This window comes from Paramormyrops kingsleyae, chromosome 15 (genome assembly GCF_048594095.1).
Source record: "Paramormyrops kingsleyae isolate MSU_618 chromosome 15, PKINGS_0.4, whole genome shotgun sequence".
Classification (NCBI taxonomy): domain Eukaryota; kingdom Metazoa; phylum Chordata; class Actinopteri; order Osteoglossiformes; family Mormyridae; genus Paramormyrops; species Paramormyrops kingsleyae.
In genome coordinates this window covers 11,919,336-12,063,514 of record NC_132811.1, presented here as the reverse complement: position 1 = coordinate 12,063,514, position 144,179 = coordinate 11,919,336, and the positions used below count along the sequence as shown (strand labels likewise).

At 40.3% G+C, this 144,179-nt stretch overlaps 3 protein-coding genes across 6 annotated transcripts; 1 reads left to right on the top strand and 2 right to left on the bottom strand.

Moving 5' to 3' along the window:
- Nucleotides 1–56,211: 56,211 nt before the first annotated feature.
- On the bottom strand, nt 56,212–58,288 carry LOC111854992 (C-C chemokine receptor type 4-like). Its single transcript, XM_023833548.2, has 2 exons — nt 58,030–58,288; nt 56,212–57,936 (listed from the first exon to the last, which is right to left on the bottom strand). Exon 2 carries the CDS (start codon nt 57,913–57,915, stop codon nt 56,890–56,892), a length of 1,026 nt encoding a protein of 341 aa, XP_023689316.2. The 5' UTR covers nt 57,916–57,936; nt 58,030–58,288; the 3' UTR covers nt 56,212–56,889.
- Nucleotides 58,289–60,088: 1,800 nt separating this feature from the next.
- On the bottom strand, nt 60,089–105,674 carry LOC111854994 (uncharacterized). The gene is made up of 31 exons (XM_023833550.2): nt 105,595–105,674; nt 104,937–104,944; nt 94,610–94,639; nt 93,882–94,442; nt 93,435–93,600; nt 92,064–92,289; nt 90,621–90,794; nt 89,718–89,795; nt 88,615–88,626; nt 88,430–88,522; nt 87,981–88,034; nt 87,088–87,141; nt 86,918–86,971; nt 86,721–86,774; nt 86,451–86,504; nt 86,038–86,091; nt 84,253–84,306; nt 74,698–74,751; nt 69,521–69,565; nt 69,200–69,253; nt 68,116–68,169; nt 67,694–67,747; nt 66,770–66,841; nt 65,875–65,910; nt 64,366–64,410; nt 63,904–63,936; nt 63,456–63,602; nt 63,293–63,347; nt 62,437–62,628; nt 62,283–62,360; nt 60,089–61,849 (listed from the first exon to the last, which is right to left on the bottom strand). Exons 1-31 carry the CDS (start codon nt 105,672–105,674, stop codon nt 61,659–61,661), a joined length of 2,916 nt encoding a protein of 971 aa, XP_023689318.2. The 3' UTR covers nt 60,089–61,658.
- A 3,707-nt stretch (nt 105,675–109,381) lies between these two features.
- LOC111854995 (zinc finger CCHC domain-containing protein 2) lies at nt 109,382–143,690 on the top strand. 4 transcript variants are annotated; one of them, XM_023833552.2, is made up of 14 exons: nt 109,382–110,892; nt 118,834–118,945; nt 119,179–119,249; nt 130,799–130,870; nt 131,057–131,157; nt 132,211–132,305; nt 136,618–136,683; nt 137,177–137,252; nt 137,342–137,474; nt 138,043–138,113; nt 138,481–138,578; nt 138,870–138,998; nt 139,680–141,035; nt 141,828–143,690. In XM_023833552.2, exons 1-14 carry the CDS (start codon nt 110,107–110,109, stop codon nt 141,887–141,889), a joined length of 3,228 nt encoding a protein of 1,075 aa, XP_023689320.2. In that variant the 5' UTR covers nt 109,382–110,106; the 3' UTR covers nt 141,890–143,690. The 4 variants fall into 4 exon arrangements, with proteins under 4 accessions (XP_023689320.2, XP_023689323.2, XP_023689319.2 ...); XM_023833555.2 differs by having other exon boundaries at nt 109,383–110,892; nt 137,192–137,252; XM_023833551.2 differs by having other exon boundaries at nt 109,383–110,892; nt 137,339–137,474.
- The last annotated feature ends 489 nt before the right edge of the window (nt 143,691–144,179 follow it).

The window sequence follows — 144,179 nt, the reverse complement described above, 5'->3', positions numbered from 1 at the left end:
ACTCAACACAATTTATTAAAATACTTTAAAAAATACCAAAATATAAAACATATACAGTTATATAACCAGTTTTTTTACTCGAGATTGTGTGCAATTAATGAATGCTATGGATAGAAGCAAGGGAAATTTGCATGAATCTTTATGAGAAAATTATGTATTTTTTAGTACAAACAAAATGCTTAACACTCATAACAGAACATTACCACTCTTGCATTTACAGTGTTATTTAAAAAAAAAAAATGCAATTTGAGTTAACTTACAGGTAATCCGGGTGAGCCGTTAACAGGAGTGATTAAACCAGCCACTCTTTCAAACACCTACTGAGTGAATTAGCCGTGCTCCTCGGAGGGGGAAAAAGGCGATGGGTTATTTGCGACTAAATGTATCAAACAAAGCACGCAGCGACTGCTTTGTGGTGTAATTAGGATAGTTAAAAACACCTCAGGCGGTAAAAATCTCACTATTGCAAAGTCACCTTGAGACCTACATCTGTTAAACCATATGCTGATTGCAGTTGTTTCCTTGGAGGCAGGCGTGCAAATCCAGTCTGGACCCCCCCCACTCCTAATTCTTTCCTGTTCTTTTTATTATACATCACTGGAGACTCAGCTTTGCCTGGAATAAGTCACCCGAACACATCTTTCCCATTATGAGAAAGCAATTGGACTGAAATATGATTACTATTATCCTCTAAACTACCTGTGAGACCTAAAAAGTCATTAAGAATCTAATGTTACTGTATTACATTAAGTGACCGACTCACAAGCGGGGGGTGGATTCATCATGGGCAAATTAGTTGGACTTTGGCAGGAGCTTGAAACAGACCAACATTTCCAAACTGTTCTGGGGTGCAGGAAAAGCCTGTGGGCATTTGTGGTCCTAAAAGTCTTTTCTTTTTTTTTTACCGCAATCCAACTCATGTGCCATTAGATAACATTATCGCCCTTTCATGTTCTATCTTTATATCGGTGTGTAGGGTTGGCCTGAGGATTCCAATTCCGTACCCAGTAGAGCAGGGGTGTCAAACTCCCGTCCTGGGGGGCCGGAGCCCTGCACAGTTTTCCCTTCATTTAACACACCTGATTCGACTCCTTGTGCTAATTAGCACTTGGCTCTTGAGCTGAATCATTTGTGGTGGAACAGGGCAAGAAATAAGCTACCCAGGGCTCCGGCCCCCCAGAACTGGAGTTTGACAGCCCTGCAGTAGAGTAATAAAATCACTTTAGGGCACTTGAGCAGGGCCCTTAACCTCAGCTGCCCCAGGAATGCTGGCTGGTTCTAATCTCTGTCCCCAAGCTTTCTTTGATTTGTATGTCGCTGGATGAAAGCATCAACTAAATAAATAAATGTAATGAAATACAAATACACCAGAATTGTTCTTACACTACTGTATATAGTTATTAGTATTACCTACAAACACATTCATGGCCATTATAAACAAACAACCCCATTTCCAAAGAAGTTGGGACGCTGTATAAAATGTACATAAAAACAGAATGCAATGAAGTCATACAGTATAAATCTATATTTAACTGAAAATAGAACAAAAACAGCATAATATGTTTAAACTGAGAAAATTTGTTTTATGACAAATATATGCTCAATTTGAATTTGATATCAGCAACACGTTTCAAAAAAGTTGGGAGATGGGCCTGTTTACCACTGTGTTGCATCACCTCTTCTTTTAACGACACTCTGTAAACGTTTGGGAACTGAGGAGACCAGTTGCTGGAGTTTTGAAAGTGAAATGTTGTCCCATTCTTGCCTGATATGGGATTTCAACTACTGAATAGTTCAGGGTCTCCTTTGTCGTATTTTTCATTTCATCGTGCGCCATATGTTTTCAGTGGGTGGCAGGTTTGAACTGCAAGCAGGCTAGTCTAGCACTCAGACTACAGAGCCATTCTGTTGTTCTATGCACAGAATGCAGTATGGCATTGTCTGGCTGAAATATATAAGGCCTTCTCTGAAAAAGATGTTGTCTGGTTGCCAGCATATGTTGCTCCAAAACCCATATATCATTCAGCATTAATGGTGCCTTCTCAGATGTAAAAGCTACCCAAGGCATGGGCACTTATGCACCCTCGTAGCATCACGGATACTGGCTTTTCAACTGTCCAATGATAACAAGTTGGATGGTCCCTAGCTCAGAGGCCATGCCGTCCATGATTTATGAAAAAAAAAATTGGAAATTTTGATTCGTCAGACCACAGGACACTTTTCCATTTTGCTTCAGTCCATCTTAAATGACCTGAGTCATTTCTGAATCATGTTTAGATATGGTTTCTTCTTTGCATGGTAAAGCTTCATCCTGCATTTGTGGATGCAGTGATGAGCTGTGTTCACAGACAGTGGTTTTCAGAAGTGTTCATGAGCCCATGCAGTGATTTCCACTATAAAATAGTGTCTGCTTTTAATGCAGTGCCGCCTGAGGACCCAGTGATCACGGCTAGCCAATATTGGTTTTCAGTCTTGTCCCTTGTGTACATAGATTTCTCCGGATTCTCTGAATCTTTTAACAAAACTATGTAGTGCAGATGATGAAATTCCCAAATTATTTGCAATATTAACTTGAAGAACATCATTCTTAAATTTTTGCAGTTTTTCGCAGTGTTTCACAGATTAGTGAACCTCTCCCCATCATCACTGCACAGGGGCTCTGCCTCTCTGGGAGACCCTTTTTATACCCAATCATCAAACTGACCTGTTGCCAATTAACAAAATTAGTTGTGAGATATTCAGACATGTGTTTTGTTTTAGCACTTTTCCAGTCTTATGTTGTCACTGTCCCAATGTTTTAGAAATGTGTTACTGGCATTAAATTCACACCTATGGACAATCTGGTAATTCCACTTCACCTTAGCATGTTGCGGGCTGTGGGGGGAATAATGATGAAGAGAAAACATATCAACTCCAAACACAATGGGCTAGAGCAGAGACTCGAACCCCTGTCCCAGAAGTGTGAGCCAGCAGTGTTAACCACTGCACCACCATGCAGCCCTATAAACGTACATTATAATATTATTGTCATTATGCTTAACAGCATAATGAAGTTTGAAAATCTTACACAAAGAAGTATCACAGAATATGAAAATAAGTCAATTAATCAATTAATAAATCAATGCAAGTATAATTAGTAATTTATCTTCAGTATCAGTATCATGGATCCCACTGGCAAAAAAGTTTCCCATAAGGTATTATAGTACTTACCTTGAGAACAACCTGCTCCTCATTTGGGTATTAATCTACAAGGCTCTTTTAGGTGGGAACATGAATACTGAAAGCTTGAGTACTAGGATATGGGTATACATGCTAAGAACTAGAATACATACTAACAGGATTTATGTTCATTTCCTGCTCCAGCCTGCATGTATTTACAGGTGAGTTAAGCTGGTGCCACTGACTTGCCCCATTTGCGTTTAAACACACAGACTACAGATGCATCTTGTAAAGGAAACACCATAGTGGACTGCTATTCTGTCTATACATTCTTGCTTAATTATATACATGTAAATTATACTTTTCTAAAGGTATTACCATCCTACTGAACACAGCAATGTGATGCCTAATGACCCAGGCAAAGGACAAAATATTCTGGAAATAGGCCATCTGTATGCTCGCCAAGAGTCGGACAGAGCCTCATAATAATGGGGTTACATTCTCTGTATCACATGTCTATTTTTGTGTAGGTATTTCAACTACATTTGATCGTTAGTGTGTCACTGTGCCAATTTTATAATTTAATTCTTGATTCTTTGATCATTGATCATTCGCGTTAAGATGATGAATCCAGAGGAAGAAGAGCTGACCTCTTCAAACAAGCCAAAAGACGAATGTTATTATCTACCACATGTGCCAAAACAGATCATTTGCTGATGCTTCTATTTTATAATATGTTATACTAGGATACAGTTGAATTCTTGTGTCTGTTTGGTCAGAAGTATATTGATTGATTTTTAACTGCACACGCAATGCCAACAGGGTGACTCTCAGTAGTAAATAAACACACGATTATAATCTTTAATTCTAATTAACGTTATGTAAAATTCCAGGCATAGGACATAGTTCAAAATTAATGGAAACTAAATGGTAAAATTTTATCATTTCAGAATCATTAATCTTATTAGTTCTACTAATAAAATGTGAAAATAATGTCTTTAGGTACAAAACAGGAGTAAGCAGTTCAGGCATAATTACTAGTTGAATTTCATCCGTCATTATTCGAATAATATTCAATTAACCCCACCCCCACAACACACTCTGAGAAACTTGTATGGACTACTGGTCAAAATATGTATGTATTTCCATAGCAAATGTGATAATACACACTGCTACAAAAGGATAATGTAAAACATTATAAAGTAGCCTGAACGTTAAATATCCTGTGCCTTGGGCAATTACAGCAATTGGCAATTTATTTACTCTTAACAACAAAATTCTAACGATACTTCTCTAGCTTATTGACTGCTCCATTAACTTATTTGCGTACAAAATGAGACATCTCTCGTTTTTGCGTAAGGATAGCGTAAAACGTTAAAAGTCGGGCTTGAAAGTAGGGCTGAATGATCCATCCATCCATCCATTTTCTGTAACCACTTGTCCTATTCAGGGTTACCGTAGCCTATCCAAGAGGCTATGGGAGCAAGACAGGGAACAATCCAGCATGGGACACCAACCCATCCCAGGACACACCTCCACACCCTTAACTCACACAGGGACACCTATGGGCAATTTGATAACTCCATTCAGACTCAGCATGTTTTTACGCTGGGGGGTGGAATCTGGAGTCCCTGGACGACAACACAGGGCGAACATGCAAACTAAACACATGGAACCCGGGCGAGGCTGAATGAAATTGGAAAAAAACAAGACATATTTGATATTTTTGTGATAAACTATTATGATATTTATAAAACAAAACAGGGTTTGAAATTTTACCCAAAACAAACTATGACCAAATAAATAACAAATACTTACCTACAAATAGTGTCTGTCTTTACTAGGAAAGGCAAGTTAGTAGTTCACACTCTGGTTAATTCTCTACTGGTACTTAGTCACTCTTAAATCCTTCAACCTGTCCATCTCGTTAATAACATGACGAGGACAAAAAAAAAATCAATACAGGGACCACCTATCTCCTTGTTTGTCTACACAGAATGCCTTTTCATCCACGGTTCCAATCAATGAACTATAATTTGTTTTCCAGTCCTGGCTACATTTCAGACTCAATCAATGAGATGGTCTTGGTTTACCACACTCAGCACAGATTTAGTGAGGCTTGCCAAGGATTCAGCCCTGTGAAAGGCATGTTTAACAAAGTCGGGCTTGACGTTACTCATTACAGCTCAGGTCTAATTAAAAAGAAAGAGGTAATGAAGGATTATTGAAGGTGTTTTGTGGCCTTGGTTTCCGCAGTTTGACCGATGATAAACGAGAGAAAACACGGCCCTGCCAATGAGCCAGGGGGTTGGAGGTGTGAGAGGTGTATTCAGATTTGTACAGAGAATTGAGCCAGTGACACATGCAGTCCAATTGCACAGTACAGCTGAGAAATGAAAAAGCAGGACGAACAGCAACATTCACAACCATCTGAATAGCCGGAGACACCTGCTGGAAGGAATCTATGATAGTCTCAGAAGAGAAACTCCAAAATCTACACCGGCAGGATGAAATGTATGTCCCATTAAAGCGGAGAACCTGAGCATTGTGATGTTTTGATTGAAGGTCACCCGGGAGTCAGTGCCTGCTTTGAGGTTCATGACAAGCTGGGGCTCTACAGGCAGATTACAGATTTTCACACATCATCAGTTTCCTTTGCACAGTTTGGTGTGATAGCATGTCTTAACTTGGGCAGCTTGAGCTCGAGTCGTCCAGGGGGACACATCAGACATACATGCAGATATCCCCCAAAACGCCCCCGCATACCAGTATGAACAAGGAAACAGTCGCCTGCATCACAGTGATGTGAAGACTTTGTAGTGCTTCACCACTTCACCACATCTCACAGGCTTTAATATCACTGTAATGCAGATGACTCTGAAACACGTCTTTTTTTCTCCTGTGAGCAGGTCTCTGGGGATATCTGTATGTCTGATCTTTGACTGCCATCTAGTCCTTAGATCCATGTAGCTTCTCTCATCATTAGGAAGCAGGAACGTGCATATATTAAAGATGGATCTGTCGTGGGGAGTGAGGGGCAAGAGCATGACCTGCTCTCACATACATTGATCTTGCACCAGTTTAATTCATCTTTAAGAAATGATTTTTGCATCATCTTCGTCATCTACCGATTGCAAAAACCTCTGCTTTTTTGTCTCTATAATCTTTAAAAAGGTACATAACATCTCTTTGTGAAATAATCGTTACCATTTGTACAAGTACAGGCAGCTCTCAACTTACATAGACACCTAAAAGGCAACATTCGCCTCTAAGTAAAATTCACACTTTATCTCTTCTTTTATATAATGCACTCCCTGGCCACTTTATTAGGTACAGTACTCCTACTCAGCTGCTCATTGAAGCAAATATCTAATCAGACAATCATATGTCAGTAGCACAATGTATAAAAGGGAAAGCGTGACACAAAGCGGTTTTGCTAGTTTCATACCAGTGCGCACAAATCTTCAAAATAGCAAATGATTTTTAAGTATTTAAGTGATGCTTTTTAGAAACGTATGGGTGCATGACCCTAGTTCCGGACAAAGCTACGCGCTCAAAGTGCACTAATGGTATTTCGTTAATTTATTTTATTTCATTTATATACGCTTCGTTATAGAGTACAACTGGTACTTTCTCCTAATCATACTGTTCAATGAAACACCAAAGAAAAAAATATATATTAAGTAAAGAATAAACTGTATTATTAGAAAAATCATTTGAGTTAATTATCAGAATTATGTATCCATGATTGGCCAATCGACACACATGGGTATTTAAACACACCAGGGTGAACAGCGAACTTCTGTTTTCCCCATCTTCTGACACTGAGTGAATGATCTGGTGATGCCAGAAAACAAGGACACACTTGGTGATACCTCACCCCTCGCCTGCTTCACCTAGGAAGGCATAGGTGGAACAGCGGTGATCCCGTAGATGCTGTGCTTGTGCCTTTTTCACCTCACGCACAACCACATCCGTTTCCTCAGGCAAAAAACGATCTAGTTTGCCCGACAAACGCATCACTATAATAGCAATCCGCCATAGCTCATGCGCTGCTGCCTTTTAAAGGTCAGTTAATATGTGCTAAAATGCTGATGTTCTCACAACTGTCATTGATTTCTGCATTATCCACCTCTGATACATCGCTGTTGTCATCGAACTCTATGTTCTCATCATTTAGCAAAATTTGCACCAAATAACCTTTGAAACATTTTACACAAAGATTATCTACGACGACGTATGTAACGGTATACAATGGTTACCGACGGTATGACATCAGTCACATGACCATACATCAAAAAAAAGCAAAAGACAAATATGAACACACGCCAAAATCATCTATGAACAGATGCACCAAAGCACGTAGCACAGATCCAACGCTGTAAAACACTGCAGTAGAAATACTGGCAGTGGGGTGAAAAATTCACCCAAGGTTAGCCTCTAAAGGTTAAAGCAGTTCTGAAAGTAAAAGGGGCTCCATCCCGATACTGGCAAAGTGTACCTAATAAAGAGGCCAGTGATTGCATGTGCTCTTTAGTATATATTACCAGTTTGTTTTTGGCTTATGTATTGTTGCTGTAAGGTCTGTTGAATTTATTTTGCCGGTACATTGGAATTCTCTCATTTTCACTCTTTCACTCATCCCATCTTGCACTCCTTGCAGCATACACCACTGCAGGTGAGAGTGAAGCTGGGGATCATAGCACAGCGACCACTATTTGTCTTCTACACCTGGAGCATTTTTCCCGGGTTAAAGGCCTTGATAAAAGAGTTCAATGACAATGAGACTACTCTACCGACCACGGGACGCAAACCCATGACCATCTGATCAGAAGCACAGAAGCCTAACCCACATAGCCGTACACCACCCATTATCTTGCTTGTTATGCCATGTTGTCTTGCATCCCACTGGGGAGACTGTTTCTTCCTTTCTTAGTTACCTCCATATATTTCAGTTTGTCTCAGTCGCTTTGGTGCATTTCTCAGACCAGAATTGAAATTCTCAAAACTACTTGTCCAGCCTCCACATCACTGAGTCACTTATGCACATCATAAAAGCAATTTCTCGTTCTTTTGGGAAAATTGCAGATGCTTTGGCACAGCCATGCAAATGATTACATGCAATTGTTTTCTGTTTCCTACATTATCAATTACTTATGTTGTCTTGATCAAAATGTATTATACTAGTTCTCTGTCAAACACTTTTACGCCTCAAAACATCTAGGCATTAGTTCATTGCATAAGTCATACAATCATTGAACAAGTTGTCATAATCTGTCAAGCACATTCTCTATATATCTCTATTACAGATCTTTTTTTAAAAAAAAATAAATGTGTCCTCAGTTGATAAATTGCTCTCTGTTGAACCTTGAGTTTCACCAATAGAGGATAATGTTTGAAGCGTTAGATTGACCAGTGATCAACCAGTTCTCTAAAAGAGACGTGCATCTCCTGAACCTTTAGTTGGCAAGCATACTGTATATTTACTGAGCACAGTACAGTGTTGCACTTTAGCAGTGGAAGAAAAATAAGGAAATGAACGGAGTCAAAAGCCAGTAAGTAGAACATGAGTAAGGCTGCATGGTGGAAGGGTAGGAGAAGCCAAGAACAGAGGCACGTTCCTGATGGTATAAGGTCCACAATTGTGAACCATGTTCTAAGTCATGGCTTTACAATGGCGAAGGCCGGTCAAAGGGTGCAGTCGAGTGTTGAGCAAACAACTGTGTTTTCAGTCATTCAAACGTTTCATATAGACAACAGTTATGTATTCCAACACTGTAATATTGTATACTTACTGCAATGCTTCATATTACAGTATTCGAATTGCATTTTATAGAATACAGTAGATACATTTTATAGTTACAAACTGCACATATACTGTAGCACACACACATGTGTTTGCATGCTTACAGTGTGTATATATATTTGCAACACTGTGTTGTGCTCTGCAAATATATGCTTGCCAACTGAAGGCACCTCTGAGCTATCTTAGAGAACTGGTTTATCATTGGTCAATCTAACACTTCAAACTTTCCCTTCTATGGGCGAAAGTCAAGATCCAACTGAGAGAAGTTCATCATTTCAGGACACATTTATATATATATATATAAAAACTGTAATAGAGATGTATAGAGAATATGCATGACAGATTATGACAACTTGTTCAACCATTTTGCATGTAATGACATACGAGCTAGATGTTTTATGGGGTAATATTATTCAACAGAGTACAAGTATAATACATTTTGACCAACATGACATAAACGTTTGATAATGTAGGAATCAGTAGATGATTGTACATAATCATTTGCATTACTGTGCCAAAAGAATGAGACTTCGCATTTATGATGTGCACAAGTGACTCGATGATGTGGAGGTTGTACAAGTACTTATGAGAATGTTTTTTTCTGATCGGAGAGAAACTGTAATCAATATACCTAAAGTTTGCTCGAATTATAATAGGGCCCTGTTTTATGACAAAAGTGTGGGTAACAAAGCTTTTGCAATGTAGACTTTCCACAAATCTTTTAAATCCTTGTTTGAGTCTACCATCTCCTGACTCCATACTTTAAATCTTTATGTATCCCGCCTTATACTAAGATTATACTAGCATACTTAATCAAAATTTGCTAAGAGAGAACAGATTTCATAATTTTGTTTGATGGGGAAATTTCTTTGAGAACTACCATGGATGATCATCAATTCTCACTATGTATCCGCAGCATTCAAAGTACATAAATATGCATTGTTAAAATATACTGCAGGGCTTATGTTCGAGCTCCACCCTCTAGGTGAGTTTGTCATTGCATGCATGTGTGTTGTTTTTGATTGTGTTTGGTTGGTTGACCCCTGCAGGGTGAGATCAGCATTGCGTTGCTGTACACACTTACCAGCCAGTTCGCTAATCATACAGCAAAACTGAAACATATATTTTGTACTAACTGGGTATTATTAACTGTATTTGCCCATGTGATTTAACTGTACTTATCTGTGTTGGATCTCCTAGTTTGCATTTCATTTCTCTCTTGCTTTTATGTTCTGCAAATGCTTCTGGTGAGTCTTGTACGTTACCAGAAGTAGAATTTATTTCCATTAGGCTTCCGGGAGGTTCCACATGGAGCTTCTTGTAGTGCAACAATATTCTTATAAGCATCACTTTGAAATGTGTTTCCGGCCCATTTGGAGATGAACAAACATTCTCAGATTTACAAGACCTCACACTCTAAAACACGTAGCACATGAACAACCGAGTACTAATTGCCAAACCAACAGCATATGTAAACAAATATGTACATGAAATATTCCAAATGAAAAAAACCCCAGAGACAAGTCACTTAGGAGTTACTTAGGAAATGAATGTTGCAAACGCTGTAAGTGTTTGCATTTTGTTGTTGCACATCCAGGTTATGCCTCCAGGTATTCTTTAAAGTCATTATAGCTCTAGTTTGAGATACGTAATTCCTAAACATAAGTTGTTAGTGGGCAGTTCAGTTGATGAGCTGTTACATAATTTATTGCCTACAGAAAATGCTGCTACCTTTCAGCAAGACTGTTTGATGTGGTACCTGTATCACGCTCTGTCTGCAGGGACTGAAGTTTGTCGATTCCTCCTCGGAATCCTCCATGACTGCCATCCCCAGGTGCAGTTTAGCGAACACTTACGCCAGCGTGGTGACATCTTTTTCGTCATGCCACACTGCAGACCTTGAGGTTCTCTAGTGTGGAGGTTGTGGTTTGCAAGAACAGGCTTTTAAAATGCCTGCCGGGTCCCTGACGTAGGTGTGAATCGTCTGGCAATCATTTTGTTTCGCTCTCCGCCTTACCAGCTCCAGTTCACATACGATAATATTTCTGCCGATGTTTTGACTTTTTGTGTCTTTTTTCTTGTTGCTGTTGTTGTCCGCTAAACCATTGCTTCCAGAGTTTTAACAGTGCACTAGACCACGGGAAAGAAATAGAGCAGATGGCCAGACCGCGCTATTTGCGTGTGCATGTGGGGGTGTAAGTATGAAAGTGTTGATTCATTTACTTCTCCTGAAACAATCTAAATGCAAATTGAACCTCTCTATCTGGAGGTTCCAGCATATAATGAGGCTGGAATTTAAATGATCTGGTTCCATCTCACCCTTTCCAAGAGCCAAATTAAAATTTAAGGCCAGAGAATACATAGAAAAACATTATTGCTGTGAAGATTCTGGAGATTTTTAGTTATTATCACCTCAGGTGCGACAGGTCAAGCAGTGTTCCTGTCCATCTCCCCACTGTCTCTGTCACGCATCTGCAATTCTGGCTCTGTTTTCTAATGGTCACCATTTGCAGAATGTTATGGGTATTTACACTTGCTTATTCTTGTGCTTCTTTTGAAGATACAATGGCACAATATTCCTGGGCATTTTAAACCTCTTAAGTGAATTGATTCACTAATTGATTCAGTCTGAGGAGCCAGTCATGAAATCCTCATCATTCCTACTGATTGGATTTCTCTAGTCTAATTTTAACAGGGCTATGAAAAGGGCAAGAGGGCATTTTAGTTTGGTTAAGTCTTCAGTTAAAATTAGGTATAACGTTTATATTTTGACTATTTCACATAAAACTTGACAAGGGATACAAATGGCAGATACACTGTATGTGTTTTATCAACGCCTGTAGGAATAGTTTAAAATGATTTACAAAATGTAACATTCTTTATCATTAATTAATATGTTTTCTCTCAGTGACTTTAATAAACTTTAGATAAATTGTGACCTGTATGTCCTGAAAACTGTCTCCCTATTTACCCTCAAATGCCACAGCAGCTTAGCAAAAAGATGTTTAAAGGATCTAGAGGAAATTTTAGCATCAGGATGGATATTGGCAATTCAGATTATTAATTACGCTTCTAATTGGCCTGTATTGTCAAATATTCATGTCCAGACTCTGTTATATAGCACGATATCAATGCATTATTTATAAAATAATCAATTTCACATCTGAATGCTTACATAGGGTCACCTTTTCATTTAAGACAAGAATTATCATCTGTCAACTGACTTGAGACAGAATGGTTGTAATAAGTCCTGTTTACTAGGACAGCAAGCCCAGATTTTGCTATAGGATTTATGGTTTTGAGCATTAAATTATTTCTCACTTTTCTGTGGCGTAGTCAGACCTTTCTGCTATAGATATTGTATTTTGCCTCTTTTCCCTTTGGCACATTTTATTATTATTGGTTTCATGTATGTAAATTTGTCAGTCTTATAAAATTGAATTTAATTCTGAATATAATGTAATACTAATTCTAATCATGAAGAATGAAAATGTGGTTACCCCAGCAGTGCATATGTGTGTGTGTGTGTGTGTGTGTGTGTGTGAGCAGTCCCCATAAAGATATGTTTACCCGGCATGTGTGTGCGCATATGCGTGTGTGTGTGGATTCTTCTGACAGCTGTGGGACAGCTTTTTTAAGAAGCTGCCTGAGCAGGGTGAATATGCTGAATTTCTGGAATCCTGCATGCATGGCCTTGGCTAGTTGTTGTCAGCCCCATGACCCTTGAATTTTTGTCAAAATATGAATATATCTTCATTGGACTATTGCTGCCCGAAGGATGAAACATGAAACACAGTGTCTGCATTATTCTTTCATCTTCGTTGCCCTCATTCATTTTTTGACCAGTTGACTGTTTTTTGCACTGCCCCAAATCCAGAAATCTTGTAAATGTTTAATACTTGTTCCTGTATTTTTAAGACAATACCAAAATACTTGGTTTACTTGACACTAAGTTCAGACTCTAAACCCTTCACTTCGTTTTGCCACCTCTTCATCTAGTTGCAGTTTGTAATGTGATATTTTCAACGCTATGTCCACCTAATAGGTGCATGTATTTCATTCTCAGGTATTGTTGTGCCGTAATCTTCCCATTCAGTAAAACCACTCCAAATCCACCATCACTCTTTGTGATTCAGCAGACTTGTGTGTATGATACTTTGCCTTCTAACCTGCGTTCCACAATAACATTTTGCTGAAATAAAGTCTTATACTGTCCTACTGCTGTAACCGGAACAGCACATCATCACATCATGAGCATGGCATCATGAATTTTCCATCCATCCACAGTCACCCACGTCTTCCCTTAAATTCTGAACACCGCAGGGCTTTTGAAATTGTTCTGTGGGTCTTTTGATAGATGAGGCTGATTGTTCACAGCGATCTGAAGTCATAATAGTCTTTGGATGGCAGAAATCAGTGTTAAATCTTTGATTTTACTCCCAACTGACATATAAACGATTGAGACTACAATGTTTTTCAAATGTCAGTTACAGTAAGCATAACATAAAAAGACAATATTTCCCAGAGAAATTCCTTAGCCGGGATGAACATTTCCAAACCCACAGCCCCTGCATCTGTCATTCCAGTATGTTAGGCATAGGCAGTAGGCAGCTGATTCCTTTAACATTAAGCCAGATAAAGACACTTATTTCTGATCATTTCTAAAGTTGCTGCTCTTCCCATCATAGGACAAGACAGTGTAGGTAAAATCACCCATTATGTAATTCCTAATCTAACCCACAATAATCCACATCAAACTTTGTTTCGTTTAGTTCTAAGTTATGTATTGTCTTTAATGCATTTCTCTTTTATTTATATTTGATTAAAGCGTTTCATTATGGTGCTTGATGAAATCATCTATAACTTGGCATGATTCATTCTTAAATCCCACAGGCTAACATTTGTTTTTTTCACTCCCTGCAGAGCATACAAAATCAACACGCAAACAGATTGTCTGGGTAACGACTGAATGGGAAATGTAATCTCCTGGAAATGGAAGTTCGATGGATGATGATAATGTGTGTGTGTGTGTATTAGGTTTATATTACATTGTGAGGACCAAATGTTCCCCACAATGTGATAAAAACCTGTTATTTTGATGTTGTGGAGACCATTTTTCAGGTCCCCACAATGATCTGTGAATCCAATCAAAAAAGTAAAAATGCCAAAAGTCTCATATTTTGTTTGGTTATTTATGGTTAAGGTTAGGGCTGGATAGGGGTTAAGGTCGTTATTGTTAGCATTAGAGATTTTCCAATAGAAATGAATGGACGGTCCCTTCCAAAGTATGAATAGAAACGTGTGTGTACTGTATGTGTCTTTATTTTGTCATTTTCTCTATCCATTTAGTAGGCTGGCAGTAATAATTTATGCATGCCTTATGCTAAACTTTTTTACTGAAGTATCTTGTTTGTGTAACAGGATTAAAAATGATTCATAGAAAAGAGATTTGATTGTTTTATCATTTGTGTGCTGATTCCTGACACTTTTTCCTCAGTATTCTGTCCATCCATCCAGAACCGTTTGTTCAATACAGCGCTGCAGTCAGCGCAGACTCAGCACACAAGGCAGAGGACCCTCTGGATGAGGTTCCGATTCATCACAGGACCCATATTCATATCTGGCCAAGTCCCATGCAACATGAGGAGAACAAGCGCTACATCTACACCTCCTTGCTCTGCAAGGCCACCATTTTGCCCTATGGTATCTATCACTGAAACATCCATTTAAAATTATTAGCATGAAATTAATCATTTCTGAGAAGGAGAACCTAACAGCCAGTCGGTACATTGTTCATACTGCTTGCTGTGTCCCCTTTTGCTTGAACATCTCCAAGATAAATAGTTATCAGGCTCTATTTCCTATTAATACAGCAGACCTGTGGCTTGTTGTCAGACACCCGGAAGGGAAGGAGCCTTGGTAGTGAGCCAGTTCTGGCTTGGCTCACCCTTGGTAAATGTATGTCATCTCTCACCTGGCACTGCTCACTCCTGCCTTTTTTTAGTGCACCCATCTAGGCATTTGTCAGCAGCAAAGTCAGAACGACCTGTAGACGTCCTTTTTCTGCTGTCCAGTCGGAACTGCGCCGGCAAAAAAAGCGGCAGGACAGGCAGCCAGCTCCGTGCCAAAGGAGGCCTTTTCCTGACACTTCTCAGCTCTGTTGTACTGGCTGATAATAACTTTTGGCATAAAGGGGTGAAGGATAATCAAGGCTGTAGATGAGATGAGAAATGGCAAGGTTAGGGATTAAGTAGGTAACATTTAGCCTGTTTTGAAAAGGTTGAAAACTGTTACGGTCTGTTTTACTGTTGTGTTCAGTGCTTCAGTGCTTTTAATACCAAAATAACTGAATACATTTTGGCAAAGCAACACTTCACAAATGCCACTGCCAGGTTTACTGTGTGCATCATTCAAAACACTGGAATTCTATCCAGTGTCTCTGGGCAATCCCAGTGTTTCCACTTTATGATCCAGTATTTAGTTGACACTTTTTTCCAAAGTGCCTTATACAGTGACTTACAGTGAAGGAGTGTCGCAGTTCGATCTGTACAGCCTACCCAATCCGTTCCTGCAGGATCAGGGTCATCTATAGTGTACATGTAGGTATACATGTTTTGGGCCACACATGTGCAGGGACAGAAGCATGTATACACTGAATATCTTCAGACTGTTAGAAAACAATAATAATAGTGTTTGCGACCACTGACCAGATTTTTACATTGAGTGAGAACTTTTGTTTGTTGCGCTGTCAGGTATTGGGGATCTATACAATTACTGTGTTGTATATTTCAGACCTTTAGTTCTTTGGGAAAGGTTGAAGCCCCTCTATGGACAAAAGTATCGGGACCCCTGGCCATTACACCTACAGTACAAGAACTTTTATGACGTCCCATTCTAAATCCATAGGCGCCAATATGGAGTCGGTCCCCCCTTTGCAGCTATAACAGCTGCCACTCTTCTGAGAAGACTTTCCACAAGATTTTGGAGTGTGTTTGTGGGAATTTTTACCCATTCATTCAGAAGAGCATTTGTGAGGTCAGGCACTGATGTTGGACTTGAAGGCCTGACTCGTCCAAAGGTGTTTGATGGTGTTCAGATCTGGGCTATATGCAGGCCAGTCAAGTTCTTCCAAACCAAACTCACCCAAGCATGGACTTTTACGGACCTTGCTTTGAGCACTGCTTCCACAAAGTTGAAAGCATAGAATTATACAAAATGTCTTGGTATGCTAAAGAATAAAGAGATCCATTCACTGGAACTAAAGGGCTTAGCACGACCTTAGAAAAACAACTCCATAGTATTATCCCTCCTCCACCAATCATTACAGCTGGCCCAATGCAGTCAGACAGGTAATGTTCTCCTGGCATCTGCCGAACCCAGACTCATTCATCAGACTTCCAGACAGAGAAGCGTGATTCGTCACTCCACAGAACATACTTCCACGCATCCAGAATCCAGTGGCAACGTGCTTTACACCACTCCATCCAACGCTTGGCATTTGGTGATATGAGGCTTGCATGCAGCTGCTCGGCCATGGAAGCCCATTCCATGCAGCTTCCGGCGCAAAGTTTTTTGTGCTGCATGGGGTTAATGCCAGAGGAAGTTTGGAACTCAGCAGTTATTGAGCAGTTATTGAGTCAACTGAGCGCTGATTACTTTTACACACTATGCACCTCAGTGCTTAGCAACCCCATCACTTTATGTTATCTGCTATGTCGTGACACCAGAATTTCTGTTGTTCCTAAATGTTTCCACTTTGCAATCACACCACTTACAGTTGACCATGGGATATCTTGCAGGGAAGAAATTTCATGAGCTGCCTAATTGCAAAGGGATCCTGTGACGATACCATGCTTGAATTCACTGAGCTCTTCAAAACGACCCATTCTTTCACAAGTGTTTGTAAACCTGACTGCAAGGCTACATGTTTGATTTTTTTTATACATCTGTGGCGGCCATGGGTCTGTATGAAACACTTGAATTAAATGATTAAGAGGTGTGTCCCAATACTTATGTCCATATATATATATGTATATATAATTCCATCCATACATCCATTTTCTGCTGCTCATACAAAGTCAGGTAGCGGGGGCAGCAGGCTAAGCAGGGATGCCCAGACCTCCTTCTCCCCAGCCACCTCCTCCAGCTCCTCCGGGAGGATACCAAGGCATTCCCAGGCCAGCCGAGAGAGGTAATCTCTCCAGAGTGTCCTGGGTCTGCCCTGGGGCCTCGTCCCAGTTGGACATGCTTCAGGAGGTGTCCAGGAGGAATCCTAGATAGATGCCTGAACCAACTCAACTGGCTCCTTTCGATGTAGAGGAACAAGTTCTGCTTTTGATATTTATTAGTGATATTATTTAATTATTTATTGTGCTTTAGTTGTTGATTATTTTTGCTGCTATAACACCCGAATTTCCCCACTGGGGATCAATAAAGTGTTATATCGTATAAAAATAATCAATAGATTTGTAACTGAATAATATATAGCAATTATAATGATGAATGATTAGTTATTATTCATACTATACTTTTAGTGTAGACGCGTTTTCACGCATGCTTTGTCCGAATTCAGGGGCTGCATCCTTTGAAGGGTGCATTTGAAGACTGAATACATCACAGGGGTACGACAACGCTGTCCCGTTTCGAAGGCTCCTTCAAATGCAGCCTAAAAATGCGTCCTTCTTTTTCCATTCTGCGAAGAATGCGCCCAATGGATCCTTCGCAGCCCAAGAATCTCAAGATTCATTGCGCAGAGGTAAGGTGGGTGTGTCCCGGCTTGACGATAGGAACGGCGCTTCCTGACTCAGGGGTGAGGGCGGGAACAGCTGGTGACGCAAATAGGAAATTATCCATAGGCCTGGCAGTCCCATTTGACAATACTTTCTGTTTGACCTTTGAAGAACGCAGCCTACAAAGGCAACACCTTCGTAGACGGTGTCCTTCGAAGGACGAAGCCCATGCATTTGGACGCAGCCTATGTCTGCTGTCTGGGATTTCGACCTATGACCTTTGCATTGCTAGCACACCGCTCTACTTATTGAGGTACAGGAACTACTATTGCAAGACCTAATGTTGTGTGTATGTGCTTGGCCTCAGTGCGATATAGAGTATTCTCAGTATCTAGCAATAATCTATTGGTTGTGAGACTCGTCAAGCGCTCTCAGGATAGCACTCCATAGATAGCAGCTGCTCTATACATTTATATTTCTATTCTGGTCTTTGCTTAATAAAACAGCAGCCAATAACCGTATGCTGCTCAGGGTGCCTCCCATGAAGCAAATGAAAAAGAAATTGCTTAGAAAGAGCAGGAAGCTTAAAGTAATAATGTTCCCACTGTCAGAATAGGAAACTCCAGATTTACCCTGAGTTTTAATACACTTCTCAAAAGTAGACATTTTCTATTCAACAAATAAAACACAGGGATGGCAGTATTAGGGTACAGTATTAGGGTACAGTATTAGGATACTAATTACTTAATACAAATATGCTCTTCATCATTTCTTGCTATAAATTCTTTAGCTGCTGGATTAAAAACATGGACAGGTGTTTGGCATTCTGCACAAAGCACAGAACCTAAAAGGGCCGATAACTAGAATTTTCGCCTAAATAATGGGTCCCATGATCCCGTCACATCGAAGGATCTAGGCTGAACTTGCCCCAGTAGCAATGTGCTATTGAGTGCACCGTGGTGGAGGGGGGGCGGGGGGGGGGGCATCATTCACAATTCACATTCACAATCGATTTAGGGACACGTCAGTGAGTTCTCTCTCACGTACACTTAAGGGCAGAAAAAGGTGAAACTGCTTGGGTAAGAAATTGATCTGCAGACATTAGCTGTACATTTTTTTTCCCCAATTTAATAACAAATACTTAAAATTAAATCAGCTGCAGTATGTATATAGGCTTCAATATAAGTGGTTCTATAGCAGCTCATAAAACATTTTTGCCTGAAATAGAATGAAGCTGATCATTAAATTACATTGCCTTCACTTTAGTGCAGTAGAATGTCTCTTCATCTTTATAGTTAAGAGAACATTCTGCATTGATATCTATTATTATTATTGTTGTTGTTGTTGTTTGTTGTTGTGGTGGTTTGAACCCCCTCTATCTTTAGAGTGTGTGTGTTCTCCCTGTGTTTTACGAGTCTCCTCTTCCAGTCTGAAGACACACAATGATGCTAATTGGTGTCTCTAAATTACTCATAGAGTATAAACTGTATGCGCGTTTGTGCCCTGTGATGGACTGGCATCCCATCCAGGGTGTACTGAGCCTTGTGCCCTGTGATGGACTGGCATCCCATCCAGGGTATACTGAGCCTTGTGCCCTGTGATGGACTGGCATCCCATCCAGGGTGTACTGAGCCTTGTGCCCTATGCTGCCTGACAGAAGCCCCAGGCCCTGCACTGGTTACGCAGTTCAAAGGTGATTTTAAGTTGACGCTGAAGTCCTTGTGCTTTTTAGCAGCGAGGACAGTAACGCAACCTCTGGTGACCTGTGCAAGGGTGCATGGTGCAAGACAGCACCTCTATGTGTACCTCTGTGTTAAGGGGGAGAGAGCAAACTGAATGCCCTACTTCATGTGGAGGATCACCCAACATAATCTGGTAACCAGTCTTGTTTGGTCTCTTAGAGCACCGTATCATAGTGACATCCTAAAGTGTGGAATTTGTGATCCGCTTCCCTGGGTAAACTGCAGCTTCCCGGCCTCAGTTCACATCCCGTGTTTCCCAAAGGGTTAAACCTGCGTCATGGACAATGGCCAATCTGGTTCACCTGCAGAGGGAGAAAAGAACCATTCTTGTACATGATTGATCGATCGATCGATCTATCTATCTATCTATCTATCTATCTATCTATCTATCTATCTATCTATCTACCCACATTGTGGTAGTATATGCATATTGCATTAGTACATAGTACAGGATTTTTTTTGTGCACACTCAGAAGTCATTATCTAGCATTCCTAATTTTATTTTGTGGTATTTAGCTTGATTGTAAAATAAGCCATTTCATTTTGTTCGATTGCTGCTGAAGGTCACCTGTTATGAAATAATTCAGAACTCTAAAAAACAATAACGTGTGACTGAAGGACCTGACATTTTTCAGTATGTTTTGTATGATGTAACTAGTCTCAGAAATATAGAAACTATCAAAGTTTTTTGTATTGTTATTCATTGTTATGAATTATATTTGAAGGTTCTTTGGAAGACAGTACTCAAACAAATCAACATTTATCTTACAGCTCAATGCAAATACTGCAAGTCAAAAATTATGCTTCTTGGATGTAAATTAAAATAGTTCAATGAACAAATACATAATAAATGACTCAATGAAACGTGCTGAATCCTAAGAAAAAAATATGCTGAAGAAAACTTTCTGCACACCTTTCATCCATCCATCCATCCATCCTCTGAACCCACTTGTCCTATTCAGGGTTGTGACTGGAGCCCATCCCAGAGGCTACAGACACAAGGCAGGGAACAACCCAGGATGCCCCAGCAACCCATTGCAGGGCACATACACTATTTGGTGTCTCCACTCAGCATGTTTTTGGACTGTGGAGGAGGGGAGCCCGAGTACCCGTGACAACACGAGGAGAATATGACTCCTAGGAACCAATCATCTCCACAGCTTCCTCCTGAGGTAGATGGGACCATTGAGAGCCCCCTGCTTCCAGAAATTGGTGCGCAGCTCCTCGATCTTGTAGCCATTTACAAAGAAGTTATCATGGCACCATTCTGTCAAAAACTCATCATTGGTGGTGATCAGGTCCACCGCAGCAGTATCGTTGATAGACAATGGAATTGTAACTTGGGTGAATAGGACATACAGAAAGGATCGGAGTGGGAGAAGTTTGGTTGGTAAAACTTTCCATGAATGCCATGTCTATAAGAACCTCTGATCACATTCATAGCACATAATAATGCATTCATAAAGCATTATAAGCATGGCTATAAATATTTATCAAAAGCCATTGTAGCCATGTTTATTATGCATTATGAATGTTTTTTGAAGCTTTACTAATTCTTATGCTGACCATTATTAATGCATTAAGATATTAAGATGACAGCTTTCGAGTAAAGTGTTGCTGTTTGGTTTCCCACATATACTGCTGAGGTCTAGCAGTGAGAATGTCCCAAATCTAATTGCATATAAGCTGCAGAAAAACTTAAGATGACAGCTGTGCTGAATTTACCTGGTGGGTCAGTGGACAACCCTGCTGCGTTCCATCTCCAGGTTTGTGGATTTAACACCATCCGTGTCTTTGCTCTGGCATTGTTTACCATGCATCTGTGTGTGTGTGTTCTTTCTCAATCCACAGACACCCCGTGCAGGTAAGTTGATTCCTTAACATTAGGGTTCAAACATCCTGTCTGAAAATGAGCATTTGCTAAAAATGGACAGAAACACATTGAGGCCATTTTAGGCAATTTATATTCACATTTTTCTAATTAGGGAGCACAGGATATTTTCCTCTTCCATATCACTGTTTATGCTAATAACTGGAAGCACATTTTTGGCATTGTAATTGGCATTACACAACAGGTCCCAGTGAAGTAAATCCTCGACTACTGCAGATATTTTGCTTTGGTGTGAAATTAATGGCACAAGAACTGGCCCCAGGATGCAATTACACCTAAGTGGGTTGCATGTAATATTTCTTTTTTTATACTGCACTCTAATTATCTGGGGGCAAGTTATGACATGTACTCAACTCCGTAATAAATTATGGAAGCCAAAACATTAACGTCAAAATGAGCAAAATTTAGAGCAAAACGACAAAAATAACATCACCCAAATTTAAACATTCAGCATTGAAAATATTCTCAATGAATAATTAATTAATTTAAGGAGTGACTGACAGTTGTTGCCCCTTTTATAAGTAGCTGCTGCACAATAAGTGCTTATGATGTAATAAATGTTGTGTTTATGGAATCTGGAATTGCTTATAATTGCTTAATTTTATGACAGCAACCTTTAATCTTAAATACTGCAAAAAATGTAAATTCTTGCTTAAATACCAGCTACAAACTACAGTTACCTAGTCATAAAATGTTGCACATTGATATTTTTCTTTATTCTTTCACAGAACAAAGTAAGGCTGGTTCAGTGGGTAACAGTTGCATCAAACCTCTGAACCCTGCTTCTGCTCTATTTGGAGTTTTTTTTTCCATGATTTCCCTGTTTCGCCTGTGTTTCCTCCAGGGACTCTGGGTTCTCCTGCAGACCAATGAAATGGCATCAGGCTAAAAGGCGTATCATGCTGTGTGCATGTATGGGCCCCATGGTGAACTGGCATCCCATCCATGGTGTGCCCCTGTCAGGTGCCCTATGCTGCCTAGGACAAACTCTAGCTCCATCCAATCGTGCTCATGATAAGCAGTTTGAAGACATGAAGAATATGTGGCGTAAATTCCCCAAGCTTCCATACAAGCAGTGTGTGGCTCTGCAGGGTAGGAGAGATGACTGACCCTGTGGCCTGTGAGAGATTCAGAGTACTTTTTCAGAGTACTTTATTCATCTTAGTACTTTTTTTGTTGCAGTAGCAATTCACATAAGTGACAAAACACACACACACACACACATGATGTAGGTATAATGGAAGACATAACACAAAATTACATAATATACAATTACAAAAATATATTTAAATATGTACAAATATGCAGAAACTACTAGATAAAAATGACTTTTAAACTAAAGATATATCTTTAAGATTGCAAGTGAAATGTAAATGTGTATTGTGCATTTTCCCTTGTGCATTACCTGAGAGAAGGACACTCCACTTCCGGCACAAGGAGGAGTCATTGTGGATGGTTATTGCTGTGGGCAGGAATGACCTCCTGTAATGATTAGACATGATGAATCGCGAATCGGTTAAAAATCGATGGAAATGTATGATGTGGCTGATGTGGAAAACGAATCGCTACTTTAGGAGTACTTCACAGTACTTTAACAGAAAAACTGGTGTAATATTACATTTGATTTCACAACGTCAGTTCGACGTCAGATGTCACTGCTTATTCACGTCAACGTTGTACGTCAGCGTTTGGTTTCGACTGAACGCGAGATGGCGAGTGCATCGGAAATTGAAGACGTACCGCCGGGCGGCGCAGTGGTTAGCGCTGCTAGATGGTCTTGGGTTTGGTTCCGGCTCCTTTCTCTGTGTAGTTTGCACACTTTCCCCAGGGGCTCGGGTTTCATCCCACAGTCCAAAAGCATGCAGGGTAGGTTGATTGATGAGTCTAAATTGGCCCTGTGAGTGTGGGCACCCTGCGGTGTATTGGTGACTGTCCGGGGTTGGTTCACGTCTGCGCCCATTGTTCCCATTATAGGCTCCGTGACCCCATTTGGGATTAAGTGGTTTCAGAAAATGGATGGATGGACACACCGTCCAATCTTAAATTGGCAGTGTGGCTGCATTTTAGCTTTCCGGTGATCACAAACGAAAACGGCGAGAAATGTCCACCGGCACCACAGTGAGATGAGAGAAGATTATTAGGGCAAACCGCGCTAAAAAGCTGTACATGCAAGCCTAAATTTATTTATTTGAAGATTTTTTTTAATTTATTTATTTTGATTTGGGTTTTTTTTTAAAACAGTAATTTATTCAATTTCAGTTGCACTGTTAAGAAGAGGAGACGTTTGGCATAGTATAGAAAGATTAAGGAATATTTTTGAATAAATATGTCTGCAGCTCATTCTGCTAAAAAATCGTGAGAAAATCTTATAGTGAATCGAATCGTGAGATGAGTGTATCGTTACATCCCTTGTAATGATCCATATTGCAGAGGAATTGAAGGAGTTAAATGTTATTCATTTATATTATGGAAGATCTCCAATGGGTGCATATATTATTTTTTGAAAATTGCATCTGTTGTTACCCTTCTCTTTTTGTAAGACCCTTCCCAGAAAAGGACAGGCAGGAGATGTGCAGGAAAATGACCATAAAATGAAAAATTAAATGAAGAATTTGCAGTTGAATGAGTATGAACTAGATTTTAAAAACAGGATAAATTATTTAAATGTGCAGTAAAATGTTTTACACTAATAGTTTTCAGAGAAAAGTTTTAAATTGAATCTACTTTGACATGAAAATTTTACCATTTACCTCTTAACTCTGTATTTTACCAATAATTAATAGACATAGGATTCTCAGACACTGCGATGAGTTGGGGCCCAATCCTGGGCTATTCCCTGATATGGGCCTGTATTCGGGATAGCCTCCGGGATTGAGACCGTGACCCTGGATAGGACAAGAGCTTATAGAAAATGGATGAATTTTTCTATTTTATTACATGATTGATCATATAGATAGATAGATAGATAGATAGATAGATAGATAGATAGATAGATAGATAGATAGATAGATAGATAGGTAGATGAATATATTTAAATCGGGTTTTTTATTTTTATAACTCTCTATAGAACTATAGATATATATCTTCATATATTATATTCTTCTTATGGTATGAAACAAAAGGGCAGCAGCATAGTGGCCCATTGGGCAACACTGTTAACTCCCTGCTCCTTTGCAGATTTGAATCCCGTCCCTATTGTATGCTACGTTTGCACATTCTTCCTGTGCTTCACGGATTTCCTCCCATAATCCAAAGGCATTCAATTTCGCAAACTGCCAGTTGCATATGCCCTGGAATGGACTGGCATCCTGCCCAGGCATTCCCTTACTCTGTGCTCTGTGCTGCCTGAGATAGAATCCACCCCCCCCCCCTTGGCCCTGTACTGGATGAGCAGTTGTGTATTATGTTCATTGAGTTATATTCTCCTACATTTAAAAAAATGCAATGATTATGACTTTTTGGAACCCAACTCAGGGGCTGAGCTTCAGCCAGAACAATTGGTTTGATTGTGAAAATGATGCATCACGGCTTAGACAGAACATGAACCAGGTCTCTCTGTCTCTGTCTAGAAGCGTCTCTTTACAGAGGACCGTGCCACACAGAGACAGATAATAACTACACCTTCTGACAGCCAGTCCCATATCCAGACAGGTGCTCTTACTTTCGCCAACAATGAGTACGACGCACTTTAATTGGGGTTTTCTTACCCTTATCAGTGTATTCCTTTAAAAAAAATACAAAAAATCTTCTTCTTCCCAATAAATGATTTGTATTCAGTCATCGTAATAGCATATGGTCTATTATACAGTCTGTCGGGGCAGATCACAAGCAGATCACAAGCAAATCCATACTCACAGGCCAAAATTAATTAATTTCCAGAAGGGAGAAGAAGGGAGGCGCTTGCCATTTTCTGAAGATGTATGGGTGAGTGGGACAGCAAATACGATGGCGGCAAGGTGACATGGTGACAGAGAGAGGACTCGACCTTAATGGGACTTTCTAAAGGTCAGCTTCTAGAATTGGAAATGCAAGACATATATGAGCCAGAGAAGCCTCCCCTGTATATCCACAGAGATTAAGTTCATGGAACCTGCTTAGCCTAGTTTGTCTTCTGATACTTAACATCCATATCCAGACTAAATGCTCTGATTCCACCGCAATGATCCACACAGTTTTTTTCAGCAGTTACTATTAAAAAAACAAATATATACTCATGAAGCGCATATTAAAGCAAATCACAGCATCGTCTCTTGACTGACCTGAGCAAAATAACAGAAGTACATTTAATCCCCCATCCTTGTCTTGTCCACAAAGCAATTATGGTGCACATATCATCTAAGTGGATTACATAAAACCTCTTTATATGCTGGTGGCTTTTCAGTTAATACCTCGAGTCTCGGCAAAAGACTGCTGATGGCTCACATAATGAAATAAGCAACTATAAGCAGTGCATAAAGCTACAGTAATCCAATTCTTTTTCGGTTGGATTCACTCATAATGAATCTGTTGGTCAAAATTTTCCACCACTACAAAGTAAATCTCCGTTTCATTTTCTAATTCTGTACTTGTGCACAGAAAATTACATTGTGTGTGTGTGTATATATATATATACCTGTATGTCATATGTGTGTGTGTGTATATATATATATGTCATATGTGTGTGTGTGTGTGTGTATATATATACAGTATATGTGATGCAACGCTGTGTAACAAATTGCCATTTTTGCTTGTCAGTCATATTCTCTGGGTTTTATATAAACGTTATACGTGACAGACTGTTGCTTTCACATCAAACAGCATTTGCTGATTTAGAGGAAATGGTTCAAGAAAGGATTGTCCTTGGTATACCATTCAGCAAAAGAACAGGGTTTGTGAGGTAGGGGACATTAAACTAAAGACCACAATATTAAGAAATGCAAAAAGTACAAAAGGATAATAGACCGGACGCTCACAGCAGGGACTGATAAAAGCCATCCACCAATCCAGCCATCCTCCAGTAGGGGCTTGTGAGGTACAGTACCCATTGCAGGCAGCACGGGGAATGAGGCACAGGACACAAAAACCACAGAATAAATACTGGCTACTATTCCATACCATTATCCATATATTTATGTATGACAAACAAATTTTATAAATCTTTCAGTCAAAGTAAAATTGTGTACAAGTTGAATTTAATTGTTCTGGTCAGGAAATTACATGAAATCCATGGAGTAGCTACTTATTTGACAAAGCTGTGAATGCGTATGTGAACCAAAGACATCTTTCATAGTAAAGTTCCTGGTCTAGCTAAACCCAGCTGTCCTGCCTTATAATTGACCTCAGTCCCACCATAGCCATTACACAACCACCAAAATAAACAAATCTTCTGACTGGATAGAATCACAATTAGAACCTGAAGCCTATTCCAGCAGAGCGGGGCATTAGACTGGGGTATGCTATGGGCTGGTTGCTAGTCTAATGCTGAGACACTAATTAGCTTAACTGCATGCCGTTGAGACTTAATATCTGTTAAAAAAATAAAGTTATGAGACAATTACTGATATTCTCAGAAGACTACAAGCATTTCTTTGTATATGTTATGAATAATGCATTGTTTTGAAGTATGTTATTTTAATGTGAAGTTACTCTCTTTTATGTATGTTTGATATGCACATCTCAGTTTTCAGTGTAGCTAACAATGCTCAGTATTACTTTGAATCAACTTTTTGACGACATGGGCAAGTTAAACAAAACCATTTAAATATTTTATCTACTGTCTCTGCTATAAGAACAAGACATAATTGCTGGAAAATACCCATAAGAAATCACTAAGGGTTGTAAATCTGCAGCAGTTTGGATTGTAGCGTAAACTCAATTTTGTTCTATGTATCAGTGGAAAGAGTTTAAGTGGCTCCCATCCTTTTATCCTTCACCTAACCATATTCCTGGGTTACAAAAGGCCTGAACTGTATCAAATGAGCCCTGGCATATGAGAAATTTATGGCAACACTTACTTTAACTGACATCAATAATGCATTATAGACACCTTCATAATGCAGTATAATGGTCAGTATAAGGCATTACAGCATCTTTATTGACAGCCATAAGGCATTATAGTGTTGATTATAATACTTCATAAGCTGCAACGAAGCTCTCATCTATAATGCACTATAGATACATTCATAATGCATTATAATGGTCAGTATAAGAATTAAGGGTGCCTTGTACTGCATTATGAAGGTATTTATAAAAAGGCATAACACATGTTTGCATTCCTGATGAGAGCTTCATAAAACATTAATAATGCATAATAAACATGGCTATAATGTCGTTTGTCTTTCTATAAAGTTATAGCCATCTTTATAATGCTTTATGAATGCATTACAATGTGCTATGAACGCGTTCATATATTATTATAGACATAGCATTCATAGACAGTGTTACAAAAATTTGATTATAAACCCAAAATTAAAATATTCATTTCCATGAAATTTGTTTGTATGCAGTGCGCTTTCCCCTGCAACTGAACTGGTGAGAGTTTGGAAGATGAATCAGAATAGCGTGTTTCCCATACAGATACAGCGATCCCCGCCTATCGCGGAAGATGCGTTCCAGACCCATCAGCGACCGGTGAAAATCCGCGATATAGAAAGACCATATAAATAAACATTTTTTATAGTTTAAGCCTTAAAATACCCCTCCCACACGCCTTAAACACATGTAAACTTATTAAAATAACACATATATGTGGATGTCGGGGTAAGGATATAATTAACATAATAATAATAATATGTAATGCGTGTGTGTGTGTGTGTGTGTACATCTCTCTCTCTCTGTATACGTAATGGAACATATAAAAGTGAAAACATATATGACTCTTTTATATTCTATTCATCCTTCTTGATGTAGCGTACCATCGATCGATTCATTCAAGCCATAATGGCGAGCGACGTCCGCGTAACGCTTTCCTTCCCGAAGCCTATCCAGGAGTTTAACCTTCTCCTGAATGGCGCTGGCGCTTAGGCTCTTTGCGATATAGCGGGGGATCACTGTACACCCAAATATGCTTAACAAAGAACAAAGTATTGCATAATAAAATACCACAAAATTTAATGTTAAACAGTGTGCAAAATTTGGAGACCATGTATAATCCTGTCTTTTGCAATGAATATTGCTTCAGATGGTCTGGACAAACATACATAAGGTTTTGCCTAAATTCCATCCACTAAACAGACAATGTACCTAAACACCTGTAGTTTCAATGTAATAAAAATGCTGAAGTAATGTTCTTAAGGAAATATTTATGTACTTGTAAGATCCTGCAGTCTCCAGTCCTCCTCTTTCATATTTCACATATAGAAATTCCAGTGTACATCATTAGCATCATCCTTGCTGACTAGATATAATTAATTATCAAATTAATCATCCAGACAGTAAGTTGGTTGATTTGACCTGATACACAAATTCTCCATCTGATTAGGCAGCAGAGTGACAGGTATCTGACAGAGGTACATAAATCTTAACTTAAAGGCAAATTTTCCAAGTAATGACTTAATATGTTTAATAAATCAGCTCATATTGTAATTTGTTTAAAATAATCTAATAAGAAATGCCCAAAAATACAGAATTTCCATGTTCTGTGTGATTTACTTTAAATGCACTTAGAAGTTTTGAATTCTGCCAGTGATAAGAGTGTTAAACAAATATTGACAATTGTCTTTATTAATAATGCCTGTGAGCATAATGCTGTAGTTTCCTCCTTTCCACTTCTTAAATGAGAGACTTTATTTGACAAACTAGAAGAAGGCTTAGCAGAACAAATCTAAAATATCGATCAGTCTGAGCTTCCAGCAAAGGACCTGCTCATTGCATATAGATTTTTTTTCCCCTTTAATAAACTGTTCTCTTCAAATTAGTTTATGTTAGAGAAAATGTGGCAGGTCATCCATTTTGAAAGATGTGTCTTAAGCAAAAGTTACTTAATACCCCATCATTTTACTGTTACTGTTTACTATTTTAAGTTCCATTACCATTTAAAATCATTATTTGGCATGTTTCAAAAATTTGCAACTGGACAACCTCTTTGTGATAAACATTCGAAGCACTGAATTCCTTGGAACAAAGTCATCGTGAAAGATCTAATGTATATCTATATCTATCCCAAAAATATGTCCTCCAATGAAGAAATCCTAAACATGAATACACAGGTCTTCTCATCTGCTGTGGGTAGAACATTTATCCGTATGTGTGGCTGCCCATTTCCCCACCCACATCTCAACTGTTGTCAAGCATGCCAAAAAGCTTCATAATTTACACCAAAAACCCAAGCACAGTTACTGCTCTGAACCGTAACCCTCAAGCCCGCCTTCCTGCATGCTCAGAGGCTTCTGTAAAGTGAAGAGGCAAAGCCTTATGCCTGCCAAAGGTGTGCTTTTGTCTACTCTGGGTGTGTGAGTGAGCCGCTGTCAAATGCAGGAGCCTGCAGTCGCTGAAAAACTCTCGGAAGCTGGACTAAATGCCACAGACACACAAACAGCAGAACTCCTCCTAAATAAGACGACTGATAAGAGATGCCCCAAAAATGCGGAAATTCCGTGTTCTGTGCGACTTACTTTAAATGCCCTTTTGAATTCTGCCGGTGAGAAGAAACAAATATTGACAATTGTCTTTATTCATAACGTGATAAATGCAATGAAATTGCATGCGTGTGAGCTTAAATTGGGGCTGATGAGTAAAATGATTAGGCATTTGTTAACTTTTGCCGTTAACATTATTCAAATTGGGCTCCAAAGAAAAATTTACACTATGCAGTAAGAGTCTCTAATTTGCTTAAGGGCAGGTGCATAAAACACACAGGTGTATGTTTTTACCCCACATCCCTGTCCTGCCTGTGCCTTCCCCCTCCCTTTTAAGTCCCCGGCATAACCATTTTTTCTCCAGAAATCATTATCACTGCAGACCTGAACGTTGCAGCTGCTCTCAGTAAATTGTTTTCATTAAGAATGATCTAAAGCATATGCTTAAGTCATAGCCTTGACGGAAGATAGCCTTGGGTTTATCTTTTGAAGTCATGTCTGAGGAGAGAACACTGTGCAGTCACAGTCGAAGCCTTTCTGCATTATAATAAATTATATTGCATATTTGAGAGTCTGTAATAAATGAGGGTTACACGTGAATACGTTGGCACTGTAGATCAAAATCAATCATTCTGATATGGAACTTCATTCACTGACTGGAGCTCCAGTGATTTTGCAAAGGTATATTGGGTCACACAGAATATTCACAAGTAAGTTATGTGTATTTTTTTCCAAATACATGCAGTGTTTTAAGATGCTGTTTTAAATAAAAAAAAGTTAGTGTAGATTTTTCTGCATTTATGAGTTTATATATAATGTATATTATTTATATATAGACATTTACTTTAACTTTTCATGCTTTCAGTACTTTTCATTTAGTCATTTTGATGTCATGTAGGTAACATCAAATGTGATGGTTTAGAAATTTAAATGTATATTAAGATCATGGAGGCCTAAAGAGGCCTTAGTGTCAGTACGGACAACGTGTGACATCTACATCTCATACATTGCTTTAGAGATAGTGGACTGGCTTGAAATTTCAGGCAAAAAATTAGATAAAGGAGAACAGAAACAGGTGAAGTGTAGATAATTATATCGAAGTGTGAAGTGTAGATAATAATTCTATAATACGGGACAAAACATCAAAACAAACTGAAAATGCATAACTGTCGGAAAATAAACAAAAAAACTAAGGTTAGCTGGGTTTGAAAGTAGTCAAGCGTCCTACTCATATCACTTCATATATTCAAGCAAACCTATTGAATTATTTTAGGGATTGAATTGGTTGTGTGCAAATAAAATACTTAATTAAACTGATGTAGCTAATATTCAAACAGTCTAAATAACAGTCTATTTTCATCCAAAGTGTCCCGTAGCTTGTGGGTTGTACTTTGCGAAATAGGCTCCAGGCTCACCGTGATTCTGTAATGCAGTGTTTCCCGATGCAGTCCTCAGGGACCCACGGTTCGGTCCATGTTTTTGCTCCCTCCAAACTCTTTGCCAGACAGTCCACGTTTCTGCTCCCTACCGGTTTTGAGCTGGGAGGGAGCAAAAATGTGGACTATCTGTGGGTCCCCGGGAAACACTGCAGTGAAGTGGATAAGTGTTTTAGAAGACGGATGGATGGATATACGAGCAAGATGAGGCATTTTTGAATCATGAGTCCAGCTCTTCAGAAAACTTCATCTTGGGATTCACTTGCGGAACTCGCTTTGCATTCCGCAGGCAGGGGCACCAGGTGGTGAACATGGCCATTTGAATGCATCCTCATGCAGGTCAGAATTCACATCACTAAGTTTTACCAGGCACCTCACAATCCACAAACAGTCCGGGATGATTTTGTAATTTTTTTTTTGGTGTTTGTTTCATCTGTTTCTTAAATTTCAGCTAAACATAAGAGAGAAGCCTAGCACCGTTGGTCATCGAACTACAGAAATGTTTCCCCAGAGCACTGTACAGCCCTCATTAGGATTAGATTTATTTGCTTGTTTGTCCTTTTTTCATTCGCTTCAGGCAATCTTACATTGAGAGCCCAGAGTCCCAATTGTGTAAAAATGATAAAGGCGTACAGTGTGGAAAATGAAGGAGCCGAGGTGATTTATTACACCATACATTACTAGCTATGCTCTGCAGTTAATATTACTTTGATGAATGTTTGTCATCCTTTGTCCCAATAAATAAATACCAATGCGTATATTTTCATCATTTCTACACATTATAAACCTGTGCCTAGTGCTGTGATTAACACTCATCCTAAAATACGGCACTCTGCAGAAAATGAACAAATCAATTGTACCACATAAGCTGACCACAGAGTTAATCTTTAAAGGAGAAAATGAAGGGCAGATTCATGAATAGACTGGTGACTTTATCTGAAATATATTCTGTATCTCAATTCAATGTCTCAGTTGGTAGTGCGGATGCCTCATACCTGGGTTGTGGGTTTGATTCCTGCCCTTGCCCATCTGAGTGGAATTTACTCATGTTTACCTGAGTATCCTACTAATACTCTCCTGTGCCCAACCAGGAGGACATGGTACAGGTTAATCAGTATCACTAAATTGCGTGTGTGGGCAGTGGTGTTTGGATATTGGGGGGAGGACCCAACAGCAGGAATGCACTCTCTTATTTGTTTGCTTGTTTGTTTATTGGGAAGGGGGGGTCGCAATGCCCCTGTGTGAAGTACTCATTTGGATTACACAGGTATGCTACTTCAGGACTGTTTTAATAACGTTGTGCAGTTTTGACTCCTTTAGAATTTTTCAAAATGCAGCAGCTAATATGTTTAAAAATACTTGCTTATCAGTCATTTTATTTAGGGGGCATTTTGAAATGTTTCTGCAAGCCATGACCCCCATTTTTCTTGTCCTCTTCCCTAATTAATCACTCTACCCATTCAGAAACACGGGAAAGCTTTTTTTTCCATGAAAGTTTGACGTTTGAAACTCTAGGCTTCTGTCACATAAACTAGAAGAGCAATATTTTTCAGGCCATTAAATAGTGAATATATTTCTTGCATATAGCATGCTTTGAAATTAAGTTCCCTTCTCTTGCTTTCAAATTGGATTTGCTACATCCGAATATCTTTCCCAATGATACATTTTGATTTTAAGTAGACCGGTCTTCTAAAATCTTAAGGGCTTTCCATGGTACCCTTGCGATCTTGAGTTTTGGTCTGTCGATTTAAATGTGAAAGTATATCTTCTTCTAAAATGTTTAATAGAACTGAAGTACAGTGTCATATTATAAAATAGTCTGAGCATTGAATTGTTTACTAAATTATCCAAAAACCATATACAATTGCGCAAATGTAGGACAGTGAAGAATTACAGTTATCATTTCATATATATTTTACCTGTTAAAAGTACTTATTCTTTCATTATTGTTAATTTTTTCACTATGAAATTTAGCCTATTTTGAGGCCACTTGCATAGTCCGGGAAACGTTGAAATGTTCGTCGACGCTACAATAAACTACAGTAACTATTGGAATTAAACTAACATGATATCGCTATTGAATTTTTTATTCTAGCATTTACACTGTTACATTTAACACGCACTTGTAATAAAAATGGATCACGCGCAACGCAAACTTAAAAGCTGGGCAGGAGCTATTACAGGCGAGCCTGTGCTGACATCGGCATGCAGGGTAGCGGGAGGCAAGCCAGCTGCTGTCAGACGCCGGCGAACTGCGGGGGTTGTGCTATAGATCCAAAGGAAGAGGTTTTCTTTGAGGCTGTCAGTGGTACCACATAAACTACAGTGTACATGAAAAAAAGCTTCAGAGCTCTCCCTATGCCCCTCCACTGTCTCTCCAGTCAGAAATGGGCCAGGCCTCGCTGAAAATAAGATAAGGGATGTAAAGCCTTGTGGGGGACTTCATCTCTTACCTCCTATTACAGCTGCAAATATTCAGTTTTCACTCTGTCTGTGGCCTGGGTCATTTATGTCATCACAATTCTCCTGATACCAGATGGTTCACTTGAGTGTTATCTGTATGCCTTCTAAAGGCTCAGCCTTTTATAGAAAAATAGGTATTGACTCTCTGTGTTGTTTTACTCCGGGTGAGAAGCCGAGTTTGCTAAATTTTCGGTAAGTTACTACAATACAAAAAAGCACTAATAAATACAGTGATAAATGGCAAGACCATATTCAAGTAAGGAAAGAAGATGCTTCATTGTAAATGAGCCGAAGGACTATAAAACCAACAAATTTTATAAGCTTGAAATATAAATGAACGTCAGCCAGCAACAAGCTTCTGCTGATCTATAATTAATGGCTCCAGCAATTTGCAAAGGCAGACATTACATTGTCTGGAAAACTTGGAGGAACTTTACAAAACTTGCTTATCTTACAACTTACATGAATGAGTACCTAATTGGACAGATGCTATCTTAGAAGACTTTTTCCACATGATAAACATTCGGGAATATTTATGCTGCTCTTGACAAGGGGCGTCCCATGACTGTCAGACGGTGGGTCAAAGTTTCAAAAGCATGACAGAGTGGGGGGGCGTTGTGAGCAGGCGAATTATATTTTGATGATTACAAGGTCAAAGGTTATCCTTGCATGTAAGTCATGAACCCTTCAAGTGTAGTATATGGAATAATATTTTCTATTGAAGGATATGGTTCTGAAAAGGTTTAAACAAGCGCATTTTGTGGAGCAGCCCGAAGCTAACATTCGGCTAACTGCTAAGGCACCCCTCCATGGAGCATGTGAGTGGCCCCTGGTTTGTCACCTAGTTATAAATCAAGCTCGCTGTGAAAAGGTGAGATTTACGGAGTTAACTGGATACTCTTCATTTTGGCAGACTTACTTGTCAAATACCCAATATGATTTACTGTACACTGCAATGCACTGATTAAACTCAATTATTACTCAGGAACAATATGAAGGTTATTATAGGTTATGTTTATTAGTTTTAGTTAGTACATACATTTATAGACAATGCCTTTGGTAACTAAGGCAAGTAATTGGCAATTTTAGGCTCTTAATATTTAATGGCGCAATAATGACAGTGTTACAGTAGTTAGCACTGTAGACTGACTCCTCTGGGACCTAGGTTTGAGTCTCCACCTACTGTAGGTTCCATGTGTGTGGAGTTTGCATGTTCTCCCAGTGTCATTGTGGGGTTTTCTCTGGGTACTCCGGTCCCCCCCTCCAGTCCAAAAACATACTGAGGTCAATGGGAGCTACATAATTGCCCATAGGTGTACATGTGTGGGTGAATGATGTGTGAGTGTGTGCCCTGCGATAGGTTGGAGGCCCATCCTGGGTTGTTCCCTGCCTTGTGCCCATGGGCTCTGTACTCCCTGAAACCCTGAATAGGATAAGAGGTTACAGAAAATAGATGGATGGATTAATCAAAATATAATTTCCAGCATTTTACTGTTACATTTTTAATGGAAGCAAAATAATTATTGTCCTAAAAATTGTCTATAAACCAATCATTTAAACCAATCTCTTTTGCTTGAATTTAGCAGTAAAATAAAACATATTATTTCTAAGAGTACATGAATGTCATGTGTTTGTGATTTCTCGTGAATTTATTATATTAATGCTGGAAAGGTTTTTGACAAGTATGGTAATTGTGATATAAAGAAAAAATATGCTAATACAGTGGTACCTCAGTTCTCAAACTCATTAGAACTTGAATATCTTAAAAGTCGAACGAACCAGTTCGAAAAAAAAATACCTAGAACTCGATCTGAATCTCAGAAGTCAAACCGTGAAAGATAACTTATAGGCGTGGGGAAATGAGTCACGCAGCACGTCTCTCAGCGGAAACAAAGGGTAACAGTCTCAGCCTTGCATTAGCTGTGATAGCACCATTCATGTTTACACTAGCTGAATAAATATCTATAGACAGTAAAAATACATTTAGACAATGATAGACAGTAACAGTAATTATTATTATAATAATAATAATACATTACTGTTTAATTACAAGTAAAGCAGGCAAAACACAGACAGAAAAAAAAGGGAAAAAAAGGGAAAAAAAGGGGAAAAAAATGGGAAAAAAGGGAAAAAAGGGGAAAAAAAGGAAAAGAAAAAAAAAAAAACACAGACAGACAATACAATGACCGGACTGGGGAAACAAACTGAAACGCGGATTAAATACAGAGGACTAATGACAACAACCAGAAACATGCCAATCGGGGATTCCACACAGGGTTAACGAGGGGGCGTGGCACACGGAAGAAGCGGACAATCGGGGCAGGACACATATTGTTTGGATACATTTATTTTCTTACTTTACAAATTACTGTTTTGATAAATTTGCTTAGATGTGTTTAGTACAGTATATGCTCTTCTTGTTTTATCCGGTTCATTTTGTGTTTAAATGCTAAAAAAACATATTTAGGTGTAATTTTTTGGGGGCTGGGAACCAATTAATTGGCTTAACCATTATTTCTTATGGGGAAAATTCGATCACAGCTCGAACTTTTTAGCATTCGATCCGGATTTCTGAAGGGATTAAATTTGAATTCTGAGGTACCACTGTATTTTAATTGTATAACAATCTAATTTTAGTTTCGAAACTAGCTTTTGTTTTTAAGATATATTTAGTAACTAGGCTTCTGTATTTATAAATGTGTTCACAGCTCAAGATGTTCCTTATCTCTATACAAACCAAATATTTAACAATTAATGAGCTTTATATTCACCCACAAGATGCAAGACTCCATTACATTTTACCAAAACACTGATCTGAGACAATGGTTCATGGATAATGGAGGGGAAAAAATGGGGAAAGAATAGCAGAATGTTTGGAAAGACCTGGGTGAGATGAGGCAGTCTTCACCTTCACAGAGACCCATTGCATGCTAACCACTCAGAGGTGCAAAACCATGGGCTGTTGCTGTTATGCGCAGAGGCAATTATGGTATGGAAATTGCTCTATGAAGATAACTTGAGGTGCACGTAGTCAGTGCTCAAGGATGGTGCTCTCAAGGTCCTTATTTGAAATGAAATGAGGGCAAACAGCATATCCCATGTGAGAATGAATGGGTGAGAATTATTTGAACTCATACTCAGAAACTTTGATAAAGAGAAAATGGTTCACACCCCCCTAGCTCATATATCTCGCTGTTATCCATAGCAATACACATGAGACAGCCAGTCAGTATTTAGCAGTGATTGCTGTGGTTGTTTGCTATATGAGACCAGCAGTTGACCTACTTTCCAAGCTTTGCTGCAATGTTCAAAGTCCCCCTTGTTTCCCTTTTTCTGATTATTGTCTGTTTATCACTTTTGATAAATTTCTAACAAGCCAAGATTCTGGATAAACTGACTCCTGACTGCTTCAGGGGGGTGGGGGGGGGAGGGGCACAAGTAAGGGGTACTCTGGACGGCATGCCTGTCCATCACAGGGTGCAAACACACACATTCATACAAATAACAGGCAATTTCCAAACATATTTAGCCCAACCGCCTGTATTTGGACTGTAGGTTTTATATAAACCAGGTCAATTTTGCAAAGACGGAAATGAAAAATCTTTACATCCATTTCTGGGGCAACTCTGGGCACAAGGCAAGGGGAAGCCAGCCCATCACCGGACACACACACATATAATGGGCAATTTAGGGGGACCAACTCACCTGCCCACATGTTTTTGGACAGTGTGAGAAAACCAGAGTTACCAGAGGAAACATGTAAACCCCCCCCCCCCCCCACACACACACACACACACACACACGTCAGAGGTGGGATTTAAGCCCCCAGCTCTGGATGGGTGAGATAGCAGTGTTGCCCAGTGTGTCACAAAGTGCTTGATAATTTCCTAAACAAATATATTTTAGTCATTTTAATTGATTTCTTCAGAAGAAATCATTGTATATAAACAGCACAATACAATTTAAAAAATACAAATGCCAGAAGTGATTTTATATGCAGGCTTCTATCTTGTAATACCTTTATGTAGGTAAAATAATAAATTATTGAATAAATGCAAGGTGGAATGAGAAAAATTGAATAGAAAAAATATTATCAAGAAAAGAAACACCATAAATTAGGTACAGAATGTAGTCAATAGTTATACAACGGGGTCTTACATTATGCAATCAATGTTCAATCTGTAGCTAAGGTTACATATCACGTAATTATAAGGAGTAGGAAGGCTTGTACTAGCTGAGGGAAATGTAGAGCAGGGACCAGACTCTGACAACAGAGAAGTGTACGGAAAGACTCTGAGATGGCTGATCCCTGCTTTAAATTACCAGCGCCATCAGCAAACTACAACAGGAAGAACATATCGAGTGAAAGCCCAAAGGAGTTGTAGAAATTCAATTTCCCGGGCCCAACTGTGAAGGCGCCGGATGGTTCTGGCAGCCGGCTTCATGCAATGCTGGTCCCATCAGCTGTTTGGTGCATCTCATGTCGTGCTTCTGCGGCTTCTGGGGCGAGTGTAGCTCAGGGTGAATAAAATCCAGCCCTCACAACGTACATTATACGTCTTCCTTGGCCTCTTCATTAGAAAGTTCGAGAAGAGCCTTCGGGGGGGGTTAGACATCCCTGACTATAGATTAACAATACCAGGTGCTGAGTTTATAAGGAACAACTTTCAACACACATCATTTCTATAAGTTTGAATCAATATTTTAAGTTTGCTATCAATTTCTCACAAAATATCTCATCTGTAGGGTAATAGTTTATATTTATTTTTATTATATTTGTGTCATTATATAATTATCTGATGATTATAGAGGTTTTAACACTCTTTAACACGCTTTAAACTTTTGGGATGCTGCTTATATTTCACATTAAATGAAACTAAATTGAAATCCATAACATTAATTGTTTTGTTTCTGCCATGTTTAAATGAGCCCCTGGAGCTGGAACCCAATTTGTCAGTGATGATGTTTCACTGCTGACTTTAAATTTATATTACAAAATATATTATTCATTATATACATTATATACAATCTTTGAGAAGATTAACTGGCTTCATAAGAGGTTATGTGATATTATTTATGAGAGCAATAGCAGCTTAAAAGAAATATATTTTAGAATAACATCTGTCTTTCAAAATGCATGCAAGCACAGCAAAGTCCGTTAGCAATTGCGTACTGGTCCCGTATGCAAAATACAGTCATTCATTTTGCTGTTTCAAGGTCAAATTACGTCACGTGACTTTTTGCTCAAGTTCTGTGTAACAAAGAGACTTCCCACTAGCTTAATCATTCAGATAATTCATGCCAAATCTGTTTGCTGGGTATTCCATCATACGCTACTGTTCTGCTGTATGAAGACAAGCAGATTCTAGGAGATATAGCACTGAGAATTTGGCATGTATCCAGAGCATGCATTTGAAATTACATCTAAATGCTGCATGTTGTGCAGAGTGTGGAACAGTGTAAGCAGTAAATTGCATTCTCTGTTGGGTCTGGACATCCAGAGCGAGGATTCTTTCCTGGGGCCTATAGGCCCCTCGTAGCTATTTCTCTCCAAGGTCCACACATTTATTTAAACTGCTTTATTCTATTATGCACATTAAATGGATCTCAGGAGTGTAAAAACATATAGAATTAACATCCCAGCTGTGAATTTCTCCCTCTTCCACCTTTTACTATTTTAAAGATTAATCCACTTTCATTTCAGAATGTTCAGCCAGAATGTAACTTGTAAAAGTTAAATGGAAACACTTCCTTGATATAAAGGTTCAAATTCCTTTAAATAAATGGTAAAACCTGAAAATGAAAACTGACTTTTCTATTTGGTCCTACATTCGCATAAAAGAAAAAAAAAAACACTGTACATCCATTTTCTTATTGACCTTGTTTATGTTCAAACACTATGAATAGGTGAGAGAAAGGGAATTATATTTTCTCCACAATGGGAAATATTTATTATTTCCTAAAAAAAATCTAAATTCTTTGTATTTAGACAATCTGTACCATCGACTGTAGAGCTTTTAGAGATGTTGATGTCTGTTGGCATTTGAAAGCACACATGCTTTAGCGTGAACAGCTTATTCCCTATTCTCTGCTCCAGGTGGGAACTGGATGGGGAAAACACACATTCCTTTCCAGTCCATTCTCTCTACAGTGTGCTTAGATACATTTAAGGCATCTCACCATAACATGGTAGCAATTCAGAGATGTGTTTATGAAGTGTTATGACGCTGACACAATAACTCCTACCCTTTGTTTTTTGAGAATCTTACGACCTGAGGATAGAACTGATAAAGTATCGTAATGATGTCGACTGATGAATGATCAAATCAGACCAAACAATGTCCAAGTGGACCAGGAACTACTGGAAATACTGTCTCTCAGAATAGACTCTGCACTGCAGATATGTCATTCTAGACAGCTCTCTGTCGATAGCTACATATCAGAAAGTGTTAGCCTCCGATATGCCGCTGTCCGATACCACTGCCGGCCAGTTCCTGCAACACCGAATACATGATTATATAAGCAGGACGGCTAGCTAGAAATTCTGCATTTAAATTGGGTGATAACAGTTTGTGCACCAACCTGGCTAATCGTATTGAAGGGGTTTCATTCAGTCTGCGCTTATAAGGACATGCTAAAAATACTCATTTGTGATCCCAGTACAAGGAATAACAGAGATTTTATTGCTTTCTGAAGATAACTTGTGGAGTACTTATTCAATGCTCAGGGAGAGTCAGCATTTTTTGTCTTGCCTTTTGCTTTGTGGTCATTTGTTACAGTAGGTACCACTTTGGAAAATAGGTAGTAATGATATGAATTTGAACAAATTTGAAAAGAACCTTATAAAGTCGGTTTAATCTGTTTTTAAAACCAGTTGATTATTAGTTTCACCTGCAGTAGTTGGGAATGAATTTAGTTTCTCTTTTAAGCACCCATAAATAACCGCTTACACTGCTGTTCAAGTTTCATATTTTATCAGTTCAGCATAGCTGACAAATGCTCTTCACAGCCCACTGGAAAGGTAATTTCTGCCTAGACTGATTTAAGGACTTTTAATGTGCATATCCACTTATTGGTTATGAATTACTGCTTACCATCCAATCTGAACACTGCAATTTTGGTCTGTGGAAATCTCTTTTTTCGGTTGCAAAGATAAAAGGCATGCTCTACGCAAATGCAATTAATAATTTGCCATTCTATACATATTTTAAAAATGAAACAAAAAATATCAGTGCAGGAATATAATTAACTTTATTAAGATTACTGTTGATTTAGGCCAATTCCGCCTCTTTGGAATGGTTGTATTTTAATATAAGGATGTACTGAAAATAAGCAACAGTGGAGGCCAATTCTATAACACAGAGACACCTCTAAGTGGCATTCAGTAGGCTGGTCACCGGTAAACAACAAACAGTAATAAATGTCCTGTGTTCCTCTCATCCGTCTTGGTTCTGTACGATCTCAGACATCCTTTGTAAGCCTTTCTTTTTGCAAAGGCTACAGGCATTGATTGAGGCGGGTTTGCCGGTGACTGTGGTCACGTTGACTAGCCAGGCTTGAGTGTGCAGTCCGTGATGTTTGCATGAACAACCACTCACTGCAGCTGCTGCTTTCTGGATGGTGAGTCACTGGTGCACAGCATGTCTCTCTGATGCACCTCTAATTATGGGATCGGGGCAAAGACTGGACCACTGCCCGACAAGAAGGGAACATTAAGTTTAATAATAGGATGAGTTGCACAATAGCAGCTGATTTATGAGTAAGGGCTTTAGCCTGTGGAGGAAATGGGCAGCTTTTCCAGATGGCAACAATTATGTACGTTAATATTCTACTAGAGTATAAAGAAGTGTCCAGGTAAGCAGGTTTATCACGTGCCTGGTGCTGAACCCAGCTCAGTAGCCCAACAGTTCAACTTCTACTCACTTATTGTGGTCAAGGTCCTGGGGGGGTTGGTTAACCCATTTTGCCAAGCTGATGGTTTTTGTATTGGGCCACGTTGGGCCATGTGACACAAGGAATGACATTTTTAAAAGCCTTAGAATTGGCGTTCAGTGTGTGTCGATCACTTTTCCCCTTTTATTTTTTAGCTGTTCATGTATTGAAACATGTTACTATGATAATGCTAAGTGTCTGTGAACTGAATGTTTTCTTACAGAGAGCTGCCAAATGCCTTATTAATTGATTGTTTTGCAAAATCCATCCAAAATCTCAACCATCCATCCATCTCTAATAACCAATTATTCAGCACAAGAGAGTTTGACAGTCTGGAGTCCATTCCTGGAAGCACAGCAAACAAGGCAAGACACACCCTGTATGTGATGTAAGACAGATTTCTCTGAAGCAAATGACAATTCACTGCAAAAAATTCTGCCTTTTCATTATTTCACTTTTCAAGTCTTTTTAAGGTGGTAAAATCAAAGCAATAAAGAAGGATTAAACAGTTGTTGTCCTTTTGTTTCAGAACGTAAGAAGAAAACAATGCAAATCAAGCCAGAGTGCCTTTTAAAGAAAACTGCTATGTCAACAGTGACGTGTTAGGCAGGGAAACAAGTTGTGCCTACAGGAGATCAATCTTAACTATAATTCAAAACTACGCATCAATCTTTCTGTCAAAGAATACAACAGGCAGTTAAGAAATCAGGGCCATTTTTTGTCAGCATGAAATAACAGTGGCCAAAAAGATAATATGTAGACCATAATATCACAATTTGACACCCAGGCCTAACTAGCATATGTATAAGAAGTGATTGCGCTGACAGGCAGTCATTCAGCTACCTGTTGAGTTCTGGCTGCAACTAAGAGCACAGGTGTGTCCCCTTTACGTTTTTTAAATTTTTTTTTTTCCTTTTGTCATTCAAATCATGTATCATCATTTCCCCAATCATAACGTTTTAGCTTCAAACTGTTCACATGTATCATAAAAAGACTATTCATGAGGAGGTCTCCCGTTAGCACTTCCAATAGCATGAAAAGTGATCTACGGCTCGTTGACGTTTTATTTTGCTCCGAGAATGAAAGACTCGACTTCCCTCCACCTGGTTCAGAGACATGAAAGCTGGTTCTCCTTAAAGTTTGATTTTGGGAATCTATGTCATTCTTCTTGCCTACGTGTGCAATTGTTTCATGTACGACAAAATCTCAAACGTCACAAAAAATGGTTGCTAATTGTGATCCTTTCCAGACATTTATTTTTTTAAATTTTGTTACCTGATTGGGACATGACGTTCTGTCTTTGTGACCACGATGTTATGTTGAATTTTCCTGAATGAATGTGCAGCTACAAACCAATTTATTTAATTTTTTTTCCCTACATGTTTTTTTAGTCAGCTTGATATCTCCATACCTTGACATCTTATGAATATGCATTTTAATTTATTGATAATTTTGAAGCAAGTGACCAGCCGTTATTATCTCCTGCAGCAGCATAATTTCAGGAAACAGCTTCTGGCACAAAGACCTACATCCCTCTATCACCAGTGTCTTTCCGTAATCTCTATACTCTCTGCCGCCACATCAAACCGCCTTCAGTGCGCCACATTGAAATGGATCTAAAATAACCGTGGACATTATTTCACCTGTGCAATGCAAGAGAGGTTGGAAAGAATAACAAGGGTGATATTAGACCTCAAATACAGTTGTATTTTCATCCTCATTGTATGATAGACTTCAGTCTTTCCTTATATAGAATAAATCATAAATTTATTTCATGAGATACAAATCGGTCACCTGCCATTGCTCAGTCTATATCCAAAACTCTATTAATATCTAAATGACATGCTGCTCCTAAGCAGTGTATTGCTGATATTTTACCCTCAAACAGTATAAATTATTCAAATAGTAGTCGAGATACGGTGAACCATAAAGTGGGGTGGAATATATCGGCCAGCCTCATAGCTAACAAGAAGTAAATCTTTTTTGTTTGCCTTGCGAATGTGAAAGTCATCATTTCATTATTCGAAACCTTCCAGCAGACCGAGGAACACCTGTAGCATTTTCCTGGTATTATCATTTTTTTTTTTTTTCCACAAATTACGTTTTAAGAATTTTAGAAAAATTTCCCCATAGAGTAATGAGAACCGAATGGAAATCCTCTACAAATTATTATTGTAAGTCTTCTTGGAATTACAGTATTTACATCTTGGTGAACTTCTTCCTCAGGTTGGTTCTATACGCTGTAATGGCTTCACAGGCTAATTCATCCTATCAGGGATTTCCATTTGGGAATGTGTGAAGCTGGAAGAAGCCCACCAGCAGGGACAGGAAAGGATAGATTACTGGGGACCAGCCAAGCAAAGCACAATGGTGTATGTCTCCACAGCCTTGTTGATATACAGTGCCTTATTTTTTTTATTATGTGCAAGATTTACTATAAGGTATGCATCAGCAGTATGCTTACATTCACCCCCCATAGCACATTCTATGCATAATTCATAAAGCGACTATAGAAAAATATAATGAGTAAGCAACACAAACCATATGGTGGCCGCATTATCCGCGAGCCACAAAGTGAATCGCTGTCTTCTCCAGCTCGGACACTCCTCCTCCTCTCAAAGGCAAACTGGGCTCCTCTGCAGTCCGCAGTCCTCCGTGAGTCACAGCTTCCCTGAACCATCACTGTCAGCTGAAGTACTCAAGTTAAAAAGCCTGGTTATTTCAGAAGGTAGGGCTTTACTTTCATGGCTAACTGAGAAACAGCCAAATCTTTTAAATTGAGCGAATAAATCCTGCTATAAAGCTGGAAATAAAAACCTACTGTAACTTCATAATACTAGTGACTCTTTTGAGTTTACTTAAATGAATAGGTTAGATTCCCTTCTTAATCAGTGTAATAGGGTGCAACTTTAAAAGGACTACTATCCATTTATTTAAACAAAGGAGCACAGTGTAACAGTAAAATATACATATATAGGCTTAGAAATTTCAAATTATCTTCAATCCCTATATGTATACATAAATGGATATGAATGTGTTACATAGTTACAGCTATTCTAAATGTACCTCATGTTACATAAGTGCAATATGCCCCATTTTAAGAATCTATTTCCAGGGCATCTCAGACTGAAAGGACAGATAAATCAATAGAGCTCTAAACAATGACATCTACTAAAATGCCGCTTTACCAAAACATACATTACTTAAAACATCCCTTTCATTGTCATTGCAGTGTCCGCCTCTTAGTGAGGGAGAAAATGTCAACAGATTTGAATTATTCTTTTTTCCAGTGGGTTATAACCTTTTTTGCTTACCTCCTAAGACTTCCATCTTTCATTTTTGCCAGGCAAACTGAACTTGTCAGACTATTCTTCAGCATTTCCTGACCGTCAAACTGTAAAAAGCTGCACTCAGATAATCTGTCACTTTCTATATAACAGCAACATGCATCTTCTTAAACACCAGCATCCCTCTCCTAACGCATTCACCTATCGCCGGCTGGTCATGACTGATGCATAGCTTGTGTCAAACTTCAGGACGCAGGTTTGTAGCGATTTAAAGGCCATTATCAAGATCAAAAGAACCTGTGTAAAAACTATTTTAGGTTGTTTATAGCTTGAAAAATGTAATGAAACCTTGATGAGTCTATTGCTTGCAAAGAAAGACCTCATAGCTGAGGTGCGGTTGAGATATAGTTGTCACCCAGTCTGACTAAAATGCAAGTTACTGAAGAAGAAGAACACAAACAATGTTCTGCTCCCATCTCTTCAGGCACTCATTCATAGATTCATTATAATGCATTAAAGCATTATTAACATGGCTATAAATATTTAGAAAAAAAATATATACATTATAACCATGTTGATTATGCATTATGAATGCTTGATGAAGCTCTCATCTATAATGCACTATATATACCTTCATAATGCAGTACAAAGCATCCTTCATTTTTATAATAACCATTTTAATGCATTTTGAAGATATCAATAGTGCATTAAAGGTGAGAGCTTCATTGGAGCTTATGAAATATTATAATAAACACTATATTGCCTTACGGTTGTCATGCTTTATTAATTCTTAAACCAACATTAAAATGCATTATGAAGGTATCTATAATATATTATAGATGACAGTTTTAAGTAAAATGTCACCAATTTGCTTATAGAGCTACAATGAAGTGCTGCCTGAATGCATGTCCTCCTGATCTGTTTTTTTTTTTATTATTTTTGCCGTTCATTGCTTTGTGAATGTATGACTCACCATTCGGCTCATGCTAAGGTGACGATGGAGCACTTACCCCTTTAATAAAATGCAAGGTACATCGTGGGTCCAGCTTACAGGTGTCTCAGTGTGGGGCACGTGTCCCAAAAGCATAGTTGCTAACAGCATTAGCAACTTACATCGTTGTAACCATGCAACTAAGCTTCTAACGGGAGCTTTGGGGAAATATACCCATGTTTGATGCTTGGGGTCTAGAAGAATATTGTCAAAAATAGATGTACTACAAACCCTGTGTGCTTTCCCCACCGGTGAATATTATACTGTATTAAATAGCTGTGTCTAAAATTTGCAGTGTTTTTCTGCACCATTGTATTATGGTCCTTTCGTCTAAGTCTTTACTGGACGTACTGTACTTCATCTTTTCTTCTTTTGTATATACAGTATCTGTGTAGTCTTGTTTTTGCTGTATGTCTGTTCTGTGCAAGTACTTGGAGAGGAACAAAAAAATTGGAGAGAAATGCCTTGTATGTGAAAACATACTTGGCCAATAAAGCTGATTCTGATTATTTTGGTAAAATGCATATGTCTTAATAACTGTAATATGTAGCTGTGCTTTGTAAATGCCTCATCCATCCATTCATCCATACATCTGTTCTCTGTAACTGCTTTTCCAGAACAGAGTTACACTTAGTCTGGAGTCTAACCCAGGAAACTTAGGACAGAAGGTAGGGCAAACCCTAGGTGGGATACAATCACTGAACATACATACAGTCACACACTGGGGGCAATGGAGATGCCAGGTAACCTAACTGGAACGGAGTGGAACGAGTAGCGATGAATAGCTGCAATTCTTTCTTTCCAATCATAATTTGGACACAGGTAGAATGATATTGATACAGGTGATTAGCAAGGCATTGATTCTGTCTTGAAGCTTTGATTTTCCATCGGGGGTTAGGATACCCTGGAATGGCCCACATGTCCGTCAGGCTTGATATTCTGACATTCTATTTATTTTCATTTCAGATGAAAATGCAGCACAGTTAAACCTTCTCTTGCAAAACATGCTCCAGGGATCTCTGCACTGCATTGAGTCAGACATGCATAAGGGCTGCTCTGAAGTGACAAGCAAATATCAGGGTCGCGATGTCTGTCCAGCCTGGTTGAAACCCTTCTGCCACGAGGGGACCTGCTGCTTCGGAGGGCATTTTGAGGTATCAGAGGGGGTGCATTACCTTGTGACAGGCAGTAAATCACGAAGAAGCCAAGGGATTGTCTCATACCACAGAATTTATAACTTAAACTGCCAGCTTAGGGTTGATATTGTACATCTGGAAGAAAGTGTAGAATCAAGGAAGAAAAGTAACTCAGAACTTTCAGAATTAAAAAAAAAAGCTTTGACAGGTAATCCTGCCTTCAAACGCTGAAGTTTTATAAGTGGTCCACAGACAAGTCCAATTGTAAATCTGCTGCACTCCAGAAGGCACAAGAAACTTGATGTTTAATCTGTTTCGACTTCTCATGCAAACGACAGCTGAAGCAGAGATGAAATGCCTCAAATCAGAGTTAAAGAGGATGTCATGTACAATCAATCATCATGTTACTCAGCTTGAGGGCTGTTTGGAGTGTCAGGTTAGACACTGTTGAGGAGGGAAGACGTCAGATGCCAATGGATTTCCTATTGTTATTGGCTGAGGAAGCACAATTTGCACTCTTGGCTACTATTAATGAAACAGATCTGCAATGGTTTTCTGTATTCTATATTCCCATATTTCTATGCTTCCTATGATAATCCTGCAATGATATATTATTAATATAAATCCACCCCCCACCCCCAACCCCAAACCATAATACGCCAGATAGCTCCTCATCTTTGCACTTATAATTGCACATATACCAATAATTTATTTTTATTCATATTTTTTTTTATTAATTGACATTCTTCTTAGAATGTTCTGCTTGCATGCTGTGTACTTTTTAAAGCTTCTCTACACTATGTGTACTGTCTTTGCATATCTTTGTGGTTGCACATGTTTTGTACTGTGTATTTGTCTGCTGTAAGCACCAGAACCCTAACCATAACCCCCTGGGATCGATAAAGTTCTTATTTTATTGTATTTCAGACCTGGGTATGTATGTTGAAAGAATAGGGATGGATACTTAATATAACTGTGCAATAGGAAAATGATGTCATGGTTTTGATATCTATGTATAGCTTATAAGAAGTGAACCATTGGGGAAAACCGAGTGGAAAGCAGAAGTTAAATGTACGAATGTTCCTCAAAAGATGCTCCTCGGCCTCTGTTACGGGTTCGTCTGGCCCCATGACTCAGTGAGACCACAGCAGCCCCCGTCACATTGTGACGGATGACGTGTCGAGGTGTTTCTGCCAGCATCAATCGATCAGCGAGATCCTGGATTAGGAGAAGCGTCATCCTGTGCGGAAATGAAATGCAGGCTGCACATCCTCCCGGAGATTCTTTAGCGAGCTGAGCCCATGATAGTACAGTGATCCTCAACTGGGGGGTCGTGACACAAAAGTGAGTCGTGGGACCAGTTTCAGTGGGTCACACAGTGTGTGGATTAAAAAAAAGCTACTTTCACCATTGCCACCCCCCCCCCCCCCCCCATCTTCTTTGTCATCACTTGATAACAAAGGGAAAAGGGAAAAGCCTTTAGGAGAGTGAATTACTGTAACTGTCATGGAGGCAACACTGCACTTATGTGAGGAGCAGTGCTGCCTCTCACCTCCAGTGTACAGTGTTCGCTTATGTGAGGAGCAGTGCTGCCTCTCACCTCCAGTGTACAGTGTTCGCTTATGTGAGGAGCAGTGCTGCCTCTCACCTCCAGTGTACAGTGTTCGCTTATGTGAGGAGCACTGCTGCCTCTCACCTCCAGTGTACAGTGTTCGCTTATGTGAGGAGCAGTGCTGCCTCTCACCTCCAGTGTACAGTGTTCGAACTGCACCTCTGGTGTGTGTGTGCGAGCGGGTGTGTGTGTGTGTGTGTGCATGCGTGTGTGTGTGTGTGTGTGTGTGTGTGTGTGTGTGTGATGTGCGAACAGGTTTACCTACCCTTATGGGGACATAATGTCCCCATAACGTGATAAATATCCGTTTTTTTTCCCTTATGGGGACCGGATTCCTGGTCCCCATAAGGGAAAACTCTATTTTATAAAAATCGGTGACTGCTATGAAAAAACTAAAAATGCAAAAACTCTTGTATTTTGTTAGGTTACTTATGGTTATGGTTATGGCAGGGTAGGGGTTAAGGTTGTCATAGTTAGCGTTAGCATTTTTCCCATTGAAATGAATGAGCGGTCCCCATAAGGATATGTTTACCCTACATGTGCGTGTGTGTGTGTGTGTGCGTGTGTGTGTGTGCATGTGTGTGTGTGTATGTGTGTCTGCGTGCATGTGGTCAAAAATACCCATAAACACACTCCTAAACCTTGTGGACAGTCTTCCCAGAAGAGCTGAAGCTGTTATAGCTGCAAAGGGTGGGTCACCTCCTTATTAAAGCCTATGTATTAAGAATGGGATGTCATTAAAATTCATCTGTGTAAAGGCAGGTGTCTCAATACTTTTGGCAATATAGTGTATTTTGCTGAAAAATGGCGTGCAATTTTGTCTTTTACTCATTTGAATGTTGCCAATTATTATCCATTTGATATTCATTTGGGATTTCAGAATAACTAATTTACCGCAGTTTAGAGTTTGACCTATTTTAGTCTTGTGCATGTTTATTAAAGCAAGTTTAAATATTGCTCAATGGCAGCACAACAGAGGTTCCCTCTTAGGGAACGAAATGTAAAAAAAAAAATCACAAGACTGTTAGCTGTATCTGACTTCCATCCACTTCGAAGGCTGAGTTTCGCCCCTGAAGCATGGCACTGTAATGTATAGCCATAAAAGATTGAAAGAAATTAGATTTTAGTGGCTTCCAATATTGAGGCATTTGTTGTTTTCGTGTCGTGTGACACCAGAAAGCCCTTGAGAACAGAAATAAATCCCAGAGCAAAAACTGAATTGAAAAATATTCAAAATACTTTGCAAAACCAATTCACATTTTAACGCGAAAGTGAATAAGATTCTGACAACTAAAATATATATTATTTTATGCATAATACAGCCTGCTGCTGTTGGATAAATGGTACCCAAAGAAATACAAATTAGACAAACAAATTTACATATTTAGTGTATATTTGTTTTTTTATTATTCATTTTTTTCATATTAAAGTCAAAGTCAACGTATTATGATATCTTGAGCAACGGACTCTGGGAATTCTGATGACATTGTTCAGTGTGAGGTTTTGCCTACTGTTAATGTGTATTCAATGAAGATTAAATATTTTTATATATTTTCTGTAAATTAAGGTTGTAAAACCATATATTATTAATTGTACTTTTAGAGTTGTGATTAAGATTTACATTCTTAAAATTAAAGTTTCATTTTGAAATCTGGTTGAGGTCACTCGTCTTATTTCACATTGTAATATTACATAATATTCATTGTAGTCCAGACAAGGGCATCACTGTGTCTTCAGTATTGGAGGGGGCAGAACCTGGTTTTCAAATTTGTCCAAGAAAACATTTTTGCCCCCCCCCCCCCACACACACACAAATTATGATATTGTCTCACTTGTATGCCTTCTACAATGATGACAAAAATATTTTAATTTGGTCACGCTGCTAAACAATATAATTTCTTTTGAGCGTGACTCATTCCACTATGTCCACCAACACTCTTTTTTTCTCAGTTTATGATATTGCTCTCAAAACAGAAGGTGAATGTTTATGAACAAAATCTAAAACCTATTTGGCAAATGGCTCTAAAATCAGAAGCTTGACAACCATTAAACGCGCGTTTAATGACTAAAAAGACCCTCCGTTTCAGTCATTAGCCTTCAGCAAAATAAAACACATATTGCAAATTATGTTATTTTTTTACAATGTTTTAAAACAACATGAACCAAATAACAATGACTCCTCCCCTTTCTGCCCCATCAGCTTCCCCGTGAGACACCACTAACTGAAGGGTTTGCTTTTAGCTGTGCATTCTGGGATTCTGTGTTAACGTCATGACCAAAGCTCCTGTGCTATTTACAACCAGAAAGGAATACCTTGGTTTCTATGAAAATCTTTAATAAAGCCCTAACTGTAAAGCACAATTCAGGTATGTCGATATGTCTTAACTTGAAAAAAATATTGATATACTGTAAAAATTCAGCACAGGCTACCGTCCAATTGTAGCTTTACCAATGTCATTTTTTTTCTCAATTTTTCAAATAAATTGTGTGGCCCCACACGGTTCTCGCTGAGGCCCCCTAGTGGGCTGTGGCCCCCCAGTTGAGAACAACTGCATTAAGTGACTGGGTCAAATCCGTCTTCTTGCATTATCCTGTTTATCTGTCCATTTCAATATTGATTGTATATGTTCATTAATACGAACGCAACTGAAATCTTTGGTTAAAAGTCTTTTTCCCATCAGTCGGTTGATTAGATGAGAACTGAATTCTCCCTACACATTTATTCATATATTTAAAAAAATTAATCCTGGAAAACATTGTGTGGGACAAACACCACTGTTCTGAATATCCCTCAAGTAACACCTATGAGTCCAGGTCACATTCAAGTAAATCCCAGTGAGCACAGTTGGAGTATTTCTCTAATCTATCTTCTTGTTGGAAGCTCAATGCCTTAACCACTAAAACCACTCCCCTATTCGCAGACACTGTCATCAGAGACACATAAGCGAGGGGTGGATAGAGGAATGGCCCTCTGATGACAATGTGTCTTACCCTGCGGTGGTGTTTGAACGTTAAGCTGGTTCCAGGCACAGAAAGAGGGATAAGCAGTGTCCCTACAAGCCCCCTAAGGCATGACCTTCAATAAGCCAATATCAGCCTGCTACTGACTGAAAATGATGGATGGCAGGTACTCACAAAGCAATCAGTTTTACAAGTGTATCTGGAAATGCATGCAAGAATGCACATTTGTTTTGTCACAGCTAGAGAGGGTCATGTATTTAAGCTATTTTCTTTTTTCTGGAATCAGAACCTGGCTGATTTTTCTCCCCCAAAAGTCATTATTGGCTCAAACTTTTCCTTGTCGTTAAAGTGCTCCGGATCATTATTGTTCAGCTTTGATTCATCACCTTGCATCCGAAGCTGTCTGGGAAAGACACTCCCGCAATTTGTCAGGACGTGACCTTCACGCCGCCCCGTGTAATAATTCCCCACGCAGGTTGGCGGATAATTAAGTCACTCTTGCGGTGGGGGATGGTTATGGGTGGACATTAGCAGTTACACATTGCGTTTTAAGACATGGACTGAAAGCAGCCCCTTGAGATTGACTGGGGCACTCATTTTTGACTCGTTTCACCATGAACAGCCCACTATGTACAAAGCATATCATCTGTTACCAGGTGCTTCTAAATTAAACTATTATTCTAGTCGATTATTCAATCAAACTAGCCTTTTTGATGATGCACACATTGCCACATAAAGGTGCTTGATCATTAAACCCCTGTCACTTCAGACCAAGCCTGCATTTTTTTTTCATGATAGAACATTCTCTAAGCAAAATACATCAGTCAAGTAAAGAAAATGTACATTAAAACACAGAAAAAAATCTATATTAAAATATCTGTGAATTGGCCTTTCTTTAGCTTAACGATGGAATGCTTTTAAAAACGTTGTCACAGTTTTTTGCTGCAGTTTCACGGCTTAGGTAGGCATTAATCTTTAAATTTACCGCAGGAAAAGTGGCTATACATTCCAGTTTCCTCTTCCCACCCTTGGATCTGTGAGGAAAGTTTTAAGCGTTGGCCAGTGGGTGTCCACTTTACGCTCGCCGTAGTTAAGCCGGGCATTCAGGGAATTGGTAGTGTGAACTCCACTTCCTCTATGTGTGCATATTTTGCTAGACGCCCAAGAGATTCCGATGCCTGCGTGAGTCACCTTATCAAAGGCATGAAAGGCATTCAATAAAAAAACAAGAGGGTGGAAATGCAACAAGCTAGGAATTAGAGATTTTATGACCTTTAGTCTAAAGTGGAAATATGGATACAGTCATGCATCAGTGTGTTATGAACTTTTTATAACCTTTTCATGTAAAATATTCCCAGTCTTTATAATGCATCATAAGCGTTTGCAATTGTTTCGTCTATTTTCGTCTATTTATCTTCTATGTTTCGTTCTGGTTATAACAGCATAGATGGAGCAGCTGTTCCTGGTGGATAATCTTTAACGACAGATTTGTTAAACCAGTTTTGTGTCAGTCAATGTAAAATCTAGTAGGTTTGATTTGTAAGTCCGGGAATCACATGACATAACACAGCTGATGAATCTTTGGGGGTGGGGGATCACAGGGCCACCCCTGCAGTGACTTCGAGGTTCATAAAGCCAGTCATGTCTGATGACTCCAGCAGCGTTTGACTTTTAAACAGAAGCTGTGTTTCTTTCCCTCTGGGCAGAAACTGCAGCAAACTAACGCTTGTTCCTGAAAACCGCGTGCTCTCCTGTCCCCGCAGGTTCTCCTGTCTGCTCCTTTGCCTCCTTTGCTCCCAGCGACAAGTAAGAGCACAGCAAGAGGCGAGGGACTGCCAGAAGAGGCACCAGCTGACACAGTAGATTAAAAAAAACACAGCAACTGAGGAAGCATTAAGTATGACGGGTGCAAATAAACTCAGCAGAATTTCCCTCCGTGTTTCAGCTACATGGCTCTGATTTTATAGCTGTCTGGGTATAGAGTATGCATGGAATAGTCCATTATGGCCTGTGCAGGTTTTGGAATAAACCATTGAAAGCTTTTGATGTTGTTGATGACCAGGTCCTCATCCTCCATCAATCATTGTTCTGTTCAATTCTACAGAAACATATGTTTAAAAAAGCTTAACATTATAGCAAATTGCACATGCAACCAAGGTTTTCAATAGATTTCCATGCTTGATAAATGATTCAAAAGCAGGCTTTTCCCTAATTTATGCAGCCACATATTTCACTGGAGAATTTAGATTAAGTGCCTCACTCAAGGCTATTATAGCAAAGCCTCACTTGGGACTTGAACCAGCAACCTTCATGTCCTTTACCACTACACTAAATTACATACTATACTGTAGTACCTAGTATATATGCACTCACCAATACAAACATGTTTCTAGGCAACCAGGTCACCCAAAGTAGCACCACTGGGTAGGTTGTTTTTATAAAAAGATTAAATGGAAATTGTGAATGTATTGATGAAACATAATGTTTCTGCTTAGGGTGTCTCGTGTTTTCAATGCCATGAACTCCCTCCTTTACTTTAAATATCCTAGGAAAATGTTCTTTATCATGTCTCAGTTTAGAGTCAAGGTGGTGGAACATGGAAATTATGTACATATTTCCCATTCTGTAGCTGACTGATACAGCACTGATAACTCTTTCCTTTCACTATAGTTTTCAAGCCACAGATGAATTATTTTTATTATTTTAAATTTCTTCTATTGTTTATTTATAGCCCCAATAAATTTACAGGAAACTCTTTAAAAGGTGGCTGCTATGAATGAAAATAACACTTTACTTAAAGCAGTCATCATAATGCATTATAGATACCTTCATAATGCATTATAATGTATTCATGAAGTATTATAAACACAGCTATAACTTTATAAAATGGCATAAGGCATTATAGCTATGTTTATCATTTATTATGAATGCTCTATGAATGTCATCTATAATGTATTATAATGATCAGTATAAGCCATTATAATGCATTATGAAGGTATCTATAATTCATTATGTACATGTGCTTTAAGTAAAGCATGGCATATTAAGGAAATGTGCAGAAAAAGAAAAATGTTTTTTATTTATAAACAGAAACGGTGATTCAAAGCAACATACCTTTTTGAGAGAAAGCAGGGTCAGATTAAATGCCTCTCTCCAGGCTATTAAGGTAAAGCCTAAAGTAATTCGGGGTAAGGGCCTTGTTCAGGGGTCCAGCAATAAAATCACTCTGCCAACCCCGAGAATCGAGCTAGCAACCCCCCCGATCTGAGGCACAGCATCCCAACCCGCTGCGCCGCACACTTTCCACTTTTTGAAGTGCATCAGGAAAAAATGTATGATCTTGTTTTTTTAAGAAAAAAAAACATGTAACCTACATCTCAAAAATGGCTCACTGGAGTCCGGCTAATGGAAAAGAACAGTGGTTTGGCATCTCATAAAATCAGCAGCCTCTTTTTGGAATGATCAACCCACCAGCCTCCCCATCTTTTTGTATTTAAATCCTGTACACAGATATGATGTAAGTCTGAAGCATGCTGTGGCTATACAACTGACCAGTAAGACTTTCCTTAGAGTGCTGTGTACAACCCTTCAAGAAGCCATTTCAGCATTTCCATTTGCATTTATTCAAATCACCCTCAGTCCACCTGTTCAGCTGGGTGTTTTACTGGAGTAATCCAGGTGTAGCAGCTTGCCCAAGGGCACGACTGGAGGGCTCTTACTGGGATTTGAAACCAGTAAATCTCAAGCAGTAAGTATTTAACCACCGCGCTAGAAGCTTCCACCCATGTGTGTCTGAATGACAGTGATGCCGCTGGCGGCCGCGGAGTTTCAAATTATTCGGACAACCAAGATAAAGTGAATGTGTGAAGCAGAGGCGCTGTGTAGCTCTGTGGGGCAAATATGGCCCCCGTTGACTTTATTGCATCATTCCTTGAAGAGATAGATCCTTCCGGAAAAATGTTGCAAAAAAAAAAAAAGCACTTCTAACAGATCCAAAAGTTTTAAACTTTCGCTGCCTCCTGTGCAGTTTATGGGTGTGGTGATAAAAAACACTAAACTAAAAAAACTAATTCTCTGGTAAGAAAGACTGAAAGATTGCATATGTTATATAAGTGTGCCAAATAAAACACCCAGTTAGAAAAAAAAATACATATACCTATATATTTATCTCATTTCTTTCAGCAATTACCACAGAGTGCACACTTGGGCAGTTCCTCTCACTGCAGGTTTAACAGAATCGCTGGACCAAATCTTTTTGAGGCCCCCATAGCTGCCCTGGGTGCCAAGATATCCCAGTGAAAATGACGACAAAAACAGGGCCTAACAAACAAAATAAAATACCCCAAAACAACATTTACAGTGAGTGGGGGTGGTGCTGGGGGGAGATATCCTGTTATCTCCCTAAAGCCCACAAGTGGTCTCACATGCAGTAAATCTATTTCTTTAAGGCACAACTTTCAGAAATCATTTAATCACATTTCATGTATCTTATCTTAAAAAAACCACGTGACTTTTTCTTCAGAAGACTATTTATTTAGGGTCTTTTTACAGTCAATACAATTAATTCTATTTAATACAAACAGGGATTTGTCATGTATTTTTATGATTCTTCATCTTTGCACTGTTCACTCTATTCATGTGTCTAGGTGCAGTGTCAGTCATCTGGCCACCAAAAGGACTCCAGTACAGCATCATAAACAGCCGGGAGCCCATCCCAGAAAGCACAGGACAAAAGACAGGATACCAGTCAATAAATTTACACTTACAGAAAAAAGATAATCAAAGACTGGACCCATTATCCTTCAATAAAAATTTCCCTGTTACCAACCATGTTGACAAACCCAAAGAGAGTTGCATTAGTTATTTGAGAATGTGAGTCAATTAAGCATTACTGTGATGTACATTGTACATTATTCATTTGTGAGGATCTGTTTGTCTGAAATCCATTCACCATACAATGCTAATTTACTTCTGTATAATTATGGACAATATAAACTGAGAAAATCTAGTGAGCAGCTTTCGTTGCATTGAAGATTTTATTTTTATATGGAATTTGAGCACTATAACATTGTACATTAAAATAAAGTGAATTGAATTCTACAATAATACATAATTATGACCCATTATAAATTTGTAATTGAAATAACCTGTGTGCAAATAATGTATGCATTCATTTCACGAGAAAACACCTATTCACAAAAACTCCTTTGAGAGCTAGTCTTACTGCTCTGACTTATTAGTTGGTTGTGTAAACAAATAGAATGGTTTGCCAAGAGTTTATAGAAATGATTCCGGAATTTTTTCCCCAGAAAGGTGTAGAAGATAGGGTTAACGCAGAAGTAGAGGTAACTGATATTTCGAGTAATATAGAGTGCATAGTCAAGATTTTGGCTACATTCATCGGCATCCTCAATCAGGAGAGCTCTTAACAGTACGACTACATTGTAAGGTGTCCAGCAAGCAAAAAACATTATTATTGTCACAAAAATAATTTTTACTGTCCTATACTTTGTTTTCAACCTTGTCTGCATGATCCTCATGATTATTCGAGCATAAGAGTAAAGAATGACGGCAAGGGGAAGAAGGAAAAACAGCACAAAATTTTGGTAGTCACCTATGACTTTCCATGTGGCAAAGAATTCTATTGAAGGCTCGGTTTCTTCACAAAGCAACCCAAAATCTTCACTATCAATCACATCTAGCACAACAAACTCCTTCACATTGGCAAGGATGCTGACACACCATACAACTGCAGAACATATCAAAGCATATGCATTCTTCCTCTGCTTACTGGTACTGACGGGGTGAACCACAGTCAGGTATCTGTCGATGGTCATCAGCGTCAAGAACAGTATTGAGCTATAGAACCCCACAAAGAAGACAGCACCCACCAGCTTACACAGAGCGCTCCCGAAGACCCAGCTGGAGAAATGGTATGTAGCCCAAAATGGCAGACTTGAAGAAAACACCAAATTGGAGACCACCAAGTTGATAAGGAAAATGTTGGTTACGGTGTTGAGCTTCTCATATTTGTACATGGTATATAGAACCAGTCCATTCCCAAGCAGGCTGAACAGGAATATGGAGTAGTATGAGGCAGGTATGAACTGTGAACCAAAGTGGTTGACGTCCACTTTGTCACACAGAATCACATATTCAGTGCTGCCGGTTTCTTCAAACCCCTTTGTAACACCCTCAGACTCTTCGGAATCCATCGCTGTACATATAGCTACAGCCTGTCAAAAGAAAAAAATGCATTCCCCTTGTTATATGAAACATTAATTTACATTAGAAATAACGTTACGAAAATCCTAACATAATGAACTTACCAATGCTGATTCAGAAGCTGTGAGGTTTTACAGTGAGCTGAGCTGTTTAGCTCTGTCTTGACGGGTCTCAAGTTAGATGAAACATCTGTAGAGCAACACAGCTGGTGCTCGTTCCATAGATATGTGAGTCAACCAGCGATTGCTCAACTTCTCATATACTCACAGGGGCTGGTAAACATGTAACACTCTTATTTCCAATACTTCCATCTTAACCCACTATGCAATGAAATAAACTATTAGTATTAGGCATTAGAATGTTAACGCCATATTCCATGAATTTTGTAGCTGAGCAGGGTATAAACAGTCAAAACTAATGGCAAAGTGTGTGTCTTTTTATCAGTACATTTTTTAGTAAAGTAAATTTAATCCAGTTATATATACAGTATATATATACACACACACACACACTGAGTATCTGTTTTGTTTTATTACTCTTTCAAACACAAACTGTTATATTGTTGTCATTTTCTAGTAACATCTGTGATTTGTGTTGCAGATTATGGTTTTTAAATTAGTAAGGAGCTTGTATTTTTTGCTTGTAGCATGTGTTTTGTTTGATGTAAGACATGTTGCATTCCCCCTGAGGCACAACATGTGCTTTCTTATTGAGACTATCTTGCGACAGCCACTTCCCCCCCCCCCCCATCCCCCCCCCCCCACCACTTCTTGTTTAAGTAATCATCAAATACTCCAGGGAGGCCAAGATATTAGCAACACATTTAATCTTCTTATTTTCCCAAGTTCCCTGTGGCACCAGCAAAATTTTCAGACATTTGCATTCTGGTTCCATGAGTTTGTCCTGCAGGACACTCAACCTACCCTTACTGTATTTCGTTACTACAAACCAGGGAATGTAGCAGATGACACATCATATCAGACTTCCATATGATAGTTATGTATTACTGACTGTCCACACCACATTGTCTGATACGGGGGCAAGGCAGGGAACAGCCCAGGATGGGGCGCCAACCCAATCACACACCTTTCACGCACACACACACACCTATGGGCAATAGGTGGAATTGCACACCTATGGGCAATTCCATGGGTAACTCCAATTAACCTCAGTATGTTTTTGGACTGTGGGGGGAAATCATACCTAGAGGAAACCGCACAATGACACAGGGAGAACAAGCACAGCCCATGCACCTAGAACCCTGGCGGACACTTGAACCCCAATCCCAGAGGTATGAGTCACCATTGCTAAGCGCTGTGCCACCCCAGGGCAAAATCAATATCCATCTATTCATCTTCCAGCTGTTTATCCTGAGTTTGGTCACAAGTAGTTTCAGTAAAAGTGTGTGGAATAACCTGTGGTTCTTCTGACTGGCAAAGAGATCCACAGGGCATTGGACTAGAAGGTGGATTGAGTTTTTATTGACCCTTTTGGGACCCTTTGGTTAAGAAATCTGAACAATATCTAAAAAACATTCACCCTTTAACTTTAAGGTGCGGCCCTCCAAAGTCACATGAGGTTTTGTATTGCAAACAATCTTTCCTCTCTCAAATACACAGGAAACGTGTCTTATTCTTAATACAGCAGGTTACAGCTGTACACAGGGGCTAGTTCCTCAGATCCCCCCCACCCCCCAGAAACATCCATACTTTCCCTGTATTTCCCAGAATATTATTCAGCCTTAGCAATACCTCATTAATGTGTCCGGGGTATTGTTCAATTTAATTTTGATCTCTAGACAGACTATCACTTAGGCCAGTGTAATGTGTAAGGTACAAGGAGCAGAGTTTGACAGCCCAGATTTTAATTTAGGTAGGCCAAGCCAGTGTTTCCCAATCTGGTCCTTGGGGACCCACAGACAGCCTACATTTTTGCTAGCTGGGAGGGAGAAAAAATGTGAACTGCCTGGCAGAGGCTCAGAGGGAGCAAAAATGTGGACCGGCTGTGGGTCCTTGCAGACCTGATTGGGAAACACCGGGCCAAGCTAGACTGCCTCTGAGGTCCAATCCTGATGTTTCAAAGGATTCTTTTTCTATCATGGATCACCAGGACACCTTTTCCTCTGTTACGATTCCTCACAAAAAAAATCAGAATTCCCCACTATATATTTATAAGAAATTTTATATTGTTCTTTACAACTGCACTGAAGTGACAATGAGCATTTCAAAACAATCTGGTTACTCACAAAAAGATCCTCACAAATGAAGAACAAAGCCTGGTACAGTATTGCTCATTTCACCCACTTCCCCAATGACATGAATAGCAGTTTATGGGTTCATCAAGACAATTGTACCATTATGTTAATCACTTATGTAGTAGTATTTTATAACCTGGTTATCAGAATGTAGATATTAAATAAACATCTGATTGACATCGTTCCGACTGCGCCATAATATGAAATAACAAAAATTCATACAATTACATTGTGCATTTTATAGGAAATTATGTACTTTATGACTGAAATTCACATTTTAAAAGGTGAATGTGCAGGTGTCAGTTTATTTTGAACAATATACAAAAGCTGGAGTACTGGAGCATTTTCTATCTTACTGATGTCGATAATGTTTTAGTAAATAATATATTTTAACTAAATTTACAGTTTTGTGTCTAAATATTACCTTGATCTGTAGTAATATACAAAGCAATAGTCTTACTACTAATCTTTTTAAATGTATCTTCAGCTCCATAGCTTGATGTAATAAAAAAAAATACTATTAAACTTCAAGATATTTGAAAAACAATGCTGCCCTTTTCGAGTACAAGACTAACCTTGATGCATTTTGTTTTGTAATAATTTGCCAGCTGCGTTGCTACGGAACAGAGGCACACAGATTAAATCGAAATCCTATTTGGTGGTATGAGTTTGTCTTACCAGCTAATGCCGCTAATGCAAAGTACACTCTTAAATGCTTCACACCAGTGAAAGTATCTCTTGTTGTTTTATGACAGACAAAAGAAGAGAGGAACTGTAGAGTACAGCAGGGGGTTTACATTAAGGGCACGTGGTTTCGTAAAGGGACTATACAGTGTTCAAATTATCAAAAAATATCAAAGGTACACTTCTACCCCAGAGACAGATCATTTTTAGCTCATGTTTGATATCATAATACCTGAGAATAAACTTGAATCTCACCTATGCATGAAATCGCATCGAGTAAATACAAAATATGTTGAAAAGAGTTAATTATTCTAAACATGATATTTACGTACATAAACTCTAAGATCTGAAGTCTACCCATATCAGTACTAATTTTAAGTCATTGTAACTTCAATAACTTGTCACTTGTATACTGGCAGTATTTTTTAAAATCGACCAAAAGCCAAAAAAATCAGAAAGAGAGCAAATAGTAAAATGCACTCACTTCACTTGAGGGAGGATGGACTCTTACTCACAAGTAATCTAGAATAGATTCTGCAGGTACAGTAAATGCCTTAGATGTTCTAGCAAGTAGGTAGCTCACCTGCAGCAGTGTTCCAATTAGTGCACAACTCTGTACATGACTTAAGCCATTTAGGTTTCCTTAGTACTTTGACCCTCATCAACAGCAGGTTTTCAATACAATAAACTTATCCATTTATGACGGATAGCTATGACTCATATTATCTTCACTTTAATCCAACGGTTAAGTAGCTTCTAGGACCAGTCAGCATGCTCTTTCCGGTTCTGCATGCACTAAAAGTTGGGTCCTTTACTGAAGCGGTTTTCCCTGGAGCTGTAAACCTGGTAACACAAGGACATGTCGCACACTCCGGGTGGACCAGGCGCCCCCCGCTTTCCTGGGATGCCGGGGGGGGCAGCCTGGCCTGGGAGGCCTGGAGACCCAGCAAGTCCCTCGCCATCTTGGCCAGGAGGACCCTGGAGACCTAACATCATGAAGACCAAAAAATCAAGATATCACTGGTATGAAAGCTACATAGTTTTAATATCCAAATACAAAATCTGACAATTTTCTGGAGTGATGAATCTGGCACAGATACAGGGATATGGAAATATTGTTACTGATGTGAATATACCTAGTAGTAAATTTAGTTTGCAATTAGTTTTCTATAAACTTCTTTCCACAAGTTCTAAAATGTCATGAAAATGTAATAGTGTTGGAAAAAATTACTATGGAATATCCATCCATCCTATTCAGGGTCACAGGACTATGGAATATTCATGATTAAATTATAAGCCAATCCATTCATGGATGTTGGAACCTGAAAATACCTTGTTTCACAATGCAGGACCTCAGCCATTTTTGGGGTCATTTGTGTGGCCCTAATCACATGTAAAAGTTGAAACATTATTGCCCACCTAATGGCCCAGGTGGACCTGGTAATCCAACGTGCCCTTCGCCCTTAGACCCCTTGAAGCCTTTTGATCCGGTCTCTCCTGTAAACGAGGACCAAGTGTCAGTTCATGTACAAACAGGCGTCCAGTCCTTGCCTCCCTTTAATGAATGTGTTACCTTTAATACCCTGGGGTCCTTGCATGCCCGGTGGCCCAGGATAACCCTGAGAGCCTGTCCTGCCAGGATAGCCAGGGGGCCCCACGGGGCCCTGAGGACCGGGGGGCCCCGGCTCACCTGGGGGCCCCCGTGTCATTTCACAAGGCCCGCAGTCCTGCTGCACCATCGTCTGCAGCAGCTGAGGCAGCTGATCTAGCAAACAGAGATGTAACACCAGTGCTTAATTTCACAAGTTTATTAAAATTTAAATATATATTTAGGACAATATTAAAAATTTAATAGAGTTTTACCCCCCTCTCTCCTTGGACTCACTAACCACTAACAACACTGAATGCAAATCTGGAGCAATGATTTTCTAGTAATGTTCTCTGTACTCCCAGATGAGACACCAACACAACTAATGAGTCACATCTCAGTAATGCAAGGGCTGTGTATGTATATCCAAGGAATTCTTTTGTTAATACTGCAGATTTCCCAACATTTGCCTGAAATGGTAAAATGACATTGCATTCAGGGGTCAAAATACCATAAGAGCTTGATTATGGTAGTTATTCTTCAAGGGACCATTTATGCAAAGTGCTGGTTGTAGTGCTACTTACCCTCATGGCTACAGGAGTAAGTGTCTCAGAATCTTTTGAGTATATATCATGATGATAAAAACCAAATTATAATACCAGCCAAGACTCCAAATGCTCACTAAATCATATCTAGCGTAGGTCAGTTTTAGCAATGTTGACTTTGGCGATGTCCTACACCAATCTTAACATGGCGACTCGTGTTTTTGACACTATTTCCAGCTTTTTCCGTCTATAATCAAAAAGGAGAACTGCTCAGATGTTCCAGCCAGGGCACTTACTGCGCAGCACATTAATACAAATCTTCATCAAATGCTCATCTGACGGAGGCTTTCCCTGAAAAGGGAAAATAAGCTTAATGTTTAATGACTTTAATGTTCTTACCGGCCATCAGCATACGGTTACCAGGTAACCGCTTCCAAAGGAAAAGGCTATTGCACTCACAGGTTTCCCTGGATACCCAGGCACTCCCGGCTGTCCCGGTAGCCCATCCTGGCCAGAAGGTCCACGTGGTCCAGTCACTCCAGTCAATCCCATATCTCCCTTTTTTCCATCCGGCCCCCTCGCACCTGGATCCCCCACTGTGCCTTTCTGAGAATAACAGCTCTCTACCACACTGTACAACCATAAGCACCATAACTGTAGCAGTAATCATCACTGAAGTTTAGGCCCCGAACATGGAATACAAACCACATTGTTGGCCACAAATTCCCATTCAAGGCATATAGTTAAATATATACTGTGAATAATTTCTGTTATAGATTTCTATTTCCATAATTTCTATTCTTATTTTTTCTCAATGCAGGTTGATTTTATGTTTATGACCCACAGTTGCTGTACCTTTTTTTCTTAGCAAACTGTCTTTTTATTTAGAATTGTTCAATCAACAAACCTCTCCTCTACTTCCCCTCAGTCCGGTCTCTCCCTGCAAGAGTGGAAGGCAGTCATAAATAATCTTGAAATATTAATGTCTAGGTCAGTTTAAGTGATGACACCCCATAGTTGTTTATTTTTTGTCCCCTACGCGAAGTAAAGCAAGCTATTGTTTCATAGAACAGCACAGACATAGCACAAAGGTTAATAGATTACACATATACTGCTTTTTTGCCCGTGTACGGAAATTGGTGGTGAGTAAAATGGTTTCTCTGAAAGAAGAATGATCATGTTGTTGCTGTTGAGAACAGGAATCAATATTGTAAATTGCCCCAGTTCATGTGACAGCTTTTCGAAGTCATCTCAAAATGGCACCATTGCTTGATTTCTAATTCTTTGTCTCTGTTTGGAAGCACTCTTTCAAAAGACACTGCTACTAAATGCCCCATCATCAGTGCCTTGTCAGGGGAGGGGTGCTTACGGCTCGCCCGGGATCCCCTGGAGTTCCATCACTGCCTCTGTCACCCTGGAAGGAGAAGATGATTAGAGGTAAGCTGCCCAAATGGCTATAATTAACTTTCACAACCAGGCAACAGCACCGCAGTCGTTCTGACCTCGCAGAACCTGCTGCTATTTTCTTGAAGCAATCTCCACTGCTCACCCAGGAATGCCATCTAGACCAAATTCCTGGACACAAAGTGCATCCTCTACCCTTTGTTTTTCTAACATATCCAGAGGTTTCATTCCAGGATTGTGGCTGTGGTTTACAAGATATTCGAAGAACGAATAAAGTGCTTATCCATCTAACTGAATCCCATACAGGAGACCCATAGCATCTGCTGTGTGAGGACACGCAGTGTTTGATTTGTGCTGTCTGTTTCGCTGTGTGTGTGTGTGTGTGTGTGTCCCGCTAGGTTCTGGGGAGGGATCTGTGTGCAATGGCAGATCATACTCCCCTGGTGCTCGTTAAGTGGGAGGGGTCTTAACTATATAGAGTCGGGAAGAGTGAGCACTCTTATCTCCTTGCCTCTCTTTCTGGCTGCTGTGATTTGCCTCTTTGATTCGCATTTATTTGGGAGGGGAATATAAACAGCTGTGCGGACAGATGGTACCAGTCAAAAGTTTGGAAACACTTGCCCATAGAAAGGTATATTTGTACTATTCTCTACATTTTATAAAGACATCAAAACTATAAAATATCATATATGGAATTAAGCATTGACCAATAAAGTATTAAACAAAAAAAATTAGTTGAAAAGGGGCAGCTCTGTAGGTTGGGGCTCAGAAGGTTGCCGGTTCAAACCCCATGGTCGGAAAAGTGATCCCACCACTGGGCCCTTGAGCAAGGTCCTTAACCCTAATTGCTCCGGGGACTGGCTGACCCTACTTTTCCCAGTACACCATCTTCATAAGGTGGCCTCCTGGGATGCTTCTCCAGCTGCCCTGAAGGAGGTCCCACATATATGCTAAGCACACATTGGCTGTTTTACCTTCACTATCTAGTCAAACTCCTCAAAAACCATTGATGTCGTGTTTAGGTCAATTGGCCAGATCATGTTATGCGACACTATCAGTCTCCTTTGTAGGCGACATGGTGTGTCCAAACTTTTGACTGGTACAGTTTCCCCTTTACATACACTAGGAAAGGGGCAGGTGCTGCCCATTGTACTTATGTTAAACATAGACAGAGTAGCATTTCTGTTCTCTTTTCGTTATTAAGTTTCTGTCTGATGCTAGGTTATGGTAACATTTTGTTTCATTTTCTGTTTGTTGTCACTGTCCAGGTTTGCCTCCCTCCATTTACAAAAGAAAGGAGAGTGCTGTACATTATTTATACCGGTAAAAGGCAAATAAAAGGTGATTGTCATGACCAGAGTGGCTGAGTGGCGTTCCACTCTATTTATCCTTGCTGCGTTAAATGTGTCACTCCCGACTTAGACCGGGACGCATAACACCTCCGTGTAGCTATGAGAGGTGTTCATGGAAATACCTTAATGCCTTTAGGACCAGGTGCCCCTTCTTCACCCTAGTTAAAAAAAATATTATTATTTAGTTTACATCCAAGTCAACATGATTTGGAACAATTTCATCAGTTTTAGCACAGATTTAATACTGTGTCTTTCATGATAAAACAAAAAACAGTTATTGAATGTAATTCGAATTTGATGAACTTATTAACTGCAGTTTTTTTTTTTTTTTCAAATTCTAAAATATGATTTAGGTTTATTTTTTTTAAATCAAACACTTTATGTTAGTACAAGCAAATTTAAACGCTTGACATTGTTACATTATTATACAGGGTGTGCCAGAACTAGATGTACAGTTTTTATTTTCCAAAGTTATTAGTAGGTAGACAGTTTTGACAACACCTTTCCGCAGCGTTGGATTGGGTGTAGTGGCAGCACTGACTGGCCACCCAACCTGACACCCATGGACTTTTCTGGGCCGTGGTAAAGGAGAAGTTCTTTGAGAGGAAGCCCCACGCACTGGATGAATTTAAGGAGTTCACCTCCCCAGCATTTCTGGACATTGATGCTAACCAGCATTTGTGTGCTGTGTGCCACAATGTCAGGGACATGCTTCAAAAATGTGTCAAAGGTGACGGAGGACATTTCGAACACTTAAGAGACTAATAATGACCCAGTCAGTATAGTAAAATGAAATCCGTATACCTACTTCTAAAAATAACTTTGTAAAATAAAAACTTGACTTTGCAAAACAGAACAATTACTTAATAAAATACACACTGTACAACTACTCCTGGTCCACCATGTATAAAACATTCATTAAAAGCATATAATGCTAATGGCTACAAGGTCTGAAGTGTAATAGCAGGCCTGCCGATTATGTCAGCACGATGATTATTCCATCACCAAGGATGTTACCTTGTGCCCTTTAAACCCTGGCATCCCCACGGACCCTGGTAACCCATTTGGCCCCGGCTCCCCTGGCAAACCCTGCCAAAACAAAGAGAATAGGTATCACCGGGGTTTATCACCAGAGAGGTGTCCTATGGAGGAGTGAAGGAGTATAGAGAGGAAAATCGGGCATGATTTCCTTAGCCAGACCCCCTTACCTCAGTATCCTCTACGTGCTCAGTCATAAACATTCTGCATATTGCGGAAAGCACTCATTTTCCAGATTCTTTTAATGAGGTTCTCAGATAATAACTGCTCCCATTTGCTGTGTATCACTTCCTATTGCTTAGATAATAAATGCACTCCCTAGCAGACTGTCTACAGGAAAGTCTTTTATTTTTTGAGGCACAGCTATAGTCTGTGCTACGCTTGTTACTCTGAGGAGCATTGTGACGATGCTTCAAACATGAGGCAAATGCAGCATGAAGATGTCGTCCCTTCAATTCATTGTTTGTAGATGAATTTCCTCTGACCTTATTCATGACTTCTACCAGAATCTATATCTGTAAACCTCATTATTTCAGACTGAGAAACACAGTCGAAACTTTGTATATGAGAATAAAATGAATTTAATTAAAACGAATCGATTCAGCAAAGGTGCAGTTCAGTAACAGTAGCAGAAATATCTTGTATCTCAATGTAGAGACACCGCACAGCTGCATATTCAAGTGAGCAAATAAGAAAGATTTCAGATAAAGATGAAAAATTTCTGAATCCTTGATAACTACATACTCAGGAAGTCATTGTTTAAAACTTAGAAGTGGATGAGGCATGAATAGAGTAAGGTTACTTACAATAAAAACAACAGAGCACAAAGATTTGCTTTCTTAGGAATAAGATATAGGTGCAGAATGTGTATTATTGGGATAGTAAGTCATTTCAGGTTCTAACCTTTGGTCCTGGAGCTCCGGGGAAACCTGCAATTCCTGGATTCCCAGAATTCCCCTAAGCAGGGAGAGGAACAACTGAAGTCAACTGACCGAGTTCTGAAATCGGTGGATTTCAACATTACCACATGCACAGACACATAAACAAGATTCAATGGAAAGGTCCCCCGTGAATAGAAATCTGAGGAAATGAGCCGGACCCAAACTCTACAGCTTCATGCTAATACGCAACTAAATGTGTTCTCCCTCATTTATTCATTTTTAGAAGCGGCCGCAAATGTCCACTCTTAATTGGCCTCGTTTAATAACAATAAAGAGGAAAACTGAGGTGCTGGAGATTGAAAGTAACAGTGGGGACAGAAATTATGACCGTGGTGATATGTATAGGAAAAGCATGATCGCAGTTTGGGGGTAAAACCAACACACCTTTGAACCATCATGTCCATCATGTCCAGGTGGACCCATAGGACCCTGTATCCCCTGTAGACAGAAGAAACTAATTGCAAAGTGGTACTGGGAACAATTATAAGCATTATAAGAACTATAGTCAATAACTAGGCATTGGGCTCAATTCTAATTCTGAGTGTACAGTACAATGTTGGCGGCCAAAGTCTAATTAATCGGTAGTACAGAAGATCAGCAGTAACTGCAATATTCAAACCAGTGTTCCTCAACCCAGTCCTCGGGGACCCCTAGACGGTTCACATTTTGGTTCTTTCCCAGCTGCCAGTACACCTGAACCAAACAATCTTGAACAAACCAATCGATGAAGAATACTGGGAGCTGGGAGCTGGGAGGGAGCAAAAATGTGGACCGTCTGGGGGGGTCCTTGAGGACTGGGTTGAGAAACCCTTTCCAGACACCATCGTAGCCCTTGAGTATTCCACAAGAGGGCAGCAACTGAACAACTGAACATCAAGTCCTAACAAGTGATCAACCACTAACACGGAATAGGCACAACCATAACTAGATGCTACTAATGTTTTGTCAAGCTAAAAAGGTTCCAATACGTACAAATATAACTATTTTATTATGACACAATTAAAGTAAAATGCAAGAATAAAAATGAAAAAAAATCTTGGCCTGAATTTATACTTTCAGGACCTGAACTTTCCACCTCTGAGAGTAATATAATAAAACATGTAACAGATCCTACTGAAACAAAAAAAATATTCCTCAAGATATTATTTACTCATTTTACAAACATCTAGAAAATAATTTGGAAACTGCAGTGATGCAGGAAAAATGTTTTAATTTATGTAAGCTTTTTGTTTTGTTCATAACTGTGCAGGGCCTCAAGAGGTTGTGTGGATATCGTTTAGAAGTGGGTGTCGATCCAGTTTTCATTCCAGCCCTACCTTAATCAGGCTCAGATGCTCCTTAATAGGCTAATAATGAATGTGGCAGGTTGAAAGCAGTGTGGGCTGGAATGAAAACATGGCAGGAATCGTCCAGGAAAAGGATTGAGAACCATAGGTTTCGAAGCATTACAAAATACCAGGCCACCTACAAGAGGTCCTTTTGGTCCCATCTGTCCCTTCAGCCCAGGCAAGCCCTGTTCCCCCTGTTATGAAGGACACACAGATCCTGATTAAATCTGCACCCTAACTCCAGAGGAATACCAAAAACATGCTGTTTTTTTCATTCGCATTTACATTGATATTCTTTCATTTACCTGCCTCTTACAGTATCTGGAGATACACACTTGTAAAAGGTTGAATAAATGTCAAATCCAAGGATGCATCGAGTACAAATGCATGATCAGCAAACAGAGTGAGAGATTTGCGGCAGGCAATTGACACGATGGAGAGATAGAGGATGAAAAACTTACCCGGGGCCCCACTGGACCTGCATCTCCAGGAATGCCCTGTAGCCCCTGAAACGATGGATCACAAAAGCGTCAAATGCAGCCTCTAAAACAGCGGCGGTATTTTCCATCAATTAAACCACACATTTGTGTGGGGCCCCCAAGGTTTGGGACCACAAACAGTCACTACACTATGGGGGCCCCAAAACAACTTTTCGGTGGGGCCCCAGAAATAACAAACCTGCCTCTGGTCATGAGCTAAGAACTTCTGGGTGAGGCTTTCCAACTAACAGAGAAAGCTGGAAATAAACTTCCATAATTCCCCACTACATTAGATTTTTTTTCAGTTCATATTTATTTAGTGCCTTTCTCAACACAGTTGCCCAAAGGCATTTAACAAATGTGTGGCAATGAACACAGGAAAAAACGAAAGATGGAAAAAACACCAGAAGACAGTTGTTCTCTACAATTGCTCGTATCAAAATGGTTCATAATTTAAATTATTTTTATCTTAACTATAAATTTCTGAAAAAGAACCTGAATACATAGGGCATGCATTTAAAATAATGTCGCATTTTCTGACCTCTCCTAAATATTATAATGGACGCCTTCAGCTCTGGTATTATTTATACAGGACCGGAATATGATTTCCAGCAAACACCTTGCATGCCACCTGCAAAAGCAGATTCTCATTTGTTGAACAGCTGCTCACATGTAATGTTGAAGATCATTCTGGCAGCTCAGGCTGAAGCCCCCTTTAAGTCCGGCTTCTTTAGTTAGATATGAACAGGACAGGCTTTAATTAGACTGAAGGACACAAGTCCCTTAAAGGTACTGAGGTAAGATTCCTACCGGGTCTTGAGCCAGCAATTTTCAGGATACCAATCTCCATCTAACTTGCTACCTCTTGTCCCTCTGAAGCTGTTTCCTCCGTTGGAATATCAATTTCATAAGGCCATCTCTTATTCTCAATTCATTCCCTTCCAATTTAAATCTGAAACCTAAATTCAGTATTTCAGAAGGAGACTTACATTATCCTGCTAGCACTGCAGCGTGTCAGTGGGCCTTTCTTACATAAAGCATTGAAATAGACCATATGGTATATCATTAACCGATATGTACATTTTAAAAAAACACTGCCATGTTAAGTTGGCACAGGATACATGGGCAGTAGCAGCAACAGAGACTCAAAGTAAAGACTAGCCATAAGCTAATTGCCATTCAGGACAATTTGCCCTTTAAAAAGTGCACCCAACCAGTTCAATGTTGTTATAACGAGTCGTCCTTCCATTTTTAAGTTAGGAGGGACATGTGATGTTATCTTTTCAGTTCTGCGGGTGGGGTATGACCTAGTGGGGTGGGATTCCATCCCTGTGATCAGAAGGTTGTCGGTTTGAATCTCGAGGCCAGCAGAGTGACATTGCTGTTGGGCCCTTGAGCGGGGCCCCTAACCTCCAATTGTTGCATTCTGGCTGACACTGTGTAGGCTCCCCCAAACCTGCCTGTGTGCCTCTTGGAGAGCAAAATGGGGTAGGTGAAAAGAGAATTTCCCCACAAGGATGAATAAGGTATCCGTGTTCTTTTGGCCAGACATACTAGTAAAAAAAAATTAACCTCGACTTCCCCAGAGAGTTTTGCGCAATCGTGTGGGAGGACTACAACAAAAAAGGATGGGCTGATACGCCTGCACTAGTCACGGTGTGATTATGTTCTGGAAAATTTCACATATCTATCCCAGGCAGGCAGCCTGAGAATGAACAACTTCATCAGCATTAGTCGGAGCACACTCTGGTTTATTCCAAAGTTGATAGCTGCCTGTTTTTGTTTCTGGTAACTAAAACGGAACAAAAGGTGCAGCTGTGCCCTCCTCGGAGTATCAATGAACCAGCAAGATGACACAAAGAACAATATCCCTCTTGTGTCCAGTGAAGATTGTTTTCAGAGATGATCCCTGCCGCCAGCAGCCAATCTTTCGATACATGCAGCAGCACACACCGGCTCGGGGCTGCAAAGCAGCTTCCGCTGATGGCCGTAACAACAGATGGAGGGCTTATCCATCAAGAACGTGACTGTAAACAGCCTCACATCCAGCCCCTGTTGATCATGCTCCAAACACAGCTCACATCCTGACTAAAAACAGATTATGTCTCTGATGAGATTAGCAGGGCAATCAAGGGATACTGAGACTGCCCTCATTCCCTCTTATGCAGAGGGCAGAAGGGGCAGGGCAGGAGGTCACCTCTTTGATCTGCATGTCAAGAAGGAGTTCCCCTTTCGGAGATCCCGGTGATAGAACCCTCGGTCAGTATCCGTCGGTTCTGAACGCATGCACGTAGCCGACGTTCCCCTCAAACTGAAATGTTCAGTCTGCATGCTTATTGATGCAGGACTTCCCCCAGCAATCGGATAATGACATCTCTCTGGGAAAAATGTTCTGCTCTGAGCTTGACCCAGACGTTGTTTTTAATGTGATGCATGAGGGTGTTTTAAACTGATGCTCAAATGATTAGAAAAGCGGGGAAAAAAGAGTGTTAGCTACAACTCCTTTACCGAATAATAACAGTGTGAAGAATAGCTATATTATAGATAATATGCATTTATATGAGATCTTTTGTATTTTACAAACATTTAAATTCCTAGGGAGCCTAGAATATCTCAGTCTAATAACGTGACCTGTATCAAGTTGGTGCAGGGTAAGCACTTTCTCTTTGTTAAAACAGAACCACATAAAACCAAATTAGTTAACATAATTTAATGAATAACTAAAAGACTCAGGACTGATTAAGAATGCTATAATTAGTGCGATTTAATCTCATCAACAGATTGTTGAGGGTTTATGCATTTTGAGATACGTCTAATGTGCCGACGGTTTTCATGTTAATCAGTGTTTTTATAAATTGCCTTTTGCCCAACAATGTGTCGAAAACACACGCACTGTGTTGTTTGTCATCTTCCTGATCTGATTATTTCCTGCCTTATCAGTCAAGCTTTATCAAGAACATTATTGTATCAGGATGCTTAGCTTGAGGGCTTAGGACCTTCACCGGACTTCAGTTGAGTCAGCAGTCTATAATTCCCAGATTCGGGTCCTTAACTACTCCACTTCCAGCTGTTTTAAGCAGTTTGGTGAAACTGAACACTTATTTTGTGCCATGCAATCTTGTAGCACAGACGTCCTTCATCCCACATCCACGTCATCTTGGATTTACAAATATCGGTTGTAACCACTGGAGTAAAAAGGGATGGACCAGGTCCAAACCCTTGTGACGTTACTGACATCTGTTTGAGGAGGGAAAAAAAATTATTTAAAATCTGTTGCTCCAAATAAGTCCTGTATGATCTACTTCCCTGTCATAATGAGCTTTGTAGACCAGCCCTAACCTAGAAACATGTACTATTAATAGAATAATAGTAATAATATTAATAGAATAAAAGGTCAAAACATCGACAGAATGGGGAATGATTTATTCAGTACCCATAATACTTTGGTGTTTTGTCTTGTGCTACCATGTAATCCCAGTCTGTTTAAATGTGCACGCACGCACACACACACACACACACACGTACACTTGTGCACAGTTCATGTATTCATATTTCTCCATTCATTTCTATGAACATAACCGTATTCCCAACTATGACGATCTTAACCCCCATTCAGCCCTAACCTTAACCATAAGTAACCAATCAAAATACAAGACTTGGGCATTTTTAGTTTTTTGATTGCACTTTTTTTTTTTGATTTTCACAGATTCTTATTAAACTGAGATTATCCCTTGGGGACCGAAAAAATGTCTCCGCAAGGTAAAAAGTTACAGGTTTTTATCACGTGGTGGGGAAACTGGGTCCCCACAATGTTATAATTACAAACACACACACACACACACACAGACATCCACACTGTGTTTGCCTTTTGGCTGCATCCGTGGAAGGGAACAGGACTGAGGGCTAGTCTGGTACACACTGTATTTGAAGCAGCACCGTTTGTGGTTCACATTTGGAGAAACACCACCACCATGTGGATACACTATTTTCAGTTAAAAGGTCCCTCTTCCTCTCATGTGGCTTTATAGCAACGCAAAATAAACAAATGCAACCTATGGATTTTACAGCTTTCTCGTTATGTGGGGGAAAAAAACGGGAAAGCAACAAGCTGTTATTTTCTCATAATGACTGAAAGCCTGATTTCTGCGGATGCCTTCAACCAACACAGTAGGCTACCATTTGTCATGATTCTGTAGATGGTTCCATGTAACATACAGTAAAGCTCATTTGCATGAAAAGATTTATAAATGATTTCTTGTGAGTAAACAGCCCCATAAATCAAATCAAATGTAACCAGATGGTAAGTTTTTTCCTTTAATTTCCTCAAATGTAAAAGGCAAACATTAAAATAATAAGTTTATGCTGAGCTTTAATGTGATTGTTTCTCGAAAACAAAGAGAGACTTAGAAGTAAGATAATATATAAACCTATACAAACTATATTGAATTGTTAAATATAAAACAAATTGTGTTATTTGGTGAATGTTCCTCAAAGAACATAATGGAATTCATGCAAGCAAGTATATGACAGATCTATTTGGTATGTCCTACATACCCCAAGCGCATGGGTCATGTTATGTTTATATAAATAAGGGTAGAATGAATACCAGGAATAGAGCATCTGTGACAGGTGTAGAACCAATAGGGGCTCAAAATCACATTCTCTTTGAAACCCATCCATCCATCAATTTTCTGAATCCGCCCATCTGCCATTCAGGGTTGCAAGGGGGTGTGAAAGCCCATCCCAGAGAGTACAGGTGCAAGACAGGGAACAACCAAGAACAGGGCGCCAACCCGTCGCAGGGCACAGTCAAACACCAGTCACTCACACATACACACCTACAGGCAATGTGAATCACATTATTATATAGATTAGCCTCAGCATGTTTTTCGACTCTGGGGGGAAACCATAGAATCCAGAGGAAACCGCACAACAACACAGGGAGAACATGCGCACACACATGGAACCCGGGTGGAGACTCGAACCTGGGTCCCAGAGGGGTGAGGCGACCACTGCACCTCCGTGCCACCCCTCTTTTTGAAACCACGCACTGAAAAAAATCCCAACAAGAGACAGAGGATCATCACTAACATTTAATTAATGCAATTTTAAACGGGACCTTTATTGCAAAGGCAGGAAGTTTCTGGATGCGGACTCACCGAAATTCCTCTCGGTCCCTCTGCCCCCGGAAACCCAAGACTTCCTTTCTCGCCCTGAAAAATGAAAATAGCAATATCAGAGATGAATCCCACCCAAAAACAGAACTGCAAATGCAAAGTTTGAATAGCAGTTTGACATTCTACGATTTAGGAAACTCTTCAAAGTTATATGTGTATGTTTCCCTATAAAAGAACCCTAATCCATACAAACACACCAGGAGGTTATTGTAATTATTTTCTACTCTAAGGGCATGTGCATAATTACATGTAAAACTGTCACCATGCAAGTATTAAACTGCAGAGGTCCAGTCAACACTTACCAATTCATGTTCAACGTATTCATACACATGTTGTGCTATTTATTACTTCTGACCTTAACAGTAAGACAGCGGCCCCCGAATTCTGTCACACGTTCAACTCTACTCATGCATATTTCATTATTTAAAGAATTAAGAATAAAAATTTCAAAATATACTATTCTACAGTGCCTTAAGTAAATATGAGCACCTGCATTAGTGTCTGTCAGTCATGGGGCCTGGTGAGTGTACTGTACAGGCTTCAATTCCACACAAGCACATACTGTAATTGCTGTGCATATATCACCAGATTTCTCTCTCTCTCGCTCTCTCAAACAATGGTTGCTAGCAGTTAAACGAGCAATGGAAATCCATACACTGGACTTGACAGAGCAATCATTAACCTCTCAATGTTCCTTGAAGGACATAAAACGTTGGTTTTTTAAATGAAAAGACTGCAGAACACCTTCGAGTTACAGACCGAAAACTTGAAGGAATAGATTTAAATGGAATTCTCCATTTCTAATACATATTTATGTTTGGTTTCTTTATAAATCATGCGTCAGTGGTACAATAAAGGAACTCAGTTAGGCTTTGCCGCAAGTTCCTTTGACACGCTCCGCTTTCCAAGCACATAAATAAAGATGCAACCAGAAGTCTGTGTAATCATGAAAAGAATTCACCCTGATTAACCTATAAAAAGCATTCATAAATCTTTAATGGTTGCGGACATTACAATCTGACAAGTATCCGTTTTCATTCCGTCCAATATTCAATTACACAGAAAACAAGTTGCTTTGTTTTGACCGTATTTGTTGCAGTGTAATCTCGCTCACTTTGTATCGTGCTAATTTGTTTGTTTTTAGCTCAGATGGTAAGATGACAACTGACCATGATTTGATGAAACAATATTACAGAAAATTATTGACATTTGCCATTAGCACATCGAAAGCACAAAGAACTAATGTCAGATATGTGCATAATGAAGCAGTGTGAAAATATATCGTAACATTTTTCTTAAAGCAGTCATTATAATGTATTATAGATACCTTCATAATGCATTATAATAGTCAGTATAAGCCATTATAATGCACTATGGGCTATTTATAATGAATTACAGATGAGTGCTTCATAGAGCATTCATAATGCATAACAATCATGGTTATATGTGTTGTCTCTTTTATGAATGGTTATAGCCATGTTTATAATGCTTTATGAATGCATTAAAATTCATTATGAAGGTATCTATAATGCATTACACATGGGTGCTTTAAGTAAAGTGTTACCAAATATACTTATATATTGTACAGCTGGCTAATAGAACTTTAAATTGAAAAATCCCACTACAGTGAAGGACACAATAGTACTTCTTGGAACCTTATTGCTTGTAACACGACTTCTTGGAACATCATTATTACAATAATTCATGTGAATAATTTTCCTTCTGTTCACATTCTCATTCGTTGCTCAGACATGATCTGGGTAGAATACCCAGCAGATATAATTATTCAGAAATATTTAAGTTAATTTAGATTAATTCTTATGGGATATTTTAATCTAGGGGTATTATACATACATGATTACTTACAACTTAACCATTGTACTGAACTCAATGTCTGGCACATAAGCCATAAAGCTTATGTGCCAGAAATCACTGCAGGTATATCTTTAATACAATGACCATACCTAGTGGTGACTGACCATAACCGACGTAGTCCATGTGCAGAAAATCGAGTAATTTACTCAGTGGTGATCTGGTGAGGTGCAGTGGGATTGACAGACCTTGCTTTTGAAACTGAGTTACACTGCTCTGAATCATTGCAGTTCTGGTTATTGCATAATCAGCAGAAGCTATACAATTGCCTTAACATATTTCCCATCTCAAACAAATGCATATAATTTCAGAAATACAGCAACGATGTCACTTGCACAGGATAGGTAAACTTTAGGCGTACATCAAATAAACTGAAAGTGTGATATTGTTTCCAATTACATAGTACTGTAAAGTGCAATATAGCAAAGGAAAATGGGGAAGTAACAGGGCTGCTACTACAATCTGAAATTTCTTGTTAATTTTTTCTATAAGAAGCACTGAGCAAATAACTAGAGACAATGATGGTTTCATGAAGGACCATACCTTGCATAGAGTCTTTGAAGGCTTTTCATATCAGACATATTTACAGTATATATCAAGTTCATATCTCAATAAGTGGCTACATAAGATTCAGTTTTTTTGTTTGATCATCTCACATTTAATTCTAGACTTTATGTTACTTAGTTGCAGTAGAAGGTCCTTCTGTGTTGGAGAATTTGTTTATCTTTCCCAAGATGTTTTCTTCTCATGTTCTTTGGTTGCTATAAAACGAAAGTTGTCCTTGGGTAAAAATATTGGTTTTGGGAAAGAAACGGAGCATCGCAATCACATTACAGTCCCATTACACACATGGACGATGTATAAAGGGTCTTTTTCAAATGCTGTCCCAGCTTTTGGATTCAGGTCTTATTTGCCATTTATTCCTGTCCAAGTTCAACGTTGGGCATGTGGCGCTTAGAACGGCCAGCCCCACAAACGGCAAAAATACATTTCGTCATCGCAGCCACTGAGCACAAGCTTCCTTTTTATGTCCGAACAAAGGTGAGCCACTATTTTCACACTCCCATTTGGGTAGTCCAGAGCTTAGAGTGACAACCGCCTGATGATTTCTATAAAAACAAACATTTTGCACAGGATATGCTGTAACTGCTGCTAAAAAAAAAGAGTCAATGGCAGTTGTAAACCCAAATAAACAGATTACCAGACACAGCACTTTAAATGTTGAACTGGAAGGTAGCTGAGGAGGGAAGGGCTCTCGAACACACAGGCCACAGGTATATTCCACCAAAAATTCAAAATCCATTACTCTACTGTTGCTCCTTTAATTTTTCTAAAAAAAAATTCTCCCATCCATATACAGAAGTTATGAATATCAATTGTGCAAGTTACTGAAGTTACTAGTACAGTGGTCAACTTTGATTTTAGGTACTGAACGTGTGTCTTTGACTTTTACATCTGAAGTTATAAAGTAACCATTCTAAATAGGCGAAAAATTGGCGCATTTCAACATGAACCATATCGGGCCCTATACGGTTATATATTTTAAAGTACATAATATTTACACTAGTTGGTTTAAAAGGTATTTCTGCTCAGCAGCTTAAAGCAATGTCAATAAGCAGGAAATGCTAGTAATCTCTTACATATACTGGAAAACCTTTAAGTTATGCTTATCCTAACTAAATTAAATGATAGGGCATAAACTTTGATATTACATGCAAATACTAGTATAAAACTAAGATTAAGCTTGTTTAACTCACTGTAGAAAGCTTTACTAGGCCAACAGCTTGCCAAAGCACACACCACTGGGTTTAAATATGAAGCATAGCTGGCATTTTCAGGAATGTACACTGTAATCATGACTAAACCAAAAATATGGTCTCGTTAGCTATGCGGACTGGACAATGCAGTGGACTCTAAGCGTGTTTCTGAGCAGAAGGGTTTAAACAAATAAAAGCTTTATTCCTGGAAAGGACTTGAAATGAGCTCAAGGCTCCTTTAAGGTGTGTGAGTGTGTTTCCTTTAATATGCAGTTTTAAGGCCTCATATGGGAAAACAATTCCTAGAATGTAAGGCTGAAAGACTGAAAAGTTAACCTGATTTAAATAACTCCTGCTGGGAGGCTCTAAGTAGGTGGATTATGCCTGAAGTGTATGACATTATCTGCTCTCGGTCAGGCGTCAGGCTCATCGGTCATGTTGTGAGCGTGGGCGATGGAAGCTGAGGTTGCAGTTAAAAGAACCCGGGGGCCACGTGGGTGGGGCAGGGCCTCTCCCCCTCTGCCCCCTACACACATGCTTCACACAGGCACAGAATGAAGACTTCAGCAGACCTGCAGGCACACAAAAACATATGCAGGCATAAAAGGCACCCGTAAAAAACAGAAGTGCATCTCCCCATAGCTTCCCGCCATTAAATTCAATGAGGGGACTGCATTCTCATTTCTGGCCTAGCGTACGAGTTGTTGACTTTAAGACCTCACAGCAGAAATAATGCTACAATTGATTTTATTTTAATAAAGCTTTATTACATTATACCAGCTGGATTAGCTTTTAATACGAGTTCTTTGTACAGCCAGCATGTTTCATTTATATTTTACAGTCAATTGTGTGTAACTTCAGACCTCTTGATTGCATGTTGTCTAGAGAAACATAGTGCTCACAGCTGAATCCACTGCTGTGCTTTTGTGTGTGAATTTTAGAGTACTTGGCATCGGCATGCAGCACCAAAACGCCGCCCCTATAAAACTGCTCCCATCTCGTTGGCCACATCAAATCTTGCACTGGTTAATTATTCACCCAGTTTGGGCACTGCTCTGGGCAAACGGTTCAGCCTGAAAATGGAGCTGACCTGTACATTCTCTGTAGTTGTATCAAATCGTATCCTGAATTTCGAATAATGTTGAAATCGATCAATTTAATCATCATGAAGGATGACATGTCAGGAACATTGCTGCATCACACCTCCTTGGTTGGGGGTTTACATCATGCTTCTACTCTGTGTGTGCTTTCTGTGGGTTTCTTCTTGCAGTCCAAGGACATGCTTTAAGCCTAATGTGTCTTTAAATGTCTGTTTGCCTTGTGATGACCAGGCATCCCATGCGGGGTATATTCCTGCCCTGTGCTGCTTGGGATTAGATTCATACCCTCCCCTTTCCCCATCTAGGATAAATATTTGGAAGATTAATTAAAGATTAATTAATTTTTTTTCCACAAGCAATGCATTTTATGAACTTATTGCCTAATTCCAGAGTTAAGCTAACAAATAATCTCCAATTTAACTATTATGCCATTAACTAGTGAACTAAATACAGTTTAATACGGTTCCTGTATAGTGGCCTGTTTTTCCCTACCACACAGGATGTGAATGAAGCTCTCGTGTAAACAGGAGAGACGCCAAGGACTGTGCAAATAGGAGCCAGCTGTGCGGAGATGTGACACACCGGACAGAGGAGGACCAGATAGGCTCCGCTCACCTGACGGTGACACAGCTAAGAGAAGCATGATGAGCAGCTCTGGGAAGAAGATCACCATGCAGAGAACGCTGGTTCAGCACAAAACGAGGAAATAAGCCCACATGTTTGGGTTTTCCTTTGCTACTCTGTCTAAGCAGGAGAATGTTCTGGAATCCATATCAGAAATACAAGTGACGATACAACACAAGCAGACCTCAGAAAGTCTGCTCAAGTGTGAAATATTATATTGGGATACTAGCCACAAAGGCTTATTTGAACAAGTGACATTCGTCCTACTGTGTATCCATCCATCAGTTCATTTTCCATAACCACTTATCCATGCAAAACAGCATAATTCAGTTAGCTAACGTGCGGGCTGTAATTCCCTGAACGACGGTGCCATTATGAGATGCACGTTTTTCGTAAACAGTGTTCTACCGCTGATTCAGTCTAATTGCCGTTCTGATTAGGTTTGATAGCGAAGTGCCTGATGAGAGCTGGATGCTGTCATGGCTACTGCTAACGATAATATCCACGCTAACAAGTAACGCACGGCCTCGGCGAGTCTGCAAGATAAACACTGTGTGAAGGTTTAATCCTGATATATTAATAAGGTGCGTATTGTGACCCGCAATTAGCTTGGCGGAATGGGGAATTAATGAATGCAAGCAGGGAATGCAAAAAAACACGAAGATGATTAGCAGAGAATGTAATGCATGCTATCATATAATGCATATGGTGTAATACTGACCAAAAACTCTTTGCAAATATGGGTATGTGGAAGCCTTCAGGGCAGGAATTACAGTCTGTTAATTTTCCAAAGCACCATCTGTCAGAAAACGTTGCAATTAATCAAGTATAATCGGTGTTTCCACAATGTCAATGACGACAGCATCCTAAAAGCAAAGTAAACATTTTTTAACAGGCACTTAATAATAAACAAGTGCTATACAAAAAAATAAATATTCAGCTACCCACTTAAAAACTACTGATTAAGGGGTATTGCCTCCTGGGAGACACAGAATCGCCTACAAAGGTCTCTCTACACTGTTCCGGAAATTAATTCAATTTATTTTGTTTAAGGCTGCCTTTATAATACTGTACATTTTTCACTGTCAGACGTGCAGCTACATTTCATTTTAAATAGCTAAGAACTACACAAACTTATTTTTATTGAAACAGCAACTGAATCACAGTTCAAATGGGAAGTCCATATTGTTTTTTAAGCATATCCATTCATCTTCTAACCATGTATGCTGGTCAGCATGATGGGGCTTTGGAGCCCAGACAGCGCAGTGCACAAGGCCGGGGTCAGGGCCAACTCTAGCTACAGGCAGAATAGGTCGTTGTCTAGGGCCCCCAAATGACCTGGCTTGCGGAGGAAGTGAAGTCAACTTCCATTTTCTTGGTAGGGAGGCCTCCCAAGTAAGCTCTGCCTAGGTCCCTTGCAAAGGTAGAATCGGGCCCAGCAGGGCTACACCCTGGATGGGATGCCAGTGCGTCCCATCGCACAGACACGCACACACACAATCAGGCAGCACGTAGAGATGCCAACTGCATGGCTTTGGACTGCAGGTGGAAAATTACACAACCCAGGGAGAACATGCAAACTCCACACGCTCAGAGAGCGGCCACCAGTCACACCACAGGACCTCTCACACACACTATACCTTGCGATACAGAACAGGGGCTGACCTACAAATTCTGGGCCCCATGACGAAATGTCACCTTGGGTCCCCCACTAGGGTCGCCACTGTCAATCTTAAGAAATAAAAGTCCCCCAATGGTAGAATTTGCACAGTGGTGGAATAATATTCTCCACGCATATTATATTTTTCATATATATATATATATTCAGAAGCCCCTAGAAAGTGCTGGACCCCATGAATCTGCCAGGGTATCCCTGCCCCTATGACGCCCCTGGTGCTGAACATATGTTTGACTTCATGCTGCTCAGGGAGCCTTTACGCACCTCTAAACATAAAGGAAAGAGTAGAGGCTCTGTTCTCTCTGATCATGGGCTGTAATATGGGGGTTCACTGTAAGGCAGGGGTGGCCAATCTTATCCGCAAAGGGCCAGTGTGAGTGCAGGTGTTTGGGATAACCTGTAGGTCAGCTGTTCAAACCCCGGTGTGAGGACTCTTAAGCCAATCAGTCCTCTAATTAGTAATCTAATTAGGGAGCTGCAGCGAAAATCCAGACACGCAACGGCCCTTTCTGGATAAGACTGGCCATCCCTGCTGTATGGCATATTCAGGCAACATGGATAAATGACTTGTTATGGAAAGAAAACTAAAAATTAAAGGGACCAGTATGATAAGAACTGAGAAGGAGCATGCAGGAAAATGTGGGCTAACATGAAAATATTTAGCTTTTTAAACTGGGTAGTGAACTTCCAAGGAGACTGTTGTGCATATTACTCCTATAGTAGTGCCACGGTGCAGCTGATGCAGGCAGAGTCTGCTTGACACGTGTTTTCTTCTTTGGAGAAACTTACTCTTTGATAGTGATAACTTAATTTATTAACCTTTGACATTTCTTTTGTCTTTCATTCCCAATATGCACATATGTGCACCTATTGCACTGAGCCCAAAGCCCACATGTGTTTACGTGAATAAACATACCAACTTAACACATTTAACACAACATGGTTAGCAGACATATAATGAACTCGAATAATGAACAACTGTGAACAGGTAATTGACCATTTACCCCACCCAAGTCACATGTCACGTGATCCACAAACATGGCTCCTACAGATATATACAATACTGTGCGAGAGTCTTAGGCAGTCTAAAACATTATGCCTGTAAAGGTCTGTTGGCTTAACCATTTCAAAACCTCTCCTAAAGTCACCCCAGTATTTACAATAATCATCCAATGCACCCCTGCTGACTTCACTAGCTCACCTCATATGGCTAATCAATACCTCTCTGACTTATTGGAGAACAGAAGAAATTCCAGTGAGTATTAATTGTGTTTTTTTCCATATGTTCTGATGTTAAAATGTGTTTTGTGTTCTGAGCAAATACACTCTTCCTAACCAGATAAATAGCTTTAAACCTTTCCTTTGACTGCCTAGGACTCTTGCAGAGTACTTATATATACGGTATGCAGTAAAATATGAGCACCGACCTAAGCGACTGGAATATCAGACAGTCGTTTATTACTGACTTTCTGCTTAATTAATACAGCTACTCACCATGAACGAATCAATCAGTATAATAAAACCACTGTCCTACGCTAATGCTTTTTAAAGCTACCAGAATTCTTGTGTTAGCTAGATACTCACTGGGGGAAATAATAAGGAATGATCAGACAGTGGGGTGACATTGTGGGTCACAGGCGTTTCTCTTGCGCAGTTAGCAGCAAGAATTCATGAGCAACGGCTGTAAGATGCCATTGGCAGCAGCCCCTGCCTTCCAGTAAGCTGAAGCATCCTGGAGCTGGGAATTAACTGGGAATACTAAATGACACACACTCCACCAAATCACTCCAAGCAAGTTTAAATAGGTTTAAGGTTTTTGACTTAAAGTATATCCGTTCTCTTAAAACAGGGGTGTCAAACTCCAGTCCTGGGGGGCCGGAGCCCTGCACATTTTTGGGTTTCCCCTTATTTGAGTCACCTGATTTACCTCCGTGCAACTCCTTGTGCTAATTACCACACAGCTCTTGAGCCGAATCATTTGTGGGGGAACTGGGAAAGAACTAAGCTACACAGGTCTCTGGCCCCCCCAGGACAGGAGTTTGACATCCCTGTCTTAAAACAAACAGTTAAGTCTGTACCATTCAACATCATTTTTCTATGACATTAAAATGTAATTAATTGATAAATTAGATTAAAACAACCCATTCATTTCAGAATGGACAAATTAAATTTATTCTCTGCTCATCATTTAATGTAATTCATAGATAAGCAAATCCAAGTTAGCCCGTTTAATTATTACAAACTTAGTGGAAGTATAAAACAAAACAAATATTAAGTTTGTGTACAGGAGCAATAGGATCTGGAATGGATTTCAATGTACTTTTGATTTGATTGGTACAGACAAATTCTCATTGTTGGGTGACTGTTACTGAAACATACAAATTCATCCCTGATGTATTATTATGACATTCCTGTCTGTATACAAATGCTCTGACAATTTAGAGAATAGAAAATCATTCTTCCGGTTTCAGGTCCTGTTTTCTGTAAGAGGAGTGAAATCACTCACCTTCTGCCCTAGTGGCCCTGTCAGCCCATCTCTACCTGGGGCCCCAAGCTCCCCCTGCAAAGAAAAATAAACCTTTTCAGGGAAAAAAAATGGGCTACTGCACTACTTAATGCTAAACTCTTCCCCTCGCCAGCCAAAACAAGCATAATTATAATAATTAAGCCCCCAACTCCTGCCTATGCTGAAGCCTGGAGGGTAGAGAATGAATAAAACAGTCCAGCTGAGCTCTGGAGGATCACGCGTGAGTGGAGGAGCAGCAGAGGACCAGCATCGCCGGATGAGCGTAACAGGACTTTTCCATGTGCTGATTAGCCGCAGCCACCTGAGCCGTGACATGTTTCACGCCGCTGCTAAGCACGGCAGATGCTATCATACTCCATATCCCGACATCGCTTGTCAGCAAACCCTTTGCAGGGCTTTTTCAATCCAGCGTGAATGGGAGGCTTTCAGAGGGAGCTGCATGGTCAACTGCTCAGCTGACCACCCAGGAAACGAATATACCATGAAGGAGAAGAGTAATTCACACAAAACCCAGTCACTCTGGGCTGCCCCCAGGGGTGTTGGTGGGGGGCACAGATACCCTGGCAGATTTAGGGGGCTCAGCATTACATGGTTCCATGAGTACACCAAATAAGTTATACGCTTCTGGAAAATTCTACAATAAACGTGAGAATTTTACCATTGGGGACCCCCACTCCCGACTCAGCAAATTTTATTTTTGGGGAGTGACATCCCATATTTCTCCAGAGAGTGGCAACCCTAGCTGGGCAACCAAGCCAAATTTTTTTTTCCACAGCCCAGAATTTCTAGCTACCCCCCCTGACTGTCCCGTCTGCAGAATGCTTGCAAACACACCAGGTTACAATGTCTATTGGAGAATTGGAGTATGTTTAGCAGTTAGTTTACTGATTACTATGAAGTGCAGAATACTAGGAGAATTCCTGTCTGCTTAATGGCATAATATAGAGAAATTGTATATCGGTAGTTAATTATAAAATCATAAATTGAACATTTTCAACAGAGAGATTTCCTAATGACATAAATAATGTAACTGGCAGCTTTGCATTTTACCATTTCTAAGTAAAATCAGCTCCACAAATGACCTTGGTCCTGAAATTCTAAATGCTTAACTTCAGCTGTTCTGGTCCATCTGACCAGCCTGTTATTATTATTGTTTGTTTATAGTACGCACACCCAAAAATATTACCCAGAATATTTTACTCAAAACGTCCAGCATAAACTTTATAATAACAAAAAATGTTATTAAGTGTTATTCTGAACATTGGATGATTTTGGGGGGATTGTTCAAAACATTTATTAGATATTACGCTGCTGAATTTCGCACTCAGCAAACAATATCAACAGACAAAGAAAAGCTACTCCACAGAACTGCTGTATATTTATGCTACATTTAAATTACATGAAGTAAACTTCCCGCACTGCTGTGATTATTCCAGCACAGCATAACTGAGCCTTTTCATCCTTCATGCCTCATTTTTCTTAATTTCTCCGCATTTCTTATTATATGCCAGCTGTTAATGAAACAAATAGATGCCAGGCAAGATAAATAAATTGTTCAAGAAGGATGATTCATGTTTTCCATCCTTTACAGGATAAATTACGACCTACTTACATCAGTGATTCTTTTCCTATGTGATGAAAGCCCAGGCAATACAATAAAAGGTATCAAGCAGCACAACAACTCCGACGACACAGAACAGGAAGCCAGAAAACACCAGAAGTATCATCACAAGTTAAACACCACAACATAGGTATCATTCATACCTTCCGTCCTGGTTGACCTGGTGAACCTGGAGCTCCTCTAATTCCTTGGCTTCCCTAAAAAAATGAATTAATTTTATCTTATGATAAGTGCGTTACGTATGCAGTGCAGTCCATCAAACTCGTGATTGCTCAGGTTATTTTTGGGTTTTTTTTACTGGCAACTTCGCTGTATTCCTAATTCAAATTCTTCTTGGTCTGAAAAGTTCAAAGCATCCATCTTCCAACCATATGTCCATTAACAGATTTTGGAGTTCCTGAGATAAGTTTCAGATTAAATGTATTTGTTGTAATTGAAGTCAATCCAGTGGTCTTAATAACATGCTTTAGGCCCATCCAACCATCCGTTCATCCATCTATTTTCCAAAACCATTTTTCCAGTGCAGGGTCATGGTGCACGTTTTGTTTATTCGTACCTTTTCTCCTGGTTTTCCCACAGTGCCTGAAAGTAACTGTGAACCAGCTGGGCCCTTCAGTTGAAAGGAAACATTTTGTGAATATGGACATTAAAAATAAGATATCTTTTGATTTGACCTGCTATTCTCCTTCGATTATTGATCTCAGATCTACACATATCGGTTTTGATCAAGAACCCCTGCAGAATTCATGGATGTAAGATAATCCAAGTAGCTCACTGCCTTACTCCAACTCAGAGAAATGAGAGAGGGGAGATGGCGAGCCTTTACCATCGGTCCTGGAGCTCCCGGGCTTCCCGGTAAGCCTGGTGTTCCTTTGTCACCCTGCGTAAAAAACAACACAAAAGAAATCACATGACAAACTTCAAGAATCCTGGGAGATTCAAAGTTCTGCTTTCTGATTGGGTATTGAGCTCCCTTAAATTTCATCTCTTTCTACGCTATATTCAAAAAGTATAACACCTTACTTTGTCACCTTTCAGGCCGGGGTGTCCTCTAGACCCGGGCAATCCTGCGCCACCCTACAAAGGAGTTGAAAACAATATTTGTTTGTCTATTAGAACATTCAACGAGGGAAAGTACAGCCAATGATTTCACATTGTCACGCAGGACAAAACATAGGTTATGGGTTCTATACCTTCGGCCCTGGCGTCCCAGGGTTTCCCGGCAGACCCTGTTCACCACGACTGCCCTGCATAAGCACATTGAACAAATTATGATCCAGTATGAAGATTACCAATAGATCAGGGCTGGATCTGGTAACTTTTCATTGCCCTTGAGCGTTAGTCTAGTGCTGGCAGATTTATAAAATTCAGCTACTGTAGCTCACACTGGATGAATGGATTGGGTGGATTTTAAAACGGATCAGCTGGGAGGATAAGCGAGGAAGCACGGAAGCAGCATATTTGTATATGTTTGTTTTTAGAGTTCAGGGTTTTGTCTTTCTTTTCATACTGGTTTTGGCTTTTCCTGAATGAGCAAGTTCTGTTCCTTAAGCGGTACAGTTTTTAAGAATAAGGCCAAGCCTGACAGCACATTTTCAGTTTTACTTAATTTACATCTAGAAGATAAAACTGTTTTGAAACGGATATATCTGTCAAAAGATCACATCAAAAGACAGGTCACACCGTAAGTGCCAGCGGAAAGGAAGCTCAGGTGTTGTGTGATACTGCAGGAAGGAATTCGTTTGCCTGTTTGTTTAGATTTCACTGAAAGGTTTCTGAGACTATATGACTGAAATGCACACCAGTTAATACATAATTATTTACGTAAACATTTCAAACTATGTCAAAATTCATTTCTGATCATGAATTATATAGAGATTCCGTAACGAAATGCAATTTTTCATATATAACTAGAAAAATTTCTTGCTTTTTCAATCACCACAGGAGGTTTGGCTTAACGTAAGAAAAAGTACAAATCAGATACCTTATCCCTGCCTAAAGACAAAGATGTAGGTCATTAAATGTCATTTACAAAGAAAGGATGAAAGGGCATTAAACATGTCTGAATATGGGGGGCAGTACTCACAGGCTTACCATCAGGGCCAGGGGGTCCTGCCTTTCCCTTTTCTCCCGGAAGACCCTGAGGAGATTAAAAAAAAAACGTTTGGTTTTTATGTGGAGTCCTAGACCTGAACGACGTTCATGTAATGGATTTCCAGGAGGTGTACAAACCCTCATCGAAGGACATATGACAAATACAAACTGGAGCAAGACTTTGGTACCTATTTAACAGTAAAAGGTGCACATCTCTCTGGAAAAGTTAAAAATACTGCTTCCATGACATTTGAATGTTAAAGAACCTTCTGTATAAATACTGAGCACAGATTCCCTGCCAGGATTTCCATTCAGAAAACATTGGGAAGGATGAAACAAGCCCAACTGTACAATCGCCGCCAATGAATGTAACAGGAACCGTATGGACCTGTGTCCATTCATGTGCAATCAGACTCGGCCAAAAGAAATATGGGAGCCTACCACAGGACCAGGGGGGCCAGGGGAGCCGGGGGGGGCAGGGGGACCAGTGTGACAGTCGCAGTCCTCCTCACTGGGTGACCGGTCAAGAGGACACTGAACACGAAGCCCGATGTCAGCTGATTAGTTTGTCTTGGATAATGATCATGTGACCACAGCAGTTCTGATTCAGGAACGACTCTACTTACCCTTTCATCATCCTTTGTGAAGAAAAATAAGAAAAGTCATTGTTATTTCCCCAGACAGTCCTAATAATATATGTTTAAAAACAAAACAGACAATTAAGACATTTTGTACTGCACATGAGATAATAATAATAATATGCCAGATCATGTCATGATATGGTTACCAGCACAATCATTTCCATTTGTGTTTCACGGATATCGTGCGTAGTACTTGGTACCCTGACACTTATGTATGGGAAACATTTATGGGACACAGATTTACAACTACAAAGAGTTTTAGGACAATAAAAGACATTTAAATAAATGAAAAGTATAAAGCTATATAAGAGCTGAAGTAAAAAATGTATAGCATGTAAGAAGAGTGTCAATATGTTTCTCTATTGTTCTAACAGTCTCTCGACCATTTTAGTACTAGACAGACAGAGAATAGACCTACTGGGCTGTTGGGGAATGCTTCCATATTCTGGTGCAGTGAATATTCTTATAATATGCTTAAAAAACTAAATTTGCATCATCTACATATTTTGAGAAAATAATTTCAAGCTGTATTCAATCCTTTATTTGATTTAAATTCAATTTAGTTAATTGCTGGAAACATTTAATAAATATAAAGTCTAAATTACAACTAAAGTTTTAGCTATTGTTATTAAAATGTACATAATGTACATAATAGGAAACAAAAACACAATTAATACTCTCCCACAAAATACAAGGTGCCCCATTAAAACTTTTATATGTTGGAACATTTGGAATAATAACCTCCTTTTACACAAATTAAAGCGACTTTCTATCACCAAAGCCCTACAGATGAAGGCATCAGGACCCAATGAGATGTGAGGGTGTTTCCCATGGTGCATTGAGACCACATCAGACATTCAGCAGTAGTACAGATTTTGGGATTTTGGGGAACAACAAATGGTGGACATCAAAGCCGAGATGCTAGAAAGATTTTTCAGGAAACCCGCGCCATGACGGAGATTGAGAGCATCGAGAGCTATTTACTGGAGCAGTGAAAACAAAGCAAATCTCAGCCATGCAACTTAACTCCTAATTGGCATGATAATTTTGAAGGGGTGAGGAATCGAGGTGCAGATTTCACAACTTACCACAGAGAATATTTCACATGCTGTCTCTCTCTCGCTTTGCAGAGGGTCACAGTAAAGCCTCAGCTTCTGTATCTCAATCTAAACATATTTTGAAAGCAAAGTCACGTCATAATTTGCAGTTTAAATCTATGCATATGGGCTGAATAACAGGATTCCTATGAGAGAAATTATTCCTTAATATTTAGGGCTGGAACCCTATTGTATTTGCTAGGATTTTTCATATTAGGTAATACATTGGCATAACATGTCTGTGATAAACAATCATGAATCTTCAATTATTATTATTATTATTGTTGTTGTTATTATTGTTGTTAATATTATTAACAATAATAATAATAATAATAATAACAATAATACTGGGCGCTGCAGTAGCACAGTGGCTTCGGTCTCAGGTCCTATCTGTGTGGAGTTCGCACACTCTCTCTGTGTTCGCTTGGGTTTTCTCCCGGGGCCTCTGGTTTCATCCCACGGTCCACAACGTGCAAGACAGGTTGATTGGTGAGTCTAAATTGGCCCTGTGAGTGTGGGCACCCTGCAGTGTGTTGGCGACTGCCCAGGGTTGGTTCCCGCCTGCGCCCATTGTTCCCGGGATAGGCTCCGTGACCCCAGTTGGGTTTCAGAAAATGGATGGATTATTATTATTATTATTATGCACTATAACAATATGGGGAGCAGGGACCGTAAGGTGTAGAAACACCGAATTTGGTGGATTGGTCCAGAATTCCCCCCAATACTCAGGCCAGCAAAATCACACCTACAGGCCTGATGATGGCGCTATATGCAAAATGCTTTTCATTTTGTGCTACATTTCCTTTTATCATTCTTTGTATATTCCTGCACATAAATCCAGAAACGTTTGCTGACGGAAGGAGCATGGAGACATCATCCCCTCGCCATACTTACTGGAACTGTGGTCTCACTCTGCACCTTCTTGGAGACCTGCGTCTTGCCGTTGATGTAGATGGGGACAGCCGGCTCCAGGGGGCGCTCTTCCAGCTGCACGTCGTCCAGGAAGCAGATGACGCGCCGAGGCTTAACCAGGAGCTTCAGCTGGTGCCAGCCTCCATCAAAGAGCTTCTGTTAGAAGGTTCCAGAAGAGCGGAGGCATTTGAGGCAACTACTCAACAGCCTGTTCCAGCAAACCCCCCTGCTACCCCCCCACCCTCCTGTGTGTATGTACATTTAAATGCATTTTAAATATACAACTTTCAATGTATGCATGAAACATTATGATAAAACGCCAACACGCATTGCACATGACCCAGGAGTAAAACACCCCCTCCTCTCCAGAAGTGCCTTTCCACTTCCATTCATCTGAATGAAGTGTATAATATAAATAATATTTAAATGTGATTATGTGACTCATGGGTAATGCTAATTTCTACAATGATATGTGCCGGGTAAGTGGAGATACTCATTTAAAGTCAGTGAACTGAAGTCTTTACTTAAACAGACTGAAACACTGTCACACATAAATAATATCAAAGGTGCATAAGGATTACAGCCCCCCCCCACCACCTTCATCTGTTATAAATAATTTACAAGGAATCAGTCATAAGATATTAAACTTTGTGTTAAGATTTCTTTCTATTAACTACATGGGAGTTTCCAAGATGTGAAACATACTGATTTATGACTTTGGATTCACAGATGCTCATTTTAACAGCTTCTCTCGACAAGCATAAGATTTATTTCAGCGCGAAAACAGTTTACCTAACGCATAGATCATCTTTGATGTCCGCAATTAATCTCTCGATATTAAACCGGATTTCCTGTGCAAACCAGATTTTCTACACATTGTCTGTCAGTGTATTTCAGGTGCCCTTCAATCGGGCTGCAATGTCACGGGTATTAAATATCGAATTTATATTTTGCCAAACCGAAGTTTCCTCCCTGTGCATGAGTGCAGAGGGAAAAATGGAAAGTCTGCACTGTAACTTTTGCCATCCCGTCTCTCCAAATTGCTCTGATGATGTCTAATGGAATTATGAACGTTTCAAAATTAACTTAAATATGAAAAGGGGTCAGGAGGCCAGATTTCGCCTTTGCACCATCATAATAACGTTCCTGCCCGTGATAGTGAGTGTATTCCAATCCATTAAGCATATGAGAAGGATAACTAATGAGAAACATTAATGGCAGGTTGAAAAGGCTATTATTTATGCTAAGAAATTATTGGCAGGAGATCAAGGTAGAGGGATATTACCCAGCAGCTGACTTCTGCTGTGTGCCCTTCAGAAGTTACAGTCACAAGAAAACTCTTCCATTTTATTGTAAATCTTTTCAAGACTCAACACTCGTCTGCTGAGTTTTCAGGACAGAGCATCACAGGTCAATGTCACTAACCTTGAGGTCCCTGTTATTGAAAATGACAGATTGCTCATCACTAGCGATGCCCGTGGTCATAAAGACAACATGTCTCTCTCTTCCACGGAGGGTCACTGCAGCCTGGGTGACCCCATCTTTGGAGATCACCCTCCAGAGGTCAAACGTCGCTTGGTTTCTTGCCGTCTTCAGTCGAAGAGTGGCCACAAACACGTAGGATGGAGGAAGACCTTCTGGAAAGATTTCCCTAAATGAATAATATTCAAAACAAAAAGCAGATGAGCTGCTAAATAAATCATAAATTTGGTTATCCATATAAATTCAGAAGCCTTCAACTTATGTCAGCTAAAGTTTCTCCCAAGATATGATGTATAGCAAATTGTTTTTAATTATCTTTAGAAATATGCTTTGTGGTTGTTTTGAGCCAACCCTTCTGTGTCCTGTTTATTTTGCCCATTGGGCTTTAACAGGACTAATATCAACAGCTTTGCTATAAAATATCACTTTATCCCATAAATGTGTGGACACATAATGTGGTGTTTTCTATGATTTCTGTATACTCTCACATGACTCACCATATGCATTCTGTCACATGACTCACCATGTGATCTCCCTCACTAGAGATTGTGGCTTTCTCACAATTGTCCCACTTGGTCCACACTTACACACTACCACATTTGACATGCCCGTTCATGCGCTTAGTGCAAGTATTCAGGGGTGTCCTGTTTGTCAAATATGCATGTACTTTATCCACACTTTTGCTAAGGATATAGACCACAATGCACCGCAAGAGTGACGACTAATGTGCATCAAACTCAAGGAAGTCGGCTGACTTATCAGAGCAAAACATGCATCCAAAGGATTTTCAGTTTTGTTGTAGCATGTCTCTTGTTTACCTCTTCAGATATCAAGTGTGTCCCCTTGGTTTCAAGAAATCCCTGCGCACTTGGGCTCTATACATATATCTGTGCACTTCGCTTCTTACGTCAACATACGTCACCACAATGTATAGCATCTCAGACCACTTGGCCTTAAGTGTGCTGAATGGGACAAACCGGTAATATGTTCCGTGTGATCTGCCTCACCCCATGATCTCGGTAATGTTACCCACAAACAGTAGAGTGCTCTTTGATATCACTCTCCTGTTCTCTGTTAAGTCACTCACCCAATATTCTGTGATAACCCTGACCTTGCAATCTCTTTGAAGTAACCTCCTGGTGTTTTCTGCATCCTTTGTAATGGATGCAATCAAACCAAGTACTCTCCTTCTCTCTCTCCTTCTCCCTCTCTCTCCAATGTTATCTGCTCTTTGCAGTGTTGTCCCTCTGATTTCACCTACTTCTAATTCAGGATTCTCTGTAATCCAACCAAATGTTCTCTGAAAACATCCACCTAGTGCTTTCTGTGATGTCGTCCTCCAGGTTCAGCTGGTAGGCTGACTCAGACAGTAGAGAGCCCGGAATCTTCTCGGCCTTCTCATGAATCTTCATACCCAGCATCAACTCAAACCCTTTCTCATCCCGCGAGGCCACTGGAATCCGCGTAGGACACACTGACTCTAGGATGCAAAACAATACTAATAAACAACAGTTATTATATAATGTGGAAATGCAAGGGAGTTATTTAAGTCTCAGCTGTCCTTGGAAAAAACACTGATTCTTATAAGTTAAAAGTTGTTCTTTGCACCAACACTTTCAGGATAAAGATTATTTATGTTCGTTTCTTGCCTTCACTGTAATCTTGGGTTCAACTTCATCATGAGAGTTTATTCAAGAGAACCATATATCTCATTCTTCTCCTAGATTAAGCGTATGTATGAATTTCTCACAGATAACGCACCCTCGCAGAGTTTCTGCTCCATGGTGTCCCGGATGCGATCCATCGTGGTGTAGTCCTCTGCATACAGCACATACGTGGACGGGGGCTTGTTGGCGATGGACACCAGCTCAGAGTTTGTGATCTCATTACCGACACCCACAGCGAACAGGATTATGTTTTGGGCCCTGGCCTCTACGCTGGCATCCACCACATCATCCTGCGACTTGCCGTCCGTCACCACGATGGCGATGCGGTTCTTGGCCGCTTGGGTGCGCCTGGAGGAGGGGAACACGTGATCGGCGGCGAACTTGATGGCCCGGCCTGTCTGCGTGTTGCCACCCAGGTAGCTAATGGTGCCAATGGCCCCGATGAGCTCCTGGTTGCTTTGGTGCTGGCCCAGTGGGATCTCTAGCCTGGGTGTGTCGCTGTACTGGACCACGGCCACCTGGGTGTACTGCAGGCCAATGTCGAAGCTGCTGGTGATGTTGACCAGCCAGCGCTTAGCGGTGGCGAAGTCAGTGTGGCCCACACTCCATGAGCCGTCGATGATGTACACCAGGTCATTCACGGCGGTGCTGCAGCCTACACACCAGAAACAGACATCCTGTTGCATTGTTCTTCTTACAGCAAAAATGGCATCAGAAGGCAATAAGAGACAAGAGACTGCAACTTACTTGCATAAATGTAAGTCAAGAAAATTGCTTAAAGCAATAAAAAATAAATAGCTTTAATGAATTTTCCAATCATACCTGCTCTGATGTCATCTTCATCCTCTCTTCCTTGCAAAAACGGCAGGATCAGTAGCAGTACCAGTGATATAAACATCCTTACACAGCCGGTACAAAATGGTGGTAAATCTCACAAGCCTAAAATAAAAAGACGATTGCTTTAGCATATTAAAATCATAAAAGCTATACACTGAAACCAGTGCAATATGTTCGCAAAGTGAGACACAAATATATTGTAGTCTAACATGAATATCTATGAGTTTTGGTTGAATTTCTTGCCAGCAAAGAAAAAAACATATATGTTGTTGAACAATATATATTCATAAAGGTAGGGAAAAATGAATGACATTTTTACCTCAAAACAAAATCATCCATGATTTTGTTTAAACATCAGTTAGCTTCAATAACCATAAATGATTGTAAAGAAAATATGTGCTACTGTTGTTCCAGGATGCATCTCTAAACAGACATATAGATACTTCAGCACAGCAAAAACACAGGTTTTTCTACTGTACGTCTTGCAGCTTGACTCTAACATTTTTAATTTATCTTTATTTCGTTTAGAAGATGGTGTTTATAATCCCTCAATGTGTTAGAATAAATAAGCTAAAAATAAAAACACACGTTAAAATGGGCATGTGATCTGATGGCATATATATGACGTTGAGCCAGACAAAATTAACTTCTTTTATTTGTCTTGTACAACAATCTCTGCGTTCTGCCTCATTAAAGTCTTCTTGGTTTGGATTTAAATTTACGGCCTTCTTTTTTATCACAGAAAAAAAGTGGGCGTTTTTTTATTCTTTTGCCAAATAGCACCCCATCAACCACAAGCAAAAGCCAAAGAAATTAACTATGTAAGGGAGAGACGCAAAAAATAAACATGCTGGCCTGTTTTCAGTTGGCACAGGGTTTATAAACTTAGGCAAAGCAATACTCAAGCGCACGGGCAGACGGCCCTCCGAGAGACGTCAGCTGTGGCTGAGGAATCATTCTTTGGTTTGCCAACCGATGTTTTCAGTCACTGGGGCACATTCTGTTTTTAGTTACAACTCAGTCAAATGATTCTTTCCTTTCTATGGATAAAAGAGCGTCAAGCTGATACTGCTGGGTATGTGCAGTACAAGACATCAACCACTGTCTCTAGACGCATAGTTGGCAGAAAAAAAGAAAAGGCTTTGATACACCAACAACACGGTAACTGGATTGGCATGCATTATAGCATAGAAATGGCTGTTTCCTTTCAGACTAGATGAACATCAAATGCTAAGAAAGGAACTAAGGGTGAATATCTCCCTCGTTTGGTTTACACATCTTGACAGGTCTCTGCAGTTGCATACAGTAATGTGCAAAAGTTCTAGGCAGTCAAAGAAAATGTTTAAGGCTATTTATCTGGGTAGTAAGTGTATATTTGCTCAGAAAATAAACACAATTTAACATTAGAACTTGTGCAAGTTAACAGTCACAGTTAAAAATAAACAAGCACATATAAATAAGCAGAATTTCTTCAATTCCTCCAAAAAGTTACTGATATCTAGTTGCATGGCTAGATGAACACCGCTTCAGTTCCCAAACCTCTCCTCAGGGGCACCTCAGCCATTCCATGTATTTGTTAAATTTCACCACCGGCTCTCTTAACTAATTAGTTTTATTACTTAAATAACTCAATAAGGTACTGATTAGCCAGGCGAGGTGGGGTAGTGGTCGAGTCAAAAGATGCATGGGTGCATTGCATGACTTCTGCAATTTCCTGGGTGACTTCAGAGGTTTTGAAACGGCCAAGCTGACACACTTTGACAGACATAACATAGTTTTACACCAACATGAAGATCATTATTTTAAAATCATTTTCTTTGTCTAAGACCTTTGCAAAGTATTGTACTTCATTATATATAAAACCATGACATCATCAAGTATAAACATACTATGCTACAACAATACAATAGATATTTTCTTTGAAACTTGAAAAATTGTACAAATGCCTTGGGTTTGGAATCTATGCTGACTCATAATTATCATTTAAGATTGACTGTATCTGCCTCATATCTTTTAGTTAAATTTAGTTGGATGAACAGACACAGAACAACAGACGTCCTATTTACCGAAGGTTGGAAGAGTGAGTTTCCCCAACACATTCTCTGCCAGAACAGTAGGGTAGTAGCTCTACCAACATAAAATTCATCATCCTTTGTCCTGGTCCCTTTTCAGGTGGTGCATTTACTTGTACTTTTATGGAGTTTCCATTTGTTAAATTAAGTGGCTATATGTATATTACACCAGTAGATGTCCTTTAAAGTGCCAAGGGCTTACATTATATAATTTTCATAAGAGATTAATGCAATACTCGGATATCCATTTAGACCAGGGATGTCAAACTCCAGTCCAGGGGGGCCAGAGTCCTGTTTAGCTTAGTTCTTTCCCAGTTCCACCACAAATGATTTCACTCAAGAGCTGGGTGGTAATTAGCAATGTTGCGAAGTGTTGAATCAGGTATGTTAAATGAGGGGAAACCCAAAAAAATGCAGGGCTCCGGCCCCCCAGGACTGGAGTTTGACACCCCTGATATACACTAACAAAAGTTTTGAGAGACAGAAGAGTACAAATTGCTTCTACAAGGAAAACAGGAGAAAATAATTCAACAACCTTAAGCCCTGGATAGTATAAGACAGTGTAGAGACATGGAGAGAATTTTCCCTCAGTAGCTCCAGTGATACATGACTAATTACATGCGGTTAACTTACAGCAATGCGGAAGGAGAAGCCTAAACCAGGATTCCACTGAGTCAAACGGAACATTCATTCAGTCAGCTCTGGGCTTCAGTTAGACTCCTTCATGTTCCACTGAAGATGATTAGCTGCAATTAGTTCTGCATGTCTTCCATAGCGCCATTCTGCTCGGCTAAGTGCTTGATAAGGAGCCCACAGTGGTTCACTTAAAAATAATCCCGATTTATTCAATGAATTACTGATGCATGAATGAATGTCAGTGACTCTTTGAACTTCTGTTGCAAACAGTGCTAAGTTCATTGAGCAAACTTTGAGCTGTACATAACAACAGGGCTACATTATTCCAAGTCTGTATAGTATCAGCCTCAGACTATTGCAAAATAAGAAGTCCGTGCAGCATTCCCTTGTGCTTGCACAGAAAACCACCTCTAACGTGGCTTCCTTCCTAAGAATTTGCGGGTGCCCTAACTTCCATTTGCAGCACTTATATACTGTGAGCTCACGGTATGTTTCTGTGTTTTTACCTTATCTGGCAGGCTCGAATCTTCAACCAGCAACAACAGGATTAGCTTAAGGTTTTGATTTTCTGTCATAGGGAATCCGTGACCTATGAGTTTGGCACCACATGCTACAGAGCAGGCGCTTAATCAAAAGTGTCAAAGGGTTTTGTCATTACAAAATGTTAAGTGGTTTCACAGCAGGTAGAAAATATGATCGAGGTAAATAAAGTGTTATTCTTAAACCTGATAAATGACACCTGCAAAACCCTGAGAGAAAATAGTTACGGATGAAATGGTGCCAAGCAGTCCATCATAGAGGCCTTACAATAATGTGGCACGCGTGCATGTCTGTGTGTAAGTAATTATTATTAAGTAGACTTGCAATAAATATTGAATAAACAATATTGAATAAACAATAAATAGTGTTTTGCAGTCATTAAGAAGTATCTCAAAGTGATTTAAGGATATCTGTAAGTATATATATTTAAATACATATAAATTGACAGATATCCATGCATTCAGTCTTTCATAACCACGTCTCCAGCTACGGGTTGCAGTGAGTCTGCAGGGAATGAAGCAGGGGAACAAGATACTGTCAGGGTCAGCACCCGTCCACCCCAACCTTTTGCGTCTTCTGCACATTCCTGTCCTCCCTGTTGTCCAAGTCCTTAGTGTGTTTCCCTAGTGCTCTAGACTGCCACATGGTTCTATGGGCTGAGCATGTGGCTGTAAACTCTTTAATTGTGAGTTTGAGGCCAGCCGCCTCTGTTTTTGTATTCATTCGATTTTGTTCTCTAGTGTTTCTGTTGTATTAGTTTTCTTGTTCCTAGTTTGTGGTTTGCGTTCTGTTGTGGTTTTTGCTTTGTGCCCTTAATTACAGTATGTATTACAGTACCTGTCTTTGTTATTTTCCTAGTGTTTGATTCTGTTTCCTAGTTTTCCTGTTCGCCTCTATCATAGTTCTATGATTTAGTTAACTAGATCCTGTTTCCTGTTTCCCTGTGCTTCATGATTGTTCTCACCTGTCCTGCGTTGTCTTTTTAATCCTGTGTATTTAAGTACCTGCTCCTGCTCTGTTCTCCAGTCAGTCATTGTATGTTGATCAGTTAAGGTTACCCTGTGTATTGTTACTGTTTGATGGTATTATGTGTTGTATCAGGTGTCGTCTCTGTGCTACTCTGCCTGGTTTCCTTTTGTATGTTTAGTTTCCCCAATAAACCCTGTTGTCTCTTGGAGCAGCAAGTGGATTGTCACCTTCTTTTTCCTGCCTGCAACATATCCCACCGCTGTAACGGATAGCTTTAATATACAGTAGCACCGACTGAGTAGTGGGCTCAAATCTCTCCCAAGTCCTGCATGCATGCAGTTTAAATCCTTGTGCTATGCTTCTTTATCATCATAGGTGTCTAAAAGGAACTCCCATCTAAACAGGACAAACATACAAAGGCTGCACTTACTGAGCTATTCCCAAATGGCTATGTCCCTCATCCCATGTTATATTGAGTTTCAGGAGGTGTGTCAATGTGTTAAAGAGAATGCTTGTTTAAGACTTTAGCCTTAAATTACCATAATTCTTCACACAACTATTGATTTTGTTTCTTCTCCGCGGGAACTTGGATTGACTGTCTTATCCAGGCTGATCAACAGTTATTTATCCCCTGGTGTACGGCTTCAAACGGTGGTCTCACAGAAAGAGGCAGCGTCATTTCAAGTTATATTATTTCAGGTTATTGTCATTTCAGTGGGCTCTTACTCTAGCACATTTAAGGCACACCCCTACTAATTTTAATGTCCATGCTGCCCTTGGTGCAATATCTGTCCAAGACAAGATGGATAATAAGGAGACACAAAAAACCCAAATCCCCCACCCCTCCCAAGCGTACCTAAAATGGGCTTTGGAAATCAAACCTAGCAGATCTCCTCATTGTCCTGAAGGAGATATTCACTTAATGGCCTGGCTGACAAATTGGCTAAGGCCGTTTGGCACATTCTTAAAGTCTGCATCTATTTCATTATATTGTGCAATGAGTATATAATTGTCAGGTTTCCAACAGCATGAATTTGCAATCTTGCCTAATTTCGCCCTCCGGGAATAGTGGCACTTGCTAATGCCCTGCAAGGACATCCGCACAGGCTACAAACAGTTCCTATACCTGACAATGGAGGTGCGTGTCTGGCCTAAGGGTGAGCAGCTGAAAATGACAGGTTCCCATGTGCCGAGCAGCATGTCCGCTTCACTGAGGGACAACTTTCAGTGCCCATTGCTTGCATTTGCATTGTCAGCAACGCTAACTAGCAGAGCAAGAACTAGTGAATGCAGCAAGAGGTTATCATGGAATAATGTGCATTATGAATGTAACAGTACTATCATTTCAACATACTTTTCATTTAACTACAGTTGACGTTACAGCTTTGTGTAGTTTCTGTTTAATTGCAATTTACATTACAATTACTTGCTTATAAAAAATAATACCAGGTTGCACTTTTGGCCTTTAGCAATGCATGCTGCTTCATAACAATGGTTTGGGGCATCACTGTCTTGTCTGAACCATCAGACATTGTGGCTGTGCTGCAGAGTTGATAATTCCTCCTTCTTGCACGATCTCATACATCTTTAACTTAGCAGATTCATATTTTTTCTGAATTCAGCCATTCAGCAGCTGCGCAGAGGCAGTTTGCAACATCAGTTCTGTTTAATGTAGCCAAACAAGATTAATCACGGACACAAATGAAGACATTATGCATTACTTTACATATTTACCATATGTACCATACATATTTCATGTCTTATTATATAGCATCATCCAGCATATTGTCAGGCATAAATAACAGGTGCATATTGTCCTTGATACATCAGTGATTCTCATTTGAGTTGCAATGTGAACGCTTTTGATTTTGTCTCTGTTTCAAGGACACATGTTCACATAGTGATATGTTGGACACGCTAGCTAATATTATGGTGTGTTTACCCACTTAAGGGATGTTAAGACTCTAGTGACAACCTATTATTTATCTTTACAAATATAAATAATGTTTAACTTATACAAGTTGACGGTTTTAGGATGGCGATGGAAGTAATGCGGCTAGGAAAGCCCCTGTGAGTGGGATTATCACACTGCGCCAGTCACTGAATGGTTTAACCCATTTCTCATGGGTGACATCACCATCGAGACAAACCAGGAAATGATTGACAGCGCATGGTAAATCCAGGCCCCCGTGGCCTTCAAAATCTCATTTCTTCTCCCACTACTGCAGAGTTTAGTGATTAGAACAAAGACACGGTTATGTGGTCTGAGGTAATTAACGTGGGCTTCCTGAAGGGCAGCAGGAAGCCCAAGGAGAAGCGTGCAAGCCAGAAGAATGGGGAGGCTCTCCACAAACACAGAGAGGTGAGCAGGTTCACACCACCAGCCCCACATGTGTCAGGGTACAGTGATACCTGCTAAGCCCACACGCACACTGTTCTTTTCCAAATGAATTTAAAAAAAAAAAAACATACAATTATAGAAAAGTTATCATAAGATCTACCTCAAAATTCAAGAAAATTCTCAAGGTCACCCTCAAATTGCGCCATTTTCACGACATTTTGTTTCTCGTGTTTTCTCTTTACCTGCCTTTATGTACTCCATCCTAAATGGCCTGTTTATGTTTTTGTGTCCTGAGGGGGGGGCGAATTACACCCCAAGAATTACATCTTAAGCCAGTGTACAGCAGCTGTAATTCTAACCCTGAAACTAAAAACTAAATGAAAAAAACATATGAAAATGATTTAGAGTTTAATAGATAATTACTAATATAATTGAAAATCAACAATTCAAAACTCACTGTTCTTGCACTGATCCCATTACAGCCCTGAACCCCGAGTATTTCTTAGCAGTGAAGTACAAGTACTAAATATTTATTTTGCACAAATATTTTTTAAAAATATTTGTTTTCGGAAAGCAAAATAAAACAAACGTCAAATAGCTGGTTTTCCTCATAACTCTGAGAGCGCTGCATACTTGTGCTCTGCCTATCTGTGCTGACATTGCAGCTTATAGCACCAGTAATTATTAGTTTTTGGAATTTAGTTTATTGGTATGAGCGTGGATAAGGAACTGAATGTTGTGTTTATAATGATTTTCTGTTCAATGATGTTTATGGTTATACATGTTTATTGTAATAAGTATGAGCACTTAAATGTAGTAAACCCAGCAATAGTTTTTTGAAGAACACGTAAATTAACTGTTTAATATTTGAAAATTGCAGTAAAAGTGCAATAAAAACAAAAGCTACATTATTACACCGATTTCCACTTTTATTTAAATGCTGTACATGTATATAGTACTTATTATTTAGTATTAACTCTTCCAGATACATCTATACCTCCATATACATATTTATATGTACATATTCATATTTACTTATATTAACTTTTCCTAAGTGTTGTCCTAAGTCCTGTTACTAAGTGTCCTATGTCTTGTTTTCATCTTTCTGTCTGCAGGAAACACCGCTGGTAGGCAACTCATTGTACTCAGTACTCGGACTTGTACAAATGACAATAAACCTTTTGAATCCTTTGAATCATTAAAATCCTAAAATGGTAGCAATCTATTTCATCATAATGCATCACTGTGTGTTTGCTAGCCCTCTTATGCAAATGTGCTTTCCTCTTCAAACCACGATCCTTCCTTCTCTCTATTACAACCCCCTGACAAACTCAGCTGACCAATACTGTTAGCAAACTGACCGGCCAGTGAATGTGACTTTCTCCTCTTTCTATATGGCTATTACAGTGTCAAGAGCAAATAGCATCCAGAGCAACATTTCAGTCGGTCATTTCATCCATTTTGCCACTGCTTCCCCCTCAAACTAACCATACATACAACACCAGGCAAAGAGACTTAATGTTTTTAACTGCAACATGGAGTGGATGGAGTTGGTACCATCATTAACTTAGCTAACAAAGAAGCAGACATATCCAGTGTGAAGGCAATTTGTGATGCTTTTCCCTTCTTTCTGCATTATTCTTTCTCTTTTGAAACCTTTCAGGGAATTTATAGCCCTGTAAGTGCCACCTGGTGGCAGCACAACAGCAGGGCGTTTGCTGTACACAAGTGAAGCTGTTTCTGTGAAGCAGAAAACTGCATAAATACAAGTGTAATATATATATATATATATTCTGAAAGGCACCATGGTAATAGTCTGCATTCATCTGGCAGAAAGCAACCCTATATAATAGGCTTCCCGCTGCCTCCATAGTGTATTATTAGATACACAACATTCTTAGTTTTAGAAAAGGACCTGAGAAGGCATATGAACTATATGACATTCTCTGAAAGGAAACATAATTAATATTAAAAATATAACAAGTCATCTATTTCATAACGATGAAACATTTGATGTATTTCATATCTTCACGTATTTATATGAATGTGTGTGTGTGTGTGTGTGTGTGTGTGTATGTGTGGGTTTGCATAGATCACATTTAAGGACCAAATTGTCCCCAAAGTGTAGTAAAATCTGAAATTTCCCTACTTTTGGAGACATCTTTTGAGGTCCCCATTTGGATAACCTCAGTTACAAAAATCTGTGAATGCAATCAAAAAAGTAAAAATGCCAAAAGTCTTGTATTTAGGTTGGTTACTTATGGTTAATGTTAGGGATGGGTAGGGATTAAGGGTGTCCTGATTGGGATTAGGGTTTTTCCCATAGAAATGAATGGACGGTCCCCATTTAGACAGGAAGACCAACTTGTGTGTGTGTGTGTTTTTGTGTGTATGTGTGTGTTTGAACTTGACTCGAGAAATATCCTTCAAAAACCTGCCTCGTTACTATACCACCATGCCCATATCAATCACCAGCCCTGTTTACCTAAACCCTGATTTTTAATTCAGAATGTTATTTTCACAATTACCACTAGTCTCATTTTGTATTCCTGAATACGCATAAGAATAATGTTCTAATGTTGGGATTGAACAGTAATTACTTGACTCCATTTTCTCTAAATGTAAGTAAATAAATGGATACTCAGTATATTTATTTACTTTTTATCCTGTATTTACAAACTGTACCCTACTCAAACTGTCAGTCATAATTTAATTTGCTGCTGTAACCAATATAACCATTTCTTATTGCTTTGTTCAGCATATGTACCTGATGATTTCATATAACGTCGACGCTCTGTGTTTAAATCGTCCACTAGAGGGAGATAAAGTCATATTAAAGGATATAATTCGCAAAGTATCCGTCTCAAAGCATAGTGGTGTTAATGATGTTGATAGTTTTGTTGTTTTATCATATTTTACGTTTTAAAGTCATTTGCATTTCTTACATAAATTTCTCGTGTTTTATTAACCGTATGGTAGCACAAAACTGACTATTTTTAATCACTTGCATAAAACAATATACAAGAAAGTACAGGTGTGCTAACAAACAAAATAAGGACTGACTAATTAGGACTGATTTCTTTTCACGTGGTGCAACCTAAACTCTCCTCAGATGTTTCATGCACGTTCACACACACGCGCGCCTACACATATATAAGACTGCATCATTTACATAAATGTCCTAATAAATGTAAGCCTTGTTGATATGTATTTAAACTTAAAATACAACTATAGCGAAACTTAAACCAAATAAAGTTTACGAATGAAACATAGTTTAACTCATATAGTCCCTACTAGAACAGGCCTATCTGAAAATATATTGGGGATGCAAACAGGATGTACAAATATGAATGCATATAATTAGCTAAATGCTCATCGTTGACAAACAATGACGAAGTTCGTTGCATAGTAATATAACAATATTACACAAATATGGACTACAAAAAAAAACAAAGGCATTATCTGTACATATTTGAGTTTTTGAAAGTAATCGGTTTTAAAAGAGCGACTGCAAAATATTTCCATTTTCCATAAGTACATAGGCCTACTGATCGCCAGTCTGTGTCTTTTAAGTTGTGTAATTGTACTAGATAATAATCTTTTAGTAATTTCGTAGAGTATTAGGCTATATCCAAATATATTTCATGACCACTTTATGGATTTATAAAAACCATAGTAGTATCACCCATTTTTGGGTCATTACAGTACCCTAATTATATCGCCACGGATGCAAAATCTTTAGGTCGTTACTTACGTCTGTTTCTTCCAATCGTCCGATGTTCATAATCGAAAAATCAAGCTCTTCTTCCGTAAAAGCCAATCCAAAAAGGTGACATTTTTGGCAGGTAAAAGAAGTTCACACTATTGTCACTAGAGGGAGATTGTCATTCCCTTTTCCAGCGTTTTTTCCTTGTAAGTGGTATCTTTTTATACCTCATGAGACTGTGACGTGGATACAAAATACTCCATTTAAGTTTCTGTTAAACCCTTGGGAGGAGACTGGAGGAAGTTGAACTGCACACCTGTTGAACGATCGGCGTTTATTAATGTAACTAACAGCGACAGAAATATAAAAGTCATACAACCAAAAATTTCCTCATGTGATAATACAACAGAATGCAAGATAATGTGAAACAACAGCCATTCATTTCATTTAATCGAATACACGTTATTCCGTCCATTTTCCTCGTTTGAATATTTTTAATAAGTGAGCTGTGTACACATGTTTTTATTAGATTGCATGTTATATATTGCCAATAATAAGGGCGGTATTTATTTGATGTCACCCAGCTTTGGAAAAAGTGTCCTTTCTAAATTACGGAAATCGTCGCTTTCCGGGGAACTGTTGGCAGTGGTTCTTCTGCAGTAGTTCAAAAGAGAAGGAAAGCATTCTGTGGGTTAGGTTAATGTACCTGCATCCCGTTCGCCAGCGCACACAGGCACGCAGGCGTAGACTCCTCCATTCCCCGTGCGGATTAAAACGCGAATTCATAGTGTCGAGGCTATAGATACAGACCGGCAAGGCGTACCGCTGAAATATCCCAAAGTGCACACGCCAACTCTCATGTATACTTCTCAAACAAAGCCCTAAATTAGCCCAGCTATTTTTGACCAGAACTACCGCAAGAACTTCTAAAATGTTTCACTATTCGACTGCATGGCGTTAACAGCCCCAAAGTTTATATTATGTAATAGATTTACTACGTTAAATAAAAGGCTTGACCTGTGTTTTATGTTTTTTTCAATGCTTTCTATGTTTTCCCGCAAAGCCTCTCTGAATCAAGCATGTATACTTTCATCCATGATTGCTATGTATAGTAATTTCAGAACTGTAATTGCAGTGACGACAGTTATGATCGAGGTTACCCCTGGACGTAGTATACGAAGCTATCTATGCTACAGAATGTGCATTAATTTATATGTGTGTATGATTTATTCTGTTTCAGTTTAAAATTAGCAAGAAACTGTGATCTTAGTATGGCAATGTGTGGATGAAGCGTTTAAGCGTAACCTAAGTCTAACATTATGTCATGAAATGTGTCGAAATTCAAGTTGAAAATGTCGAACTTTGGAGAAGGAAAGGTAGTCAGTTTATTTTTATTAAAATTCTGGCACCAGAAACTATAGAAAATATGGATTTTTTTTAGAAGATATTTTTAAATTGCTATTATCCACCTATATCCTCCAGACCACTTGTCCTAAGTCAGAATCGCACTAATACTATATTTATCATTTTTAATAAAGATACTCTCTCTTTAAGAATACCGTCCATAAAACAATGGTTTTTTTTTCAAAAAAAGAAAAAAAAGAAAGAACGAACAGCCATACATGATGTAAATTTCAAAACCACAGTCTGCTTCTCAGGGTTTTTATTCTCTATTTGCAGAATTCCTTCCTGTCTAAACGTGTACTTTGTGTCTACTAATTATCCTGTCCACCATACTGATACTAGCCAAGGTCACAAGGTCGCATGTCATGATCTCCACCACACCCTTCACAAATTCTGGTAGCATCTGTCTTAACCCAATCTGCTTATATAAAGAGGAACCTGGTCACGTGGTATTCTTCATTCTAACATTGACTTACTTTTGTTGTTAGGCTCAAATCTCCGAATAATATACAGATATGTTTTTGTACAGAAGGGATCAAAAGAAAACATTTTCATATAGGCTATAGAACGACAATGCTTTGTAGAAAAGCAATGGATGTATTGAACTATTTATCACCTTGTATATTTCACTTTTGTTAGAAGCCTATTTGGATTTAACGTTAATATTATTTTCTAGTAATTAAATTAGGGGTGGGGCGGTGGCGCCTCACACCTCTGAGACTCGGGTTCGAGGCTCCATGTGTCTGGAGTTCACATGCTCGCCCCATGTCGTCGTGGGATTTCCTCCGGTGTTCCTCCATCCTGGGTTGTTCCCCGCCTTGCGCCCGTAGCTTCCGGGATAGGCTCCGTACCCCCGCGATCGTGAATAGGACAAGCGATTCCGGAAAATGGATGGATAATTAAATATCCCATTAACAATAACAATAACAATAATAGTGGTTTATTTCCCCTTTACCTTTCTTTTGGCGCTATTCCAAATTTATTATAAAAGCCACTCATTACTCATAAAATTATACATCCTCGGTGTTACCACATGTGTTGCCAAACAGTAAGGATCATGGATCTGGCTGCATCTTAATGAGTGTCTTATCATTTATTCTTCATCTAGAATTTAGATTATTTGTGAAGAGCTAATCATTGCCACCTAGTGGCTATCCATATGAAGACACTTTGCAGCACTGAATATGTTTAGTGAGCTTTTAATTATACTTTGTACAATGATTATTGAACCCCTCACATGATTTTTTTTAAATGATCACATTATGCTTGTCTATGTCCTCTAAATATAGTGTTGGAAAAACAGACAGGCAGGCAGACACAGACAGACAGATTAGATAGATAGATAGATAGATGAGATAGATAGATAGATAGGTAGATAGATAGATAGATAGATAGATAGATAGATAGATAGATAGATAGATAGATAGATAGATAGATAGATAGATAGATAGAAATGCTGGTATAAATCAGTTTACACCAACCTCTCTTTGACAGTACAGTTTTATGAAAGGCATGGATTCCAGAGAATGTATCATGTCAGACATATGTAGTGTTAGGTGGGGAGACGTGTGTAGGATTGGCCTTCCTCTTCTAGATGAATGCCTTAGAGAGTTTTGCTGTTGTGTCATACATTCCAAGCTGTAGGTCCAAATTCTATGCCCGTTCTTCTTGTTCATGATGTTGCAGACTCAGGTCCAGATGCCATCCTACCTCCTCTGACCTGCTCTAATTGTGTTTTTGCTTTATGTCAAGTTTTATTTGTTTTTCCTGCACAGCACACTTTTTTGTGTAAAAAAAAAAAGTGTTTCACTATACAGATTCACAGTGTACGATTGTGTGTGTGACAAATAAAACTTGACACCTCTATAGTGCCCATCCATTGTGTACAGCTGCTTTGTGCCCTATTTTGCCTGAGATGGGCTCCCTGAAACCCAGTATAAAATAAGCAGGATAAGATTTATTTAGTGTACAAAATAATATCTATAAAAGCCAGAAGTACTTTGATTTGTTTTGATGACATTTACCAAAGCAGTTATGTCCAAATTTGTGTCACATTCAATATGCTTTACTCCATCAACACAGTTACCTATTTCTACAGTAAGGGGAAAAAAAGAATCACACAAAGGCACTTGGATTATGTTTCAGCTTTCCAAAATAACATCATTTCATGCTACTATTGTATAGCCACAAACTGATACTTCTAAATTACACTCCTCTCATTTATAACCTATTATAAATATATAATGGAAAGCGGCAAGTAACAATAGGTAACATTTTAATAATACCTACAGTATCTGTGACCAAATGGGTGCTGGTGCAGTGAACTGCAATCCAATATAAATTTCTCACTTTGTCATGTATTAATAAGTAGCATCCTAAACCGTGAGAGTTAATATATTATTATTACTGTAAGTGTAAAGGAGTGTGTTTTTTCTTTGTTTGACTAAACAACAGTGGCCAGTAATAAACATGGATGTAAGCTCATTCTGCTCAACTCTTGATTGATAATGTTGTTTTTTTTTACTCTAATCTGTTGCTTGAATTTTACATCACATAGTTCTAGTGGACATACTGATAACTGATAATTAATATTTAAAAAAAACAAAACATTCTGATATGTTTTATTTGCTGAACATTCAATATACTGAATTTGAGAAATGAATTATCTCCAGCCCCATAGATTAAGTTTAGATAAAGGGGATTTATAAACATTAGTCATTGTGGTACTTATGCCAATTGCAGAACGTTGGAGTTCCACAGTCACTCACAGGGTGGCACTGGTGCCTCACACGCCCAGCACTGGGAAGGTGAACCCCACCTTTGCTCTATGTTTGCAGAGACTGCACATGTTGTGGGGGTTTTTTTCTGGGTATTCTAGCATCCTACTGCAGTCCAGCATCCTAAACTGTCCACATCGTGAGCTTGTGTGTTAATGTGTGCAATATCTGCAAGACACTCAGGGTGTTTCCATGTCCTATACTGCCTAGAATAGGCTTCAGGCTCCCTCATCGCCTGGTACTAAACAGGTTAATTCATTAGTAATTTATTTTACTTAAAGATTGGTTAAGTCTATAACAACATATATGTTCATACAATTGTTGCAGTAAGAAATGCAGCACAGTTGACTCACTGAACTAAAGTTTATTCAAAAACGTATGGGGTTTGATTTGTTTGTGTAATGATAAAAACGTTGTCACTCCGAAATAGTAGTATGTACTACTATCGCCAGGTGGTGGCAGTGTTTCCCGTGTTTGGAATGTGTCTCGGTTTATTCATATGAGTGATTTCAGATCTTTAGCCTAAAAACGGATATTCTAAAACTGACTATGTGGTTAAAACACATAAAATGCCCATGTGGCTGATTAACGGTTCCAACAGAGCATTGCCTATTTAAATCATCTGTGTGTGCTCCAGTGCTTCAATGAATTACAAAGGATTAGCATGTTAAAATAAGCCTTCGTGAATATATGTGATTAAATGCGTGGATGTGTATTAATGGAAAATGTGCCTCTTCTCCCAGAGAAAAAGACAGGCCGGATTGTAGTTTAGGACCCAGCGATTCAAATGGGGCGGTGGGCGGTGGCTTCTTGTGATTGACAGGAAACCAGAGCGCAGGCTACGACGATCGAGTATACTACAGCCATAACGCCGAGTGTCACTGTGATCACCGGGGGGGGAAATAACAATAAGTAAAAAAAAAATACTGCATGAAACTGTCTGATCAGTTCTGCGTCTACAAGCGCCCGGTAAAAGGAGCAAACGATGCGTCTCCATCCCTGATTGTCGCTTTACCGTCGTTCCCGCAGAGCCGATAATGCTTAAGATGAGGCTGCCCATGAGAACGGCGGAGGAAGGAGGCGACGAGACGGCCGAAGACGAGCAGGACCACGCCAACCCCGGTCTTCATAGCCCCGGCTCTGTGGATCAGACGGCTACCGGCGTAACAGAGGACTCCCCTAGGCAGCTGGGGTGCTCCCTGTTGAATAAGGAGGCTGTGTTCGAGTGGTTCGGCTTGCACCTGAATCCGGCCAAGCGAATCGAGTTCATGTGCGGGCTGCTCCATATGTGCCAGCCGCTGGAGCTGCGCTTCCTCGGCTCCTGTCTGGAGGACTTGGCGAGAAAGGACTTCCACGTCCTGCGAGACTTCGAAATGAAGGCGAACAGTCCGAGCGAGCTGGGCCTGCTGACGGACGTCGCTGACCCGGTGGTCAGGTCCAGGCTGCTCGTCTGCCTGTCCCTCCTGGGCTCCGAGAACCGGGAATGTGCTGGAATACTGTTTCGCATCCTGAGCCATGCGGACCCTGCCTTGTGCTTTAGAAACCACGGCTTCCCCGCGTCTTCCTACCGGGACCCGCGGCACCCCCGGCTCCATCCTTCCTGTGGGGATGCAGACGAGCCGGGGAAGTCGGAGAGGTTATCGGGGCCTCTGTCAGAGGCGGGGGCTGGGCTGCTGGAGCAGTTCGCGCTGCTCTTCACCATGGCCTCCCTGCACCCGGCGTTCCCTTTTCACCAGAGGGAGACCGTCCGGGTCCAACTGGAAAAAGTGGAGCTGGCGATAAGAGAAGAGGAGCAACTACGACGACGCGGCGCCGACAGCCCGGTAACCGACCGACCCGTGCGAGTCGCTGGTGGCTGACTAGCGGTTCTTGTTTAACTGCCCCCATTTGACACGTGAACGTTGAGATGGTGGAAGAAATAAATTCTGGTGTCGTTTGAAAACGACTCGTATGTAACAGCGTTTTGCTGGTTTCTGTGGTTCGGGTTACGCGGTTGACGTCAGCCGGCGAGTTCGCGAGCCGGTTAGTAAAAACCTCCGAGTCCGTGAGCCGCTCGTGGTTGATCCGTTAGCCGGCCAGCTATCCTCCGTGTCCGCTGTCCAGAACCGGCTCCGTCTGGTCCTCTCTGTACACATACGGTACGAAACGCTCCCAATAAGAAGACAAATGGTATAGATTTAAATTTCTGGGAAAAACTCCTTTCGGCTAAATGTTCTGAGTAGTTAGCCAGCTTGCTAATTTCAAGGCGGACGACGGTCAAGCTAGATATTTTAACTAGCTAGTTAGCTTAGTCTTTAGACATAATGGTCAGATCGCCATCTAGGTCATTTCCAGCTAATATAGGTATTTTCCGATAAGTGGTTTGTAGATAAGACTTCGACTGATCTGTTAGCTGCCGTCGTCTCAACCCGAATGGGGTGAAATGTGTCGATAACTACCGCCCCCGGTTATAAAAGTGTGCAGTCGAATAGTTTCTCGCTTATGCTAATATAGGCATTTCGTCTTAGGCCTTTTTGTACCTTGGTTGGGTAATTTGCTAAGGGATGTAACGGCACAGCGCCTGGGTACTGGTTAGCGGAGGAGGGGAAGGGGAGCCCCCTAGGAGGAGTGCCCGGCGGGGTCAGAAATGGGTATCCCCCAGCCCCCTCGGCCAAGTGAGTCAGACAGCGGGCTGCCGCTGCTGGCTGTAACGCCAGCGTCATGGTTAAGCCCTTATCAGCGTCAGCCCAATTGGTTCGGGCGGAACGGAGCTGTGAAGCGGAGAAGGCCATCTAGCGCATGTCCATCCTGACTTTACGGAATCACAATCATGATTCATGGCCTGTTGAAATCTGGAAAATAATTTTCCTGCCTTTTATTTATGCCTTTGTCAGCGTTTCTGAAATTGAAATGTACATGCTTAAAGCAGTGGTAGCCCTTCTGGAGATTACATTTTTTGTCGCTTTTTAGTGACAGTAATGACTGATTTGGTTTTGCAGCATATATTACATGATTTTCATTAGCTTCCAACATAATTTACACAGACACACACATCTCACCAACTGCTGTAAATTTGGAAGTACTACATTTTATAAGATTTTCCTGGTCAAACAAATAATGTAATTAGTGGAAACACCAGTTATATAGATGATGTTTTCACAAGTCGCACAGTGGGTCATTTTATGGTGTTCGGACATGATTTTGTGTGTATGTGTGTGTATGTAAACAAACTCTGCTGAAGGGAAATGTTTTGAGAGCCAGAGTAGCAGTGCGTAAAAATCTGACGCACTCTATGGAATTCTTGCACATCAGATGCTCTATTCCCTGGCTCGTGTTTGGTTTGGCTGTGGGTTGAGGGGAACACTGGCGTTCGTTGACCTTCATGGTCTTGTTTGGAGCACATCTCTCACTGCTTGCTGAAGGGAAGGCATTTCTGCAAAATCTAAAGTATGTACAAGACATATGTGATGGATATATGGATATCCAATTTATGGTATACCATCATTTATTAGTTGCTTTCTAAAATAAATATTGGTTTCCATCTGGCATGTTCTTTAATTGACAGACCTTTTTCAGACCTCATCAGCAGAAACATCTATCCATAAAAATATTTAAAAACTTTTTGTATTTTTCCTTGGTCTTCTCACTTGATAATGTCCTGGTTTTCTTATTGACACATGCACATGCTATTCTGTTAGTTAAAATCTAATAACTAGTATAAAGTATGCATAATAATATTTTGTTACTCATTTTGTTATTGAAAGCATGGCAGAGTAGTTTAATCACAGGCAGTTTCTTTAGTTGTACAACTGCTAAATAAACTTGGTCTATTCAGTGGGAAATCCTCATTTTAAATCTGATTGCCAACAGATTTGCTTTGGCATGAGAATTAAATGCACTCTGAAATATTAACGAAAGAGCAGACTAGCAGTGTTTTTTCATTTATTTTCTGTGTTTCTCAAGGCATGACCTTCCATCACCTTTTCTAGTTTAACTACAATCTCCATACCTTCTCTGAGCATGTCAAAAAAGTGGAACAAGGATGATGTTCCTGCTTTTACCTGTTTTCAATGACTATGAACATGGCACATGTGTGTTGTCAGACAAGCAGTCCTTTCTTCTAAGTGGAACTAATCCCTTCGTTGCTGTATCATCTAATCTTCTCAAGCTAAAGTCACAGTCAGTTCACTGTGTAGATGTTTGCATTGGATACACCCCCCCTCTGTGAATCGACTGTGGAGAAGGCTTTTCCATCCATTGACTGTAAATCTGTGCTATAGGGCTTTGGAGACAGGAATACGTTTCATTTAGTACAAACTGACGTATATATGATAATTACACAGAGTGGGGAGTATGTATAAACATCTGTGGAAGCTATTCTGTTTGGAAGAACCGTTCTGGAAAGCCTTGCTTATGTAGTTGAATTGCTGTTCACCCCTCAAATCTGTGTATTGGTATTGATAGAAATGTATAAATGGTAATTTAAGCAATTTTTTTTTATTGCATTGGCAGTTGTGGGACACCAGGGCTTTAGATAACAGGTGTACCATCTGTCCAGACGCTGGCTTTTTGGTACTATGCAGACGTTTACTTACGCCCCCAATTTGATCAGCAGATTAATAGTACTTCTACAATATTAATGAGTGGCATATTGTGACACCCAAAAGTTAGCAATCTGTATAAATAGAGCATATCCTTATGTTTAATAAACGTGTCTGAATTTTGGTTGTCACAATATGCCTCATTTTAGGCATACTATTAATCTGCTTATCAGATTGGGGGCATAAGTAAACATCTGTATTTTACCAAAAGTCCGGCGTCCGGATAGATTGGTATGCCCGTTATCTAAAGCTCTTGGAGACAGAGGCCAATCCCAGTCAGATGAATATGAATTGCTCATGTGTTAGAAAAACATTGCCCAATAGCAGAATATGCATAATTGGTAGAGATTTGTTTGCATCTTTCTTCACTTATTTGTACTAGTGCAGTAAAGAATCTGGATGCAACTGATATTTCTTAGCTTATGTATTTGTTATGAAAACAAGTTATATTTTACACCAAAGTTAGGAATCAGCAAAACATGGATAAAATCCACCAATTATGAAAGCTTGGGGTATTTTCTGTACTGGAGCTGCAAATTGCATAGTTACTACTATCATTCATATATTAGTCCATAAAGTTTCTGTAATGTAAGATTTTGTATTGAACAGACATTACAATATCTGATCTTCATTAGCGTTCAACTGTAATGCTAGCAATACACCTAAACATAATTTTCCAGCTGAAATCTGTCAAGGAAGTAAGTACATTCAACTGAATGAGAATTTGAAAGGTTTAGTAAGGTAACACACATGAAGACACACTTTTTAGCAGTTAAAACGGTTTGGTATGTTAGTGTACCTATATTTTCATGAAAATGTACTTGATCCCCTCTGACAGACATTGCTTCATGTGAATTTATTCCAAATGTGTTAATATCAGGGTTACACCAATATGGATCGTCTTGATTGATGTTAATAGCAGGAGTTTCTTTACCAGTCTTGTTTGTGACTAATTAAGACCTGCCCAATTGTTTTAGTAGTACGTAGTTAGAAAGTGGTGTAGCAACCATATCTCAGATAGACAGCCCAAGCCTTTAACCGACATCTCTCAAAGAATTGTCTTTGTATAAATATTTGCATTTTGAATAGAGAGAAAACATTTCTTTGCAAATCTTGCAGATCTAGGTTGTGACATCTACAGTGACCAGTAGATGACAGAGCTTCTGCAGGCCAACCAATCACTGTTCATAAACTTTCTCCCTGAATTCAAATATGCTTAATTCTTGCATGGCCTTTATGTAGGTCACTAGACTCTAGTCTTTTCTGATAGATGTTCTTAAAGGTACTGGTTTAATTACATTTCTAGCATTTTGAGTAAAATTATGGACCACTTAGTTTCCAGAAAATATTTGTAATACTGCTTTATTGTCTTTTTCTGTGCTGTTTACTGCACACGTGTTCAAGTGCAAACATCTCAGGATTCCTGCCAGGTATCTTTTAGGGTGTTTGATTAGAGTCACCCCTTGATTACTTCTGGGTCATTCCATGTCATTCATCGCACTTTCGGACTTCATCGTCACGGATTTTAATGAAACTTGACATGCTGATTTGGTCACATGAGTAACTGAAATTGGGCATGTCTTGGATGAATATTGAGGGAGATGTAAGCGAACAAAGTTTTAACTTTTTTGGGGCGTGACTATGACTTTGACTGGCTATATCTACCTTAATATAAACTGCACAGAAATGGTAGTCATATTGTTTTAAAGCTATTGTCCAGCTCTATAGATTGAATAAATAATATGCCATTCCCATATGAATAATTACTATGTAATAACTGATTAAATTATTAAATTTAATAATTTGGTCTTTGGGTTTTGAGTGGTTGCTGAGATACCATTACTTATGTGAAATGTGTATCAAAACCACAGTTCCTTTCAATGCTGTTAGCAGTTAGTGATCAATGCATGGTACAGGGTTATTATTTTTCATGACAACTACAACTATTGCCAGAACTAGCGGTGGAAATATAATTTAAATTAAAAAGGTTTAATTGTTTTAATATAGGTTTTTTTTGTTATTGAATTTTTAATATTTAAATCAGTTATTACACAGTAATTATTCATATGGGGACTAGGGCATATTATTTATTCAATCTATAGAGCTGGACAATAGTTTTAAAACAATATGAGGACCATTTCTGTGCATCTTATATTAAGGTAAATATAGCCAGTCAAAGTCATAGTGCCCCCCCCCCCCCAAGAAAGTTAAAAGTTTGTCCAATTAAATCTCCCTCAATATTGATCCAAGACACGCCCCAATATCAGTTTCATGAGTTACTCATGTGACCAAATCAGCATGGCAAGTTTTGTTAAAATCCGTTTTGATGAGATCCGAAAGTGTGATGATCTGACATGGAATGACCCTTCTTTGAGCTTCCTAGCAGAGAAGTCTTAATAGCAGGAAAATGTCTGTTCATTTGTCTCCCTCCCTACCATTGGTCAGAAGTCAAATTCCAAGCTCCACAATTTGAAACGTGTTTTAGGTTTTTTGGTATCTGTCAAAAATGCAATTCTACAAGATTTGTGCCTGGTTGCTTCTAACTGAGGGTGAATGTAATATGTACTCAACACGTTCATGAGAGCAACCTGTCACAGAGTGGTCTGTCTAATTACTATTTCAGCTCTTATAAAGACCACAATAGAACCAAATCCGCAAAACCTCACCACCACTTTCCTGCCAGCCTCATGAAGAATTACGTGCCATATTCAAGGCAGCTCTTGGCCAGTGTATTGCTGTTTTGACAACTGGCAAATAAGCCGATTATAGGAGGACTAGGGTCTGTGTAAACCATGCAACAAACTCTACAGTACCAGGAGCTGAGCTTCTCCAGTGTACTAAAAATCTCTTTTGAGTTTATGGAAATACATTTTGTGTGTCTTCCTGCTTACAGCACATGAGCAAAACATATTGTATCATTTTTAATCTTTTGTTTAGGGTGGGAGGAAAAATATCAGATTCTAAAGAACCTCACCTTCGCCACCAAATTGGTTGTTTTTTTATGAAGTGCTTATTGTCTTTGTGAGAACACCATTGATTTTTGTTTTGGTTTCAAATGCTCTTGGCTCTCCTGATAGTGGGTTATGCCGTACTCTGGTCTTGGTCTTGCTGTCTTGCTTTTTGACTTAGACTTCAGGTTAAAAGTGTAAGTCACATCATTACCCATGGAGGAAAAACACTAACTGAGGATAAACTCCAACAAATATGTGACAGAATGTTATGACAATTTTATCCTCTATATTTTGTCATCTGTATTGCACCCCCCCCCCCAAAAAAAAAATAAACTGGAACCTGAGTTAGCAATTCCTTTAAAGAGATGCCAGTGTGAGTAACATTTTAAGTCCTGCTGAGTAAATGAGGTAGGAGTAAATAGGACCAGACTAGCATCCCTTCACCCAGCTAACGGTGACTTGGCTTACTTGCCATACGGTAAGGTTTGGGTCATCTAAATTATTTGACTGGAAGATTTTCAACCCTGGAATTGTTATGATGATGCCCAAAAAATAATGTAATCCCAATTCACTGGGGAGAAGTTAATGTTTTATGACCATGGAAAAGTTGTTCCCTTAAAATGCCAGGTTCATGTGTTATGGCCTTGCTCATATTACACATGCAAAATAGTTTAGTGTCTGTTTTCCATCACTTTAAAATGTGTGACATTTTTCCATTAAGAGTACAGAAGTAAAATGGATTTTCAGAACTTTATTGTGTTTTGTGCTCCAGGTAACTTTGCTACAATGATCAATATATGAAACATAGTTTCAGACAGATTTTGGTGTTTATTGACTCTTTATTTTTATAGTGTGATGTTGCCATGTTCTTTTGCAAGAAATCATTCTGATGTTTGTCAGAGGCATTGTGTGCTGATGGCTTTTCAGCTCACACTGTGATGACTGCTCCAGGTGTCTTTGGCGTGAAGGTTTACCACTCAGCACAGACTGGGCACCTTCTTTCCATGAACTGCATGGAGACCATCCATCCTCCTGGCTTGGAGAGTTTTCTCCACAGTGGCACCTCCTTTCCTGGTGGTTGTACTCCAGCTGCGGAAGTTAAAATTCGTGGCTCTCTTTAAGACTTGACTGTTCATTGTTAATGTCATTTATTAATTTGTTTGTAAAATCGGTATTTCATTTAGGTCCATTATTTGCTTTGGGTACAAAATGCATGCTTATGCAAAAAGCTATCTAAAAATGTATTTAAGCAAGCAGTTTTGTATGCAGATTGCTTAGGGACTGTTTAGTTTTATTTTATTTGCATAACTCACTTCAGAAGCTCAACTATCATTAAGCTTCTCAGATTATTTTTAAGTGATTTATATTATCATGCCTCACACTGGGAAAACCCTCCTTATCAATGTAACCCCTTACCAAACAGATTTTAGATGTGCACCTACATCAAAATATGAAATCACCCAAATTCGGTGGATGTGTATTGTTACTGACAAAGCTAGCTTTTTAAGTGTGTAATATTGCTGTGAAGGTATCTGTGTTTAAGTTGTTCTCAAACCAGGAGGATTTTGCCTGGAAGAGGTTGGAAGTGTAAAAAGTTATGTTTATGGAAACATCTATAGATATGTCATGGTTTTAATCAGAGTGTGTTTATAAAGATCTTTGAGTGTTTTTGTTGCATGATGGTTAGCAGTTTCAGGAAGGGCTGGATGATAAATCGATAAAATATTGTATTGTGATTATGAACTTTAACATCGTGATTGATTTCAGTTTTGTGAGTATCATGGTATAGCCAAAACACTTATTTTCTTACATAATTATGTAAAACATAACTATGCACAATTTTTTATACAAATTCCATCAAGGTATGATGTTGTTGGTGTAATTTATCATTGTACGTGTAACATGGTCCATAACTATTTGTGAATCAATTTGATCATCATAATCAGCAAAACTCAAAAGTAGCAGTCATATTTGACTTAATGGCAAAGGTTCCACGTACAAATTTTTAGTGCATATCGCCCAGCCCTACTTTCATGTGGCTGACTTCTTTGGGATTTTTCTTTCTGTTAAATCAACAATAAACCATTATTTTCCTTAATTCAGATTTAGAATATGTTTTCTAGTCTAACCTAGCTTCTGATTTTTTAAACTATGTTTATAAATCCAGTGTTTTTAATTCACGCTTTTCTCTCCATTTTCTTCTGTCTTTGGTTCTTTTCCCTGTTTGCTGTAGAACAAAATTCCACAAACAGGTGACTTCTCCCCCAGCACTGACACCAGCCCAAATAACAGAGCACAATGTCGCCACTCGACCCAGTCTGCAGCCAAGAAGTCTCAGAGGGAAGGTAAGACTCGGACAGTCACTCTAACCAAACTGAAGAGCATAGCTAGTGAAGCCCTTCTATTCTCATATCTCAGTGGGAGAAAGTTTCAGTAAATAATACTTCTGCAATAAAAAGGCAATGGTATGATTTTTATGTGGCACCTAAATGTAAATTATGGGATTGTGTTAAAGAGTACAGAGTTGTCACTATACTTTGTGCTCAAATCCAGCTCTTCTGCTTTTGTGGCTTTTCAGCTGTATATATCGAAAAGATCTTGCTGAAGGGAATCTCGTGGAGCAGGACAGACAAGGAGTACAGTTTTGAGGTATGTGGCTTTTTCAGAGCTGCACAGTGTCATCCAGTGCGAGTCGCAGGCATTAAATAGGATACCACGGCATGCTGGCCACGGCGACCATGTCGTTGCCGTCGGCTTCTTTCCTGCTGTGGAAGCTGAAATGTAAACATTCTGGAATGAGACCCTTTGGCTTTTTCCGTAAGAGGTCATCCTGCCTCAGGAAAAGGGAAGAATGATCTAAATAAGACCCCCCCCCCCCCCAACCTAAGAATCCTCACCGCCACCACCCAGCATGTTTTGATAATGCTGTATTGCTTTTGGGGTGTGTGTGTGTGTGTGTGGGGGGGGGGGGGCGGGTTTACCTATCCTTATGGGGACACAATGTCCCCATAATGTGATAAATATCCGTTTTTTTTTCCCTTATGGGGACCGGTTTCCTGGTTCCCATAAAGGAAAACTCTTTTTTTATAAAAATCGGTGACTGCTATGAAAAAACTAAAAATGCAAAAACTCTTGTATTTTGTTGGTTGGTTATGGTTAGGGTAGGGTAGGGGTTAAGGTTGTCATAGTTAGCGTTAGCATTTTTCCCATTGAAATGAATGAGCGGTCCCCATAAGGATATGTTTACCCTACATGTGTGTAGGTGTGTGTGTGGGGGGGTGTGTGTGATGTCTTCCCCTATCCGGCAGGGTTTGGTGTTGGGTGAATAAGAATGAGTCATGAGACGGTGCTCTTACTCCATATGGGCCAGGGTGTTATTAGGGAAGAGTTGACAGGCCATGGTCCACAGACCCCAAGCTCTTAAAAACAACACTCCACCAAAGACAGTGGTGTGCAGGGTGCTGTAATGACCTCTGCTTTTCTTGGGATGGGGTTCGTTCCCCCTCCCTCTTTTCTCTACCATTTCTCCTTCAGCCAGCTTGGAATGTACTATTATTTTTTTGCACAATATTTACTTTAATGGTAATACTAGCCAGTAACTAATTCCATCAGTAAAAAATAAACTGTGAGATAATACTTTAAAATTTGTTGCCTGCAGCTGATGTAGTAAGTTTATTCCTCACTTTTTGACATAAGGACTGACGTAGTTAAAGATATAATTCAGAAATCTTTTGGAGAACTTACTTGGATAAAAAACGGTTCTCTAGTAATGGTACTTAATGATGTCAGTTGTGGATCATGACCAGAAAGCTGAAAAACACATTTCCCCCGCCTGTTCTGAGCATAGCATGTGAGGTGTTAATCCATGTGGGGTGCCGACAGGAGGCTATTAAATAGTCAGACTTCCCTCAAGGTAACAGACTAATTCCGATGATCTCAGATGCCACTAAAATAAATAAAATCAGCTGTGTATTTTTTTTAAATTTTCATTTTGGTTGCTATTGGTGACAGCCCATCTTATTTTGATATATTTTTATATGGGTGAATAATAGCTATGATCCATAGTAGTTAATATTCTCATAATTGGCTTTAATTATTGAGTGTGTGGCAGCAGCAGGGAACTGACAGGAGTTATGTCCACCAATAAGAACGCAGAGTGTACACAGGCTGAGCCCAGTGTGCCAATCAGGAAATAATGTACCCTACTGTTTCCCATAAATTATGAAATCTTTCATATATATATCAAGCTGAAGCTGAGGAAAGTTGATGAAAGACTACTGTTAATTGTTTCTGGATTGTGTCTTTGTGGTGGTTCCATTTTAAATCTTTAATGTTGGATTTTACATTTATTTCTTATTGGCTAAGAGGTCTCAAAGTTGTTGAACTGTGGGCTAGTGTTGCTATCTGGCTTGTAATTGCATGTGATGCTACATAAAACTTTTTCCTTTCCATTTTGTAACCATAGTAGTAGCTCAGGGCCAGATAACTTTGTCAGACATTCTTATCTTAGCTAGAAACTTAAACGCTCGTTACATAACAACTGCCAACTGACACCAGCATCATAATATTGCTAATTAACCTGGTCAGAGAATTTACTTAGATGTGTTACCTGTCACTTTAGCAGCCAGAAATGCGCAGATATAAAATGGTTTCGAAACTTGACTCTCCAACTAGCACTGCCAAGGGGGATTGTGGCAAAATCCATTTGATTGGTGCCCATTCATCCTTGGTACACGTAGTTTTTGCATAACCAGCCAGGGAAAACAGACTGGATTCAGCAGAGACAAGCCATGTGTATGGGTGGATTATCCCGTTTGTTGTTCGCGGCTTTCAAATGGACCAGTCGGCTCACCTGTGCCCCACTTCATCCAGCTTTTAACAAAATCTGAGCCTCCCTCCCTTGCGCTTTTTGGTCCCTCCGAGCGCTACCAGAGAGCACCGGTTACCCAAAGTCGGACTAGCTGCATTTCCGATCAGCAATGCGACTGGCCATGCAGGGCAGCAGCTAGAAATGCAGCCTTGCTCCGAATCTGTCATATGTAGGTTGGCACCGAAAGACCTGCTTACGCAGTGCATACCCCATGGTGTGGGAGAGTGCTATTCAGCTGGGGATTCCCTTGTCCCTGTCTTGGGCCCCTGTGCCAGAACATTCTCCATGCAAGGTCATGGACCAGTGCACACTTTCAGTCTTTATTCTTGCCAGTCAGTGGCGCTTATGGGAAAAGTCCGTTTTCATTTGCCCTAATTAAGTTATGATGTATAATTTTGCATGGTATAACAATCTGCACAATTTATATGTTTTTAAGATTGGTATTATCTTACTAGAATGATCCCAGTGTGTCAGACACTACCAAATACAGTGGAAACTGCTTATACTGATCACAATTATAGCGATCAGCTGCTTATATGGATAAAAAAGCTTGGGACAGAATCATTCCTGTACAAATAATGTTTAAATAATTCACTTAAAGTAATGAAATAGTCTACTTCCAGTGTTCATTTTGGGTCTCTTTAAAGATATGGAACTAATTAAAACTACGTTCACTTTGATAAGCCTAATTTGCCTTGCAGTAACCTGTCTGCTTCTGGCTAGCTACCTGAGGCTAATGCTATGTGCACAGAAAACATGACGGGGAAAAAGTCATTTTCTCTCAATGACAAATATAGATTCATCAAAGCTTTTGATAAACCGGCAAAATGAGCCACCGAGATGCAGCGAAAGTACAATAAGCGTTTTGAGACAATGTGAAAATGCACTATTATAGTGTATTCGAATTGTACACAATTCAGTAATTTGTACAGTACTGTAATTTGGAAAGTGTATGAAACAGCTGTACTGTATTTTGAAATCATCAATAAAATTTAGTAATAGTGACGCTGTCCTTTTTATTACCTTATATTTATATAATAAATATACAAATAGAAAGTACATGGTAATCTGCCTGAGAAAAAAATCAATTTTAATGATCATCCGCTTATAGTGATCAAATTCACCCAGACATGATCACTATAAGTGGTTTCCACTGTACCAGTCGAAATAAATTGCCAGATTATTGGTCTGCCGTCCGTTTATGTACATTGTTTACATTGCGTGCCCAACTCGTGATTAACTCATCGCATTACAGCTGCAGCCCCCTCCCCCCTGCTTTGGGGTGACCACACAGCTTCGGGCATATCGTTTTGGCATGGTGCTTGTGTGTGGGAAGCCACCCGCGAGTCACTTTCCGCCCATCGGCAGCCGTCAGGAACTTGGTTCTCGTCTTTCCCAAGGTAATGCTGTTGTCATGGGAACCGATACGGAACGGGCTCCGTGGGGAGCCAAAAAGGTGCCGTAACCCCGTGTCAGCATTGTCGCGGTGCATTATTTATAAACTCGGCACGCGCCTTTATGCGAGATGACTTGCGCACTTTATGAATGGCATCTTTATTACGTACACTTCACCCCCTTATTTTGGAACTTCAAATATGTTTTGGTAAGCTCGTTACTGAATTTGGTTCCATTTATCCCCCTCCCCCCACCTCCCATTCCATTTATGATGAATGCACAGTCCCATATTCCCTGGCCAACCCCAGGAGCATGTGTAAAAATAGCCATCTGGCTTGGAGGCCGCCGCCCCGCCCTGAATGCGCCTTGGCTGGGCCCGGCCATGCAGCCGGGGCCAAACCGCTTGCATCTCAGGCGCTCGACTCTGCTGCAGCCACCGGGCGATGTCGAGTGATGCCTGGGGCCCACGGGACCCCCAGGGCACCCTGGAACTACGGATGGTCAAGTACAGCGAGGTCTATGGGTTTTGGCCTTCAGTCAGAGTGCGGAAAGTATCCTGATGTACCTGAGAAAGATAATCTGAATTAGCACAAAGCAAATATTCAGCTTTGGGAACAGGTAGAAGTACATAAACTTCAGTAGCAAGTCTTCCGGTAACTTTTGTGTTGAAATGGATATTGCGGACTTTATATCCAGTCAGTCCACTGGAGAAAAAAAAGAAATGATGGAGAAGTACTGCAGCAGCTTTTCTGTAATTTCTAAAACTGAACTCCACAATTTATTCTGTTAGGACTCGTACCCTAACAGACCCTGGATCTGAAAATTAATGTTGTGGGCCCACTGCTCATGGGGGGGGGGGCATCCCATGGGACTGTGAGCCAGCAGTGACAACACAGTCCTCAGGCGCCAGTTCCTCCCCCTATCCAGCCGGGACAGGTTCCACATTGTTCCCTTCATTAGCGCTTTAGGAGTTGACTGGGGACTAATTTAGCTGCTTGGCTCCAAGGTTGACATGGTTTCTCAAAAGGCTAGCTCAAAGCTACTTCAGATAGCAACAAAGGCTGCTTCTTCAGCCAGCAACTTGATACCTGAGTCTTCAGTATCCTAGCAATACTTGAACACATTACTGAGGATAGACAGGGGCACTCATGATCTGTAGTAGCAGTTGCTATTGGCAACACCATACAAGTGATTTGTATCTTACTAGGAAGATGTAACTCCAGCTACATTCTAAATAGTCTGCTGTTCAGTTGGATGTTAACTGGGTATTTCTCACATTACTGTATGTCTCAGGCTTTGGTAATTTCTGATCAGGGTGTGGTGTTTTTGGATTAGAACATAAATATATGTGTAGGCAAGAAGGCTGTGTTTGGAACTGGATTATTAGTTTCAAGTCAGCCTTGAGCCTTAGTGAAATGTTGGTTGGCCTCACTATTCATAGCAGTGATCCTCTGATCGAGATAATTAGTATCTGCTGCTACTTTAATGAACCTCTCATACTCTATCATTCATCCCAACCCTATAATTGCAACTGACCTCCTGTCTGTGAAAATGGGTCCCTTTAGGTTTCATGTGGGAATAAAAGTGAAATGTGTGCTCTAAATATTTATATTTGAAATTTATAAGTTACCAAATCTCATTTGTCTTTACATACAGAAATGGTGGCTGCTGTTTCATGGTAGGACAGATGGTTGTCTGGATTACAGATGGACATTTACGGCCTCTGTGGATCCATCAGCTAGCAGAGAGCAACAAGGTGGCTAGTTATCCTCTTTTCAGTTAATTGTACTGCGTACCAGTGCAGTGGAGGAGTAGTACTCAGTTATGGAAGGCTAAGCATAATTTTCTAGCTTGCGTTGCACCATTAAGAGCAAAAGCGAAATGCGTTTGGTCAAGATAGTATCATGAATGTGGTGTTTCAGAGCTTAGGTAGACATATCCTGAACTTCATACCTCTGACTGAATATGCTTGTGTTAAAGGGTTAACTGCAGTCTTCTCATTCTATGATAATAATAATAATTTGTAATAATTAACTAGTAATATACTGAGAAATGAGTCTGAATATTTGTAATTTGTTCCTTGTGAATTTTGTTAACAGTAACAATTTTTTGTGTAAGAGAGGGTCAATGTTTGTCAGGGCGTGCGTGTATTGAGAAATGGCACTGGGGTCCGAGGCTAATGGCAGTTTTTAGGGGGTTTCCCAAGGCAGTGGTGAAGTGTCACTTGTAATCAGTAACATTGTGTAAGATGATTGCAGAAAAGTATGTACCAGAATTCATTGCATTTATTTGGTAGCTACCTAGACGTTGCTACATTTGCACCATCACAATGCCCGTGATAGGTGGACGTGGCTTGCGACCAAGATTGCCTTCCACAGCACTGTGGAATGCAGGCACTTGGTGTTACCAGCAGGGGGCAACGCCAACTGACAGGACACTTACTGTAGGTCATCCCATTCAACACTATCCTGAAGCTTGTTGTGCCCAGGAAGGTAATCTGTGTCAATCAAACAGAGTTGAAATAACCTCACCTTGCCAGATGTACTGGATGTGCCATGTTATTGTGTTCTGTATCAACTCATTTGTTGGTTCACCTGTCCATTAGCATGACTACTGTGTGAGTGTCTTGCAGTGATGTTTCGCAGTGCAGTACAGTGCAGTGCAGTTGTCACATGCTGCTTTCTACTAAAATCAACTATCTTACGGTGAACTATTAGAAACTTACACTGGCCAAATTCTCACCAGGAAAGAGTAGGAAGTCGGCAAGGACACAGCCATAAGCATGTGTGGTAAAATGAGGCTAAAGGTCCATTGGGTGTCCAGTGAATACTTGAGCAATCAGCATATCTTGCTTTATCTCTTATGTTACGTACACATCAGCAAAAAAATCTGTTGAACATTTTCTACATGCTGCTAAACATTACCTTGTAAATGTATGCCACCTTGAGAGGGTTTGGATACTTATGCAAGCAACTGTCTAACTGTGTTTATAACCATGGTAACATTTGATAATTTGCATTGTATAAGAGGCCTGATGGTTCTATAATTCCTTATAAAACTAAATTTGTAAAAGACAAATTTAGCCGTATGTGATATGGATGTGGATAACTTTTCATGTTTTGTTTTACTGCATCGTGGCTTTTTTGACATTAGGTTTTAGTTCTTTCACCTATATTTAAAATTCTGTTTCCACCTTCATTGCACGCATTGATACAATCAACATACCTTTTGTGTGTGTTACTATTTGCGTTCCATAAATATTATCCCCATTTCATTATCTCTTGCGCTTGCTGTTATACCAAACTTTCCCAGTTACAACACTGCTGCCTCCCAATCAAATATTTTAAAGTTGTGAAATACAAAGATTCTTTTGGAATGAAGCTTCAAAAATAAATGCAGCCTTTCTGTGCCACACTTGTCAAATTTTAAAGTTGGTGTGGATGGAAAAATATCAGTTTGTGTTTCCATCTCCCTGTTTGAATTAGGCTACAAACTTCTGAACATCATTGTTCAGATAAGCTGAAATTATATACATTTTAATTAATTAAGTGGGGATTGAATTTTTCAGTATGAAATGCTGCTCTGCACAGCAAACTCGTGCCCTATTTTAGTAACGCATTAAATATTATGTGGCACTTTTATGCAGCACGTGACCCGATATCTTGATGAACCTTTTTGTGTTATGCTCCCATTTCAGGACTCTGGCTTAAAACTGTAACGTACCTTATATCAGGCCTGTACTCACTTGGCCTGATACTCTTCTTCCTCTTCTACATATCTTTGCCTTTGGCTTGTATTTTTTATTTTTTTATTGTTTTGGTCAGCTTGCTTTGACTCACTCTTCATCATGACTGAAAAGTATATAAAAATGAAATGGAGTATATTTTTAATTATTAAAGAAACTGATGAGAACTACGGTCTCGGCATCGTATGTTCCCTGCTAACATGACGCAATCGTGTAGGCAAGGAAGTACCTGTTTTAACGCTGAATGTGCATGAGGATCAAGCTGACAGAGTCCAGATATGGGCCTTGACATTAAACAGGATGCCCTGGCAAAGGTTCTGCGGAATGACCAAGAGCAGTGTAATGGTTTGCTTTTGGAAATATCGGGCTTAAGCTGTACAGGGTACAACTTGTTTTCCCCCCTAATCCTGTCACACTGGAAGACCAGGAGGGTGAAAGTCGAAAACAGTTGGGTGAGTTAACACCAGGTCCTGGCCCTCGTTCGACCTGGCAAGCTGTACTGCTGTGTCCAAAGTAGCCTACACAAAACAGTGAGTGGGCACTTTCCCGGGAGGATGGGCGTTGGCAGAGAACTGGCAAGCAGCTTTTAGGCTCCTGTTGACAGAGGGGTCACTGACCTCACCCTGATCCAAGAATATGAGCTGGGCCTCCTGCATCTCAAACAGAGGAACACATAATGGGGCAGAAATTATATCTGTGTTCAAGATGGCAAAAAAATAGCAATTCCCAAACAAAAGCCGTCACTTGTTCTTCCTCATTCAGTTTTTGCTATTTGCCCTCGTTCAGGTAATTGCCTGTGGTTAATTGCCTGGCGTTTAAATTTTAAACTTTGTCCACACAGCTGGAGTCATTTTTCAGCACGTCACATAGGCCTATCAAACTGAAAGTGAACGTGCTTACCGTAACAATGTTCAGTGCAAGCTCTTCGTTTAATTTGCCATTCTGCTTAGTGGGTTCTGTGAATTACAATATTATCAAGAATTGTAAATGTTTGGTAAAATCACTTTTTAATTCTTTGCACCATTCACATAGTTTTATTGCAATGTTATTTTAATTAGTTAGTCAGTGTCTCCTTTAAATCCAAAGGAAATTGTATTGCAATGTTTTTTCTGTCCCGATAGAATACCTTCATCATGACAATGTTAATACCCTTTGTTTTCAGTCCTTGCTTTTTCATAAATACATAGTGCTGGTGAATGATAAAGGCTAGTCTAGATAAGGTAAATTACTATGAAGTCCTGGTAGATCCACACAACATGAAATATCTTACTAAAACTACATAAGTGCTATAAAAAAAGAGTGCAGGTTTTCAATTCTTTCTGTGGTTGTGGTCAAGTGATAAAGTAGAGCAGATTAAAACTCTGTGTTGATCCGTTTTATTGATTGTCCTGATTGTTCCATACTAACATTAATGTCTTACGAATATTTAGCTTCTGGCTTAGTATCTATCAAATTAATTTATGCAAATGTAAGTCTTTGCCATTTTTGTGAATGCTGTGGGAATTAGAGCATATTGAGTAGCCCCATTCACTAAGAATGTGCACTCTGGAACATTGTACCTTGAATGGCTGTTAAGAGATTAAATGCCTTCATTGTAAGGATGTAAACATCTGGAAGAGCCATTAGGTCTACAGCTGCCTTTAGCAACTTGATTTAGCTGATGACGAATGAGCCATTTGTCCAAGAATTCATAAATCCCTGTAAATATTTAGCCTAGCAGCAATTTTGTCAGAGAAATAAGAGCAAACCTTACTGTCCTAACATAATTCCATTAGAAAATGATGATGTGCGTATGTGTCATTTGGTGTGTCTCGAGAAAGGAGCCAAAAATCAAGTCTGCAACCTTTTTTTAAGTATCTTGCCATGTTTTTATTGAAGTCTTTGCACAGATTTGTCTAAAGAAATAATTCTAAAATGAGTTTGTTAAAGCTTGCTGCTGTAATTAATCTCAAAATATAACCTGTCAGGTTGTCACTTGAATTACTGAGGTCACGAGCAAACACCTATGTGAGAAAGCGTCATCAGCTGTAGGTTAGACCACTGGTAAGAAGAGCTCAGGGCTCAGTACAGGGTGGAATATGCTACAAAGTTGCCCTCATGATCAGCTGGGTCGCAGGTGCCCTGTGAACAGCTGCAATCCCCCACTTGGCTCTGAACCTGTTTTTCAGGAAACCTCTTAGCGCATTGCCAAAGTTTGCTACAGAAACAAACGCAAGTCTTTTGTAGTTGTCTTTCATTTACTTACTACTTTTTCATCAGATTGTCTTAAATGTCTGGAAATGTCACATTAATTATCTGGACCTGAAGATGTCATGGGAGAAAGTTATTTCCCCAGAAGCTTTGAGAGTCTGATGGCCTGAACAAAATCCATGGGTGTGTTTGTAGAAAGATGTTGACACTGTAGGACTGGGAATAAAAGACGGGTCATTACTGTACCTGTCCTCTTCACAGCTACTTAGTTTTGTTGGTGTTCATGAAACTGCCACAGAAACGCAATACAACAGGGGCATTTAAATGAACTTTTGATTCATATAATTCCAACACTCGTTACAAATGACCAATAGCAAGTGGACTAAAGGAAGGGTGAAATAAAACGATGGATTTAGAAATGGACCTCTCATAAACCACTGCACCAGTCGCCCTGCGAGTTCTCTGTTTTCTCTCGAGAGCCTGGTGAGTGACAGACTATTGGGGGAATATTAGTGCTGTGGCTAATGAATATGACACTTGAAAAATCTGTCTTGACTCCTCATTTTCAGCATGTGTCGTTTCTTTTAATCATAGGAATTAATTTATGTAATCAACAAATTATGATTCTCCAAGATCTATGGGAGACAAATAAAAGAATAACCGTTATTATTTGAGAGATGAGCTGCAAATGTGAGTATTAGACCATTGTCTAGCCAAAACAATTCTTCAATGAAAACTAGTTTTCAATAATACCATTTGAAAACTGCCGAATTCTGAGCTTTTAAACTCCTGTTGCATCTAATGTTAACGGGGTCAGTGTGCAGTCCTGTTTCCCGGGGTATTGATTACACATGTCCTGTTGAAATATGGTGTGTTGGCTTCATTGGAGGATGGGGGACGGTTGTATATCATAGAATCAAGGAAAATCTCTTAATCTTTTAAGAGCAAGCAATTAAAATTGATCTGTAGATACTGTTTGGTCCTCCATGGATAAAGCTCTCCCCTGCCTGTCAGGAGTGTATTGAGCATTACCTTACTTAGCCCCTTAGAAAAGCCCCCCAGTTTCCTCATTGATTCGAGTCCTTCATCACACAGGGAGACGCACAGCTCTGGTGACTTTAAGTGCTTATTTTTTCTGGAGTACCATCCCAGCAGGATCTCGTTCTGCTCAGTCTGCGTCGTGGCAGTCTGCTAAATGACTACAGATTTCAGGGTCTGGGGGGGGGGGGGGGGGAGGCTTCCCTGTGACTCATCCGCTCCCCACCCCCAGCTGGCCCATGTTGGTGTATGACCGGCACGCCCCCAATCCCCTTTCCCTTGTTTACAGCAGCACACTGAGAATGGGTCAGAGTGGCGGAAGTAGGATCTCACTGCGCTCGACTGTCTATCCGAGCTCACTCACTCACACACACACACCCCCATGTCTGTCCATCCTCCTTCATCCCACACTTTAACGTTATTGTTCTGTCAGCGCAGTGGTTTTCATCCTTAGAGAAGCTTCCGGTTCTGTGTTTCAGAATGTGGAACTGGAAGTGCTGTTCTGAATGATCTGTTGACTGTTGTTGCTGGAAATATTCAACTGAATCAGTGAAAGTGGCAGAAATTGAATTTGTTGAGCTGAAATAGTCTTGGTTTGTCAATAACAATTTGTATTTAAAACATTTCCTTAAACTTGCCTTTTTTCATCTTTTTCTCCATTTGTTTTTTTGCTTTATTCACAGTCATGTCTAGGCTTAAACAGGTTTTGTTTGAATCAATACTGCTTCAGTCTATCACATGTTGTGGTTATTGTCTGCTTCTCTTCCTTGGAATTTGTCACTAGTTCTATGCTACTGTCCAGTGTATTGATGTACAGTATTTCCTGGCCATTTGAAGGTCAGAATTTGGGCAGAGAGCCAAATGTGTGCCTTATCCCCTTTTTGAGAAATGCACTCATTTGAGCTGGAGCTCAGATTTATCTGTAAGACGTTAACAAAGCACCCTCCTGCTTCGTTTCAGGTGAAATGGTCAGATTCTTCGTCGAGTAGTGTGATGAAGACGCACCATGATCTGGAGGAATTTTTGTTGAAGGTAGGTTTCAAAAGTTTTGGCTGAGGACCCACAAACCACGTGTAAAGGGTGTGTATCTTACTGTGGTGTCTTAAATGCAGTTGGCAGCTGTGTACTTGTACATTTAATATGAATTTAAATTTTCTACCAGTTTTTTTTTAAGCAAATCATTTATACTATATCCTGATGTTTTTGTCTTTCGTGCAGCTTCCAAAGGAATTTGCCACAGAGTCCTTCGAGAAGAGTATTGTGCGATTACTCAGCCAGGGAGACAAGTATGAGAGCAGGGAACTGGAGCGAACACTAAAGTGAGCATTCACGTACACCCCATCGCCACTCCGCCTTTGGAACATATTGCTTGGATTTAATTATTTGCTTGTACTTTTAGGAATAGAAAGAACCCTGCTGTTTTAGGGGCCAGAAGGGGAATCCCTCTCATTAGTCACTTTGTACGTGGTTCCCTGAGCATTTTGTTAATGCGTTTTAATCATGCATGTGGTTTGCCCTACCATTTAAAGGAAAATGGCGCCCCCTGCTGTGGGCCTGATTTATTTTTTTTTTCTTTAAAAGTCCTGCTGACCTGCACTTTCAGCGTAGCAAGCAGCCCTGTCTGGGCCACAGTTGAACAATAAGGACACCGCTGATGTCTGCTTTGTCATCTGCTTCAGGAGGCTGTTGTGCAGCCTGACCTATGTGCAAAGTCCCCGCGATCTTTGTCACTGCGATGTGCCCCTCCCTCCACCCTATTTTTGCATTTTAAATTGGCTCCAGTTTTAGTTTTGGGGGCGTGGGAAGCTATACTGGATAAGTGTTTAAGGAAAATGGAGGGGGAGGAGATGAGGATATCGAAATGCTAATCAAATGCAAAGCATTTCATCATACCTTCCTTCCTGTTTCTTTTTTTATGTGGATGTCAGTTCATCCCCTGTCCTCAGTATTGTTGATAAGGCCGCATTTTCATGCAGAGACTGCATGCTGTTTTTCTTCCCTTGAACAGTAAAGAGATGTGCTCAGCTTTTCTGACTGGCTGCGAAGGAACAGCTCGCTTAGAACACAACAGCAATCCAGAAAAGCCTATATTATTTAGGTCGGCAACTTTGAAGTCTTTACCTTTAGGATAACATTTTCTCTTCTTTTTTAAAATGTGAGAATTCTGTCCATTTTACCAGTGCCCCCTCCCCACCCCCATTGGAAATCTCCTGAATGATAGTTACTGAGACATCAGTCATGCCACAGATGTTGCATATCGAATGACCTGCCGTTGTCAGGCCTGACTGAAAACACATGAGCTGTATGAAGCATTTAACAGTGAGCAGAAAGTTTTGTTCCTGATTTTATAATCCCCCCCCCCCCCCTGACAGGGAGAAGTTCCTATCCGCGCCGCCAGCTTTCCGGCAGTCCGGGACGGTCTGCAGCTTCTTCTTGTCGGATTCCTCTGGGTCCAGCTGCAGCCGCTGTAAGTCAGGTGCTGTGAGAGCTGTGACTGGCTCTGTTCTCAGGGCCAGCCCAAGGCATGAGCAAACCTGGCAGCTGCTTAGGGCACAACAGCCACCAGGGGGCCCCCTTATTGGATCAGATCACAATGGGACGGAACAGTCACAATGGGACGGAAGATGACAAACGACAACTAGGTTAATCGAATCCTGCTTACGGCCCCGTCTGTTCTATTCAGTTGTTTGTAGCCTTGTGTTGTGGTGCTATAAGCTTGCGGAACAGCAGCGTGACTTTTGGTAAGTGTGGTGTGCATATCATTCCCTAGACCTGGGTCAGAGTGATCTGACACTCACAGATTATACTGAACTGTCTCTGGGCTCTCTGACCTATGGTCCAAGGCAAGGGTCTGCCGTGATGTGTCTGTGTTTACATGCCAGTGAGTGTCAGCCCAAAATCAGGCAGCTGTTCCATAATTTATTTTTGTTATTTTTATATCATGTTACGTGAGTGGTTGTTTTATGTAACCCCATATTTCTATATGCTCTGCATGTGACCCCAAGTGAGTATCCAAACTGCATTTTGGCTGTGTCACTTTCAAAGGTAACAGCTGAGATTCAGTAAATAAATTCCCACTTTTAAAGGTAATGCTTTTATTAGTTATTTTCTGCTTGCTTTAAGTACAGTAAGCAATGGAAATATTCTATAGATGTTTTCCTCATGAATTTCAAATGATGGTGTTCCCCTAGTGGTGGGACTGTGTACTGTAATGGCAGAATATGGTTGTGTTGTCTTGTACCTTCTGAATTGAAACATTATTGCTTATCTTCTAAATTTTGTCGGTCAGATATATGATTGAGTGAGAGACACTTGGCTCCTTTGAGGTCCTCTGAGCCATAATAACCTGCGGAAAATCTGTCAGCTGAAGTCTGCATCCCGTCTTTATGGTTAGCAACACAGTGTTTTTACGGATGTTACAGTAACTGTTGCTGGAGATGGAGCGGGACCATTTGGGAAGCATGCATTCATTCTGGTTATGAATGAGTTTGTATAGAGCCTGGTCACATTTCTTATTTCTCTTTTCGTCTCTTCATGCTTATAAAATCTGCAGTAAAGACAAAACTTTGTGAAAATTGATAACAGAATCTAATGCAACTTTAAGCTAAATGAAACACTAAATCGTTTGTTAGAAAAGGGGCAGTTTCAGTGTGATGCAGTTGCTGGACACTGTGTTTCTATGGTACCATAAGCTGTTTAGTCGCATGCTTAGGGATGCTGGGACTGACTGGGAGTCTACTCACTGGCTGGTATCGGGTAGACAGGAGTGTGGCTGAGATAATCAGGTACAGGAGCCGCTCTGAGACACTGCTGGTCTCGAAGCAGCAGGCAGCAACGTGGCAGGCAGGGCTCACAGGTAGGTTAGCAATGCCTGTGTTCAGAAGGTCTCTGGTTCAAATCCTATGTCAGAAAAAAATAATCGTATCAGTGTGGGGTCATTGAGCAAGGCCCTTAAAGTCAAATTTCCCTAACCTGTGTTCTGATGCTTTCACGTGTATGTGTGCGTCTCATGGAAGGACAAGGTGGGGTATGTGAAAACAAAAGGAATCTCTGTGTACCTGTATCTGTACATCATCGTCGTCATCATCTTTAAAACGATGGCACGGGTAACTGATCAGCTCGCACCTCTGTCTGAGACACGTGTGGCAGCGATGGAGGTTTGACACCTCGTGGACCATTCTAAGAAGAGGCATTTGTCTACATACCAGATAAAAGCAGGAACTGGATCAGTAGTGATGATAGGCAATTTAGAGTTAGTGAAGCCAATGAAACACAGATTTTATTCTGCAGAGATGGTTGGAGGAAAGAGGCAGCAGGACACAGCAGTTGAACTGTGAAGGTCGGCTCCTTTTCCCTCACTTTGGCTACCATTACTATCCGTCATCATTAGGTTACACCAGATTCTGCCCCTCCATCTAGTCACAGGCTGATTCTCATCCCATTCTCACTTCTGCTGTCTGGCTTGGGTCACGAGGACAACGCCTTTTCGGCATTCCCACTTGTGCCTTATGGGATGGTAAACCAGGTGCATTGGCCGTTAGGCCATTCCAATGGACCAAATCTGTCCTTCAGAATGTCTGTTAGAAGGGTAGACTCTTGGGTTCTGCGGCTGTATTGTGAAAGGATGGTCATTAGGTTTTTCTTGTTGTTCTTACTCTGTGCTTCTGTTTGTCCATCCACAATATCTCCCTTATTTCTCTCATAGTGTCCCTGAACTTTCAGTCTTTCAACCATTCACACCCCCCCCATGCACGCACGCACACATACAGACTGAACTCTTACAGACAATTTGAAGTAAAGGCCTTTGAGTAATGAGAGTGCAGATTTTGGTTAATTTCAAGTCTAAGTCCCTATTAGTGAATCCATAGCTGCATATTTACAATTCTGAAAGTTTTGACAATAACCAAAGATCAAATGCAGAACTGGAAATATGTGGATGTTTAAAGGCTGCTTATCCATAGATTGATTCTGCTGATTGATGAATATCTCACAATAAAGCAGGCCACTGTATCAAACTAAATAAGTGACCGTCAAATGTACTTCACAACAAGTTGCCTCACTGGTTATCTGGTGTTCAAACACAGATACAGTTCAGGGTGCAGTAGTTTCACGGTGCAGTAGTTTCTGTTTAAAAGAGGCACTCGAGATTCTCCTTCCTCCGGGCTCCCCTGGCCAAGCCGTCAACCGAGCACGAGCATGAGTCGGAATGCAGGGATCACGTGTCGGAAAACTGTGGCACTGAGCACACGCCAAATCAGTGGGTTCTGTCATCACACCGGGTAGTGGAGAGGAGCAGACGGAGGAGCACAGTCACACCTCTGTGGTAAATTCTGAAAGAGCCTCTGATTTTGAGGGGTTAAATAAGCATTTCAGTTCCTTGTTCTGAAATATGGCCTTTTAAAGTTGTTTTCAAATGAATCTGGCTCTTTAATATTTGTAGATACTAAGTAATTCAACTTTGAGTTGAAACTATAATGAATTTAGGGTGAGATATGGAAGTAATATCTAGTGGGGGTTAAGGGCTTTGCCCAAGGGGCCTTTGACCCCCCTCCCCCAAATTGCTCCAGGGGGCACCAGATAAATGTCCGACCCTGCATTCAGACCCCAACCTTTGATCTGAACTGTGTTTCTCTCAAAGGAGAGCGATACGGGAACAGAAGCATTAAAATTGTCTATTAATAATGTTACAAAATGTTACAACCTAATAACCAGATTATAAACCATTTATAAATCCTTTATATGGGTAGCATTATTGTAAAGAGGCACCGACCAATTACATGGCAAACTCATCTGCATCTCCTGCCACTAGATGTCCTTCTTCCCTGAAATTGAGTCTAATCACATCATGATGTCACTGCCCCTCATTCCCATGGTGCTGAAGCATCAGCGTACTGCTCCCTCCTCATCCTTGTAGAGAGATTGTCCCCCTGTTTGCTGTAGCATTACCTGGATGGACACTTCAGAAGAGGGTGCTTAAATTAGGCTTAAGCAAAGCGCTTCTTTGTTTTAACTGAAGGATCATAGGATGTCCTCGTACTGGTCTGTCTTTTGTCTGAGTGGGGAGGTGGGGAGGACCTTTTGAATATGGATCTCTTTTTGCTTCAGCAGAGGCCAGAGAATAGAGACTTCATGGTGGGGTGAATCTAAGTCCTGGTGAAGCTTGCAGGATCATTACATTCTCCATTTCGTCTAGTGATTAAATACATGAAACACTGAGGTAGTTCCTTCTGATCTTAGATGAAGAAGTGATCCTAGACATGCTATGAACGGTCTACCCTGAAGCAGGAAGAGTCCAGAATTCAGTGTGTTGTGCCCACATAGTAGTGCAGTTGCATATTGTTGTGTTTAATCTACGCAGTAATTCCTGTTTTAGAGTGACTTCTGTGTTCAGGATGCTCATCAGTTCAAAGAGCATATACAGGTTGCATTATTGCCAGGATCATGATTCTTGTTTGATCTTTGCCCAGTTCTTGTGCTAGAATTGACCATGTAGCATTAATGCTGCATGAGGTTTATGATCCCTGGGGGGGAGGGCTTGGGAGGGGGATTGAGGGATTAGTCTGAGTTTTGGTGCTGGAAACATCCTTGTGGCTGTGTGAGGTTTTTTTTTTTTCTTTCTCGATCAGATTTGCCCTGAGCTGCCTTTATTTTACACATGGACTCTTATTGGTTATTTTCCAAGCACTGCCTGCATACCGTATGTATGGGAAGGGGAGTATGTAGGGCAAACCCAGACAGAGGGGGTACTGTAACATGTCTTTTTCATTCATCCTGTACAGGTAACCCTATGGCCCTAGGAAAGCCCTTCACGGAGGACTGCTCTGAGGCATCCAGCCAGGAGGAAGGTGCGTGCGGTGCTTACCCCGGACATGGGCCCCTCCGCTCACAGCCCCGCTTCATCATCTTCTGGGGCCGTCACCTGTTTCCAGAGGCGGTCTCCCAAACATCGGCCAGCTAAATTTGTCTGCGTGTGGCCAGCGTTGTGCCTAATGACAGGCTCTGCTATGATAATGGTAGCCCTACCACAGCTGAGGTCCTGCATCAGCAACAGCGATTATCCCTTGGCAGTCGTGTTTATACGGAGTAGGGGGGACTAGGAATGGTCAAGGGAAGGGGGTGGGGTAACATTTGCGGAACAGATTTTGCAAGAAAAGACTGTACTTTCACCATTTTTTTTACTCCCTAGATCAGTGTTTCCCTCACCCAGTCCTGCAGCACCCACAGACGGTCCATGTTTTTGCTCCCTACTGGGAGCAGGGAGGGAGCGAAAACATGGACTGTCTGCGGGTCCCTGTTGACCATATTGGGAAACACTGCCCTTGATGGTCCTGTTCACAGGTGCTTTCTCTTCAGATCTAGAGCAGTATGTTGTTGGTCACCGGAAGAAACCTGGTACCAAGAGTCCAAGCCTTAGGTAAGCAGCTTTCTCCCCTGGTGTCCCCTGTGGCATGGAGCCTTGGCTTTTGTGGGTTTAACAGCCAGCTCCTGTCTCCTCTCCAGCAGCCAGAGTAGCAAGAGCTGCCCAGCGGACGGACGGAGAGCCACGCCCTCAGAGCTCAACGGTGCCCCCGACTGGAGGCGGAAGAGCTGCCCATTGAAGCCGACCCTGGAGCAACGTGGCCCTGGGCCAGAGCAGGTGAGGGGGCCCAGGGGATCCCACCAGGAGAAGAGGGGTAAACTGTGGCTCTTTGAGCATTGGAGTGTTCCATAGCTGCACTTGGCCTAGAATAGTCTGGTGACAGATGGATCAATTTATCATTCGCAGAAAATATACTCTCAGGTTCACAGCACACGTTCTAGCCAGGGAACACACGGTTATGTGTACTGTGTCTAGATATCCGTCTCTGTCATTGACACTGTCTGATGAGTTGGACTGAACAGCACTCTCCCCTTACCTGCTGTTCATTTCCAGTGGTCCAACTGGACAACACCAGGCCCAATAGTACCATTGTGGGGGTTTGGGGGGTAAGATTGTGGTGAGCAGTGCAGTAGGTACGACAGCGATTTGTTTCCCACGGTTTTGTGTAACGCTCTGCCAGTCATGTTCAGCCCTGCCCTGTTTCCATGATGCAGATTTTAGGAATCTGAGGTGTTTCTGCGAAAGAGGCAGATGGCTGAGTACTCAGTGAAGGCAAGACGCCCTTCTTGTCATGCTCTGTGTCACATCTCCTCTGGGTGTCTCTGTGTCCTCCTCCTTCCAACAGCACCCAGGTGATCAGAAGTGGAACTCCACCCCCAGCCCTAAGAGCAAGCCCAGAGCAGCGGCCGCAGAGAGGTGACATCATCTCCTGGGTTTGGGGGCGGGGTGCTTTGGGAGGCTGTATCTGACACAGCCTGTCATTTTTGTATAGAGCCCTATTTACCAGTCTCATTTCTTCTGTTCCTGTACTCCTAGCCTCTTCGCATTAGCCACATCCAAGAGCACTGTAAAGGGGCGGAAAGTTTGGGCTAAGTGACGGGCCCTTAAAAATTTGGAACTTTATTGGATCAGTCTTGGTTGGAGGCCCAATGTAATATGCTTTCATAGGGCCCAGAATCTCTGGTGGCACCCTTGGCCACGCCTTAGCATTAGCGAGCTCCTGGACTATACCTGTTTATGTAGAGCTGACCACTCCCCCACCCCCCCCATTTTTCCATCCTAGAGAGAAGGGGAAGGTGGGAGAGGGCAGGCTAGCTTACGTTGGCAATGGGATCATGAGACCCGCTGCGGTGCACCCAGGTCGACAGCCCACCAGGAAAGGTAAGCGTGAGCTGGAGGCAGCGGCAGCGTGGCCTGAAAGCTCCGCTCTAACACACCCCCAGCACGAGACATGTTTTCCCCTGCAGAGATTGCACGAAGGTCTTCAGTCAGAGTGGAGTGTTACTTCATATATAAACAAGCATATTTTTGAAGTATAAGTCATGATTTAGTCCTCATATCATTATACCTGAGTGTCTGTGGGGCAGAAACGGGCACAGAACCCACTTGGGAAAAATCCATTTAAACTGGACCAGCAGCATAAAGCAGAATCGCCCCCCCCTGTTCCCACAGACCGTCGCCATGACGTGGGCTCGGGGCAGGATTCGTACGGGGAAACGTCCTCTGAGAGCTACAGCTCACCCTCCAGCCCACAGCACGACGGACGGGAGAGCCTGGAGAGCGAGGACGAGAAGGACAGGGGTGAGGAAGTGTGGCTTCGAGCCCGCGTCCATCTACCTGGGCCCCACGTGGGCTTCAAGGAGCAGGGGGGGCCCTGCCATCTGCAGCACATGGCGCATTAGGGCTGCCCTGTAAAATACACTTTACAACAACCACCTGCGGTCTGTTGTTTAAATAAAGTCTTTCTCCACGTACAGTACCAGTCAAGCTACCTACACGAGTCGCATCACATGACCTGGTCACCTAACCTAAACCCATTAGAGATGGTTTTGGAGGAGTTTGACCAGCATGCTCAGCGTATATGTGGCACCTCCTTCAGGACAGCTGGAAAAGCATCCCAGGAGGCCACCTCATTAAACTGGTGTAGAGGAGACAGTAGGGTCAACCAGTTCCAAGAGATATTGGGCTTAGGGGTCTTGCCCAAGGGCCCAATAGTGGGATCACTCTGCTGACCGTGGGATCTGAACCTCCAACCTTCTGAATCCCAAACCACAGAGTTGCAATAGTTCAAATAAACCTTTCCATGGGTAGATGTGTCCAAACGTTTGACTGGTACTATATGTCAGGGGTAGTTTTATTAATTTATGACAGTCTTGTGGCTATAAGTGCAGAAGTGACCTGGAAAAACACATTTCACAAGAGCCGCCTGACTTGGGACCGGAATTTCCCTCTGTCTGCCTGACTCTTCCTCTCCGTCTACAGATACAGACAGCCATTCCGATGACTACAGCAAGGGTCGGGTGGAGCCCTTCCCCTCTCCTAAACGGCTGGCCGGAGCAGCCCTTGCCACCATGCGCCCCCTACTGCCCAACCCGCTGAAGGAGGAGCCGTCCCGCCCAGAGGGGGCTCTCAGCAATCCTGTGTTCCCCCAGCTCTCTTTCGTGCACACCCTGCCCTATGTGGTCCAGAACGGGGCGATCCCCTCCCCAGACCCAGGGTCAGCCACTCATGGGCCAGACAGCAAGCCCGTCGTGGGGGTGGCAGGGGTGGGGACCCCGTCCTTGGGACTCCGCGAGGCCGTCTCCGGCATGGTACCACCTGGGGAGGGGGAGAAGTTGCCGCCCGAGCCCGCCTCCCTGCCGCATGCCTTCGGGCCATCCCTGGCAGGCCTGCCGCAAGCCGTGGGCCCAGCCATTCAGCCCCTTGTCCCGCGCTTCAAGGCCACCACCCTACAGGGCAGCTCTGAGAACTGCGCCCTGCCACACCAGCCCCCTGTGGGCAGTGTTGGTGTCGTTCCCCAAGGCACCAGCTACATGTCTCCCCTGACACAGGCCTACCCCAGCACCGAACCCGCCAGCCTCCCCAACCCCGCCCCGCCCACAGAGCCCCATGCCAAGCCCCCCAGCCTCTCGCTGTCTGCTGGCCTGGCCACCCCCTACAGCTTGCCCGTGCCCACTTCCATCATGCCCTCCGTGGGGGGCGTGGCCACCCCCACAGTCAGCCAGGTGCAGGTCATGGTGCCACCTGCCATCCCCACCCACACCCCTGGCCCCGCCCCCAGCTCAAGCCCCGCCCTTACTCACAGCACAGCACAGAGCGACAGCACCTCTTACATCAACAGTACCAGCTGTGGCACCTCCAGCGGGGCCTCCCAAACCCAGCAGCAGCAATCGACGCCTCCTCAGCAGATGGGCTGCGGAACTTGCGGTTGCCGAGGTAGCTGTGGCAGTAACCACGCCCCCAACTACTACTTCCCGCCCCAGATGCCCCGGCAGGTCCTCAGTATGCCCCATATCTTCCACCTCACGTCGCTGCCCCATCAGAGCAACGGCACCACGCAGCTTCCCTTCTTTCCGCCGGCGCCCTATGCCAGCGGGCCACTGCTGCACACGCACTCCGAGCACGTGCTCAGCACCCAGGTGGGCTACGGCATGCAGCAGATGGGCGCCTTCAACCGCTTCTACCCGCCGGTCTTCCCCCCGGTCAGCATGATGCCCGGCGGCGCCCTGACAGCGTGCATGAAGAAGAACAGCAGCAATGTCTCCTGCTACAACTGCGGGGTCAGTGGGCATTATGCACAGGACTGCAAGCAGCCCTCCATTGATGCCGCACAGCAAGGTACTGCTACCCTGTCTGGACCAGTAGCTATATAGTTTTTATTTTTCTCTTATTTTCAATTTTCATATGAAATCTAGTTTAGTTTTAGATTTCAATGTAGTTTTATTATTTTGTTTTAATTTAAAATATGTATTTCTATTTTATATATATTTTAGTTTATATATTTTAAGTTATTTCTAGGGATGAATTGAAAGTTGTGGAAATAGTTTATGTGTCTGATCTTTCGAGGATCCTGCATAAATACAAAGTGCATATTATGTACTAATATCCTCAAAATGGGCAAACCATGTCCAAGCGCTGTTAATGGTTATTAAAGATAAACAAATCATTACTTTAGCTAAATATAACAGGAAGTATTTAACTTTTTAATTTCACTTTGTTTCCAAAGCAATATTCATATTTTTTTTTCATTATAGTTTTTCATCTTAATCTCATTTTACTTTACGAAAATGCTTTCCTATATGTTTGATTTTCATTTTTGTTAACTATAATAACCCTGGTCCGGACGCTCTACCTCAGTTTTCCTTCAGATCTGAAGAAATTTTTTATTTTATATTTTTTTCCCCTCTCTCCCCTCTTCTCTCAAGAGCTTGCCTTTACACAGTGCCTGCAGAGCTAGGTAATAAAGTAAAATATAAAACAAACACAAACAATTGTTTCATACAAGTCATTATAAAGAAAGTGTCGCACTCTTATCAAAACAGAACAGAACTCCGTCAGGCTGTCGTGCGGCTAGATTTTGTTATTTTCTCCTCTCTCAGCCCCAGTTTTTTCTCCTACGTTGTCTTCCAGGTGTCTTCAGGCTGAAGTACGTTGGAGCTCAGTCCTCGGAGATGATCGACAAGGCTGACTGAAGTCACTGGAGACCACTATCTCTGTCATGTTCCGTTACAATAAAGTTTCCAGAGACCTTGTATTTTAAGAGGTGTAAATGTTTCCATTCTGTTTGTTTCACCTTTTAAAATGTGCTTTGGGGGCCTGGCAAACCTGAATTTGTGCCTGAAACCTCCTTGTTATAGCTGAGGGAGATTGCTCCTCATTTCAAAGACCCCTCCCCGCCCAACTCCACCCTGGGTTTCCTCTGGTATTTTGCACTGAAGACTGGCGAGAGACACCGGTTCATGTTTACGAGCTTGTTTCTTAAATTGTAAAACCAAGTCTGATAGGAGTACAAAGGATTGCTAATAGTCTGATCTTTAACACCAGGGGGTTGTGAAGGGATTCTATATTAGTCACCCCTTTCACTTTTTAACCAAGGGTATATTTATGATTCCTTATGGTTTCAGTTTTTGTCACAAACCAAGGGGGGAAAACTAATGGTTGCAGATGTGCAAAGCTGGGATTGTTTTTTATTTTTTTATCACAGTGTTCTGAATGTACAGCATATTGTTATTTTAATTGCCTAAATTTAAGGAATTTGGCAGTATCTTCTATTAAGAATGGTTACTTTGAAGCATTGCCACTTGATATAATGTGAACCTTGTATTTAATCATTAATCATGTTGTCATCATTTTAATGCTGCTGTCCTTTCATTTATTCTTTTTTTATTATTATTTAACCTCTTGCACTGTTGCTGCAAGGAGTTCTGAAGTCCCCAAGTCTACTAAGGCGGTCTTAAGGTAGAACAGAGACAGCAGTCTAATACTCCAATAACGTTACGTTATGTTGCTGTCCATACAGTATTTTTATGCACTGCAGATTCTGACCACAAGATGGAGCCACTGCTTACCAGTTGTGCAGGGTGCGGAAGGATCTAGCGTGAATTGGGGTGTGTAGGAAGACACATGGACTTGCCTGTAGTAGCCACGATGGAAGAAATACGCAGAGATTAATTTTCCTTAAATTTATATTCTTTTTGTCCCTTCCTAAAGCAGCAATGGTATTGTATTAAATATGCTTGCGTTGTATATGTATGAGCGCACATACATACTTACGCACGTCATTTTCATATTTGAATAGGATGGACAGTTGTTAAAGCTTTAATAAGTTTGTTCATAATTTTGAGGAAGATCACATCATTGGTAACCATTCCAAACCGATAGTTTCTTCGCAGAGTACTTCCTGACAAATGGCTCTGGCTTGATACTATACTTTGTTTCTGGTCGTGTGAGGCTGTCAGCATGCCCACATACAAGCAAATCTCACCCTTAACCGTATGTAGATAGACCTCCTTTTCAATATAATCGGTTCGTTTCTTAAAGATTTAAAGACGTGCGCGCGGGTTTTCGTCTGCTCCTAAAACTTTCGTTTGGTGCCGCAGCAGCTCAAAGCCTACTTACTTGTATTGAAGGAAGTATGAACGGTCTTCTTTGTACTGACGTTAAATAAAACGATAACGTGGAATTTATTTTGATAGATATTTAAAATTGACAAACATTTTAAAAGGCAAGGACCACTTGAGTATATAGTGGGTGTTGGACTTGTATATAAGAACCTGACAGTTGTATTTGTTGAACTTTTAAGGTTTAAAATGCTGTACTGTATATAAGGGGGTATCTTGTTACCTTCAGTTGTCTGTTTACTGTATTCTTTGATATCTAAATGTTATTATGTACTGGAAAGGTCAAATATATTTCTAGAACAAATTTGGATTTTATGCAAATTGTTCATTTTTTTGTTTCTCTGGAATTAACAGCAATAAATACAAAACGCGGTGAGAGCTGTCCTTTGTCCCACACTGGTCACGTGCCGTTAGCGTGGCTTCTGCCGGCTTTGTCCCATTCATGTTAGTGTAACGTTAATATTAATGCTCCTTACAACCCTTGGCTTTTAACGTGTATGCATAAAAGCGATCACACGTGTTTAAAGCATTTTGAAAAGTTTTCTTATAGAGGTGGTCAGGCTTTCGTTTAAAATACTATTGTGTGTGTTCCTTATGATGTGCAACCCACATTCCTATGCAGGGTGGCGCCCAATTCCTAAAGGATAAGATACTGTTGGGAAGTGTATTGTGAACAATACATGTCTTGTAAATTATAGCTGGCCCACGTGTCCTATTCCATGTAAATTTTGGATTATTGTCATATAATGACCTCAAATCTTATTTCAAACTGGAATGGAATCGATGTAGAAATCGAATGGGTTAGCTGTTTTGAGATTAAAATTCTTCGTGTCAGTGCAGAATTGCATTTTCAAAATTATCA

Excerpts from the sequence above, each read along its gene's own strand:
- LOC111854992 (XM_023833548.2), bottom strand. The coding sequence starts at position 57,915 with ATGGATTCCGAAGAGTCTGAGGGTGTTACAAAGGGGTTTGAAGAAACC.
- LOC111854994 (XM_023833550.2), bottom strand. The coding sequence starts at position 105,674 with ATGAATTCGCGTTTTAATCCGCACGGGGAATGGAGGAGTCTACGCCTG. Across the intron at positions 63,603-63,903 it reads TGAGGGGAAGTAGAGGAGAG|AAAGGCACAGTGGGGGATCC; the intron begins GTTTGTTGATTG and ends TGTTATTCTCAG. Across the intron at positions 62,629-63,292 it reads TTGTATTAATGTGCTGCGCA|ATCAGCTGCCTCAGCTGCTG; the intron begins GTAAGTGCCCTG and ends TCTGTTTGCTAG.
- LOC111854995 (XM_023833551.2), top strand. The coding sequence starts at position 110,107 with ATGCTTAAGATGAGGCTGCCCATGAGAACGGCGGAGGAAGGAGGCGAC. Across the intron at positions 119,250-130,798 it reads ACAAGGAGTACAGTTTTGAG|GTGAAATGGTCAGATTCTTC; the intron begins GTATGTGGCTTT and ends GCTTCGTTTCAG. Across the intron at positions 131,158-132,210 it reads GAACTGGAGCGAACACTAAA|GGAGAAGTTCCTATCCGCGC; the intron begins GTGAGCATTCAC and ends CCCCCCTGACAG.